The sequence below is a fragment of the Budorcas taxicolor genome, chromosome 16 (assembly GCF_023091745.1).
Source record: "Budorcas taxicolor isolate Tak-1 chromosome 16, Takin1.1, whole genome shotgun sequence".
NCBI classification, from domain to species: domain Eukaryota; kingdom Metazoa; phylum Chordata; class Mammalia; order Artiodactyla; family Bovidae; genus Budorcas; species Budorcas taxicolor.
The window spans coordinates 2,447,529-2,591,115 of NC_068925.1; the positions used below are offsets into that span (position 1 = coordinate 2,447,529).

Here is a 143,587-nt window from a genome sequence, read left to right on the forward strand (position 1 = left end):
TCCTAATTCCCTCCTAACACTCTTTCCCACCCATCCCTTCCTCCCAGGCAACCACCAAACTACTTTCGGTCTTTATAGATTTGCCTATTCTGGACATTTCATATAAATAAAATAATATAATATGTGGTCTTTTGCATCTGACTGCTTTGACTTAGCATAGTGTTTTCAAGGTCCATCTGTATTGTAGCATACATCAGTGTTTCATTCCTTTTTATTTGACTATTATGAATAATGTTACTAGTATCAGTCATAGACAAGTTTTTGTCTGAACATATATTTTCATTTCTGTTGGGTAGGAGTGAAATTGCTAGATGACATGGTGACTGTGTTTAACTTTTTGAGGAATTGCCAAGCTTTCTTTATGACGTTTCCATTTTATGTTCCACTAGCAATTCCACATCCTAGCCAACACTTGTTGTCTAACTTTTTAATCCAGTGAATGTGAAGTGGTATCTCATGGTTTTCATGTGCATACTAATGTTGAATATTTTATGTGCTTTTTGGCCTTTTGTATATCATCTGTAGGGAAATAGCCAAATCTTTCACTCATTTTTAAATTAGGTTATATTTTTATTACTGAATTGTAATAATTCTTATGTATTCAGGAGCCCAGTTAACTTATCAGATGTATGACTTGTGGTTTACAAACTCTTAGGTATAATTCATCATTTACTTCCTTGCTCCACTTTACCCTCATTAAGGTCCTTTATTCTCATCAAACCAGTCTTCCCCTCCCCCTCTTTTTTCTTTTAAAAAAGGAACATTTACAAAAGAAGAATGAATAGTATAATGAATCCCATGTGGCTATCACATAGCTTCAACAATTATCAACTCATGGCTGTTTTTGTTTTAGCCACTACTCCCTCACCCCTAGTCTCAACACACACACATGCACAATTAGTTTGAAAGTTTCCAGACATCCTGTTATTATATCTGTAAATATTTTGGTAATTATCTCCAAAAGATAAATGCTCTTTAAAAAATTATCACATGTAAAAAAGTTAACTGCAGTTTATTAATATCATCAAAATCTTGTTCAACTTATCTGTTTGTTGCCGTCACATATGTTTTGTTTTTCTGAATATTCAGGCTTCGTGTTAGCTGTTTATTTCACTTGGAATACTTCCTCTTAACCTATGCCTATCAAATTTTTTATGTCCTACATAACTTACCTACATGAAGCTTTCCTTTACTGATTCCATTTATATTTTGAAATTTCTTAATAATTATGTATAAAATATTTGCAAAAAAAGAATATTGGCAATTTTTATAATCACTGAATTTTGTCCCTAAAGACAGAAAAATTTTAACAGTACTCTGCTTTGTAAAAGTTATCATGATTCTCAATGGAGGAATTACTGAAAGTTGTTTGCCTTCTCTGAGAGAGAGATTTAATGTGGGAGAAGAGGGCTCCAAGGGCTGTAGGTTGAGCCTTAAATGGTTACTGGAGATTTCAAGAAGAATAGGAACCACAAGAAACAATGTTTTAGAAGCATTGGTCTCCATTATGAAGAACCTGATGCAAGAACCTAATTGACTTATAGAGCTGCAGGAAGTGACTAGAAAAGCAGATGCAGCTTCAGGGAGGTGGTTATATGGGCTTTGCCCAGGAAACAAAGAAACCTTGGTTTTGGATAACTATATAACTAAGTCTCAATTAAAGTTTAGAGTTGACCAGATTCTGGTGTCTCTATGGAGTGTGGATTTTTACTTGAATCTGACATGTATAGTGGACCTCAGGGTCAAGAGAATTAATACTAATAAGGTCTGAAGCAGGAAGAAGTGAGGATATGTCCTCACAGGGTATCTTTGATTACTGGATGCTTGTGGCCAGAACTGTAGACCAAGCTGATAGTGAAACCAGAAACTAGAAGGAAAAAAACATACGCTCAAGCAATTATTGAGTAATGAAAATACATTGTAATTTACTTAGTTTTTTATTTTGTACTTTGAGGATTCTTTATACTATATAAAAATCAGTTTTGTTTTGTAAATGACTGAACTAAAGAAAATGATGGATGGGGATTGCAAGGGAAACGAAGGGTAGAATTTATATAAAGTTGGAATTTGGAGAAAACTGGGTTTTGTTTACCTTGACTTCATGCACAAAGTAATATGGGCCACAATAATATAGTAAAATGGGCACAGTAATATTTTCCTTATTTCCATATTATTGGAGTTGAATGGTGTAATGTATGCTAAGGTACTTTGAAAACTTCAAAATAGTGTGTAAATACTGGTTAAATAAAGGCCTTAAGAACAACACAACCTATTCACTTGGGCAACAGGAAACAAAAATTTTCCACAGCTACAATAAGGAGGAAATGTGAGTTTGAGAGGCCTCCTTGGACCTATTTAAACTATTTTCTTAACTCTGCAAGCCCTGGGAGAATTGAAATGATTAGGGATCTTTATATGTGCATATAATAGAAGGTCAGAGGTTATAGTTCTTTTTTCTATTTCAGAAGACCTGAACGGGACTGGAGGAGAAGAGTATCCCATGGATATTTGGCTATTGCTGGCCTCCTATATCCGTCCTGAGGACATTGTGAATTTTTCCCTGATTTGTAAGAATGCCTGGACTGTCACTTGCACTGCTGCCTTTTGGACAAGGTTGTACCGAAGGTGCGACCACAGAGAGCTCGCTGTGTTATCTGTGTGGCTGATTTCATTGTTTTTGATTTGATGCTACTCCCTGGATGGTGACCTCTTCACTTTCTCTAATTCATGCCTGGGCATGAACCTAGCTTTGACTTCCTTGAGCTCCTCTTTAAAATTGATATTAATTCATTCAGGTAATTGTCTTCCCTATGATTACCTCCTTACCCCCAAGCAGAATCTTTAATAGGTTGGTACAAAAGCAGTTGCCGTTTCGGACAGTGAATTTTAAATCCTTGTAACTAGGCTCAAACACATCTTTGGTGATCAAAATAGAAACCATTACATTCAAAACATTTTTGCCAACAAGAAATAAGTTTGTTTATTCCTGTAGCATGAAAATCTACGCCTCCGGATTCAGTGAACTCTTGGAACGTATTTCTGCCTCCTGCTGCTTGTGGAAGTGTTTTGCCTGCAAAAAGTTGTTGAGATACTTGAAGAAGTGGTAGTCAGTTGGCAAGAGGTCAGGTTAATATGGCAGATAAGGCAAAACTTCATTGCCCAATTCATTCGACTTTTTTTTTTCTTCAACTTGTGTTGAAGTGTGCACGAGTGTCAGTTGTGCAATGTGCATTCAGGCATTGTTGTAGAGAATAATTCTTGGGCCCAATCTATTCACCAATGCTGGCTGCAGGCATTGCAGTTTTTGGTGCATTGCATCAATTTACTGAGCATACTTCTCAGGTGTAATGGTTTTGCTGGGATTCAGAAAGCTGTAGTGGATCAGATGGGCAGCAGACTACCAAAAACAGTGACCATGACCTTTTTTGATACAAGTTTGGCTTTCGGAAGTGCTCTGGAGCTTCTCAGTCCAGCCACTGAGCTGGTCATTGCTGGTTGTTGTATAAAATCCACTTTTCGTCGCATGTCACAATCCGTTTGAGAAATGGTTCATTGTTGTTGAGTAGAATAGTAAAGAAAAGTGAAGTCGCTCCACTCAGTTGTGTCCGACTCTTCGCGAACCCATGGACTGTAGCCTACCAGGCTTCTCCGTCCATGGGATTTTCCAGGCAAGAGTACTGGAGTGGGGTGCCATTTCCTTCTCCAGGGGATCTTCCCGACCCAGGGATCGGACCCAGGTTTCCCACACTGTAGGCAGACGCTTTACCCTCTGAGCCACCAGAGAAGCCCTAGAAGACGACAGTTCAGAATGACAGTTTTTTTTTATTTTTGGTCAGCTCATGAGGCACCTACTTACTGAGCTTTTTCACCTTTCCAATTTGCTTCAGATGCCAAATGACCATAGAATGGTCAGTGTTGAGTTCTTCAGCAACTTCTCCTATAGCTCTAAGAGGCTCACCTTTGATGATGGTTCTCAATTGGTTGTCAACTTCCACTGGTTGGCCCCTACACTCCTCATCTTCAAGCCTCTCATCTCCTTTGCAAAACATCTTGAACGACTACTGTGCTGTGTTTGGTAGCAGTTCTGGGCCAAATGCATTGTTGATGTTGTGAGTTGTCTCTGCTGCTTTATGACCCATTTTGAACTCAAATAAAAAACCACTCCAATTTGCTTCTTGTCTAACATCATTTCCATAGTCTAAAGTAAATACAAAATAAACAGCAAGTAATGTCATTAGCAAAAAAAAAAAAAAAGTGAGAAATGTACATTAAAATGATGTATAATATAACCACATTTATTTAAGAATGTATTCCAATATGAAGTGGCAAAGATCAACAATGTAACACCCCAGTTAACTTTTGCACCAACCTAATACTTTCAGCAAAAGTAAGGTCTCAAAAATAACTGTTTTTGACTTTGCTTCAGAGGTTTATCTTAGCTAGAATTCTCAGAAACTATAGCTGCCCATCTGTTTATCTTTCCAGCTGGGTTGGTTGTTTCTTAGATTTGCTAGTCATCTTGAATGCATAGTCTTTGCATTTATGTGGCTCTGTATAGTTGCAGTGGTGAGGAGAGAGTGAATGATGTGATTAACAAGAGGGCTAACTTTTGATGCTGGGTTAGAAGTGTCAGTAAGAATATGGTGGAAGGGGATGTTGAGGTTATCAGGGAGTAGAGAACTTTCTGAGACATGTGACAAGAGAACCTGGCAGATCTCCAGTGCAAGTTCTTTTTGAGTAACTGAAGTATATTGTACTAGTATTAAGTCAGAGACTTGCCCTTTTTTAAAGTGAAATAGGATTTAAAATTTTTAAGTGAATAGAGAAGTGCACGATTATAAGGTATATATGAATTGGGTTTTGCATAACGAAGAAAAGAAGCTGAGAAGTGAAGGAGATGGTAATTTGTACGTGTGTGTGTGTGTGTTTGTATAAGAGCACTAGGGACAAACTAACTACTGGCCAGTGGAATAGTAATGTAAAATGTGTACAGAACCCAGGAGTCTAGGAGACTGGCCTAGAACAGAAGAGACAGGTCGCTTACTGGTAGGAGTAATGTGTCATGTTTCAGACACTACACACTGGATGCCTCTCTGCCTTTGCGCCTGCGACCAGAGTCAATGGAGAAGCTGCACTGTCTTCGGGCATGTGTGATCCGATCTCTGTACCATATGTATGAGCCATTTGCTGCTCGAATCTCCAAGAATCCAGCCATTCCAGAAAGCACTCCTAGCACATTAAAGAATTCCAAAGTAAGTGGGTATTAGTGGTAGGGTTTAACAAATGGACTCTTGTATAATGGGCCTGTTATCATGGCTTGTTTCTAGCTTTCTTAATGGGGTGGTCTGGGGCTGTAGATACCAGGCTGCTCGAGGACTAATATAAACTTTCCGGGCTTGGGGGTATCGTTTCATCGTTTCTCCAGGACATTCCTGCTGTGCTGGGCCGGCTTATGTTATCTTTACCTTAAAGCTTTCTTGTGCTTTTAGCATATTCCTTATTCTCTTTAATTTATTTTCTTACCTTATACATTGAACCACTTTAAATGGTTTGATGGTCTGAGCGAGGAAGAACACAGTTCAAATGGTAAATGTAAACCATAATTCTCAAAAGGTGCTTTAAATCATGATATGCTAAGTCACTTCAGTCATGTCTGACTCTGTGCAACCCCATAGACTGCAGCCTCCCGGGCTCCTCTGTCCATGGGGTTTCTCCAGCCTAGAATACCGGAGTGGGTAGCCATTTCCTTCTCCATTAAATCATGATACAAAAATATTAAAAAAACGAATTTTCATACTAATTTTCTTTTTCTAATATGACCTTGACATCTGGAATGTCACTTTCTCATTGACTTCTTAAAAGATTCTGGTGTAGACTTCTTCAGCATTTGCAAAGTGCCTATTGTTGCCATGCTCTGGGATGGATTGTTTCACAGACTATAAAGTATTCCTACTCAGACTTTAGCACTCTAAAATTCTTCCTGTGTTCTAGGCCATTATTTATATCTCTGGATTTCTCCAGTAGTTTATATTCATTTATACATTGTATTCAAGTTTCATTGTATTTTTCTGATCTGTAAGTAGGTCTGTAAGCCTGTGGTCCATTTTGTCCTTTGTTCCACCATGAGGTATCTGGTGAACACACCTTTGCCAAGCTAGACTATTACAGCATATATGATTATTTAGGCAAGTTGATGTCTCCAGCTTTTTTCTCATTCAGCTAATACTATGGTCCAAATTTTGTATCTTTTGAGTTTGTGAATTTCTTTTTTTTTTTACTCTGTTCCTACCCAAAGTCTAATGTTCTTTAGCATTTCGTAATTCTATTTTGTTTTTTATGCTTTGGATGTTAATGATTTTTTTTCCCTAGTTCAGCTCTAGTGTGAGAACATTCTACCTGATACATATTGATTAAAAGAGTACTGTTGATTTCAAGATCATGGTTTTTCCCAGGATTGTAAACTGAGGTGGTCAGGGTCATTGGCTGAGCTCCATTTAATGTCACACTAGTTGATGGATTTAGGGCAGGATTAGAATGCCGAGTGGGTAGAATTTTATTCTTTCTCATAATATGAGTAGACAGAGTATCTTTTCACATTTATAGTTTTCCTCCCCCTAAAGACCTTTGATCATCACAGGTTAACTGTGGTGAGGTGGGATCACCCCAAAGCTGACTGTGGCCGGGTGTTAATCAGTTGCTGGGAGCAGAGCAGCACTGGGCAGACTTCATGCTGGACATCCTTGCGGCTCCAGTGCACAATGCAAGTGCTACTCCTAAATCTAAAATGCCCATGTCTTCATATTTTTATAATTTATTAATTTTTTAAGTGGACTACTAACAGTGGTGATAACAAAAATCTTAACCGAGACAGGAAGCCTAGGCCACCTGTCTGCTGTTTTTGTGTCCATTGTTTAGAGATCTGGAGGATGTGGGACCTGCAATGGCTGATGTCCCATGCATTGCCTTGCTAGTATAACCATAATCGCATGGCATTCAGGAAGTTGCCAGCATGCCTGAAGGAAGTTGTCACATGTTGCTGGACTCCACCTTTTCGTATTTGATTCTCCCTCTCTCTCTTTTCAGTAGCATAGCTTGTGTGGGACACTGGAGCTGTTGTGTTGGCAGCAGAAGTGTTTGCCCCTTAAAGCCAAGCCCATTATTTTTGATGGAACAGCAGGACGTACAGGGCATGTCTGAAGGGCAGGACAGCTGGCACGGCGGACGACCCACCCCTTATCCCCTGGGAGGTACTTAACTTCTTGTGTTAACCCTAGCTGTAGCCTGACTTTCCTTGAGGGGCTTACTCTAGATTGAATTCAGCTCAGCTCTGTAGTTTCCATCCCGGCTGTCTGCTCCCAGAAGGTCCTGAGTGGTTTGCTCCTATTACATTCAGGGTTGGCTATCTCTGCCTGCTTTATGGCTTTGTTATCATCTTATCTGATGGCTACTGACTGCCCTTATATTTTCATGTAGAGAAGTGGCCTGCTGAATGCCCCAGTCTCTAGAGACCATGTTTCTGTCTTTAAAGATGAGAACAATAGGGGTTGACCTTAATAGCATCTGAGGTTGACTTTTATCGGTACCTCTTCTCTTTACTGAATAGCCTTGGGGTTGTCTCTTCTCATGGTGTACCAATGTCAAATTGGGGGGTGAGGGGGCAGGATATGGGGGTTCCTATCTGTGCCGAAGTAAAATCTCAGCATTGGAGCCATGGCTGGCTTTAGAGCTAGCAACAGAAAAGTTATTTTTATTTTCTTACAGTGCTTACTTTTCTGGTGCAGAAAGATTGTTGGGAACAGACAGGAACCAATGTGGGAATTCAACTTCAAGTTCAAAAAACAGGTATGTGTTTTTATCATCTCTGTGCTTCTCAGGTAATACCTTGCTCTGATTTTATTAAACATAAAATTGCCTTTTTAAAATCAGATACTACACATTAAAACTTATAATGATGTCATGAAAAGAAAGAAGGAATTATTTTATATGAAAGAGGCACAAAGATTTAATAGCTTAATGCATAGAGTAAACCTTGAGCAGATCCTGGATTAATGAACAATGAGATACCTCTTTATGTATAAAAGACATTTTTGGTACAGTTAAAGAAATTTGAAGATTCTGTGGATAGTAGATATGAAATTATTGTTAATTTTTTTTAGGTGTCAGTGTTACCTTCAAATGACTTTGCCTCCCCCACCCCAGAGCTGTGATTTTTTTTAAACATATGAATATATATGTATATTTATAAAATGAGAGATGTGAGAGGAAAGAAAACAAATATGGCAGAATAGCCAATGGTAAAGGGTATACAGGAGTTTATTGCATGATTTTATTAATTTTTCTGTATACTTGAAGACTTAAAAGTAGGGGAAGGGAAAGAACTTTGTACTGAGGTTATTTGCCTAAGAATTTTTTTTTCAAAGCAAATGTATCTGTAAACAAAAATAATTCACATGGTTTTATATATCAGGCAATTTGAGGAAGCCGCGGGGAGAGGGACTGCCAAGAGTGTTCGCAGGAAGAGCAGATACTATTGTACCTTTCTTTCTGCTTTTTGCTTGGACTGTACCTGAGATCTTGGCTACTGAGAGGACCTGTTCTGCATGTCCTTGCATGTGTTTCTTCATCTTTCAAAGGGCTTTCCTTGATCGGTGTAAAAGCTGATTTATATATTAAAGAGAGAAGAGATAACAGAAAAATGGATCTCAGCAGCTTTAGTTAAGCATTTTCATTGGTGGAGTCTTAGAGCCATAACATTTCCTCTAACCCATGAGAGTAATTCTTAATTCTCCTCAGTCCCCAAGATTAAAGAGCAAGTGTATGGGAGGATTGCAGCCTCCCATTCAATACGAAGATGTTCATACCAACCCAGACCAGGACTGCTGCCTACTGCAGGTCACCACCCTCAATTTCATCTTTATTCCAATTGTCATGGGAATGATATTTACCCTGGTAAGTGGAGACAGGATGTCATCCTCAGTTCTTTTGTAGACTGTCACTGTACCTAGAGTTTGAAAGATTTGTATATTTAACCACTGAGGAAGAAATCTTTGAAAAAAATTATTGTTTAAAGTAATTTTAAACAAACTCTGAAAACTGACTTTTATATTAGGAATAGACTTATTTGTGGAGAAGTTAATTATGTCTGAGAATATTTTACTTCTGTTTCATTCTCCATAGTGAATAGAATGGTTTTGTATCTCCTGTGTTTGAGAAACATTATCCCATTAAGGTTAATGATAAAGCTTATGCATGGGCACTATATGTCAGGATCTGAAGCATGAATGTGGTATCATAAATGGAATATTAAAATGTAGGGTTACCAGCTCTGTCCTTTGTGTAATTCTCTTGACTATTCAAGGTTTAGCTAAGAATTAGATTAGTAAACAACAAATATGCCTCTGGTATATTTTCCATATTTTTAACATTTTTAACTGGATTGGCAACTGGAAAGTTCATGCAATTTATCTTTTCTGTATTTTTGGCTTATGTTCAGAGATATGTTCCACATTGAAAATAGCTTTATTCTTTTTTTAATGGTAAAATAATAATGCATACTTCATGTGAAGAATTAAATAATACATAAACATGTTGAGACAGTAAAGGTAACTTAGACTTGTATCCTCTAACTGCACTTAACTTCTGGGGAATTGTTCTTTAATGTTTCTGTTAATGTATACATGTAGATACCCACTCTCTTAAATAATTTTGTATAATTCAAAGTATGTCATATACCTGTTTTTATGGTAGCCATCTCATTAAGCCACATTAATGACTTATTTATATACTCATATTCCATATTCTTCCTATTCATATAATTCTCTACCCATCTATATATGTTGATATATAAACACATTTAGAGATTTTGTGGTTTATTTTCCAAAAAAAATCCCTTCAAACCATCTCTTATAAAGTTTTTAAAAATTGTCAGTGATGGTACTCTATGTGCACATATCCTAATATTTGCAGCCATTTGAGAGGCTTTCTTTAGCACAGTTTAAATATACGAAGCTAAGAAAAACTTATAAAAACCACTGTTAATTTTTAATATTTTTACAAAGGTGCTGGTAGTGTAACTTAGAGATTATTTTGTGGCCTAGTCCATGTCAGTTGTCTAGACTGTTAAATTTCAGAATGTGTCATAGGAAAAGAAGGTTGTTAAATTTGGGTATTGAATTTACTTTTCCCTCCCAGTTTACTATCAGTGTGAGCACGGACATGCGGCATCATCGAGTGAGACTGGTGTTCCAAGATTATCCTGTCCATGGTGGTCAGAAACTGCGCAGTGAACAGGGTGTGCAAGTCATCCTGGACCCAGTACACAGCGTTCGACTTTTTGACTGGTGGCATCCTCAGTATCCATTTTCCCTGAGAGCATAGATATTGCTTCCTGTCACTGAGGGCAGCCTTGAGCTAGGCCAGTCCATTTGTAATCAGATTCCAGTTTGGAAGGGGCAGCTGGATTGTATATCTAGTCAATAATGCACATGCTCTTTAGGTTTCTGGGGTTCCTGGTAGAAGAAGGAGAAGGATTGAATCAAAAGGAAAAACAACTATGATTTTTAAACATATTTTAATGTAAAACTTTGTATTTGAAAGGAGAAACCTGGGCCTGTTTTCTGTGTTAAACCCCATTTGGTGCTACTGAGTTTGTTCTTTATTCTTTTACCCCAGCCAAAGTGGATGATCTTGCTTTAGGGGAAAATTAAACTCGTAAGTCTCCAAACAAGGAAATTTTACCATTCCTTTATGTATCAGAGTAACCTTAGAGGCGTAAAATTGTTGCTACTCTTGCTTTCAGTTTAGCTGCCCCTCAAATTCAAGTGAATATTTCCTTGTTTCCCTTTACCCTTATCTAGAAATAAAGCAGGTGACAGGGTTTTCAGAATCTTAATGAGATTGACTTGTGTATCTTTCTTTAAAAATATTTGTTGCATAAATTTTTTTGGCCAGTTTTGAATTTTAGGTTTGGTTTTTTTTTTTGCATGAAGCTGATAGTGGTGATAATAATGATTTTGTGTTATATTAGGAACTTTTCATAATATCTCTAGTTCTCACAATCCTGCAAGGTGGATGATACTGTTCCCATTCTCTGGCTGAAAAAAACGGAATCAGTGACTTACCCAAAGCTGTCCTGTCCTGTGCTTAGTTGCTCAGTTGTGTCTGACTCTTTGCGACCCCCATGGACTGTAGCCTGCCAGGCTCCTCTGTCCATGGGGATTCTCCAGGCAAGAATACTGGAGAGGGTTGTCATGCCCTCCTCCAGGGGACCTTCCCAACCCAGGGATCAAACGCAGGTCTCCTGCATTGCAGGCAGATTCTTTACCACCTGAGCTACCAGGGAAGCCCACCCAAAGCTATAATACCCAATAAATGGCAGAGCCAGGATTCTGACCCTTTGCTATGCCACAATTAAAATGGTCAGTGTCATTATTCTTATGGTAGATGTCAGCAAAGGGAAGCAGGCAAATGAACATAGATGGAAAAAATAAAAGGATGAATAAAAAGTTGATTGTGCTAAACCTTATCCCTAATCAGCCTAAATAGTATGTAAGATCCATGAAAGAATCTTTTAAATATATGTTTCTAAGTAAAATGTAAAACCATGAAAGTTACTGCAGGAAGAATAGTGATTAAATTGTTGAAAAGGCATTTATTATGGTGAAGGTCCTTTAAAAACTGCATTCCCATATTGGAACCAGACTTCGGCACTGGAAGAATTTAGTGCGTCCTTTGTTGCGCTCTGCCCTGTGCTACCTATCAGAGCTGGTCTTTTCATCCCTGCAGGAAAACTAATGTCCTCTGCACTCTGAGAAGATCATGTTTTTGTTTTGGTTTTTTGCTAACAAGATAACTTTGCTGCTTGTCTCCTGCCCCACCCGCTACCCAAATTAGCTAGGGGGGATGGATGTTAGCTAGATACTGCCACAAGGTGGGCATTAAGACCATATTCCTTAAACTTGAAAATTCAATGGGGGCAGTACAATCCTGAGCTTAACTGCTAAATGAGTATTGTTTTTTCCTTACCATTCTCCCTACCCCCTGCTATTTACAGAGTATTCTTAGGAAGGATCTGCTTAATACTGGTGCTAATAGCTAACCTTACCCCACACTGAGGTGGGTACTAAAGCTGTTCATGCAGAAAGTGAGCTAGGTCAGTGAAAAACAGAATTGGGGCATTTAAATGATTTTTTTTAAAAAAAAGGACAATAAGCACCTTAGAGATCTCTACAATCAAAAATTGCCTCTGAGGCAGAAGGAGAGAAACACACAATTCCTAGTGTCCTTATAAGATGCCATGGAGCAGAAGAGAGATGTCTAGTGAATTCTGGGTCCCCTATTTAGGAGTTAACTTTTAAAAGGGGAGTGAAGTAAAATTGGCTTAATGATTGTGTCCTGACTGAACTTCCTGGTTTTTGTATCAAACTCCATGGTATGATAGATAAAACATTAAACATTGCCTCAGCTGTTCTCTTAGTAAAACATTGACACTTGGTAAAGTATTACCTCTGCATTGACTGAGTTGCATTTTAGTGAAAGGATATAAAGTGTCTCAGGGATTTCCTTTTGATGGGAACCGAAACCATCTGGAGAAGAGTCGGAACTTTCTGGACTGCTTTTATAAAAACTGCTATGTACTTTCCACTTCTTTAAATACGTTCCTTGAATTTGCTTTGAGGGTCAGACAAACAAAATATTCAGGTTCATTTCTTACCCCTCAAGTAAGTCAGAATTACTCAGATTTTCCTGCCTTCTACTAATGACACAGAATTAATTAAGCCAAATGGTGAATATATTGGAGGAAAGAAAAAAAAAATGGTTATACGTTTCAACTACAGCATTTGTTGCTGATATAGAGCTTGTGTGTTTATAAGTCTGTACACATTGCATGTGTATAAAATCCTTAACATTACTAGCAGTGCTTACTGGGCAATGTAAAGGACTGAATAGGCACTGTGATGAAACTTCACAAACCAGATGGGAAAGATGCATTAATTGTCACAGGGTACAGGGTACGGTGCAATTAAAAGAAAATGGTCAGATTTAACCAAAATTTGGCATGAATTTTGGCATTTAAAACTGTCTTCCTATTCTGTACATACTATAGACAAAACATTTCATTTTATATTAACAGTGTTAGCACAGCCAAGCGACACAATTCACTTAAGCTTGCACTGTGGAAATTTTTCTGGCTTTCAAGTTTCTCCACTTAAAACATGGGCGCAACCAAAGGACGAATAATAAATGGGCAACAGAGTGTGAAAGGCGACAAATCATTGGCAAATAATTACAAGGCCAGTACAGAGACCAATTTATGGAGGAGGTGGTTAGAGACAAACGTAGGTTCAAAGGGTACGTGCTGCTCTTCACTGGGATGGAGGCAGGGCTCCCTTGGGCCCTAAAACTTGACTGGCGTTGGGCAAAAATCGGGCGCCCTGCCACCTCTCCAGAGACTCTCCAGCCGAGCCAAGATGGCGCGCAGGCCCAAACGGCTCCACGTCACGAGGGAGGGAGCGCCGCGGAGGGGGCGTGGCCTCGAGGGGCCGGTCGCCCCGCCCTTGAGGTGGTGCGGGGGCCGTCCGCAGAAGGAGAGGGCGGGGCGCTTCGGCTCGGGGAGGCTGCGGCTGCCTCCGCGCCTGCTCCGCTCGCGAGGACAAGTCCGGCGCTTCCAGGCCGGGGCGGCTTCCTGCGCAGAGCCAAGCTGCCCGGCCTTCGGTGAGTGCAGGCAGGTGAGCCTCCAGAGCCCAGGGTGCGGGAGGGATTTCTGTTTTTCCCACCGCCAGCTCCCCTCACAGTTTGAGAAGGAGGTCTCAGTCTAGCGGTTCTTGGGAAACAGCACCTTTTACTCAAACGTGTCTCCGGTAGATACTTTTCCTGCTGCCCCTCACCAGTCTTTGCAGTGCCCTGTGCCCTTGAGGATGAGAATGAGAGGACGATGCCCGATTTGCGGGGAGTGCTTGGAGTCCGCCCTCAGCTCCATCAGCTCGGGACGGGGAGTCTGAGTTGGCAAGTCTTCCAGGGGGAGCTGGGTGGACCGCGCCCCCGTTTCCCATGCAGAAGAGTCAGAGAAGAAGCGCTGGGGCCAGCTCCGCTGCTTTGGCACAAGGGGTACTGTCTTCGTTCTTCAGGGGTTCTTATCGCCTCCCACATTGCTCATATCAGCCGTTCTTAATATTGCTCACTCTCCATTCCTCGAACTGCCAGTCTCAGGTTGTGCCAGAGATGCCCACATTTCTGCAGTGCCAGGGGCGGTGGAGTGGAAGGAGCAGCCAATTGGAGGTCTATTGAAGGTGGGGTTCAGGATGGGCGCAACCATAAAATAGGGCTGGGTAGAAATTCCTGAGCGGGGAGAGTAGGAGTGGGGAATTGACTTTCCACTACGCAGTTGAGATATTTTCCAGTACAGTTTGGTTGTGAGTGGGAAAAGAGAGGTCTGGTTGAAGGACTTGGAAACGTGATGTGGCTGGGTTTTTTGTTTTGTTTTGAGAAGGGGTTGCCAATGTCACCTTTAAGGAGAAGTATGCTGGTAGAGGGATAGGGGTATTGAGACTGCTGTCCTCTGGTGAGCCAAGTTGTTGAGGAGGAGGCTGTCCTTAGCATGGAGAGCCTCTCCTGGTGGGATCTTAGTAGCCCCTTTTGGGTTCTTCCCTCAATCTTGCCAGTTGGAACTGGTACCTAGTACTTTGTTCAACATCCAACAAATATTAATTGGGCATCTACTGTAATGCCAGACACCATGCTAGGTGCTAAGTCTTCTGAAGGCAATTTAGGGCCATGGAGCACCTGAAAGGTCCACACAGCAGATACCCTGTTAACAGATCCATTCCTCCTCCACCACCAGCACCAATTTTGTTACACTCCTATTGGATTATGAAAAGATCTGGGTCCACATCCTTTTAAATAACTGTCTTACTTGGATTCCAACCTATCCACCCTCTGCCACTAATAATTAGCCAGGCAGTCCCAAGGAAAGCTACCTTAAAAAGGAAGTGTTTGAATGATTTCCTTTGGCTGTTTTCTAGGACTTGGCCCTGAGATGTAAGGAGGCTGCCTGGATTAAGAGGCACCGGGAGATGAGACAGTGAATGCACAGTGGCTATTGAAGGCCAAGAATGCACTTGACACCCTCCACAATGAGAGACACCATCTCTAAAAGATAGAAGAATGGGTGTGGGATGGGGGTGGGGATGTGGGAAGGAAATCTCATCCAGTGGTATCAGGGCATGTGCTGCTGAGCTTGTCATCATGCCAGAACTGTGACATGCATAAGGAAGGTCTTGCAGCTGGATGGTAAGGAGGGATTGGATAGGCAGGGAAGGGCAGGCAGCCAGGATGCTGGGTCTCCTCTCTAGGTTGATTGCTGAAATCTTAGAGCTGGAAATAGTTGTCAGGGATTGTTTGTGGGTCCTTTCAGAGCCACTGAGGATAGCAGGGTGAGAGCTAGGGGAGAGGGAGAGTAGTCAGCTTTGGGGGCAGTGAAGCATGGTGAAAACTCAGCAGGGCCAGGGAGGTGGATACCAATGGGTCTTTAGAATATGGGGGAGAGTACTGAAGTCTTTCTGTGCCAGGGATACTGTACTCTGTGGCTATATGCCCTTGGATAAGTTGATATAGAAATAAGGTGTGGTTTCTAAGTGGTATGGAGTTATGTGTGGTGTGTGTGTGTGTGTGTGTGTGTGTGTGCTGGAGAGGAGGAGTTGGTAGGGAGCAGGCAGCTGCCTCAGAGTTTAGGTTCTGGGTAGGGAATTGGGAGAATTAGAGGAGAGGGAGTAGGGTCAGAGGGAGAGACAAATATATATTGCAGCCACTTGAAGTCACCATATGTCCCCCTCTGGCTGCTAGCTCACTAAGTATAATTAGCTCTGGGGGGCATGCGGTGCTGGCTCCCAAAAGCGTGGCACTTGAAATAGCCACCAGAGTAAAGAGTACTCAGAGGGGTGCTGATGCTGGGCAGACTCTGAGAGGGGGTCCTTCTAGAGGAATTTGCTGAACTGGGAGGGGCCTGTGGAAACTGAGAATATCATGGGGAAATAGCATTGAGGGAAGGAGCTCTAAGCCAGGTTCATATGAAACTCCAGGGCTGGCAGAACCTGAGGATCTGGGCTGCTGGCTCACCACTCACACAAGAAGCATGATGGCTGCCTAGCTCGTGGCTCTGCTTTCAGAGAGTGTTGGGAGCTGCAGCCCCACCTACCTCAAGCACCTTCTGTTCCCCCAGGTGAAGTCAGTTCTAGTCCAGAGAAGCATCTTGCATGTCAGTCAGGGGTCGAGAGGCCTTGGCTGGGGTTGCCTCCTTCCCAGAGTTGGGGGAGAAACCGTCACTGGTGAACTCAGTGGTCACTGCAGGTGGTGCTCAGCGCTGAAGCCCAGGATGTGCCGGAGACTGAATAGTTGATTACATGCTACTCCACATGTCTTCCTTTCTTCCAAGTAGGCTGTGAATTTCTTAAGGGTTTAGATTGTATCTTACTTGCCTTTTGTATCCATAACAAAAAGTCTACTGCAGAATAGGAAATCTACTCATAGTAATCATTGACTTGAATTAAAGAGGTCTGTCTGCAGATCCCCTAGGTTCAGTGAAGCCTTGCAACTAGTATTTTTAACCAGGAGCAGAAGATCCTCTGGGCACCCAGTACAGTGATGTTACATTAGTGGAGGAATTAGATTCTATAATCAGTGAAGGGAAAATTCCTAAATTTCCCATAAACCATGGTAGGTGGTTTAGGTTTATATCTCTGAATAATAATACTAATGTACAGATAATGGTACACATTATATAGTAATTATAAAAATGTATAATGTATACAGTGATTTAAAAGAGTACTTAGTTACAAGTATGATTTTGTTGCTAAGTCTCTGATGAAAATAGCTGGTTTGCAGAGAGACCTCTGTTGCTCACTTGGGCTTCCCTGGTGTCTCAGTATTCTTGTCTGTGAAATCCCATGGACAGAGGAGCCTGGAAGGCTACAGTCCATGGGGTTGCAAAAAGCATGACATGACTTAACAGCTATACAACAACAGTTGCTCACTTTGCCCAGCCAGTGTAGTTTTATTTATTCTGATAAATTTATTCTCATAAATGCATGTCTGATGTGACTTCATAGCCACTGTCCTTTGATAGATAACTGTCATTTTAAAGGAGAGATGGGTTTCCATTCAGTTTAAGAAAAAGCTTCCTTAGGACAATGAGGGCTTCCTCATTTAGTAGCGAGCTCTTTATTCCTGAAGGATAATCAAAGAAAGACTGACCTGTCAGGGATATTTTGGGAGGAACTCACTTCCAGCATGGGAGATTGGCCTACATTGCCTCAGAGAACCTTTCAAATAAGAACCTACAATTCCAGGTAGGGGCAGGAGTGGAGGTAGGCATAGACACTGGATGATAGAGAGTCTTCAGTTCAGTTCAGTCACTCAGTCATGTCCGACTCTTTGCAACCCCATGGACCGCAGCACACCAGGCTTCCCTGTCCATCACCAAATACTGGAGTTACCCAAACTCATATCCACTGAGTCGGGGATGCCATCCAACCATCTCATCCTCTGTCATCCCCTCCTCCTCCTGCCTTCAGTCAGCATCAGGGTCTTTTCCAATGAGTCAGCTCTTTGCATCAGGTGGCCAAGGTATCGGAGTTTCAGCTTCAACATCAGTCCTTCCAGTGAACACTCAGGACTGATCTCCTTTAGGATGGACTGGTTGGATCTCCTTGCAGTCCAAGGAACTCTCAAGAGTCTTGTCCAACACCACAGTTCAAAAGCATCAATTCTTCGGTGCTCAGCTTTCTTCTCACATGCATACGTGACTACTGGAAAAACCATAGCCTTGAGTAGATGGACCTTTGTTGACAAAGTAGTGTCTCTGCTATTTAATATGCTGTCTAAGTTGGTCATAACTTTCCTTCCAAGGAGTAAGCATCTTTTAGCTTCATGGCTGAAGTCACTATCTGCAGTGATTTTGGAGCCCAAGAACATAAAGTCTCTCACTGTTTCCACATTTATTTGATATGAGTGATGGGACCAGATGCCATGATCTTAGTTCTGAATGTTGAGCTTTAAGCCAACTTTTACACTCTTTTCTTTCACCTTCATCAAGAGCTCTTTAGTTCTTCTTCACTTTTCTGCCATAAGGGTGGTGTCATCTGCATATCTGAGGTTATTGATATCTCTCCCAGCGATCTTGATTCCAGCTTGTGCTTCTACCAGCCCAGCATTTCTCATGATGTACTCTGCACATAAGTTAAATAAGCAGGGTGACAATATACAGCCTTGACATACTCCATTTCCTATTTGGAACCAATCTGTTGTTCCATGTCTAGTTCTGACTGTTGCTGCATACAGATTTCTCAAGAGGCAGGTCAGGTGGCCTGGTATTCCCATCTCTTTAAGAATTTTCCACAGTTTATTGTGATCCACACAGTCAAAGGTTTTGGCATAGTCAATAAAGCAGAAATAGATGTTTTTTCTGGAACTCTCTTGCTTTCTTGATGATCCGGTGAATGTTGGCAATTTGATCTCTGGTTCCTCTGCATTTTCTAAAACCAGCTTGAACATCAGGAAGTTCACGGTTCACATATCGCTGAAGCCTGCCTTGGAGAATTTTGAGCATTACTTTACTAGCGTGTGAGATGAGTGCAATTGTGCGGTAGTTTGAGCATTCTTTGGCATTGCCTTTCTTTGGGATCGGAATGAAAACTGACCTTTTCCAGTCCTGTGGCCACTGCTGAGTTTTCCAAATTTGCTGACATAGTGAGTGCAGCACTTTCACAGCATCATCTTTCAGGATTTGAAATAGCTCAACTGGAATTCCATCACCTCCACTAGCTTTGTTCATAGTGATGCTTCCTAAGGCCCACTTGATAGCATATTCCAGGATGTCTGGCTCTAGCTGAGTGATCACACCATCGTGATTATCTGGGTCATGAAGTTCTTTTTTGTGCAGTTCTTCTGTGTATTCTTGCCACCTCGTCTTAATATCTTCTGCTTCTGTTAGGTCCATACCATTTCTGTCCTTTAATGAGCCCATCTTTGCATGAAATGTTCCCTTGGTATCTCTAATTTTCTTGAAGAGATCTCTAGTCTTTCCCATTCTATTGTTTTCCTCTTGTTTCTTTCCACTGATCACTGAGGAAGGCTTTCTTGTCTCTCCTTGCTGTTCTTTGGAACTCTGCATTCAAATGGGTATCTTTCCTTTTCTCCTTTGCTTTTCACTTGTCTTCTTTTCACAGCTATTTGTAAGGTCTCCTCAGACAGCCATTTTGCTTTTTTGCATTTCTTCTTCTTGGGAACGGTCTTGATCCCTGTCTCCTGTACAGTGTCATGAACCTCCGTCCATAGTTCATCAGGCACTCTATCAGATCTAGTCCCGTAAATCTGTTTCTCACTTCCACTGTATAATTGTAAGGGATTTGATTTAGATCATATTTGGGTCATACCTGAATGGTCTAGTGGTTTTCCCTACTTTCTTCAATTTAAGTCTGAATTTGGCAATAAGGAATTCATGATCTAAGCCACAGTCAGCTCCCAGTCTTGTTTTTGCTGACTTCATCTTTGGCCTCAAAGAATATAATCAATCTGATTTCAACGTTGGCCATCTGGTGATGTCCATGTGTAGTCTTCTCTTGTGTTGTTAGAAGAGGGTGTTTGCTATGACCAGTGCGTTCTCTTGGCAAAACTCTATTAGCCTTTGCCCTGCTTCATTCTATACTCCAAGTCCAAATATGCCTATTACTCCAGGTGTTTCTTGACTTCCTACTTTTTCATTCAAGTCCCCTATAATGAAAAGGACATCTTTTCGGTGTGTTAGTTCTAAAAGGTCTTGTAGGTCTTCATAGAACCGTTCAACTTCAGCTCTTTCAGCATTACTCGTCAGGGCATAGACTTGGATTACCATGATATTGAATGGTTTGCCTTGGAAATGAACAGAGATCATTCTGACGTTTTTGAGATTGCATCCAGGTACTGCATTTCGGACTCTTTTGTTGACTATGAGGGCTACTCCATTTCTTCTAAGGGAGTCTTGCCCACAGTAGTAGATATAATGGTCATCTGAATTAATTTAACCCATTCCAGTCCATTTTAGTTCTCTGATTCCTAAAATGTTGACATCCACTCTTGCCATCTCCTGTTTGACCACTTCCAATTTGCCTTGATTCATGGACCTAACATTCCAGGTTCCTATGCAATGTTGCTCTTCACAATATCAGAGCTTGCTTCTATCACCAGTCACATCCACAACTGTGTGTTGTTTTTCCTTTGGCTTCGTCTCTGCATTCTTTCTGGAGTTATTTCTCCACTGATCTCCAGTAGCACATTGGGCACTTACCAACCTGGGGAGTTCCTCTTTCAGTGTTGTATCTTTTTGCCTTTTCATACTGTTCATGGAGTTCTTAAAGCAAGAATCCTGAAGTGGTTTGCCATTCCCTTCTCCAGCAGACCACATTTTTCAGAACTCTCCATGACTTGTCCGTCTTGGGTGGCCCTACACGGCATGGCTTAGTTTCAGTGAGTTAGACAAGGCTGTGGTCCATGTGATTAGATTAGCTAGTTATCTGTGGTTGTGGTTTCAGTCTGTCTGCCCTCTGATGCCCTCTCTCAGTGCCTACTGTCTTACCGGGATTTCTCTTACCTCAGACATGGGATATCTCCTCTCAGCCCTTCGCTACTCCAGTGCCACGCAGCCTCGCTCACCACTGTGTGGAAGATTTTTCTATATCTGGCTTCGAGGATAGCTGCTAAGAGGAAGGTCAGGCAAGGAGTTTGGCCTGTGCTCTTCCTTCAGGAGTGAGCATTCTGGAAGACTTAGTGGGTGACTGCTGCCATCTGATGCCGTGGGCTTGGGAGGCCTGGCAGTGAAGCTCTGATGGTTGGTGGTAAGTAGAAAGATGGGCTGAGCCTAGTTCCTTGACTTGAACTCACACTAGGCCAGTTGTGGAGTACCCTAAAATTTTGGTCCTTGTTTGGGGCAGAGCACATGAACAAGTACGATTTTTATTCCTTCATTATTATTCTCATCCTTCCCTCCTTTCCCTCTCATATATTCTCAGAGAAGTTCAAGACCACATATATGCTTATACTCTCTCATGATCAGCAACATGCTTTCACGATCATGCACACATGCAAAGCTCTCACGGCAGCCACGTGCTCTCATGAACATGCATGCTCTCATGACTCCCAGGTGTACTCTCAGGATTGCACACACATGTATTTTCATGACCAGTCATGAGCCCTGACATATACTCGTGATCACACACATCCACACAGTCTCACCATTTTACATGCCCACTAATGTTCTCTCCTGCACATGGACTCAGGACCCTGTTCTCATGACCATACTCTTATACACACACATACACACAAGCACATATCTCTTTCAAGGTTACACATTGACACCACAGATTCTCATGACTGTACCCTTACTCTGTTGTGTGAATACACATGCCCCGCCCATATTCTATTTTGTGTACGCACATACCCCCACCCCCCACACACTTGTGTGACCACTTGCAGTGCACACTTTTTATTGTGCCTACATTTCTCTGGGCAGTCCTGTGTGCTCTGGATCTTTCACACCCCAGCACCTGACAGTACTCCCTTCTGATGCTCCTTATTACCCCTGGACAGTTGTTTTCTGCTCTGTGGCAGCGCCCTACTTCTTTGCTGACTGAGGACATATATGTGTTCATCAGTGGCTCTGATTAGCAGAAGATGGTTAGGGTTACTGTACTTATGATGTAAATTCAGCCAAAGCCAGGCGCTATGTTCAGTGGTGCAGCCTATCTTAACTTTTGTAAATAAGTGATCTCTATTAGACATTTGGGGCTTCCCTGGTGACTCAGTCGGTAAAGAATCCAACTGCAGTGCAGGAGATCCAGTTCAGTCCCTGGGTCAGGAAGATCTGCTGGAGAAGAAAATGGCAACCCACTCTAGTATTCTTGCACGGGAAATCCCATGGATGGAGGAGTGTGGCGGGCTATTGTCCATGGGGTCGCAGAGTCAGACATGATTGAGCAACTAAAGCGCCACCATTAGACCTTTAGCATGTGGCCCCCCAGTGTGTCCTGTGTAGCCTTCCCAGGCCCTTGTTCTGTTGCACTGATGTGCTGCCTCTGAGAGAATGTGTGTTTATTTTAGCAGAGGTCTCTGTAGACAATACCTACCAGAGATCTTCTAACCTCTTGTTAGACTTGGAACCCTTTAATACAAATGAAACCTTAATCGGAAATCCAGTAAAATTCACAGATTTGGAGTTGATGAGATTAAAGAAAGAAAAGAGTTCAGAGCCCTTTGCATTTGTCTTACCTCTATCCTCTTTTTTTTTTTCATGCCAGGCTGCCCCGAAGGTACTCTATGAAAAAGCCCAGTTGGCAAACCCCTGGCTTAATTTAAACGGATAGCTGTGACGGCTGTAACTGTGGTTACCTTAGAAGTGGGCTGTTTTGGAGGTGTACAGAGACCTGCAGGCCTCCTTTCTGCCCCAGCCTCTGCCATTAGTCCCCCCTGGGTGGTGACAGTGAGAGTGACCATGTGGTTCGGCACACCTGGGGCAGTGGCATTTTATATCTGTGTCCTGGTGCGGTTGTTAACAGTGCCTGCATTCACTGTCCTGATTTGGACAGAAAGTTCTTTGCTTACCCAAACGATAGGCCATGTCTTAGTAAGAGGTGGCTTATAACTCACTCCCGTGGAGCAGCTGGAGAGATGGGCTTCACAGGTATGGGCCCAGGGGAACCTGTCAGATGGAGCAGCCTCTTCCTGTGTCAGCTGACTATGCCAGCATTCAGAAGTTGAGTGTCTTAAGCTGACAGTCGGTGCTAACCTGTGCTTGAGCAGCATTTTATACTTCTAAGAACAGTTTCATGTCTCTTAACTCCTTAGACCCTCATGACAACTTGTGAGATCACTAGATCGTGTTACATGTTATGACTTTTATTTCCCAGATTTGGGAACCTGAAGCTCAGAGAGAGGAAGTCTCATTGCTGGCCCTTTAGAGACCCAGAGAACTGGATGCTTTTGAAAGGATTTGTGACCAGCAGTGAGAAAGTATCAATAAAGCTTTTCCAAAAGATTTTTCCTCTGGGAACGCTTCCTCTAGCTAATGCAGATTTTTAGTTTTCTTATTGTATTTGGAGTGGGCTCAGCCTCAAGATGCTTCAGGAGCCTGAAATGCTAAGAATTAATACTTACTGAGTGTTTGATGGACACTGATGTCAGCACTTTGTGTATGTGATTGAACTCTAGTAATTCTCACATCTGCTATCTGAAGTGAATATTACTATCATCTCCATTTCACAGGTGGAGAACCAAGGCTCAGAGAGATTAGGTATCTTTCCAGAGTCGCATGAGTGGTCAGTGAAGGAGCCAGTTCATCAACCTCCTCCAGAGTCTGCCTTTTAAGGCAGGAGTGGCCCCCATCTTGCTGTAAAGAAGTTTTAATTTTTTAGAGGGCAAGATAAGTTTTTTCTATTTTGAACTTCCCTTCTTTAAAGTGGGTCAGGAATGGACTTCCTAGAATGACTCTGTCACATGTATCCACTCAACTCTGTGTATATCAGGCCCACGGTAAGTGTTGGAGAGTCCAAAGATAATTAGGTTATGGTTCTCACTCTAGAGTCTTCAGTTGAGTTGATGTGCCACAAACAGAGGACAAAACTGTTCTGGGTCAGTAGAAGGGCCAATCTTATGTGTGGAGGGAATCAGAAAGGTTCCATGGGGGAAGTGGTGCTTAAGATGAGCTTAAGGGTGATCAGAAGTTCCTTAGACTAATATGGAAAGGAGACTAAGGCAGGCTGGATGAAGTGCTAGAAGCTCGTGAGCAATCGGTGGACTCTGGGAGCTTGACAGTGAGCAGAGACAAGGAGTAGCAGAGAAAGGCAGCTCGGTGGGGCTTTGGAGAGGGGGCTGAGTGGGGGCAAGTCTTCTTGGGGTTTTGAGCTGGATCGGAAGAGGAACAAGGGGAGAGGATGGACTTCTGCATGAGAGGAAAAGAGAGGTGGGGAGCTGGACTGCGTTCCACTGAGAGGATGGTGTCTGAAAGCCCCAGAGGGAGGTGGCTGAGGGCTCGGAAGAATGTCTGTTTTCGTAGTTCCTGTGGGAATAGGGAAGATGGAGTGGTGCGGGAAATTCAGGCAGTCTCCTTAAACAGCTCAGTATAGAGCCAGCCAGGGGGAGGGGGAGAGGTCTGCTTAGGGGGTGGATGAGGCTCTGTAGACAGGTCGCTTCCAGTGGGGACGTGGCTGCCTCATGACCATGGTGCCCGCTGTGCAGAGGCCTTCGCTCGGGCTAGAGGAGAGTTGGTAGAGGAGGGCTGAGGCAAGCGAACCCTTAGGCTGCCGTCTCCTGGATAAGGGCGAAAGGGGCTGGGGCCCAAGTACCTTGGCTTCTTGGAAGAAACAGGATGCCTGAAGGAGTCGTGTTCACTCCCCTCTCCTCCATCCTCTACTCCTCTTTGGAGTCAGACAGACTGGAATTGAATCCTAGCTCTTCTTATTACTAGCCGCATAGACTTGACTTGTTGCATGGCTTGTCTCAATTCTCAAATCTGTGAAATGAGAATTGTGTCTTCCTTGCAGGGAACTGGAGAATTAACGTTACTATGTGTCAACTGATGCCACAATGTCTGGCACATGGTAAATTCTGAATAAATCATAGCTGCTTTCATAATTGTTACTGTTTTCCTAGGTGATTCTCCCCCATTTCCTCAGGTCTTCACCCTTCCTCCAATTGAGTGGTATCTGACCTTCCTTTTTCACCTCTTTACCCTGAAGGAGCTCTCACCCTGAAGCTCCCTCTTTGCCTGGCTCTTGGCCCACTTACACTTGGGCACAGCTCCTGGAAGCTTTGCCCTGGCCCTTGGGCCTCTATGGAAGCCAGTAGCTTTGCCCTTGCTGAGCTGTCTTACCATGGTGGGGCCTGCCATCTGGCAGGGCAGTGGGAAGCCAGCCTGTATATGTGTGTGTGGTCAACCAGAGCATCACATCCAAGCGCCTATCCCTCCTGTTTGTTAGGAAAAGATGGGGGTGATTTTTAGGGAGCCAAAGAGGTTTCAGAGTCTCTGCCTCTCCTGTATTCTTAAGCTCAGAGGCCTGGTTTTCATCTGACCCTCCCTCTTAACACACACACATCAGCTCGGTTAGGGGCACTCCTCTGTTGTGTCACAGCCTGCCCACACTCCTCACCGCCACAGCTCCTCACACATGTCTCCTTTAGGGGCTGGTAGCTTTTGACCTGTGAGTATTACTTAGAAATTGTGCAGGAGTTGAGGCTTCTGCTAGGTTGAGATGATAACTGCACTATTTAAAGATGGCCATGGAACCAGAAAGAGCCAGGTGTCCTGATAGGGCTGTTCTTGAGCCCCCGTCTGTTCACCACACTAGTGCAGTTTGTGGGGGCAGCCATAGGAAGTCCTGGACAGTCATCTCAGAGGCATCCACCTGCCATGCACCTCTGGGCGCAGCCTGCTCTGTGGTTTGCCATTTCTCTAGGGAGAGTGGAGTGGCTACCTGGCTCCTGGTTTGGAAGGAGCCTGGGGAAGCGATGATGGTACCAAAGTCAGCTTCTCAATTGCCAGGATGACTGGGAGGATTTTGGTAGGCCAACTCAGACCAAATGTCCAGCACGTCACTGTGGGCAGCCTGAGATCCTGTTCCCTTCCTGAGAACTTCTCAACCCCTTTCCTAGAAGGAAACTCCACCCACAGGCCCACCTTTGCCCACTACTCAATTCAGTTCAGTCACTCAGTCATGTCCGACTCTTTGCGACCCCATGAATCGCAGCACACCAGGCCTCCCTGTCCATCACCAACTCCCAGAGTTCACTCAGAGTCGCGTCCATCGAGTGCCCACTACTAACATAATTCAAATGCCCCTACAATCATGGAATGCTTTCTGCTTTTCCAGTCTCCTTATCTATGATCTCATCCCCCTGAGGTGGACTGAATAAGGGTCGTGGGTTCTGTCTTACAGCAGAGGTCTCAGTAAGTCAAGACAAGCCCAGGATCACTCAGCTAATCTATAGCAGAACTGAAGCTCAGGGCTCGAGTCCTAGCTCTGGGCTCCTTCCTGTGCGTTATACTGCGGGCTGCCTGAGCTCTGCTGGACTCAGTCCCTGTGCTCCTGAGCATACTGTGCTCTTTTCCAAAGCACAGCCTTTGCCACAGGGGCCCCTTCCCCAGACTGGCCTTCTCTTTGGCTTCACACTTCTTCAGGTAGGGGCAGGAGAGTGGGAAGGGATTGGGCTTGGCCGTTGATGAGCTTAGAGAGGTATGGTGGGGCCACTAACCGCTAACCACTAGACGCTCAGTCGTTTCCGACTCTTAGCGACGCCATGGACTATAGCCTACCAGGCTCCTCCGTCCATGGGATTTTCCAGGCAAGAGTAGGATTTTCCCACTGGAGTGGGTTGCCATTTCCTTCTCCAGGGGATCTTCCCGACCCAGGGATAGAACCCAGGTCTCCCGCATTGTAGGCAGATGCTTTACCCTCTGAGCCACCAGGGAATCCAGTGGCCTTTAAATCTCACAGAGTGGAGCGTTTCAGGTGAGGAGAGTGAGTGAGTCCGAGGAATTGCTGTTATTAGCATTAGTGAGAGCACTACCCTGGAAGGACTGGGGCAGCAGCTCGTCCTGTCTGCTCCCAGCTGCTCTGTGGAGCAGGGATACTGGGGTAACGTAGGGTGCAGACCAGGGTGCTACTTTTCACCTCGTGGGATCCCGCCTTTTACAGTGGCTATCCAGTTTGGAGAAGGGCTCCCTGGGTCAGATTTTGTATCCATTTTCTGTGTCTGGAAACGTGTATGTCCTAAGGCTCCAAATCCTGTGTCTGCCAGTGTACATACATATGTGGGCATGTGTGTGCATATATGGGCACACCCACATGCTGCCTGAACTCTTGGGTCCTCTGGGAATGGCTGTGGCTGTGGACTTGGGAGTTCTCTAGTTAGTGCTCTGACTTTTCTCTCAGCTGGGCCCATGTTTCTCCCCTGCATCACTTTTTCTGTCCCCCATTCTGGGGGCGGGGGGCGGGGGTGGTCGGTAAGGGTGAATTCAGTTAGAAGAGGCTTGGCCCTTTTTTGGTTCCCCTGCTAGGTTCTGCCCTGCCACAGGCTGTCTGACTTCCTGTGTCTGACTTTTCGCTTCACACTGGGTCCAGATGCTGCCTGCCCTCTCCCTGACTCTCCCAGTCTGCCACCAGAGGGGTAGACATGAAGCTGTCTCTGAATTTCCCAGATGTAGAAGGGGTAGGGAAGGAAGGAAAGCACCATTTATGGGGTTTCTCTGAGTCCTTATCACTGTGCTGGCTGTCTACATCCCATCTATCCTAGAACAGGAGCCTTGAAGACAGCTTCCTCTGAAAACTGATTAGGTGGTAGCCTTCCAGCAGTGAGCAGGGAGCCCGGAAGCTGATGGGAGGCGGAAATCCCCAGCTGTTGGCCACCTTCCTCAGTCCCCTTTCCTTTGCTCTGACCACTGGACATCCCTGTGCCAAACTCAAGGTGTTACTGCCGGGCTGTGCACGTGTTAACCACCCTAGCTGGTGGCTTCTGACAGTGCTAGCATTGGGCAATGACATGGAGGGAGAAGATTCCCAGACATGAGCAGAGGCCCCCCTTGGAAGCCCTGCCCTAGCAGAGTAACCCTCCCCACTCCCCGTCACCGATCCTTCACTTCATTCAGTCTCTGCTTCAGCCCATAGGTTCGTGAGTTCAGAGTGGAAGCCTGCTGTCTGCCAGGGTTCAGGAGTAGGGGATGACTTGATCCAGAGACTCTTCCCTGAATGACAGGCATGGAGCAGATCAGGGTTCTCTGCCTGCCCCAGTGTCCAGCCTGGGCCTTGCCAGGTAGCCATGTTGTACCAGGGGTCAGGGTAAGAGCTACTCTGCCCCTATTTCCTGTGACCCCAGTAGTCTATTCTGTGTGGGACTCGTATCCACTAAGAACTCTTTAACCCCTTCTGTGCTCACCCTGGCCTAAATGTGGAGGAGAAACCTCTGGTGGGGTAGGGACCCTGTTTCTCCTCCTCCCACTTGTGCAGCCCCACTTGGGAGGACTCTGGCCGCTTTCTGCTGCTCCCTTGCCACTTACTGAATCATTGCTATATTTGGCCAGCAAGCCATGTGGGTGGGGGAGCCACTCCACTGCGGCTGCCCTTCTGACAGCTGCGGGTGGAGAAAGCTGCAGCAGCGGGCATGTGCATTTCCTGGGAGAACTAAGGAAGGCACCATCGAAGTGAGAAAACCCGGGGGAGGGGCCTGCCCAGCTCCTCCCCCACTCCCCCACATTCTGGTCCCGGTTCCTGCGTTCTCTGCCCTCACCCACGCTTCCTCCTCTGCCCTTCTCTGCTCAGCTTCTCACAGCAGTCTCTTCTCCAACAGACCACGGCCCTCCAGAAACGATGGTTGTCAGTGGACCCCGCTGGGACTCTGCCAGGCTGCAGTGCTCAGTCTAAGAGAAGGGTCCTCTCTGAGCCCTGCTTGCTCCACCTGTCATGGCCACACTCGGCTGCTTCCTCCTTGTCTGGGGACACAGGGTGCCCAGCCCCAGCCCAGAGAGCGTAAACCAGGCCCTCTCACTCCGTTTCACAGGGGCACTCTGGGCATCAGGCCCCTTCCAGACTGAGAGCAGCTGATGCCGTGGAGAAGCCCCTGCCCACCTCTCCACTCACCTGGTACTGCCCACTGTGAGACCTTTTCACTGAGACCCCCAGAGCTTCCAACCCTGTGAGCCACTCCCCTGTCCCCTGCCCACCCCCACCATGTGTGAAGTGATGCCCACAATCAACGAGGGAGACCCCCTGGGGCCTCCCCATGGAGCCGATGCTGACGCCAACTTTGAGCAGCTGATGGTGAACATGCTGGATGAGCGGGAGAAGTTGCTAGAGTCCCTTCGGGAGAGTCAGGAGACTTTGCTGGCGACACAGAGCCGGCTCCAGGATGCCCTGCATGAGCGAGACCAGCTTCAGCGCCACCTTAACTCTGCCCTCCCCCAGGTAAGGCCTGCCGGTCAGCATCTCGCTCCTCCCCTTCCCTTCAACCAGCCCAGCAGAGCCACACCTTCTGAGCCCTCAGCTCTCTGCATCTGTGAGCATCTCGACAGATGGAACTCACAGAGCATTTCCTCTCCTTCGCCTTGTTTCATAAAATCTTTCCCTGTTTCTCCCAAGCGCCTCAGGCTGAAACTGGCTTCACAGGAAAGCCCCGCCTTAGTGGCCAGCTGCAGTGAGCCGAGGCAGCCAGCAGGTGGCAGCCGGTACTGGGCAGGACACTTCCCCTTGGCTGCTCTTCACCAGGGTCTGTTCTTGGAAGTGGTGGGTGGGAATCACAGAGAGCGAAGATGGCAGAAACTTTAGAGACAGTCTAGTTCACCTCTCATTGCATGGATGAGAGAAACAAGATGCATCCCGTGGACAATTATAGACAGGATTGTGACACCTCTCTTGCTGTCCTCCGTCAACAGAACTAGTAGCGATTATAGTCACCCTTTATGGCTTCTTCTGTATGCTGAGCACTTTGCCTGGGGTTTCCCTCACAGAATTCTAACAACTGTGAAGTTGGTGCTATTATCACCATCACTTCTATTATACAAATGATGAAACTCAACCTTGAGGAGACTGGTGAATTACTTCTGACCGCCCGACCAGTAGGGGAGCTGCCGGGGTGGAGGAGGCAGCCCTGAGGAGCTGGAGCGCTCCTCTGCCCCTCGCATGTGGGGAGAAGGGTCAGAGCAGGCGAGGTTCCTGCCCAGGCTTCCGAAGTGTCTCAAGGGCACTTTATGATGCTTTCTGCATGGGAATATGGAGCCCTGGTGAGGAACTGGGCTGAGAGATGGGCCCATCCTACGCCCACTGTGTTTGGAGCCCTGAACAAGCCCTGGGATGAAGGAACCACCTGCCTCTAGGGAGCTCATACACTAAAAAGGAAATAGACAAGAACCCAAACGACAGGAAGAGTGTGGAGGAACAGAAGAGGGGCTCCAGAGGACTGTTAAAATCATAGCAGTGGTTAAGATAGGGGCCAGATCATCGATCCTCACAGCAGCCCTTGAGGGACGACTGTATCTTTCAGATTAGACATTCAAAGAGGTTCGGCATTTTGCCCAAGATCACAAATGGGCAGAGCTGAGAATTGATCCTGGGAGCTTCACAAAGGCAGGGATTATGTCTTTCTTGTTACTGTGTCTCCAGTGACCAACACAGGAGCTGGTACATGGTGGTCAGCACTCCCAGTAGTTTGTTCCAGTTTTCAGTGGAAGGAAAAAGCCTTCCGTTAGGAAGATCCCAAGGAAGTGTGTCCTTTGCAATGGACTTTGAAAAATCAGATGTTGACAAAGGGTTGGGAGGGAGCAAGAGGGAGCCCCCTGAGCGAAGGTATGGACTTTACTAGTGATTGAAAACAGCAGGTTACTCAGGTTAACTAGTTCTTAGGGTGTTTGGAAAGGAACTGTGAGAGAGAAGCTGGAACCAGGATAAGAAGTTTGTATTTAATGGTGAAGACAACACTGCTTTGGGAGATTACCCTGGCATCAGTGTGTCAGATGGTACGAGCTGGGCAGGGAAGTAAGAGGCACACTGCAGTGGGAAGACTAGGCAGTGACGGAGCCTGGACAGGGTGGGAGAGCTGGTAGTGCCAAGTTAGGGGCTGGGGGCATGCCGTCAAGTGTTCAGGTGTGTGTGTGGGAGTATGTGTGCATGCACACGTGTGTGAGCTGGGTAGTGAAGCTACATGAGGCCAGGCCTGGCCTCCGGGATGGGAGCTATTTCCTGCTGTTGCCCGTGGCTTTGAGAGAAAGGCAGGAATCATGAGCACGATCCGCATCCGAGGCTTCTTAGGCTCTGGCATCTCTCTGTGTCCCTTGTCTCTTCCCTGTGTCTCTTGTCCCCTTGGCCTGATATGGAATGATAAGAGGTGATTACTTTGAAATTCTTCCTTCAGTAGTGATTCTGTGCTGTGTGAGAGAGACTGCAGGTTGGGATGGGACTGTAGCCGCTATTCAGTCACTCCCAGACCCTGAGCATCCACAGAGTTTGGACCCCTTAACTAAACACCTTTCTGGAATTAGTTGATGTCTAATTACTAGTTGATGTCTAATTATAAATAGATATGATAGGCCTGGGTCTGTGGGGCCAGCCTCTCACCCTCTGTGCTTGGCCTCATGGAGGAGAGTGGGCTGAAAATGTCTCTCAGAGTGTCTGGGCCTATCATTGTGGGAAAAGACCCCTCAAAGGGATGCTTTATACATGGGCATTCAGCAAAGCCAGGACAAATGCCCTGGCATCAGGCCCCAGGATGGAGTGAGCTGGGATCCTGGAAGCCAAAGCTGAAGCCACATAGCTGATTCAGCAGATCTGTACACTCTTGTTTCTACATAGGGTGGGCCCTTCAGTCGTCTCATTTCTTACGCTACCTGTAACTTGCAGAACTCTGGGAAGGGAGTAGAAGAGAGCTCTCCAGAACACCACTTCAAAGCCCTCTTCTCTTCCTTCTTTAATATCCATCAATCTCTGTTTGGACCTTACTAACAGCAAACCAGAAGCGAAACCCCTCCACCCGCTTCTACAGGGAAATGTCACTGGATTGTTGGAGAAACAGAAATTCAAAATGGGAGAGGGGGCATAATCAGGTAATATTGGTGGCTGGAGGAGGAAGGAATCACAGGGCACAGTTGGTGACTTTCTCACTGTCATATCCAACTGTATTCCCTTGCGTGTACTTGGAATGCTTCTCCCCTCTGGAGAAACATATGCTAATAGTATGGATGGATAGGGCTTCCCTGTGGCTCAGCTGGTAAAGAATTCACCAGCAATGCAGGAGACCCCAGTTTGATTCCTGGATCAGGAAGATCCCCTGGAGAAGGGATAGGCTACCCACTCCAGTATTCTTGGGCTTCCCTGGTGGCTCAGGCAGGAAAGAATCCACCTGCAATGTGGGAGACCTGGTTTTGATCCCTGGGTTGGGAAGATCCCCTGGAGGAGGGCATGGCAATCCTCTCCAGTGTTCTTGCCTGGAGAATCCCTGTGGACAGAGGAGCCTGGCAGGCTACAGTCCATGGGATCGCAAAGAGTCAAACACGACTGAGCGACTAAGCACATGTGGATGGGTAGGGATTTTTCTGGGGACAGTTGGTGGAAGTAAGGGCCAAGTGACAGGATCCCACCACTCACTGACTTGGGCGTGCAGGATACTGTGTAAGTGGTGGATCCTCAAGCACTGAGGGGCCTTGGGAATTTACAGGAATTTACCACCTTAACCCGGGAGCTGAGTATGTGTCGGGAGCAGCTTCTAGAGAGAGAGGAAGAGATATCAGAGCTGAAAGCAGAGCGGAATAACACGAGGGTGAGTGGGGTGACCCGGTGTGTGTTTGTGCTTTGGGGGGTGGGCCGTATGACCAAGGGAGCATGGCCAGCACGCCCAGCCCCATCCTCACCTCCTCTTGCCTTGTCTTCTGGGCTGATAGTCAGTGTGTTCAGCCATGAGTCCTAGGCTCGTCACCTCTACTTAGGGGATCATGGGAAAGTCAGGGTCTTGAGAGAGAGGCTTGGGCAGCGCCCATTTACTCACATGGGAGTAATGCAGCATTCCAACAGTGGTACACACGGCAGGACTTGGGTTTGCTGGGTGTTTGTATGGACCATGCTTATAGCCTCTGGGGCGTAGGCTCACAGTCCTTCCTTGCACCCTTGCCTTCTCTCTGCCAGTTGCTCCTGGAACATCTGGAGTGCCTGGTGTCCCGCCATGAGCGGTCACTGAGGATGACTGTGGTGAAGCGTCAGGCTCAGTCACCATCAGGGGTTTCCAGTGAGGTGGAGGTGCTGAAGGCTCTCAAGTCACTGTTTGAGCACCACAAGGCCCTGGATGAGAAGGTACCTAGGCTAGCCAACAGCCTGTATCCCTCCCCCCTCCAACCGTGGATACAATACAATACAGTCTGGTCCACCCCCAGTCTCTTCCCTGGAGCCTCCATGCATCCTTTCTCTGAGATTTCTGTACCCTCTGTTTAGGGAAAACTGCCGTCTAGCTTCCTAACTGGCTTACTCCTACCGTTAGTCCAATTTCCAGGTCCTTCTATTAGGTGCCCTCTCCGAAATTTGCCTTTTGGTAGGTCTTTCTCTTTGCCTCATGCTCAGCGATGATAGACCAAGCCCAGGCTTCTCCAGCTCAAGTCCAGAGGGTCTCTGTTTCTTTCTCCATCTCCCCTTACCTTGGGCAGGTGCGAGAGCGGCTCCGGGCGGCCCTCGAGAGAGTGACCACTTTGGAGGAACAGCTGGTGTGTGCCCACCAGCAGGTAAGCTATCTTCCCTCTTTCCATCTGGAAGCCATGGCTGGGTTACACCTGCTCCCGACCCCGGTCCTCATCAGACTTTTCGCTCCTGTCTTAGCTGGAGATTGTTAGCTAACAGGAGGCGTCTCTCTCTTGGAGGTGGGGGATTTGGAAGGTCTAGAAGGTTCTCTTCTCTTTGACTCCCTGCAGGTGTCTTCCCTACAGCAGGGGTCAGGGGTTCGGGATGGAGTGGCTGAAGATGAGGGGACTGTGGAGCTGGGACCAAAAGGCCTGTGGAAGGTGGGTCACGGGGAGCTGCACAGAGAGGGCACGTCTTACCCCAGACAGGGGGTGTGGGCCCTGCCCTGCCTTCATGCAGTAGAGCCACTGCTTGAATTAAATTTGGAGCTTTCTCCAAGATTATCATCTCTCTCTCCTTCTTCCCCTTACCCCATCTCCAAAGAAATCTGCAGGTTTTTCTTTTAGTGCCCAGTATGTACACTGATACGCATGTAACTGAATTGTTAGGAGCCATCTAAGAGATCACTTCTCTTTCTGAACCTCTATTCCCCTAGTCATGGCCCTCTCTAGGTTACAAGAGACTGAAACAGCAGGTAAAATTAGAAATGATTGCTTTTCAAGAGAGACACAGGCGAGTGAGGGTGTTTGATTGTTGTTTGGCGTGAGGTCCTGGAGCTCAGAGGATGAAGGGTGTTCCCGGACATGTGCTTAGAGCTGGGGCAGAGCTGTGGCCTGCTCTGGATGTGCTGTCCCTCCGTCCCCCTCCCCGGGGCAGGGCAGGGAGGGGGTGCCTGACGGCTGACTGAGAGCTCCCTGTCTCTGGAGGAGGACTTGGGCCAGGTTGAGGAGCTGCAGGAGCTTCTGGAGAAGCAGAACTTTGAGTTGAGCCAAGCCCGGGACCGACTGGTCACCCTGACAGCAACTGTGGCTGAACTGGAGGAGGACCTGGGAACAGCCCGCCGGGACCTCATCAAGTCGGAGGAACTGAGCAGCAAACACCAGCGGGACCTCCAGGAAGTGAGCAGGGGCCTGGGCCTGATGCTGTCTTTCTGGGTGTGGGCCTTTGGCACTTAGGAAGGCAGCTGTTGGATGTCCTGGATATTGAGGGAGGGCCAAGCGAGGGCTGAGGAGTGTGAGACTGATTGCTTGGGGGGAGGAGTGGTGGCAGGGATGGGTCAGGGTCAGAAACTGGTAGGGGAGTGTGGAGGAGACACAGCCATTCTGCTGTGGAGGCACAGGCAGGGTGGGGGCGGGAAGAAGCTCATGGCCTTCCCGGCACCCTCTCCTCTCCTGCTCAGGCTCTAGCCCAGAAGGAGGACATGGAGGAGCGGATCACCACCCTGGAGAAGCGCTACCTGGCTGTTCAGCGTGAGGCTACATCAATCCATGACCTCAACGACAAACTGGAGAACGAGCTGGCCAATAAGGAATCCTTGCATCGCCAGGTAACTCCTGCATTTGGTGTTTGGGGGCATCGTACTCGACCCTGGAGGTCCTGAAGATCATGCTTGACCCTTCCCTTGGTGGCCCAAGAGCCTCTGAAGTACAGCAGGCCACTTTGGGAGAGAGAAGTCAGGTGTCTTTGGGTAACCAGGAATGAAGATGACCCCTGGCCTGTCACCTGCTCTGTCCTGAAGCAGGGGGTGGGGGACACTTCAGTGCTCCCTGTTGACTCTCCTTCCCACCCCTCACTCTGCTAGTGTGAAGAGAAAGCCCGATATCTGCAGGAGCTCCTGGAGGTAGCCGAGCAGAAACTTCAGCAGACGATGCGTAAGGCCGAGACGCTGCCAGAAGTGGAGGCTGAGCTGGCCCAAAGAGTTGCGGCCCTCACCAAGGCAAGTGGACTGCAGGCCTGGGAATCTGCCTCTGACCGCTGCTGCTTGAGCTCTCCTGGAGCGGGGCAGTGGGTGGAGAGAGTGGGAGGTGTGATGGGCTGGGGCTAGGAAGCTGCTGCTCATTGCATGGCTCCAGAAAGCACACTCTCTTGTCTCTGTCAGATGGAAGAGTAACCCCTGCCCTTATCACTCCACAGGGATGTGAGCCCCATGAGGGAATATAAGAGTACTTTAAGAAGTAGAAGAAACTGTGTCAATGCAGACTATTTTTATTATTATTTATACCATTATGATTAATAGTAATACTTCTTTTGGGGGGAATCTGAAGTAGAAAAAATAGGACTTTGATTTCTGGAAAAGTGAAATTTGAGATATGATCAGAGTTTATACATCCCTGAAGGGGCTGGGAGTTTAGACTAAGCATTTCATTTTTTGTCAGATTGAAGCATTCTAGATCTTGGGACCACCTCTGGCTGTTTGAAGGCTGCAACTTTTGGACAAATGAAAGGGAATATAATTTTACCCAAAGGATAGTTAACTTTATGGAGGTGTATGGCTAAAAACATCCTAGGTCTGGAAGAGCTGTGTAAATGCATGGACATGTGGTGGCTTAATCAGAAGAATTTAGGAGTGTTTACAGTGGGAGAGACTTTCAGGGGTGCCCCATGTGGGATCACCATAGCTACTCCCTCAAGCAGTGAAGAGAAGGAAACCAATATTTAGTAAGCATCAGACCCTAGAGCTCTGGAGGTGAGAGGCTGGCCATTGTGCCAGTGTGGCAGCTTGGGAGCTCTGCAGATGGAGCCTCCAGCCTGGCTGTGCCTCATACACGCAGGCCCAGGTTTACTTCTGCCACTGACTGGCTCTGTGACCTGGGAAAAGTCACTTCCTCCCTAGTTGGGTGTCTCTGTCTTTATCTCTGTGATGAAGTCATCATCTCTGTAATGATGGGATTGAACTTGGTGATCTCTAAGCCTTTCAGGAATCATCCCCTAGGAATGAAGGACAGAGTTTAAAGTCCAGCAGAAGACATTGTGTGTGCGATGCTGAGCAGTCAGGTTTCATCACTCCCAAAACTGACCAGAAGGGCTGGACTGGAGTGATTAATGTGTTCAGGAATTCATTGTAGAAGGACTTTTAGAAGGGATTTCCTGACTAAAAGATGTGTAATAATATTTAATACCTTGTCAAAAGAAACAGTGAGGTCCCCATCTTTGACGATGTGTGAACAGAAGGGAAGACCACTCTACCAGGGCTGGTTTAACAGCAAAAGTCATCACCGTGGCTAGCATTTGTTGGCTACTTATTGAGTCCTAAGTGTTTACCGTGGATTATGACCTTTGGTCCTTGCAAAAGGCATAGATACTATTATCACAATGGAGAAGACAAAGGCTCATAGAGGTTCAGTAACTTGCCCAATGTCACACAGCTGGGACGGGAGGGAGCCAGGATTTGAACTCTGGCTGGAGTCCGTGCTCCTATCTAGAGGCACAGAGATTTATGGTAGCTCATACTTTCAAGTGGCATTCTTTCTGGAAGCATGAGAATTTACAGTCTCTTGAGCTGCCAACTCTGAGATAGTGCAAGGTTAGCCCTGAGCAGGAAGGAGGAGGTGTGGGTTGGGGGATCCGGCAGGGGTTGGGGTACATGGGAAGAATGGCAGTGGTGGGGACAAAATGCTCTGCTATGGTAAGTGGAGAGCTTGGCTTTACTTTTCCCTGAGGCCCTAACTCCCAAAGACTCCTGTGGCACCTGGTAGCATGGGATGCAAGGTGTGAGCAGGAGGAAGGATGATCTACAAGCCACACTGACCCGTCCCTACCTCCAGGCTGAAGAGCGACATGGCAGCACTGAGGAGCACCTCCGACAGCTGGAGGGACAGCTGGAGGAGAAGAACCAAGAGCTGGCGCGGGTGAGAGCGCCAGAAAGGACTTTTTGGTGTCCCTCTCTGCCCCACGGTGGCACCACAGGGTGGTCTGTGAACAGGGAAAGGAGGAGACTGGGACCTGGACAAGGACCTAACTAGGACAGAGACAGACACATGGAGGAGCTGAGGGCATGGGCAGGAGCACTGGAGAGAGGGTCCCCAGAGGCTGGAAGTGGCCAGGTGGGCACTTAACCACAGTAGGAACAGGTGCTTTCCTGGAGTTGTGGAGGGAGGGCCCAGGGGGCCAGTGAGGCTGGGATTGTGGACGGAGGGCCGCGGGGGCCTCCTGTGAGGCTGGGATTGTCGATGGAGGGCCGCGGGGGCCTCCTGTGAGGCTGGGACTGTGGAGGGAGGGCCTCGGGGGCCTTGTCTGAGGCTGGGACTGTGAAGGGAGGGCCGCAGGGGCCTGTGAGGCTGGGACTGTGGAGGGAGGGCCGCAGGGGCCTCCTCTGAGGCTGGGACTGTGGAGGGAGGGCCGCAGGGGCCTCCTCTGAGGCTGGGACTGTGGAGGGAGGGCCGCAGGGGCCTCCTCTGAGGCTGGGGATATGGCCGGAGGGCCGCAGATGCCTGTGAGGCTGGGACTGTGGAGGGAGGCCCGCAGGGGCCTCCTCTGAGGCTGGGACTGTGGAGGGAGGGCCGCGGGGCCTCCTGTGAGGCTGGGGTTGTGGCGCGAGGGTCACGGGGGCCTGTGAGGCTGGGGCTGTGGAGAGAGGGCCGCAGGGGCCTTCTGTGAGGCTGGGACTGTGGAGGGAGGGCCGAGGGGGCCTGTGAGGCTGGGACTGTGGCGGGAGGGCCGCAGGGCCTTGTGAGGCTGGGACTGTGGAGGGAGGGCCGCAGGGGCCTGTGAGGCTGGGAATGTTGAGGGAAGGCCGCAGGGGCCTCCTGTGAGGCTGGGACTGTGGAGGGAGGGCCACGGGGCCTCCTGTGAGGCTGGGGATATGGCCGGAGGGCCGCAGATGCCTGTGAGGCTGGAACTGTGGAGGGAGGGCTGCAGGGGCCTCCTGTGAAGCTGGGGTTGTGGTGGGAGGGCCACGGGAGCCTGTGAGGCCGGGCTTGTGGCCGGAGGGCCGTGGGGGCCTCCTGTGAGGCTGGGACTGTGGAGGGAGGGCTGCGGGGACCTCTTGTGAGGCTAGGACTGTGGAGCGAGGGCCGCGGGGGTCTGTGAGTCTGGGAATGTGGCGGGAGGGCCGCAGGGGCCTGTGAGGCTGGGATTGTGGAGGTAGGGCCCCGGGTCCTGTGAGTCTGGGACTGTGGAGGGAGGGCCGCGGGGTCCTGTGAGGCTGGGACTGTGGAGGGAGAGCCTCAGGGTCCATCTGTGAGGCCTGGGTTGTGGCGGGAGGGCTGCGGGGCCCTCCTGTGAGGCTGGGACTGTGGAGGGGGTGCTGTGAGGCCTGGGTTGTGGCGGGAGGGCCGCGGGGCCCTCCTGTGAGGCTGGGACTGTAGAGGGAGGGCCGCGGGGCCTCCTGTGAGGCTTGGACTGTGAATGGAGGGCTGCGGTGCCTCCTGTGAGGCTGAAGTTGTGGCGGGAGGGCCGCGGGGGCCTGTGAGGCTGGGACTGTGGCGGGAGGGCCGCAGTGGCCTGTGAGGCTGGGACTGTGTAGGGAGGTCCGCAGGGGCCTGTGAGGCTGGGAATGTGGAGGGAGGGCCACGTCGTCCTCCTGTAAGGCTGGGACTGTGGAGAGGGCCTCGGGGGCCTCCTGTGAGGCTGGGACTGTGGAGGCAGGGCCACGGAGGCCTCCTGTGAGGCTGGGACTGTGGAGGGAGTGCCGCGCGGACCTGCTGTGAGGTGGGCTGCATTTGCAGGTGCTCCAGCAGGAGAGGATGAATGAAGCCCACAACAAGCGCCTGTCAGACACGGTGGACCGGCTGCTTATTGAGGCGAAGGAGCGCCTGCAGCTCCACCTCAGGGAGCGCATGGTGGCCCTGGAGGAGAAGGTACTGTGGACAGCTGTTCGTGGTCAGGTTACTGGGAGGAACAGAGCTGGTGGAAATGGGTAGGGGGGCAAAGGCCTGGGGGGAGCCCCACGAGCAGGTGGGATGGGGCTGTGTCAGTGGGCTGTGGACAGAGAAGGCAAAGAGCAGCTAGGGGATGGGGGTGGTGGTTTGGAGATCAGGAGGGCAAGGGGCGGCTGAACTAGAGAGCAGGCTGAGCGCAGCTGGTCCTTGGAGGGGACAGCGTGGCCAGAGCTGGATTTGGAGTCAGACGGGGAGAGGGAGGCTCCTTGGCTCACAGCTGTTCTCCCCCAGAACACGTTGATCCAAGAGCTGGAGACCTCCCAGCGACAGCTTGAAGAGCAGCACCATCACAAGGTACCCAGTTGTTGGCCAGCCGTGCCAGCCTGGGAGGGCTGAGCTTGCTGTGCAGAAAGAACACACCTGTGTTTCATGTAGCTGCTCTCAAAGCCAGCACTGTGCTAGCCAGTTTGTTAGTCCGTGTTCACATGTTACCCCACTAATCCTCACTAAAGGCTGTCACAGTGGATGTATCACCACCCACCTGTAAAGAAGAAACTGAGCCATAAGCCTAGGGCAGAGAGTGGGCAGCAGAGACACAGGGCCCAGTGACGGACTTGACACGATTGGGTGGGGCTTCCCAGGTGGCGCTTGTGGTAAAGAACCCACCTGCCAATGCAGGGGACATGAGACGGGTTCAGTCCCTGGGTGACGATCCCCTGGAGAAGGGCACCCCACTCCAGGATTCTTATCTGGAGAATCCTATGGACAGAGGAGCCTGCCAGGCTATAGCCCATATGGTTGCAAAGAGTTGGACAGGACTGAAGTAACTGAGCATGCATGCACACAAACCTGGGGAAGCTCTCGCTTTCTGGTGATCTGAGGAGGATTACCACTGTGTGTGCCCCAGCAATGTCTGTGAGGTCTAGGAGTACACTGCAGACCCCTCTGCTACCTGGCCTTATGTGCCATGCCTTTGTCGGCAGGGAGGGCTCAGCAGACCTGTTCTGCTCGAGTCCTTCCAAACAGAGCTCTCTTCTGGCCCTGCCCTACCAACCCTTCTACTCATTTTCCAGCTGGACCTCTTCTCTTCTGGTGTCATCTGTGGTCTTGGCCTCGGGCCCATGGGTTTGGACTTTGCAGTGCATTCTTCTGCTTCTCCCCAACTCGGCTGTTCTCTGTGTCCTTTTATCCCCTTTCTTCCCTTCCCTTGCCCCTATCCCTACTGTGTGTCTTCCTGGCACAGGGCCGCCTGTCTGAAGAGATTGAGAAACTGCGCCAAGAGGTGGACCAACTGAAGGGTCAAGGAGGACCATTTGTGGATGGCATCCGCTCCAGGTATGCTCAGGAGGCCAGGCACGCTGGGATGGGGTCCTGGATGGCCCTGGATGGACCCTGGGGGAGGAGACTTCCTCCCAACAAAAGACTGCTCAGGACCTCAGGGTCCTCCTCCTATTCAGGGTGGAACACTGAGGTTTAGAAAACTTGGTAAAGTCATTCAGCTTTCTTGGGCAGTTTAGAAGGGAGCACCTGTCCTCTGAGGGATGCTGAGAGCTAATAAACCACAGTATGATTCTTCCCCACTGTTGTGGAACATAGGGCATGGTTTCTGCTTCCTTGATAGAGGGCATGCTGTTGAGAGGGGTCTACTGAATTACATGCCCACCTGTGTCCAATAGGGCCTGCTCATGGGGAGTATCTGGTTCACTCTAGTTCTTTTGAGATAACTTACGTAGGGCTCTGAACATAATGCTGGGATTAGGCCCATGTTTTAGGGGACTTCTGGGTTTTTATTCATATTTTCTGAAGCATTTGGTATTGAACTCAGACGTCAAGCCTGCACTCAGTTCTCTGCCCAGAGAGGCAGGGTGATGATTGAGGAGACTGAAATGGATGATGCTACTCAAGGTTCATGGCTTCTGGATATATTCTGTATAAACCAAAATGTCTTAGATCAGAACTCATAAGGTTCCCTATGGTCATGCTCCTGTTGTATCAGGGAAATAGGAATCAGTTTTTTTTGAAGAGAGGTAAAAGTAAATGTGTGTATATATATGTGCAGAGGGGTAGCATAGGACATATTAGGAAAAGAGATGTTGAAGAGAAGTCTGTAGGTTTCTAGGGTGGTAGACACTTGGGTATCAATTTCAAGTTTATTAGGAATTATTGTCTAGAAGTATGGAGAGAAGCATCTTCCCAGGTGGCACAGTGGGTAAAGAATCAGCCTGCCAATGCAGGAGATGCAAGTTCGATTCCTGGGTCTAGAAGATACCCTGGAGAAAGAAATGGCAACCCAATCCAGTGTTCTTGCCTGGAAAATTCTATGGACAGTGGAGCCTGGTAGGCTACAGTCCATGGGGTCACAAAGAGTGGGGCACGACTGTGCTACAGAGCACATATGGAGAGAAGCAGAGAATAGAGACAGGAAATGGTAGTTGGAATTCCTCCTACTCCTCCGTTCCTGTAGGATGCTCAGAAGGGACCAACCCCCTACCCCAATCAAAAAGACATAGCCCGGAGCACACCAAGCTATTTGGCATTGCTTTCCTTAGTGACTGAGGATTCTTGGCTTTGACTATAGAAGTACTGACCCCATCGTAGAGCTGGAACTGAGTTGCGGAGAAAAGTGGTGGTGGGGATAAGCAGGAACTCCCCTCTCCCTCCAGATACCTTGTGTACTGTTTGAAGGTTCTTCTTATATTAAATGAAAAGCTACCTGCCTAGAACTTACCTGGATCATTCTCATTCCTGAAGCACCAGAGAATAAACATAATCTCTTGTTTACATGGAAGCCTTTAAATCATTTACAAAAGTCAGGTCTTTTTCTCCAAGCTGAAGATCCCTTAACTCTTTGGGGCCAGTGAGTATGAGCTGGGGCTGTCAGACCTCAGGGCTCACCTTTCCTCCCCCTTCCACCACTCAAGGGCATACACGGGCAGTGCAACGGATGTGCGGTTCTCCATGAGCACAACTGCCCACGCATCTCAAGGTCTGCATCGTTGTTACTCAGCACGGCGGGAACAATCTGCCAAGGTGAGGGGGTGGAGAGTTGAGTGTGGATGGGTCTCCCCAGGGGAATTTGGGGTCAGTTCAGCCACGTGTCTGGCTCTGGTTTCACAGACAGCTGGTGTGTGGTGCACAACCTCCCCCTACCCTCCCCCATGTCAGTGACAGCTGCAGCCTCGGGGTTAAGGCCGTCATCAGCTACAACAGCTGTGTTTCGCCTTGACCTCCTGATAGGCAAGAGGTAGGGACTGGTGGGTGGCCAGCCTCCCTGAGGCCCTGCTGAAGCCTGTGCACGTGTGCCTGGGTGTTTCAGTGGTGGGGGTGGGGGAAGTAGGGCCAAGATGGAATTGGCAAGTTCTCTGAAACAAAAGCTGTGGTTTATGGGGGAGGTGAGGGCGGGATAACAGATTAACTGACCCTTGGGATGGCTCCTGCAGTTTCCTGAGAAGCGTGTAGTTTCTGTGGGGTCTGCCTAGGAAGCTGAGAGGAAACAGGAAAGATTAGGGGCAGAAAAGGACTGACTTCAGTCTTTTGGGGAAGTCTGATTCCTTCCTAGCCCCGTAATTGTTAACCATGCTCTGTCTTGAACGCAGGTTCCCCACATGCTCTAGGGCGCTAGAAGATAGAGGTAAAGAAGGAGGGAACTCTTATCTGATGGGGAAGGATTCATCTCCACCCTTAGGAAAACCCCTCTTTTTCTCTCTCCCCTCTCTTCTTGTCCTCCTTCTGTTTATAACAACACAGCAGCTGCCCAGGAGCTCAGTCTAAAGACGGCAGGAGTGAGAAAAGACCCCTGGGGGGTTTGGGACACAGAAGATAGGGTTAGAGATGGGCTCTTCCCTTTTCTTCCCCTGATCTCACTCTCCCAGCCCAGTTCTGTGCTCTTTGCACTTCTAGGCCTTTGTCTACCAAAGAGGTTCGTAGGACGATTTCTGAGAAGCTACCTCCTCTGAGGGTTCACCAGAGGGTTCTGTAATGTGCTGAAAGTCCGTGAGACACAAGACAGTTAGGCCTGCTTGGTTTTCTCTTGTTCCCTTTACCTTTTGTGTGCATAGAAATGGACAGACTTTACATAATACTTACTTGGTGCCAGACACTGTGCTAAGTGCCTTACATGCATTTCCTAATTTAATCCTCAGAGCTAACTATGAAGTAGATACTGTTACTGTTCCCACTTTACAGATGAAGAAACTGAGGCACAGAGAGGTTAAACAGCTCTTTCATAGCTGGGACTTGGTGGAGCCAGCATTCAAAGCAAGGCAATTTCTGGAATCTGTTCCTAACTATTCTGCTGTCTGCCTCCTTGAGTTTGGGTAGTGTTTCTTAGACTTTAACATACAAGTAAGTTATCCAGGAGTTTTGTTAAAAGGCAGATTCTGAATTAGTAGGTCTGGGATGGTACCTGAGATTTAGCATTTCTAACAGCCTCCCGGGAGATGTCAGTTCTTCTGCTGTAGGTGGGGAGGGTCCTGCTCCTCAGCCATCAGTGCATCTTACCCACCTCTCTATCCTTCTCTGCTAAGGACTGGGAGCCATCTCCACTGCCTGAGGTGCTGGTCCCGACAGCCACCCCTGCCTTTGACAGTGACCGTGAGAGCTCTGATGTGGATGAGGATGAACCAGGGGGTCTGCTGGGCTCCATGGACGTTGTCTCCCCTGGCAGCCACTCAGACGCCCAGACCCTGGCCATGATGCTGCAGGAGCAGCTGGATGCTATCAACGAGGAGATCAGGTTAGGGCAGGGGTGGAGGGCCTGGGAGGTTCCTTGGAGGGCCGCGGCCCTTCACGTTTGAGCACTGCGCGAGGGGTTCTGTATGTGTTTGCTTCTCTCTTACAGCTGCACCCTGAGGGCCATCTAGGGACCCTGTGTGGGGATCAGGCAAGGCTCTGGCACAGCGCTGATGCAGAGGGGCAGGACCTCAGCTTGACTTCTCAGGCTTCATTTTTCCTCCCAGGTCTTTGGAGGCTGTGTTCCTGACCTCCTACAGCTAAACACAATCACTTTTGTATAGTGCCCACATACTGAGGCCAGCTCAGGGTGAGATCTTTTGTCAGTCTTATCACAGTCACTGGAGGAGACAGCATTATTTCCATTTTACAGACAAGGAAACAAGTCAGATAGATTAAATGATTTGCCCAAAGCAGTGCACTAAGTGGCAGAGCCAGGATTCAAAATTTTCTAAACTCCATGCACTGGGTCGTGCCGTCCATCCCTAATGAAGCATCAGACAGAAACCACTGGCAGGGAATGTTATCAAGATCTGCACTTTACTCCATTTTTATAGAGAGTTTATTAATGTTTGTGACAAATGGCAAAGGAAATTCCAAAGCAGAGAACATCCGCGCTTTACAGGGCTGTAGGGGTCATCTGGTTCAGTGGTTCCCACACTTCTGGATTTCACAGACAAGCTAAAAAGAAAATACTACACAGACACACAGACACACACACACACACACACATACACACACATACACACAGAAGGGTACTAACATAGTACTGCCAACTTTCATTCTACAAAATGAAATAGTAAAGATAATTACCATTTCCTATCATAACCATTCTATCAAAGAAAGGATGTTTTAACATCCCTAAAGTTGGAAAGATATGCTCTGAGAATTAAGATAGGTCCTGCTTCTAAAGGATAGTTGACATCATTATATTTGTGTGTGTGTGTATGAGTGTGCATACACACATTTCTCTCTGAGTGCCTCCCCCATGCACATAACATTATCACTATTATTCTAATTTTTCTGTGGAACAGGGAACATTCCATCAGGGATCAGCATCAATTAAAGGTTCTGTGTTTGAGAACTACTGACTTAGACCTTCCTGACATTGGGTATATTTTTATAGTTTTATATAGTTTATAAAACTATAGTTTTATAGTTTCATATTCCACTGACGGACTTGCCTCCTTTCCTTGCAAACTGCTTTTGTTAAACTAGGGAGTTTTGTTACATTAGGCCAGTTAACCAGACAGAAAATTGCTAAGCTGTAGTGGGATAGAACCAGCTATGCTCACAAGGCCTTGTATGTCCCTGCAATGCCCCCAAACACTGGGATACACCTGAGCATCGCCTTGTACCCTGGGTCACTGGGTGGTGACTCGGGCAGTGCCCACACGTGCCTCCTGCTAGTCCTCTCTGGGCTAACAGTGAGGCCCGATTTTGCCTGCCTCCCAGGATGATCCAGGAAGAGAAGGAGTCCACAGAGCTCCGTGCTGAGGAGCTGGAAACGCGAGTGACTAGTGGCAGCATGGAGGCCCTAGACCTGACCCAGCTGCACAAACGAGGTTCCATCCCCACCTCTCTGACCGCCCTGTCCCTGGCCAGCGCATCCCCTCCACTCAGCGGCCGTGCCACACCTAAGCTTACCTCCCGCAGTGCTGCCCAGGACCTGGACCGGATGGGGGTCATGACCTTGGTGAGAGACTCAGAGCAGTTGATGAACAACCTTGTCATCACTAGGCTCTGCTTCAGGCTTGACCAGGGGAGTTGACTGCAGGGCTCACTCTCAGTTGGGGCACAGCATTTTCTTCTTATGATGTGTGTAGACCTTGGCATGCCAGGTTACCAGCACATCCTTCTGGGTTTGGAAAGAGCTACGTGGTTACTTTCTTGCCCTCTCCCCTTGGGTAATGCTTAAGAAATTCACCCAGCGCCTACACGTCTTTCTCTCTTTCAGAGGAAGCCCTGATTTATTTTTTTTCAAGCCAGTGTTTTGTTGGTTTGTTTTGCTGTGATATTCCCTTCAGGCCTGTATAAGGCACTGAGTTCTATCTTCTCATCCTAAGACCACTGGGTTCCCCTTAGGGTAGATGTTCAAGCATCCAAAAGATGAGTCCAAGCTCACCTGTCACTCTCTCTTCCAGCCCAGTGACTTAAGAAAGCATAGGAGGAAGCTGCTGGTGAGTGCTGCCTGATGACCCAGGTACTAACAGGTTAATTTCCCCCCGCCTTTCCCTTTCAACTTCTCCCCCACGGGCCCTTGAGTCTGAGTCTGAACTCTGAGAGGCCCCGGCAGGGCCTCCCCTCTGCCGCTCTCTACCCCCCTCCGCCTGTCTGGGCTGGGTCAGCAAGCCCCCGATCTCTCCCTCTACCCCCTGACGGCTCCACTGTCTGTTCAGTCACCAGTGTCTTGGGAAGAGAACCGAGAGGATAAAGCCACCATAAAATGTGAGACTTCTCCTCCTTCCTCACCCAGGACACTGCAGCTAGAAAAGCTTGGCCACCCAGCCCTGAGCCAGGAAGAAGGCAAGAGGTAAATGGAGCAGACCCCATCTCAAGCCTCTCCATCCCCAAGTTTACCTCATCCCTCTCTGCCTCTGAACAGGCTGAATCTCACCTGTCCCAGGTGTCTGAACATCTCACTTCTCTTTGAAACACCATGAGAGAAGGACATTTCCATGTCTCTTTTGGTCCCATGCTCTGATCAGACCCCCTTACCCTTTCAATTCTGACACTTACTGTAAGTTTCTTCCTGAAATCTAGCTCCTGTCTCTCATGCTGTAATTCAAGTCTATTTCTTTTCATCCCACCCCGTCCTGGCTGTCATCCTGTAGTGCTTTGGAGGATCCAGGCAGCAACCCCAGCAGCAGCAACAGCAGCCAGGACTCCTTGCACAAGGGTGCCAAGCGCAAGGGCATCAAATCATCCATCGGCCGCCTGTTTGGGAAGAAGGAGAAAGGCAGGCTGATCCAGCCAAGCCGGGATGGACCCACAGGCCATGGTCTCTGTCTAACCCTAGTAAATGGGTGTGAGTAGGGGAGAAGCAGGAGGGTGTCCTTGGATCCAGCCTTCTCTGCCAGGGACCAGCGGGCAGAAGCCACAGACACCGAGATTCCGCTCCAGAGAAGCAGTTTTCTGTCAGAGCTGTTTCACAGCTGGAAGGGCTGCTTCATGAGGTGGTAGTTCCTGCCACGAGAAGTGTCGGGCATCAGATGAATGGCTGTTTATTTGGTATACTGTAGAAGGGCTTCCTGTATCAAGTGTGAGGTTGGACCTCTGAGGTTTCTTCCAGTTTGGAGGTTTTCTAGTGTACTGTGCTCAGGACCTTCAGGAGAAATTTCTTGGGCTTTTTTTTCTCCTAGGAGAGTCACTTGTTAATTCCTAGTATATCTTGCCTCCAAGACTCAAAATATCCTAATGCCTAATCATAACTTGGTAGACACTGTAGTCAAGTAAGTACTTGGGCAAGGGTAGCATTATTAACACCTCTATGAAAATATAAAGTTCCAGTGTGTGCTTGGCATGTGCTAGGTGCACCGTAAATGTTAGCTGTCTTCCTGTCCCTTCCCCTGTTTCTTCTTTCCTTTCTTCCTTTCCCTCTCTTCCTCCTTTTGTTGCCCTCATCTATCCAGTTATTTGCTCAACAGACATTTATTAACTGCTGTAGTAAGCAAGGCTTCATAGAGCAGTAGTCATTCCTTCAAGGAGTTCAGTTTCTAATGAAAAAGAAAAAGATGATTCCAAAACAATATTAAGATAGCAATATGCTTCTGGAATTCAGAGGTCAGTTATGAAGCAGTGGGAGTGATGAGAGTGACTTTCTCTGCTGGGCAACACCTGGGCAGAAGCTTGAAGGCTAAGTGGGAATTAGCCAAGAAGAAGCATTTGTGTGTGAGAGGGGGAGGGTGGGTATGAGAGTTTTGTACATAGTTGAATCTTTTCACAGTGGGGAGGGAAGGGTGTGGGAGAAACGGAAGAGGTGGGTTTAGATCCTGGGCTGGGGCTAGCTCATAAAGGCCTTGTAAAGTACATTATGGAGCCAGCCACAGATGGGAGGGGCCAGGGCTGAGAAGCTCTGGCAGTGCAAGAGGCATCTTGTGTTGAAGCCTTATGCTTTCCTACGTTCCCCACACCATGTTGGCACCTAAACCTAAAACAGCATTGCAGATTGAGTTCTGGATTACCCTCTGCCCCCTGTATACTTGTGAGGAATGACTGGGGCTGCAATGAATTCTACAGTGCTGCCCCTGCCATGAACTCTGGCATCAGTTCAGGAGATCCTTAAGATGACAGAGCCGTGCATGTTCCGTTTTGTGATTTGTGCAAGTGAGTGGCCCTGAGAAAGGGGCCCAGACACACCTGTCTGAGCATGCCTGTTTCCCCACCCCAGCCCAGGCCACGCTAATCCTGGCTGAGCCCAAAGCCCACTCTGGCTCTCCGAGTTTCCTTCGCAGCTTGGTCTGGAGGAGGGACAAGTTCTGCTAGGATTCTGCTGCTGTTAGGGTGGAACAACTTCTAGCCCTCTGGCTGGAAAACGTAGAGAGCTGAGGCCCCCAGGGGAAGGCTCTTTGGGCTCGGGGTGACCCACTTGATGCCACTGTGGGACCGCTGGGTTGTAGGGATGTTGTGTGGAGGCTCCAGGAAGAATGGGTGGTCCCCTCAGGCCCACAGGCTCTCCTATGCTGAGGCACGTCCTGCTGGTCTGCTCTCCAGTCCTGACCCAGGCCTTGGGAGGAGAAGCAGAGGACCTAGCTGATATGCCGTCTCTTCCGTTCTAGTTGTACTGCTAACAGATTCTGAGCTCGGTCTGCAGGAGCCCATGGTGCCTGCCAAGCTGGGAACCCAGGCAGAAAAGGACCGGAGGCTGAAGAAGAAGTAAGAAGCACAGGCTAGGCTCTGCCAAGGTGGGATCCAGCCCTTCACTCACTTTCGTCCCCCAGGACTGCCATGGGGCTGAGCTCAGGCAGTCAGAGCCCAGCAAGGCCCTTTCTGAACTGAGTTGGCCTGCTCTAAGTGGGGGCTGGGAGATTGTTCTTAGGATGACCTGAGCAAGAAGGAGACGGGTGCTTTGGGAGAAGGAGACAAGTGTGCTATGACCCAGCACCTGGGATCTCTGACAGAGCAAACTAAAATGTCTGTGTTTCAGGCCATGTGCAAACAACCTGAAAGCCCTCACCTCTGGGAATGGAGAGGTGTTGCTCCTCATGGCTTCGTGTTACACTGTTTCAGGCATAGCGCAAAGGTGGCAGTCCTGTGGTGAGGAGCTGGGGTAGTGGGAGTCCACGTCTTGGCAGAGCCCATGGTCCCTGAGAGTAAGCATGGTTTACAAAGAAAAAAGGACTAGTGAATCTGTTGTTGTTCTTCCCGAAAGACACCAGCTGCTTGAAGATGCCCGGAGAAAAGGAATGTCCTTTGCCCAGTGGGACGGCCCTACTGTGGTCTCCTGGCTAGAGGTAAACCTGAGCAAAGGGCGTCCAAGTCTACTCAGGTCTGGTGGGAAGGGTGCGTGAGAAAGGACAGGACTCCTTATGGAAAAGGGGTGGTATTTCTAAAATTTTCCCAGCATGTTTTTCCCCTGCGAAGTGCACAGTGCCATATCTAGCACTTAGCCAACACCCCGTTTCCCCAAACATGCACACCTGTTACTTTGGAGGACATAGTGGATGTTATATTCTGATGTCTCTCGTGTGGCTAAGTCTGGGAATTAATCATCACTGAGCCTTAAGACTTTCACAGGTGGTTTCACTTTTCCTATAGCTATCCCCAGGAGCTGATCACCCATGCAGTGTTGGTAAAATCCCTTCACCTTCCCAGGCCTCAGAGTTTCCTGTTAAATGAGAAAAAGCATTTGGTGATGGTCATTTCCACATGTCTAAATTCCTCTGCTCTGGGACCATGGATGAGGCCTGACCATTGCCTCTCAGTATTGAGTGAAGCCCAGATCTTGAGGAAGGGGCTGAAATTACCCTCTGTGCCTCGTATCTGCAGCTCTGGGTGGGGATGCCTGCTTGGTATGTGGCAGCCTGCCGGGCCAACGTCAAGAGTGGCGCCATCATGTCAGCCCTATCGGACACAGAGATCCAGCGAGAAATTGGCATCAGCAATGCCCTGCACCGGCTCAAGCTCCGGCTGGCCATCCAGGAGATGGTGTCGCTGACCAGCCCCTCTGCCCCGCCCACCTCCAGGACTGTGAGTGGCCTCTCCCTCACCTAGAATATTTTCAAAAGCCCCAGAATAGTGTCTGCAAAGTTTCCCATGGGTCATTGGGAAGATGGTAGCATTGAGTCCTGCCCCTTACTTCCTGTCCCCACAAAGGGTCCCACCTGGCCTCCAAGAGGTGGTAACACTGATTCAGCAGGGTCTCAGCAGGTGTAATTCCCTGCCTCCCACATACCACCCATGAGCTCCATCTCCCCAATTCTTCCTCTGCCAGGAATTCCAAATCTTTGGGCAGAGTTTGCAAACAGGGCCTTTGTGGGAAGCAGAGGGAATAGGGCATTTGTAAATTCTGGCCCTCCAACCTCTCCAGAAGAATGTAAACCTCTCCATAGAGGCCCAGAGGAAATCTTTCACTGTAGTCCATCTCTGTGATTGGGTTAGTCCTTATACCAGATTCACACCATTTATTCATATTCATTCAGAAAACATTTGCTGAGTCCTTCTGTGTGCCAGACACTGTGCTAAGCAGTGCGGACATGGTAATAAAAGAGAGCTGCTCAGAGCTAGAGTGCAGAATTCCGGGCTGGGCCTGTGATAGGACTTGGGGAAGGCAGCTCTGTCCTTGTCCTTGAGGCTCTCAGCCTGATAGGGAGCCTAGGCACCCCCACACAGGACCAGCTAGGTTTCTTCTCTGCCTGCAGTCTTCTGGGAATGTCTGGGTCACCCACGAAGAGATGGAAACTCTGGCAGCATCCACTAAAACAGTGAGTCAGGCCCTGGGTCCTGGGTCTGGGGTTAGGACTGATGACTTGCATGAGGATGAGGGGAAGGTTACAGGAAGTCAAAGAGGGTTGCAGCTGATACAGTATAAGATTGGGATCCCTGCTGTTTGATGGAGTTCTGCTCTCAGAGTGGTAGGTTGGTGGGAAAGAAGTGAGAATGGAAACAGTTGGTGGGGGTGGGGGTGCACCCCAGGGGGCTCACAGGCTCACGCTAGGCTCCTGATGTACTGCAGAGAAGAGGAGGACTTGGGAAAATCTTGCCCGGCTACAGACATGAAGCCAGTCTTTGCCCTTGCGCTGGATCCTTGGGGAAAGAACAGGGAAGGTGATGAGGACCTGGGAACTTGGCTGGCTATGATTCTGCCACACACACATTTGATCCCCTTTCACTGCAAACGCAGGCATGTGCACCAGCCTTCTGTGCTGAAACCATCCTAGCAAGTTTTCCCTAGTCACCCATCCCGCTGCTGGGGTGTCTGCTCTTTCTTCCTGATGGGGCCTTGGGTGGAGGCTGCCAGGTTTCTTGACTTTGCCTCTTTCCCCCGACATGCTGCACTTGTTCCCAGGACAGTGAGGAGGGCAGCTGGGCTCAGGTAAGACCCTGTCCCCTTGTTCAGAACCAACTCGCAGCAGTTTGGGGTGGTGTTCTCCCAGCAGGTTTGCTCCTGGAGGACTCTGAGCCCTGGTCTTTTAGGTCCCTCTTCACACGAATAGCCCTGGGCACAGGTTTTCTCCTCTGCTGAAGCCCTGCCTCCTTCCTTCCTCAGTCCCCTTTCGTTACCTCTGGTTTTTACCATGGCAGGTGAGGAGCCTTGGATGGCTGTGCCCCCAGCATGCCTGCCTCTTCCCCTCAGTTTGACAGCCTTCCCAGGGGTATTGAGATCATTTGTATGAATCCTCTTCCTCTTCCTGACCCTCTTGGGGGTACCCCTGGTGAGCTTAGCAAAGGGCTTTCATTCATTCACTTAGCAAGGATTTGTTGAGTAGCTACTAGGTATTAGGCCTTGCTCTACAGAAGTAAGCAAACTTAGCCTTCCTGGGGTTTATATTCTAGTGGAGAGATAGACAGTAAATAAATAAATGGACAGTATGTCAGATAGATATGAGTGCCATGAGTTAAAATGAAGCACAGAGCAGCACTGTTTATACTTACTGGGCAGCAGCAGCAATAGTAGACTGGACTGAGCAGTTACAGTATATTGTCACAGTAAAATACTATTCAGCAGAGGAAATAAATGACACACATATCATGTAACATGAAAACTATAAGTCCCAAAAGATTTTCTATTAAAACTCTCAACCAAGCAAATGTAATTATATTATTTAAAGAAGTATGCATCAGTGACCATAAGAACCAATAAAACATTTTCTCAAACAGGGGAATGATAGAAAACTCAGGAGAGGTGTTTCCTCTCGAGGGAGCAGGGCACAAGCTGGGGAAGACACAGGGATGGAGGCCATAGTGGATGACATCCAGAGATGTTAACTTCATCTTTATGCTTCACAATGAACATATGCTGCATATATTTTATATGTATGAACTATTTTTTAAATGATAATGAAGATAAAATTTTCAGTTCTAAAAAAAATCAGATTAGGTAAAAAGAGTGATAGAGGGTTGCCGTTAAAATTCTTTCTAAGGGTAGATGGTCAGAGAGGTCCCTGCCTGCAAGACAGGAGGCAGTGACTAACTGGAGCAGGCCTCTCAGAACCAGACTGGGTCGGGGGTGGTGCACATGCTGTGTTGGGGGTGGGGAGGCAGCATACAAAGGACCTAGAGGATTTCTGGAGAGACCACCAAGCCTTAGAGAAGAGCGCTGGCTATTCAGGCACAGGTCACCTTACTTCATTTTTTTTTACATCTTTAGTCAAACACAATCCCTTATGGACCATATGAAGACAGTTTCCCAAGAAAGACTGGCTTTCTTAGCCACACTGCAGGTCCTCTATAAAGCAGCCTGACCCGTGGACTCAGCAGGCTTGTGGCTGACTGGAAATCAGGAGGGCAAGTCGGCCTTACAGCACCACAAATGCCTTTCAAGTGAATGGGAAGGAGTTCCTATTATCTGCTGCCTAGATAGATGCTTCTTTTCATTACTGTTGATAATTGATAAGTGAGTAGAAATACATCATTTCAGGGTTTAAAAAATTCCATTAAAAATCCCCACCTCCCACTTGACAAATCAGTATGTTATACTCAGACATTGTTCCCCAGCCTCTCAGTGAAAGTAAGCTACGATTTTATTGAATTGCCATGGACGCCGGAGTAAGACTTCTCTCGACAATACGCTAGCGGCAACCTGCTGACGCTGCCTTTGCCCCCATCCTCCTCCATCTTGTTCCTCAGACCCTGGTCTATGGGGATATGAACCACGAGTGGATTGGGAACCAGTGGCTCCCCAGCCTGGGGCTCCCCCAGTACCGCAGCTACTTCATGGAGTGCCTCGTGGATGCTCGCATGCTGGATCACCTCACCAAGAAGGACCTGCGGGTCCACCTGAAGATGGTGGACAGCTCCCACCGGTGAGCCAGGCTGGAGCCCACGGCCACCTCCCAGCACAGGTCTCCCCCAGTTCTGGGGGTCTGTCTCCAGGAATAGAGGTGCTTTTTCTTTACCAGTTTGGGATAGTGACAGATCTCCATTTAGGGAAAGTAAAATCTTTGTCTCCACTGCAGTTTGAGGGTTTAGTCCTGAAAGGTTGTTTGTTGCTGAATGAAAAGACACCAGGATTCTTGGCCTCCAGAGGAGAAGAATTCAATCCGGGGCCAGAGACGAGGCTTGATCGCTCAGAGCTTTTGTGTAATGAAGTTTTATTAAAGTATAACGGAGATAGAGAAAGCTTCTGACATAGGCATCAGAAGGGGGCAGAAAGAGTACCCCCCTGCTAGTCTTCAGCTGGATGTTATATAGTCACCAGCAGTCTGTCAATGAAAGACAGGAATGTCTTAAAACTCAGAATGGCACCAGGCCCCTCATCCATAAGATGCATTTTGGGATAATCTTGGCACCAGATTATTCATCCCGGGCCATAAAACGATTGACTTGAATCTTGTAGAAGGGCAGATTGCCATACAAATAGTTTCGTTTACATAGATTAGGGGAACAATGTCTGAGTATAACATAGTGGTTTGTCAAGTCCATTCTGAGCCATTAGGCGAAACCGACTTGAAGACAGTCTGGGATAAATGTATAGTACATTAACATAGATTAAGACAAATATTTCCATAAGAAAAATGCATTGGTTAACTCAAGGTTTGAGAATAGTTAACTTCAGGTGAAACCAGGTGTCATTATGGCAACACAGAATTTTAAGAGAAACCTCCTTTTAAATTTGTATAGAGAAGGGAAAAAAAATTGCTGGTTTGTTTCCTCCTGCCACTTAAGAGAGATAAAAATGTCTTACACTTGCAACCTATTTCCTCCATTTGGAGACCCTTGGCCTTCCTGCCTGTTACCCTCTCAATCCTCTCACCTCCAACTCTTAGGACATAGTCATTTCTTTTTAGCTTCACTGGGAAAAATTTCCTCATAGATATGAATTTTATTTCTTGTCACTGGGCTTGCTGAATCCCTACACGTATCCAGAGAAGACTCATACTGAACCCAGCATCTATTTTAGGTGCCTAGTTCCTTACAAGATCAGAAGAAAGTTCTATCTGGATTCTTGCTCTGCTAACATCCTAGATCTGAGCCTCTCAGCTTTAAACATACATCCTTTTCGTACAGGAAGTTATCCAGTGTCCTTCTCTTTGTTGGCAGATCTTCTGTGCAAAAATGTCTGCAATGGAGGTCACCAATTGGTAGCCTGAGAGCAGAATTTGCCTCACTAATGCATTTTGTTTGGCCTACATTGTATTTTTAAAATTATGACTTTAGTTGGCAACATTTAAACATTAGGAAATATTACACAGAATTCTGGATGTCTGGCTTCTCTTGAAAAACAGGATCATGGAAACAACCAGCTAGAGCTAGGGAGGCAGCCCTCCTAAAACGTAGGTATTCCCCAGGTCCTCCCAGCCCCTCCAGCCTGCTTCACTCATTTGAAATAAATGCTTGACCCCAGCTGGCATTTGGGTGGGAGAGTAAAGTGGGTGGTAATAGTTCCAGGAGTTTGTAGTTTTTAGGAAGTCCTTTTTAACATTCAGCTTCACATCATACCAACTATCTGAGCCAGGTCTTTTGCCTTGAGTGGTTAATGTGTCAAAGGTGACAGCTGAGAGCATGTGGCTTTTCAAAGTTCTATTTGGAGTCTGCAGGTGTCCCTTGGTCTCTCCAACTCATAAAGAACAAATTATATTTGGAAGAGATTAGTTAGCCTCCATATTTTTATGGGTGAGGAAACTGAGGGATAGGAAGGAGTAGCAGCCCAAGGTCACTCAGGGATACCATCAGAATGCAAGTTTCCCGACGCAAACCGTGCCACCATGCCGGAGAGCCTCCTGTGCTGGAACCCTTAGCTGTGTCTGCCCTCCCCCCCACCGCCAGGGCTGAAAGGCACTCTTTTGTCTCTGTCAGTCTGGGAGGCTGCCAGACCTAGCTGCACCTGTCCTCGCTGAGTGATTGATGGGGCTGGGGAGAGAAGGGCCATTGCCCACCAAGCTGAGATGTGCCTCGGCTGCTTCAGGATCTGGTAGGCCAGCCCTGCCCAGCATTATGGAAGCCTTCCTCTGACCCTTTGCCCAGGTCCCAGGAGAGAGACTCAGCCTGTACTCATGGTTCCAGATGCAGCCCCAAATCGTCAGTACTTCAGAGTTAATGAAGCATTTCTGCATTCCTTATTACCTCAATTCTGTCTGTAACTGCTTTCATTCCACTTAGTAGTTCATAAGCATATTCTCATCTTTAAAAACTGTTTTTTAAGTTATAATTTTTTAACAATGAGGAAGGGATATTTAAAAACTTCTTTCACAGATGGAGAAAGTCCAATAGAGACAGAGTGTCACCAGGCCTCAAGTCAAGTGGCTGCAGAAGGGGGCCAACATTCTTTCTCGACACCTCACTGCGAGTGCTTTTCCTTAGACCATAGTATTCTATTGAGCAGGTTTCCGTGAGAGTCTCCGATTTTGATATGAGAATAAACACACACAATAATCAGCAATGTCCTCCTAAGAGTGGTACCATTACTGAGTGCCTCTTATATTTCAGGGGCTGGGCTAAACCGTATCATACATGATCACTTTTAATGCTCACGGTGATTCTGCAGGAAAGGCACTACCCCCGTTTCACATATGCCAAGTGCCACTCAGCTGGAGAGTGGCACAGCTGGCATTCAGACCCAGACTGATCTGGTGTTAAGGGCTTTATATTTCTGCTGTACCATACAACAGCTTTTTGAAAGTCGTAGGAACTGTATTGAAATTTTAGGAAGATTGCAGTTAGACAGAGGCATTTCCAGTTAGGTCTGTGTCCATCTGCCCTCCTTCTAGGGGACCAAAAGGCTTAAAGGTCGTGAGCCAGAAAACAGTTCCTAGAAATGGTGTCTCTGAGCTATAAGGGATTTTTTTCTAGGCATATGGGCTACCTGGATAGAACTGAGGTAAGAAAAGTAGGGAGCAATCCAGCATAATTTAATCTCACAAAGCAATGACCTCTATAGTCAAAAGTAGTTGAAGTTGGGAGAGACCCTCTATTCTATTCCTCCACTTTATAGATGATAAAATCCAGAGAGGCTGAATGACAGAGTAGTGTTCTAGTTTAAAGAACACTACAAGGAAAGCTGCTCAAGGTGGAATGAGCTGCATTGAGAGGTAGTGAGTTCCCTGTCACCAGAAGTGTTCAGGCACAGGTGTTCATAATACTCACAAGGTTGTTAAAGAGATGACTCTTGCATTAGGTCGGAACTCGGACTGATAGCCTGCGGGGTCCCTTCTACAGTCTTTGGGTTTTGGCCTGGCTTAGTCATTTTTTACTGAATACATACTATGCACCTGGTACAGTTTAAAGTACTTTAATAGTTTATGCAAATTATTTCACGTAATCCATTTAGCATTTATGATTTTTACATTTATGGACTGTGTCAAGGAATTTAAGATACATCAGTGAACAAAACAAAGCTTCCAGTTACATTGTAAGTGGGAGACATAGCAAGGAATTATAAATATGCAGAATGTTAATAGATAAAAGGTGGGTAGGAAAAAAATTAGATCAGAGTAAGGTGGATTGGGAATATGGACTGGGGGTGATGCTGGTGATGTTGCAGTTTTAAATCAGGTGGACAAGGTAACAACTACTCAACTTGAAATACATTTGAGCAAAACCTTAAAGGAGACAGGAGGGTGAGCCATGTAGCAGTCTAAGGGGGAGGGATGTCACAGTCAGAAGGAGCAGCCACTGCAAATGCCCCAAGGCACAGAGGCCAAGCATGTCTGCCGTGTCTGAGGAACAGCGGGGCTGTCAATATAGGGGCAGGTCATACCATAGGCCGTTTTAGGGGCTCAATGAAATGGGCACACAAAAGAGTATCTGTAGGGGTCTTTGTCATTTCAGACCCTGGAGAGGGAAGGACATGTTGCTATCATTCAAAGAAGTTTCCATCATCAGTCAAGCCCACACCCTGGCTTAGAGGGAAGATGGGTAGGATAGGCAGAGAGAGGGAAGTAACCCTTGAATGGATCATGTCTAAGCCCTGGGGAAGGCGGAGAAGGAGCAGGCTGGGATGCTCTTTGTGCTGGAGGATGTAGGTCTCGATGTGCTGTGACTGGTGCTGGATATGGGGCAGATGAGGTTGAAATGCAACCCCACTGAGGCTCTGGCTCAGGGGGGCTGTGTGCCTGCAGAACCAGTCTTCAGTATGGCATCATGTGCCTGAAGAGGCTGAATTATGACCGGAAGGAGCTGGAGAAGCGGCGGGAGGAAAGCCAGCATGAGATCAAGGGTAAGCCTATCAGACTCGATGGAGCCGCCTCAGAGGGTTGTGGAAGCAGCCTGGGGGGACGAGGGCCTGCACGGACCTGGCCTTTGGCTGAGGGAAGACAGGAGAGGCATCCTGTGCCACAGCGGAGATCCAAATCTGAGGGAGAAGGCAGAGCCTGTAGGGAGGCACAGGCTCTGCCCAGAGGATGCTGCCATCTGTTGGAGAAGAAACAGCCCCCGCCCCACACACAAGACAGGACCACCAACCAGACAAATGCAAGGATGTGAGAAGGTGCTCAGAAAACTTGGTGCTGTGGGTGGGGTTTGACCGGAAAGAAAGGCAAGTCTTAGGAGAGACCTTGAAGGTAGAAAGGCTAAGAAAAGGGCCATGCCTGCTTAGAGACAGGGGATGCCTGATACAGGGCCTCTGGGGAGAAAGCCTATTGGCCTGAACCTGCAGGCTGACAAGAATGGAGTAGTATGGGCTGGTTCTCCAAGAGCTCAGGTGCCAGGGAAGACAGAAAGAAGATGTGGAAAGTTAAGGGGGGTGGGAGTGGGTAGGAGCCGATACAGACAGGGGAGACTGGGGATCTGGGTCCAGGGACCTCCATTTCTGTCCCTGGAGAGGCCTTGGCCACACCTGTCTCTGCTGCTTTTCTGCCCCCACCCTCCAGATGTGCTAGTCTGGACCAATGACCAGGTAGTTCATTGGGTCCAGTCTATTGGGCTCCGGGACTACGCAGGAAACCTCCATGAGAGTGGTGTGCATGGTGCTTTGCTGGCCCTGGATGAGAACTTCGACCACAACACACTGGCCCTGGTTCTCCAGATACCCACACAAAATACCCAGGTGGGCATCCTTGTCATCAGTCTCAATCTCGGTCTCCCTTTCTCTTGCTTTCTCTCCCTCTGATATGCATAGGTTTATGGATCAGCGGGAGGCCTGTCCTAGAGGGGATCACAAATGTCCTCAAACCTCCAAGTGGTCCTTGTGCATAACCAAGTTCCCTAGGAGACAAGTGTTCCTCACAAACAGAACACGCTCAACACAGGCCTGGTGCCACCGCAGTGGGCACCTCCATCTCCTCCCAGCCACACCATTGCAGTTGAGACTTTCCTCAAGTTGCTTTTCTGACCTGACTATTCATAGAGGAAAATGAATAACCCTAGCCCTAGGGCCCAAAAGGACCAGAGAACCTGTATCTCCTTTGTTTCCCATCCTAGGGATCTGCTCCTGGGTCCCTAGGTTTAAGAAAGCTAAATATACCAAATAACACAGCCCAGAGCTGCTCCATGCCAAAGCTTTGTCTCCCTGTCAACAGCTCAAAAGATTAGACCTCTCCTTCCATTACATTTCATATTTATTATGGAGCTATCATCTAAGAATATATCTAAATTCTCTTGAACTTATTTGTTTGACCTTTCTAACTTCCTGTGGATAATGGACTCTAGAATTACTACCTGTTGTGTAAATTACTTCCTGATCTTATTTCTCCTAAGTGTAATTCACATTGGGCTCCCCCTGGGGAGGACAACTGTCTCATCCTAATTGTCTGTGATTTGGTACAGATGTTTGTTTTTGACTAGTTCTACTTTGTGTCATTTCATAAACCCTGATTGTGCTACCTCTGGGTCTGAGGCTTTGTCTTTCCAGACAGAGTGGTCTTAATTCTTTTAGCCTTTCTCATATAGAGTTGTTTCCATGCCCTGATCATTTTAGCTACCCTTGTCTGGACTGTTTGCAGCTGTCATATATCTTCTGAAATTCAACCACCAGAGCTGCACAAGCTATTCTGGGAACAGACAAGTTTTTGCTTGTGCAGGGTAGTGTTGAATTGTCTCGTAAATTTGGTGGCGTGTTGGCCTTTTAGGGGTGATGGCAGCACACAAGCCCAGGGTGTCCTGTGGTCTCTTTACAGTGACCCATCCCCACCAGTCCGAATGGATCACACAGATTCCCCTTGTTCTCTAGGAAGAGCTGAGATTTCCCCACAAAACGCAATATCTCTATGATTGTCCACCTCCAGCCTCATTGGTCGCCTTCTTGCCCACTTACACAGCTTCATAGTCATTTTTCACTACCCAGGGGAACAGTGTCATCTGGATACTTGAAAATTAACTGTGCATCTCCTTTTTGATCGTTTATAAAAATGTTCCCATTACCAACAAAGACCATCCTCACAGAATTCTATGGTTAGTATTTTCTACTCAGAAATGGGCTTGTTTTATCTTGTTTCCTGTCTCTACATACATCCAGTTTTTGTGGATAACAGTACATCTGTAAACAGTGGCAGGGCTATCTCTCTGTTGCTCTCTAACCATTCTTGTTTTTCTGACCCATTCATTTAGCTTAGCTATTAAGAGAAGTAGGATCTGATCCAATATGGAATCCTTCATTAAAAATGGTTAAAAACATCTGGTGACAATTTTGAAAACTTCCTTCTTTCTGGCATTTCTCAAATCTCCTAGTGAGTTAAAGTACTAAGAGCCCTACAGAAGGCCTTTATGCCCCACACAGCCTAAGGGCTACCAATATCCATGACTGAGCAGTCTCCTAAGTTAAAATATTTATTTGGAACCTCATAAAATACATTTATATAATCTAAATAAATCTTTATTATCCATGTTCTCCTTGCATATTTACCCCTTCAGAGAAGTAATATGCCATGATATTCCCTTATAGACAAACTGTTGGTTTTTTCCCCCAGTAGGTGAAGCCTGTCCATCCATGTGTTCTATAGTTGGTTTTCTATTTTTTTTTTTAAGTATAGTTTTCTAATTAGCTCCATATGAAAAAATCCTAAGGTTTACAGTTTGACTTGTAGGAGGACACCAAGGTCAGGCCTAAAGGAACAGTATCAAAGGCCAATGGGTTAAATGAACTGAAAACCCCATCTCTACCCTTGTACTCCCTACGAAACAGGTGAAAGATGGTATTGGAAGTCATTAACCATAGCCCCTCCCTACTCCCCCTGTCTCACCTTGTGGACTCTAGGCACGCCAAGTGTTGGAGAGAGAGTTCAACAACCTGTTGGCTTTGGGCACAGACCGGAAGCTGGATGATGTGAGTACCTGACTGTGAACTGGGGACCTTGAAGATTTGGTGGTCACTGCTGCTTCATTGAAGTTCATGAGTTCTTTCCTTGGGTTGATGATTGGTGGAGTAACCTAAAAGAGGCGAGCCATACAGGATGGGGATGATGTCAGGGGGTTGAGGAGGCAGAAACAGGCCTAGCAAAAGGCCTAGAGAAGTCTCTATGAAACTCCTTCCTTGAACCTCTAGCATTTTCAAACTCTGTGCCCCAAACCTCCTAACTACAGAAGCTCAGAGGTTTCCCCCAAAGGCAGTCTCTTTGGGATCATACCTTTTACTGTATCTCTTGCTTCTGCTGCTGCTGCTAAGTCACTTCAGTCTTGTCCAACTCTGCAACCCCATAGACGGCAGCCCACCAGGCTCCTCCGTCCCTGGGAATCTCCAGGCAAGAACACTGGAGTGGGTTGCCACTTCCTTCTCCAATGCATGAAAGTGAAAAGTGAAAGTGAAGTCGCTCAGTCGTGTCCGACTCTTAGAGACCCCATGGACTGCAGCCCACCAGGCTCCTCCGTCCATGGGATTTTCCAGGCAAGAGTGCTGGAGTGGGGTGCCATTGCCTTCTCTGTCTGTATCTCTTAGACCTCCTCTTTTCAGTGTTGTCAGCAAAGCACATCTCCAGCCTGTTCATAAAGTTTCTAACCCGCCCAGCAGTGTGATTGTTTGGAGGTGGAAGTTACGCTGAGGTCATTCAATGACAGGTTTGCTCACATGCTCCTCAGTTCAGTGTGACGTAGTTAAACACATGGCTCAGGCTGCAATCATCCCAGCTTCCCCTCTAGTTTTACTCATGTACCCTGGTCACTGAAGAAACAGTCTCTTCCAAGTAGATTTTGTCAGGCCTTCCTCTCAAGTTTAGGCTGGACTGTCTCTGGGAAGACTCCTGAGTTCTGGCCGTAATCCTTCTGTAAGAGATGCCTGCTAACACATAGGTTTCCTGAGGACACAGTCTCCTCAGTGCCTGCCTTCTCTCCCCTTCCGCCTCCCTACTCACTTTCCTATCATCAGCCTTGCCTGCCCTCCCTGTCAGGTCCGCCTTACCTGCCTTGGTTTCAAACAAGTTAAAAAAGAGCCCAGACTATTTATTTTTAGTTTCTCCATCTTCAATCAGATCTGCTGATCCCCACTTTCTGTGCAGCTTCCCTTTGTTTGCACCCCCACCCCATCAGTGCCTCTCTTTAGACTTCTGGGCCTCCTTATGGGACACCATTAGTGTTACCTACTTATCAGTTAATCTTTTCTTGGTTGGGTTTAACATATTCCTGCTCTGCCTTGGTAGATAGGACACACTTAGAAACACACAGAATTTGTAAAGGGGTGTTTATTCACAGAGGTACCTTGAAATTTGGAGTATGTTATTTACCATACACACGTGTGTGTGTGTGTGTGTGTGTGTGTGTGTGTGTGTGTGTGTGTGCATTTCAGTCAAAGAGATAAACTGCCAAACCCCACTAGGTGTCCCCGTTCTAAGATCTGAATCTTCCTAATGCTCCTACAAGGAGGACCTTCCTACTTATTTCCCATACGCTAGGATCTAAGCTTTCTTTGATATAGCTTTCTCATAAATCTTTGAATGGTGCTTTCTAATTTAGAAAGCTCTTTACTCCTTCAGTCCTGATAAAAATAGTCTTTGAATGCCTATTCAAAGCCAGGCATGGGGCAAGGCATGGTAGTGAAGTGATGGCAGACATCTTATTTTATGCTAGTAATAATCACATGAGACAGGTTATTATCTTACAGATGAAATTGAAGATCAAAGAGGTAACTTGCTGTCACAGGTAACTTATCTACAGTCATAGGCTGGTATGTGGCAGAGCAAGTCTCGAGCAAAAGTGTATCTGATTCCTGTATTCTTTTTCCTACATTCCATTGCCTCCTAAAAGTGGAGATACCAGGCTTCAGACATTAAGGTGGAGTTATTGAGTAGGTGATATTATCTTGGCAATGTAGTGGTCTTTCTGGGATGCAGGTGGATGTAGGGCTGGAGAGAACTGATTTTTTAAAAGGAAGCTTAAAGAAGAATGCCAGGTCCCATGAATAATATGAGATTTGGGGCTATGGGACAGTAGCAGGGGGGAGGTTGGAGATCCAAGAGCCTGCCTCCTGTCCAGCCATCTAGTACATCATAAGCAATCTTGGGTTGTCTCTTGGAACGGTGTTCTCTGACAGTTCTGATTCTTGGTTTCCCTTCTCAAGCTTTAAGGCCCTGGAGGGCTAGGTCCAGTTCTCCTATACAGGGATAGCAGGACTCAAGGGAAATGAGGAGATGCTGAGTAGAAAGAACACCTATTACAGGACAGGGGAGAAAAACAGAAAGACCTTAGTGTTGGCTGAAGGTGGAAATAGAGAGAAAGCATGCAGAAGAGAAGGGTCTCGGGACTAGGATAAGGATAGGGTCATGGGGAAGACAGAACTGATGAGGAAAGTTCCGCATAAACTCAGGGGTGGGATGTGTGCGTAGGGAGCCGGCTGCCATTTAATAATTATTTATTGAGTACCTACAGTGTTCCCAGGCACTACTCAGAGGCTGGGGAATATATTGGTTGAAACAAAAAGAACAAAATCTCTGCCCCATGATTAGAATTTGAAAGTGGAGGTGGGGGAGAGAAGGAAGACGAGAAGAGAAATAAATTGATGACATAATCTCATCAGTACATTTTAAAATGCTATGACAGAGATACATGGTGCTAAGAACTGATGGGAACATTTGGCCTACTCGGGGCAGGAGCAGCAAACCCTAATGGGGCTGGGAGAGGTTGTTGAGGTGAGAATTGGTGGGTTGGTGTCTCTCAGTCCCGCTGGTAGCACTCTACCTGCAACAGTTCTGCCAGCACAAGGGTTGAGGGGTTTTAGGCATGGCCGCCAAGGAGGGTGGATGTAGGCTCTGAAGGGTGGGTTGGGAGGCTTGTGCAGAGGGACATCCTGTAGGGTTATGGCTGTGGGTGCCCTTTGGCAGAGAGAGTTATTTTGGAGGCTTGGCTGGCAATACAGTGGGCAGATAGCAGGGGACTGCTGTCCACTGCCTCCTTTGGAAGAGCCTATTCAGATTGGCCATCTGCCTGACCCAGCCTTGTCACTGCTCTCCCCAGATGCAGCATATAGGCAGCCTGTACATTTATAGATAATGAAACTGAAGCTCAGAGAGGTCACCTATGAGGGTCACACAGCTAGTAAAATGGAAGCCAGGTCTCCTGGCTCCTGACCCAGCACTCCTCCAGGACACTGGGGCTGCAGCCATATTGAGTCTCCAGAAGGACAGGAAGGAGTGCATGGAGCCTGGCTGTTGACCACTAACCATGGATGAGGCTGACAGGAGGGATACTTTAAAGGTCAGTGGTTATCCCAAGCCCACTTTGAGATGATGAGGAGACAGGGAAACTGAGTTAAACTGCAGGATGTCAGATCTGAACAGGGGACCGCACCTCGCCTAGACACAGGGGCCTTCAGAGTCGCAAGGGCTCTCCGGAGCCATCCGCTTCGTCCAGTCATTTTCCACAGGGAAAGGCTGAGGGCCGGAAACGCGACGTGACCTTGCTCCGTTGTTTCTGAAGGGAAAGGTCCCCCTAGAACAGGCACTGCCTGCCCTCCCAGGCAGGGACGAAGGGCGGCCATAGCGCCCTAGCCCCGGGCCTCTGCGCGCCCCCCGGTGCAGGGGGAAGACCAGGCGCTCCGCCGCGCGCCCTCCTGGAGGAAACGCTTCCGCCCGCGGGACCCCCACGGCCGCGCCCCGCTCAGCGCCGCGGCCGACACGCTCCCGACAGCATTCCGCGCGTCCACCATGGGGCCCGTGCCGCCTCCGCCGTCCCCGCGGAAGATCACGCCTGAAGGTGAGCGCAGGCGGGCGGGGCGGGGCGCGCTGCGCCGCTCCGGGCTGGCGCTGTTAACGCGGCCGCGGGCGGGAGGGCTCCACCGGCGAGCTGCGAGCTCGCTAACCCGTCGCTCTGTGTTCCGCGGCGGCTGTCGACTCCTAGTCCGGACAGCGGGGGCGCGGAGACTGGAGACCCCAGCAGTGCGGACCTACTGCTGAGCCCGCCTCCCGCCCCGGCTCCTTCGCGGCTGTGCCCGCGGCTCGGGGTGAGGGGGCCGGGGCGCAGGCGCTCCGCGGCCCGCCGTCCGCCGGCTCGAGGCTTCCCCGCGCCCGTGGCTGGCGGGCCGGCCCTGTTGCTCCACGCTGCTCGCGCCCACTGCCGCTTGCTCTTACTGCTTTCTCAGGTTTGGGGCGCTTCAAGCTTGCAAGCACGCCGCAGATACCTTGCAACCCGTCTCCCAGGGGGTCGCTCCCAACTCACTGCGCAAATGCCTTTCTCTCTCTCTCTCAGCTCGCTCCCACTATCTCTACGGACACATGCTCTCCGCCTTCCGGGACTAGCCACAGCCCCGGAAGGCCAGCTTCCTCCTGCTTGGTTTCACAGGCTCGGATAGCCCTTACCATCCTGCTGGTTCCCCCTTACTCCCAGGGCTCCTAGTCTCCTCTCTCAGAATGTACTCGTCTACCCCTCAGCATCCCGCTACCCCAAGTCCACCGTGTGTCCCTTGTAAGGCTCTCTGGGATGTGTCTGGGTTTCCTGGTGGTGTGAGGCAGCCAGGTCGTCCATGCTGGTGGGTCTGCGGCAGGGAGAGGAAGGCAGCCGGAGATAGACGGACTCCGCTTCCCGTCTTCTGCATCTAACAGGTCTGGACCACACACTCCACCGGAGACCAGGATGCAGCACCAAGGGCTGGGGTGGCCCTTCCAAGGAAAGGGCGCTTCAGACTTCCTTGCTTGGGTTATTTGGCCTTCTGGTTTCTGTCTGTCTCTTGGTTGCACTAGATGGCCTACGTCTGCTTTTGGCAACCCCCCCCCTTCCCCACCGTTTTCCCTCCCCCAACTCATCCGCACCTTGTAGCTGCTGCCACACCTTCAGGACCTCTTTGGGGCCTGGGAGACGTAGACGGCCCCAGTCTTTCTCACGATGATGAACCTGGGAAGAAGGAAGGCTCAGGTGGAGATTCTAGAACCTGGTTTAAGTTGAATCCCAAACGTCAAGCATAAGCATGGGGAAATTCAGCCCTCCTGCCCAGTGAGAGGTTGCAGGCAGGTCAGCTAGAGGGAGAGCCGATGTCCTGTGGTAGCTCTAAGCCCAGGTGGCAGTGGGAATTGCCTCCTGCCCCAGCTGTAGCGTCGAGCTGCTGCTGGGCTGGAGGGAGAAGGATCTTTCCTCTGGGGCAGAACAGAGCTAACCATGAACTGCCAGCTGTGCTCCCAGTATTTCTTCCCTTGCTGTCCCCCTCTGGCCCACTTCTTTGATAACCCCAGCCCTACAAAAATGTACCTAATGAGTGGATTGAGTATATACTAATACACTGACCTTAAAATCTGGTTTGGGAAAAAGGTAATCTGAGGCTTCCTTCCCCTGATCTCCTAGCAAGAAAATAAAGCTTCCCCTTTAGTGAATCATGTCCTAGGTCCAGGAAATCCAGTGTTCTTGAAGATTGTCATTCTCCTGCTTGTCCCCAAACTGTCACCGTAGTTCAAGGTGCTTTTGGTGTTCAGGAGCTGCCTCCAGAAATTCCTGAGACCTGCCCAGTTTCAGTTGCTTTCCCCAGCAGCGTGGTTGCCTCTAGGGCTGAGGGATATAGGTCCTGGTTTGGTAGGAATGTCATTTCCAATAAGTTCTTCTTCACCCACATACTTCTCCTGCCAAGGTGCTTGGAAGTATTTGGAACCCAAGTGTAGGGTGAGTTGATGGAATCCAGAGCTTCTCCTAGTGAGAGGAGAGGAAAAGTACCTGGGGCGTGTTACCTGGAGAGTGGCCAGTACAGTGCCAACCTTCAGGTGGCTGAGCAGCTAGTTTGCAAGCTGATGATTTGGGTCTGAGTAGGGGCTAGGCTATCAGGTCGGATAAAGGGTCAGAGAACCCCATCTAGAAGGAGTGATGGAGTCTGGGGCAGTGCCACACTTACAGCCTTCTGCTGCAGAGTGGTGGGGCTGGGTGGGCTTCCATGCATCTGGACAAGATATTCACCTGCCCTTGCTCTCATTGTTGCCTGCCCTTCCTGTCTGTCAGGCCACTGGCAATGGAGCTGGAGGAGTTCTTGACCAGAGAACGAGTCAGATGGAGATAAAAAGCCCCTGTCTCTGGGTAATGGATGTTAAGATTATGGAGGAGCCCCAGATTCCTGTGATTGATGAACTCACAATCAGAGACCATAAGGCCATCTGATTCCTTCAGGGAACTCTGATGGGCTAGCTAAGTGGGAAATTTAGTCCCAGCTTCTCTGTGGCTTAACCCTATCTTAATTGGTTATATCATAAGCCAGCAGCTAGCAGGACCCAGGTCTGTTCAGGGTATCTTGGGATATATTTCAGCGAGGTTATGCATACAGTGATGGAAGGTTCTTGTCTTGGTGTATTTTCTGCCTCACCATCAGTATACTTTTTATCTGGAGACTCACCAGTGACCCATACCCTCCCCACCCCCATCAGCTTCCTGTGTCTTATCAGGTCCCTTCTCAGCACTGTACTGGCTCAGTGCATCAAGAATGGGTGGATGGGTGTGTATGAGTGTTGAGTGTGGGTGTGTATATACCAATAAATAAACTGGTCTTGAGGCAACATACACATGGCTCTGGTCTTTTTTTTTTTAAACTTCAAACTTACCTGATACATCTAGCTTATTCCACAGTCCTAAGGGCTGTTGTATGCTGGAATGTAAATATCAGAGTTTTTCAAACTTGTAGTTAGTAACCTTCTGTTTACTTATATAACCGTGGAATTGATAGGTTAATGTTTGGGTTACTTGTGCCAAGGGAGTATAGGAAAAGGAGTGAGGAGTCCTAACTGCTGGGATTGCTTTATCTCCTTCTCTTCCTCTGTACACACCTGCTTCACTATTCTCATAGCCTTTCACACTGATGCCAGAGGATAAGTAACTCTATCCTAAACACCCTTCAGTCATGTCACTCTGCTGTGCACTTTTGTAGCAACTCCCCAGCACCTCTAGATCTGAGATCCAAGTCTTTGGGGCAGGACAAGAGGCTATCGTGATGTTTTCCCATGCCCTGTCTCCCTCTCAGGCTTCCCTGGTGGCTCAGAGGTTAAAGCGTCTGCCTGGAATGTGGGAGACCTGGGTTCAATCCCTGGGTCGGGGGAATATCTGTCTTGAGTCAGCCTAACTCAGAAATGTGTCTATCCAGCCCCGTCACCAGAAGAAGGCAGCACAAATACGTTTCTTGCCTTTGCAGCTGTGAACTTTCCAGACCCACTTCAAGCGTCACCTGGGAGGCACTGCCTGCCTCTCCTCAGCAGAATTAGGTAACCAGCAACCCTTTTTGACCCGGGCACTCTGTGCCCACCACAATATTGCCTAGTCATCGTCCTCTCTAGTCTTTCCCACAGGGCTGTGAAGAAGCTCCTTTAAGTGAATCCCATTGATCTCATGTGTCCCTAGATGAATATACTTGAATGAATAAATGAGCTAACATTATCTCAGAGGGTTTTTATGAGGATTATTATTAAATCTAAAAATTGAGAACTTTTCTGTGCCAGACACTGTTCTAAGCATGGTAAATGTATTAGTTCATTAAACCTTAACAACCCTGTGATGTATCATCATCACCATTTTATAGAACAGAAAATTGTAAAGCTGAGACCATGTAACTGGTATGATATAGCTATGTAGAAGTTTGTTAAAAGTTCTGACCCACTACCAGTATATGCTCTTCTTTTGAGTGAGCTTGAGCCCCTACCTTGAGGCTAAGCCCCCCACCTGCCTTTCTCAGACTTTCATCTTTGCCACTCCTACGGCACTCGGTTCCTCTGCTCTTTGTGGAGACTTCTTTCTTTGTTCACTGGAATGGTGCAGTCCCTGATGGCAGCATAATACAGCCTTGCATTTTCAAGGGGAACCATTCCACCGATGATATGGGATGGCAGAGTCCATGGGCACAGACGGCAGGATGAGAGCAAGACAAAGAAACCTTTGATTCCAGGTGGCCAAACAGGCAAGGGAAGTTGCTGGCCTAGTGCCTGCAAGCCTCTAGCGGTCCCCTACTACCCTCTCAATGATGAAAGGTAGACTTGACCAACTTTGGTGACCAGTTGGCTAAAGGAGTGAGATCTGAAGGATTTCAGGAAAACTGCTGTTTCTCAACATTGCCATCCACTGGGTGGGAAATGTAGATGAAACAGGCTTATGTGGAAATGTGAACTTGACATTGGACAGGCTGCGTTTGAGATGAGACCCCGACATCGTGTTTCTATCAGCATTTGTGAAAAAGAAGACTCTAGGTTTCTTCCCTTGAACATTTTTCTTTGCTCCTCTTAGGAATGTACCCAGCATAGTGAGAGGCAGAGAATCTGAATTTGGTGTTTGCCTGTGGCTGAGGGGTGAGGCACAGCCATAATCACTGTGGCGTTTGGAATTCCCATCTGGGTCTAGGTGGTACGCCCCTAGCCATGACCCTAGTCCAACCCCTTCAGTTCTTCCTGAGCTTAGCTCACCTCCAGGTGTCTCAGCCCTAGCCTGGAGCCCAGAGGCCAGGAATTCAGACAAGTCCAGGGGACGTGACATGTTAGCTCTTACCCATGAAATAGTAAAACTGAACTGAGGGGGCTTCTCGGCTCTCACCCTCCATTGTACCTTCTTTACCTCCCTCTCCAGCTGGTCAACCACCTGCAGCACTTTAAAAGGTTTTTCACTGCCAACTCGGTTACCCAAGGATGTTTATTAAACTGCAGCAAATAGTACTCTAAGTGTTCCACAGTTCATACCAATCATCTAAACACTCCAAGAAGTTCCTCTCTACACACTGTCAATTGGTATATCGACTTCAAATAATTCTTATCTTTGTATTCTAGCAGATTCCCTAAAGTTCATTATTAGGCAGCATTTGATTAAGCCTGTTTGATTTATTGCAGGTGCTTCCACTGGAGACCAAATTTAAGCTGATTTCCCTAAAGAACTATCACTCATTACTCATTAATTGGAGTTTTATCTGTAATTCAATGTGAAACTTAAGTGTCTGTTAATTTAAGAAAGTCTCTGTGCTTTGATGACAAATAAGACTCGGACATGACTGAGCGACTGAACTGAACTGTGCTTTAATGACAAATGTTTATCCCCTGAAAATAATAAATGAGTCTAGGCTCCAGTTTGCAAAACTTTGCCATTCACACATGTGTCCAGTTCAATTCAGTCACTCAGTTGTGTCCAACTCTTTGCAACCCCATGAATTGCAGCATGCCAGGCCTCCCTGTTCATCAGCAACTCCCAGAGTTCACCCAAACTCATGTCCATCGAGTCTGTGATGCCATCCAGCCATCTCATCCTCTGCCATCCCCTTCTCCTCCTGCCCCCAATCCCTCCCAGCATCAGAGTCTTTTCCAATGAGTCAACTCTTCACATGAGGTGGCCAAAGTATTGGAGTTTCAGCTTTAGCATCATTCCTTCCAAAGAACACCCAGGACTAATCTCCTTTAGAATGGACTGGTTGGATCTCCTTGCACTCCAAGGGACTCTCAAGAGTTTTCCCCAACACCACAGTTCAAAAGCATCAATTCTTCGGCCCTCAGCTTTCTTCACAGTCCAACTTTCACATCCATACATGACCACTGGAAACACCATAGCCTTGACTAGACGGACCTTTGTTGGCAAAGTAATGTCTTTGCTTTTGAATATGCATCTAGGTTGGTCATAACTTTTCTTCCAAGGATTAAGCATCTTTTAATTTCATGGCTACAATCACCACCTGCAGTGATTTTACAGTGGAAGTGAGAAATAGATTTAAGGGACTAGATCTGATAGATAGAGGTCTTGATGATCTATGGACGGAGTTCGTGACATTGTACAGGAGACAGGGATCAAGACCATCCCCATGGAAAAGAAATGCAAAAAAGTAAAATGGCTGTCTGGGGAGGCCTTACAAATAGCTGTGGAAAGAAGAGAAGTGAAAAGCAAAGGAGAAAAGGAAAGATATAAGCATCTGAATGCAGAGTTCCAAAGAATACCAAGGAGAGAGAAAGCCTTCCCCAGCGATCAATGCAAAGAAATAGAGCAAAACAACAGTATGGGAAAGACTAGAGATCTCTTCAAGAAAATTAGAAAATTAGAGATACCAAGGGAACATTTCATGCAAAGATGGGCTCGATAAAGGACAGAAATGGTATGGACCTAAAAGAAGCAGAAGATATTAAGAAGAAATGGCAAGAATACACAGAAGAACTGTACAAAAAAGATCTTCATGACCAAGATAGTCACGCTGGTGTGATCACTCACCTAGTGCCAGACATCCTGGAATGTGAAGTCAAGTGGAATGTGAAGCTAGTGGAGGTGATGGAATTCCAGTTGAGCTATTTCAAATCCTGGAAGATGATGCTGTGAAAGTGCTGCACTCAATATGCCAGCAAATTTGGAAAACTCAGCAGTGGCCACAGGACTGTGAAAGGTCAATTTTCATTCCAATGCCAAAGAATGCTCAAAGTAAAGTAATGCTCACACATGGGAAATTTCAGCAAATTGTTTCTTCCAGGTGGGAGGCTCAAGGACTTAAAGACTGAGAAATAAGTATACAATGACAGTACTTGACAATCAACCCTAATAGCCATTGCTGAGAACTGTTCATTTGTAAGATTATGAATATCAACCTCAAATTCCAATTGAAATGATAATTGAGAAGAAATAAACTTATCCAGCAACCCAAGAACCTATGAGTTCCTTAGTCGAGATAAGTGTCTTTCTCTTGGTCAGACCATGACCACTTACTGGGCAACTGAATGCGGTGGGATTGTATCCCCCTAGGAGCTTGGAAGGTGCCAGGGCCAGAAGAAATGAATCTGATGGGAAAAGATACCCCTTGAATGGGTAGTTCGATGTTTGCGTTGGATAATAAGAATGAATAATTTGATACCCACACGTGTTACCCTCCTCATCTCCAAGGGCAATGAGCCACGGAGAGCTAAGAGTTGTGGCAGTGACCTAAGTATTCCTCTCCAGTCTTTCCAAGGAGGTAAGACTGTCCAACTGAAGAAAAATGCACAACCTAACAACTGAAAGGTATGTTTTACTTGGGGGAACTTACTGAGGACAATAGCCCAGGGGAGAGCCTCTCAAATAGCTCTGAGGAACTGTTCTGCCAGGACATATAGGAGTTTTTGCTAAAAATAAAAATATAGTCAAATGTCAAAGATTACTGATAATCACAAAAAACAGGCATATCACATTAATGATTTTAGTGCCTTTCTATATATGGGAATATGCAACAGTCGGGGCTTATTGGCATTACCCTTTACATAAGCATCTTAACAGTCTAGGGCCAGTATCTGAACCACATAATGCTTTCTGTTATTTTCTCCATCCAGGAAATGGGTGCACCTTGCCACTACAGTGTCTGATGACTTGATGGCAGGCAAGATTTATTTACTGAAATGGAAAACATTCCAGTAAATGGAACAGCGAATGGAATACACCCCTTGTCCACAGCGTAAACACAGTGACATAAACCCAAAAAGAAAATCTCACAAATGGGGAAAGATTAGGCCAGTTTATGCTTCCCGGTAGACCCATACCTAGCCATGGAGAAACCCACCCCCCGCCACCCCCCTCCCCCCCCCCCCCCCCCGCCCCCCACTCTTCTGTGCTCTCGCCTGCATTCTGTGAGCCTGCTCTGAGGCTTGCTTCTCCTGTTGCTTACGCAGGGTTTCTAGAGAAGCCTCCAGGAGCAGTGTGTTGTCTTCCCTCTCCAGGATCAAGTCAGGAAGATAGGTGTGGTAGAGATGGTGCAGCTGGGGCCGGAGCTAGTGCAGGAAGGGCATCAGGGCCTGGCCCTGGCTGATAAAACTGGGTCGAGTCTGTTGTGAAGGGCCCGAAAGAGTTGAGGCTGGAATGTACTGCACTCTGAATCCCCTGACTTCTGTAATGATTCTGAAACTTATAATTTGCAATGAGCCAGACACAGCCTGAAGCAGTCGGAATTAATAGTTTCTAGTCTGAATTGACTAAATTATAGCTGAATTCTAGCTCCTGATGCTTTAACAATTAACGTATGTGATCTCTATCCAAATCCTTCATCTCAATTCTCCACCCACCTTCTTCCCCTCAGGAAGCTAGTCTTTGGAAAATGGCATCCCATATGGAGAGATTCCTAGCTTCATTTCCTTTGATTGTTCTTTATAAACCCCTTGCTCCCAACCCTCAACGAAATTGGCTTCATCCTCTGAGCTGTAGACAGGGACCAGAATCTCTGCAGCCTGGAGTATTGGAAGAGTGTGGCGAGAGGGCATGCTATTTGGCTTGGAATAAAGGGATAGTGTCTGACTCCAGTCACCCTGATTTGATCACATCCCACTTCCTCACAGGACTCCTAATGGTGCACCAGAGGAGAGGCAGGAATTAGAGAGGGGAAACCCACAGATTCCAGCTCTATACCCCTGTCTGCTGGCTGTGTTCTGAGTGCTAGGAAAATGAACATGCTCAGTTAATTGAAAGGGAATGAACCTAGTGGGATGGAGTGCAGGAGACTGTGAATAGCACCTATGAACTAGAGTGCAACAGAATGCTGAATGAAATTTCCTACGTGTCCCCCAAGGATTTCCGTAAAATCTTGTCTTTGCCCAGCCAATGAACCAGACATGGCTTCCTTTGTAATGGTGAAAAAAGGGTTCAGGCACCTCGTGACCACCAGCAGTGTGGTGCCTCGGATGCTTTGGGAGCACCATCTGCTTCACAAGCCCTGGCCCTGCAACGTGTCTGGACCACCGAGGTGGAAGAGGCTATAGCATCAGTCATCTCCTCCTTCTATATCACAGACACTCTTCTAGCACCCAGTCTTTATTTATTTTTTAAAAAAAGAAATCCAAATAAGTTAGCAAAAAAAAAAAAAAATATACAAAACAATGGCAAAACCACACAATGCTTAGTTAACAAAATTAATCACCCCAGGAGCCCCTGCCCCCCGCCCCGCACCTATCCCTGGCAACTTCAGCACAGAGACCTTGGTCAGATGGCAGCTTTACAAACAACACACAAAACAAAACAAAACATAAAACCACTGGAAGGTTCCCAGGATTCACTGTAAAAGCTTGGCCCCCCCAGTGACTTGGGAACTGGATTATTCCTCTCCCTTATCTCAATTCAGGGCAGGCCCAGCCCAGCCACTGGCATAGGAAGAGACGAACAGGAGATGTGCATAGTCTGTCCAGGTCAAGACGCTGTCTTCATATCTCAAGCTATCTTTTCAGGGAGTGGATTTGGAGGCTGCATAACAATCAAAGGGCAGCTCCTGAGTTGCCCCCTGACCAGAGGGCTTACACAAGGGGGCACTCTGGTCCCTTGATTTATCTCCCTGGAAACAGAACTGCCCTCTTGCTCTAAGGAGTCAGCTAAGTGAGAGCATTCTTTCCCTCTCTGGGTGGCAGGTTAACCTTAAGTGGATGAGGAGGGGGTAGTCTGGCATTTGTCAGCCCCAGAGCTGGTTTCCTGGCATCAGAAAAGCCTGGCTTAGAAGAGCCCTGCTGCAGAAGTGGTGGCATCTGTGGCCAGCTGGGGGGGGCTCTCATGGATGCCCATCCTGGCAGACAATCTCAGTTTGGTATGGTTTCATCTGGGAAGGCTGCAGTGACATCCTCCACTGTGATGCTGTCCACGATGGAAGTGAGGGAGTGCAGATTGTGGGCATCTGTAGGGTCCGCTGGGAGCAGATGATCTATAAGGAGAAGGTAGGAAGATGTTACCTGGTTGATGAAAGGATCGTATGACCAGAGTCAGCTTTGGAGTAGCACAGGTTTTCCAGGACAGATGGGTGAGAAAAGCTTGGGGTTCTACTCCACAGCCCATGCCTTTCCTAATGCTAGGTGCACACGTGTGTGTGTGTGTGTGTTTGAACACCAGTGTGCCCTCTGAAATCCCCAATGTAGTTAGAATTTGGAAGCAGCTATTCTGAGGTAGAGCCAGAATACTGTATCCTGGGAGACTGGAACTGCCCTTTGCTGGCCAGTTTTGCAGCATTGACTCAGCAATTCCCAGAGCAGGGACACTGTCCTCTCTGTGGGGAAGGTCAGCCACCAGGCAGCAGCCGGGCTGTTGCAGGAGGCCTAGACAACTCCTTAGCGAGTCAAAGCTTCAGAGAGGCACAGGGCCTTCTAGCCCACCATGTGGGGCCCTAGTTTCAAACACCTCCTAGAGAGGCTGAGGGAAAAGTACTGGAGCAGGGAATAAGGGAAGAGGGAAGAACTGGGCCTAGAGACAGACTGCGTGATTTGAGTCAAAGCAAGCAGGGTCCTGGTCTCACTTACCCCCTGGGTTGGGGCCAAACTCCAGTGCGCTGCCCCACTGTGGACTGCAGGAGGCGCTATGGGAGCTGCATTCACTGGGCACCTGCAAGACAGAATGGAGGCCCGGGGTTAGGGCACCACCATTCTTGGCAGTGTCTCTTTTGTCCAGTCCCAGTGGCCAGAAGTGCCTGTGGTGGGGTTGGAGGGAGGCTCACAAGCTGTAGCCCTCCAGCCTAGCACACCCCCTATTTCAGAATCTTCAAAATTACCTCTTTTAATTTGGCCACAGAACCCCTGCTTCAAGGCCTTTCCCAGCACCCATCCTGGGGTGATTCTGCCCCTAAAGAGTGCTCTGTGGCTTCCTGACTCTGGGATAGGGGTGAAGGAGGCAGAGTGTCTGGCCCAACCGGGCCCACTTCTGTGCAGGCCTGTTGGGGTTGCATGAGGGAGGCTGAGTGGGTTTCCTCTCTGCTCGCCATACCCAGGATGGGGTTGACTAAGGGGCGAATCAGTCTTCTTAGGTACGCTTGACCTTGCCTTTGAGGCCCTAAGGCCAGACGCTGGGGTTAACCTTCCTCCTCGTCCAGATGACTCTGGACTTGCTTCTGGACCCCTCCTTCAGGCCTGTGCCACCCCCCTCCACATGCCTCTCCTCCCGGTTGCCTTTGTCTTGTCTGGAAAGGACACGGGGACACAGGAGGTCAGCTGGGCGGTCCAACTGTAACAAAGGAAAGGCATCCTGCAGCCTCCGAAGACCCTGCCTGGCTCCTGCTCCAGCCATCTGACTGAGACCACGATGGGTCCCCTGAGGCTGTCCAGATGCCTCCTGTGCCCCCGTCCCCGGGCAGGCGGGTGGGGTGGCCACTTACCCCTGGCTGGGGTCCGCCCCCACCTCGGTAGCGGAGATCGCGCTCCTCCTGGTTGAGGGAGCTGAGCAGGGCCTGCAGGCGCTCTATGTACTGGATGGCGCTGCGCAGGATCTCCACTTTGGGCAGCCGCTGGTTGGGGTTGAGCAGGGTGCTCCTCTTGAGGGCCTCGAAGGCTTCATTCACTTTCTTGAGTCTGCGCTTCTCCCTCAGAGTGGCGGCGCGCCGCCGGTCCACAGACACCGACTTCCTCTTGCACACCTTACACGCCCACGGCAGGCACTGGCCCGGGCAGTGCTCCGCGGGCCCCAGCCCCTTGTCTTCAAGGGGCACGCGAGCCTCAGGGCTCAGGCCGAGCTCAGCCCGCTCGTAGCCTGGCGGCTCGAAGCCCTGGAGGTGGACAGGCAGGTAGTTCTCCCCGTCATAGAAGTGAGGTTCCTGATAGAAGTAGGGAGAGGTCTCATACAGCTCCATGGGGTCAGCAGAGACTTGTTCCTGCCACCAGCCCCCAAGCTCCTGCGGCCCCTCACGCCAACTGCTGGGTGCCATTTAAACCCTCCCCGCTGGCATGGAACCAGAGATAAATATAGCTAACGCCACAGAAACATGAGCCCCACTCTAAGCTGTTGCTGCACATCAAGACGTTTACAGTGGATTAGACGTGATTCCCCTTCCCTCTCCCCCTGCACACACCACCCCGGCCCCTGCCCCAGCCAGCCTACCCCTAGCTGGCTCCTGCGCACTGGGAGGGAGGCCACAGGGTGTAATCTGACTAGTTTTCATTTCTCGACAGCCCCCGTGGGGGCCGGGGAGCTGGGGGAGGACACACATTCTCCCCTCATCTGCTCCTTTCAATTACTCCTAGCTGGGCGGCCTGCCTGCTGCTAGCCTCAAAGAAGAGGGGTGGGGTGGGGGAAGGACAAGGAAGGAGCAGGCTTAGGCTGGAAGGGGCCATAGGAAGTCAGTCTACTCATCTCCCTGCTTCCTCATAGCGCCTTACCCAGACTGTATTGGTGAGATGAAACTCTTCAAAAGATTCCCTTTCCAGAGGGTGACAGCACTTCAGTTTGCAGACATGTATGGATACTCAATGTCCAGGGTAAAAAGGATTGGCAGATGGATTCAACTTTTAAGTATTCAAAGCAGTTTTGACATCATATATTTCTTAGATCTCATGTGATTGTGGATAAACTGAGGCAAAAGGAATTTTTCAGTCTTGTTTTCTCTTTTTTGGTAAGAGTCAGTGGAAGTTTTCTCTTTAATACAGCTGACCAGGGTTAAAGCAGAGATTGGAATTTACAGTCTACACATCACCATCTTCCCCACAGTGGCAAAGGCAAGGTCTATTAAGCCCTCTGTCTCCTCTCTGACTGAATCATTTATCTGTCTTCCCATGTCACCTTTTCAACTTGTTTCCTACCCAATTTAGACACCAGGATTCTCCTGGCTCCTTAATGTGGGTGAGGAGGGAAGGAGAGAAAGCAGAGACCTTCAAATGCAGTTTAAATATACCCTCTCCTTGACCGTTTGGCTGGGTTGCTCTGGTCTTCCCATCTGAGCCATCAGCTTTATATATACCACGCAGATCTCAAATGTCAGGTGGAGGAGGGACTGCTTAATCTTTGGGCTTCTCAGTCTGTGATCATCTCTCAGCTGATGCTTTGGGGTCTGAGGGAACAATGATCCCAATACAGTAGGCAGGCCTCAGAGATCAGCAGCGAACAAGGCTCAGTCTTAGGACTGAAGAATCATAGGGATGCCCAAAGCAGTGTCTCTACCCTTGAGGACCTTCCCATCTAGTAGACCCTGCTGGCCACCTAATTCCCTTCCCAGGTAGCCATTGTCCAACATCTGCTGACTTCCTAAGGCAGCCCATTCCACGGATGAGCAGGAAGCCCTTCTGGGTTTTAAACTGCAGCCTGCACCCTGAATCTTCTATCCTTTGATCCCAGTTTTTTTGTCCCCTACGACACTCTGGACTTAGCCTCATTTCTTGTCAAATGACAGATGAGACTGATGTTACAAGTTCCAGCTGGTGGCAAGGATAATAAGAGGAAGAAGAACTGTGCTGGAGTCTTGGGGAAGACTTCACAGGGGAGGTGAGATCTGAATAGAGCTTGAAAAATGCAGCATTCCACCCTCTCTTTGTCTATGGTAAGGAGCAGAAAAATGTTGCTATCCCAAAAATGTGTCCTTTGGGATAAGGAACAGAGGTGAGGAGGGTACATCGCTAGACTTTTTTTTTTTTTTTAAACCCAAGCATGTTGAGGGGAAGCAACAAGGCCTTAATTTGGTTTTTGGTTTTACTAGTGTAATAAAAAGTGGCAGTATAGGAGCTATGGGTTGTAAACTTTGCTTTGATCCTGACCAGATAGGCTGATAGCTGTGGCGTTCCTGATAGCTCAGTTGGTAAAGAATCCACCTGCAATGCAGGAGGCCCTGGTTTGATTGCTAGGTCTAGAAGATCCGCTGGAGAAGAGAAAATCTACCCTCTTCAGTATTCTTGGGCTTCCTTCATGGCTCAGTTGGTAAAGAATCTGCCTCCAGTGTGGGAGACCTGAGTTCGATCCCTGGATTAGGAAGATCCCCTGAAAAAGGGAATGGCTATCCACTCCAGTATGCTGGCCTGAAGAATTCCATGGACTCTATAGTCCATGGGGTCACATAGAGTCAGACACAACTAAGCAACTTTCACTTTCAGATAGGGTGAAGAAGAATCTATTAATATTTCTAACACCCCACCAAGAAAAGAAAAAAGAAAACCCTTGCCTCAGTTTACACTCCAATTTCGAGTGCTGAGAAAAAAAGTGATGTTGAAGTTACTATAGAAACCCAGAAATTGCACTGTTTTGTCCTTTTGGGATCCAGTCTGCCACACTCTTAAACAATGTGACCTCATCCTCTAAAAATGGAAGCAGGAGAATTGAGCTTGTTCTGTGATTACTTCTAGGATCTTAATAGACTGGTTCCAACTGGGAAAAGGAGTACATCAAGGCTGTATATCATCACTCTGCTTATTTAACTTATATGCAGAATACATCGTGGAAATGCAGGGCTGGATGAAGCATAAGCTGGAATCAAGATTGCCAGGAGAAATATCAATAACTTCAGATATGCTGTTGACACCACCCTTATGGCAGAAAGTAAAGGACTAAAGAGCCTCTTAACGAAAGTTAAAGCGGAGAGTGAAAAAGTTGGCTTAAAGCTCAACATTCAGAAAACGAAGATCATAGCACCTGGTCCCATCACTTCATGGCAAATAAATGGGGAAACAGTGGAAACAGTGGCAGACTTTATTTTGGAGGGCTGCAAAATCACTGCAGATGGTGATGCAGCCATGAAATTAAAAGATGCTTGCTCCTTGGAAGAAAAGCTATGACCAACCGAGACAGCATATTAAAAATCAGAGACATTATTTTGCCAACAAAGGTCCATCTAGTCAAGGCTGTGGTTTTTCCAGTGGTCATGTACGGATGTGAGAGTTGGACTATAAAGAAAGCTGAGCACTGAAGAATTGATGTCTTTGAACTGTGGTGCTGGAGAAGACTCTTGAGAGTCCCTTGGACTGCAAGGAGATCCAACCAGTCCATCCTAAAGGAGATCAGTCTTGAGTTTTCATTGGAAGGACTGATGTTGAAGCTGAAACTCCAATACTTTGGCCATCTGATTCGCAGTGCTGACTCGGAAAAGATGATGCTGGGAAAGATTGAGGGCAGGAGGAGAAGGGGACGACAGAGGATGAGATGGTTGGATGGTATCACCGACTCAATGGACATGAGTTTGGGTAAACTCTGGGAGTTGGTGATGGACAGGGAGGTCTGGCATGCTGCAGTCCATGGGGTTGCCAAGGGTTGGACATGACTGAGCAATTGAACTGAACTATCTAGTTTGTGAGTGTGGATACTGTGCAAATGTTAAATTACAGTGCAAGAGAGATGTTTTAATTCAGCAGTAAACATGGGGTCATGACCTATTGCACATGAGTGGGTTCATCAAATGAATGTTTCAGTTTATAGAAAATCAAAACCACCAAAGGCTGGAGTCTTTGTGGAAGGGGAAGAGATCCCTGGATTGGATCTTGGAGAAATGGTAGGATTTGGATGAGGAGAAGAGGGCAGAGGGATCATTGGGTAGATGAGCTTGTATGGAGCTCAGGGTTCAAGTAAGTAAATGACTGGACAAGCCTGCACAGATGAGAGGAGGCCCACCTGGCAGCAAGGAAGGACTTGAGGCCAGGAGACCACAACAGGAGACCATGACAATGACACAGTGCAAAGTGCCGGAGACCTGCAGAAGCCACGCAGACGAGAGGGTGGGGTCAGCTGGGAGAGGATGCAAGTTTCAGCAGGTAAAGGGATGGTACATGTGCACGATAGGGGAATCATTGTTGTATTAATGAAAGGGCACCTGGCACATGGAAACACCCCTAAAATGTTCATTCCCTTCCTTGTTTTATCCCCTCCTCCACTCCTGGCCTCTCCCTCAGGCTATTTCTCTGGCTGTCTTCATTGTCTCCAGGGGACCAGAACAACAGGAATGAGAGAGGGGAAACATGACCCCATGCCATGTGTGTACATAGTTATTCATTCACTTTTTCATTCAAGGATTACGTAATCTGTACCTTGTGCTGGAGTCAGAGTCACTAGTGTGAATAAGACATGGTCTTTCTGCCATCTCCACTTCACCCATGGGAACATGATTGTACAAAGTCGGTGATAATAGAGTAGGCTAGAAACAGTGCTTAATATAATCCAGAGAAGGAATTTATTCATTTATTCCTTTCTCTGCTCAACTCAGTTTCCTGAGAGCCTACTCTCTCTCATTCCCTGGGCAAGACTGGACATTGGCAAGAGTGGCAAATAACGTCAGTTCCTGCCCTCAGTCTGGGTGTGAGTTTAGCCTCATGTCTGTGTATCACTTGCTTCTGACCAAATGTGAAGACAGGACTGGGAGATGAGGGTGACCTTGTGTCTGGGTTTCAATGAATCCCTGTCTGTGGATGTATTTGTGTATGTCTGTCCAAGTAAGTGGCTTGTGGACTACGTTAAATCCCAGCTGTGAGGCAAAGACCCTTCCAGGACTGAGAAATTAGGGTGGCCCAAGTGTCTCTGACCTCAGAACCCTAATGGAGAGACTGGCCCTTTTCTCACCTTGTTCCTCTCTCAGAGCTGAACTGTGGAAACCTTGCCCCTAGAGGCCCCCCCCTGCATATTCGTCTGCTCCATGCTAACCACCCTCTGATGGATGGGAACACATTGGTGCCAAGCACAGAACAGCCTTTGTGCTCTGCCACCAGTGGTGATCCATCAGCTCTAACCTGACAGCAGGGCGTCAGGTCTTAATCGCTACCCCTGCTGGCGTGGGCACTCAGGGACCCCTGCTCTGACTGTAGCCTCCTCCTCTAGCAGTCCTGCTTCCTCCAGAGGAAGTCCTTGTCCCTGTCCAAGGCTCCAGAGCCAGGCTGTTTGTGCCCCTACCCTGACTGTCTCAACTTGATTCTGTCTATTTGCATGCTGGGCTGATCTCATTTGCATGGTACTGGTTGAATTTCAAAATGCTCAGAGATCCCTTTCACCTGCTCCTGACTCTTTGTTTCTGCATCTGCTGCATACCCAGTCCCAGCTGTCTGATTCCCAGGATCTTCCAGTCCCTACTGACCTCACAGCGGGGCTGACCTGGGCTGCTAATTTGCTTGACTTACATCAAAGCAAGTTTCCTATCCCAGAGTCTCACATGCGTAGGTATAAAGGATCAAGGAGGAGGTTCTGGAAGGGTGGGAGCCTCTGGTTTCTCCAGACAGGCCCCACATTTTGTTTGCCTAGGCTAGTTCTCTGGTATTATGAATGAGTACCAGGTGGGAGCTGGGTGGCAGAATGCACGTGCATTTCAATAGGACTTAGATGCAAGAACATGGCATGCAAATCAGCATTATTTTTAGGACTTTGTAGCAGGGTGAGAAGAGATCACAGAATCATAGAACGTCCAAACTGTGAGGTAGTCTAAAAATCAGTGCACCTTCTTTTTATATATTGGGTGCACAGAGCACTAGTGTCAGAAGTGTGAATGATGTTGGCTCTTAGCCGGAGTTTAGGCCTCAGAGCTGAAAGAAGATGCCTCCTCTCCCTCTCTGAGGCTGACAGGTGAAGAAGTGTGCTTTGAATACACGTGTTCCAGGTAAGCCTGAGGCCATAGGTGGGAGGCAGCAAGGGAATTGGAAGTGCTCTAGGTTTCAAATAGAGTGTTTAGAGAGCTATTGGGAGAGGTGGTGATGGAAAAATGAATAGAAGACAGAAGAGAAGGGTGAGACAATTGGCTGGAGAGACCAGGGGGAGTCCTGAAGTCTTGAGAAAGAAGGAGAGGTTTGGACGCAGATGGGAGTCATGGTGGAGAAATGAGGGGGAGGGGAGGGCTCCAGGCCTCTGGAGACAACACATTGTTTCCACTGAGAACTGAGCATCAAATTACCACTGGGAAATCCGTCCCTGCCTGGAATCTGGAGATCAGGGCCAGGCTCATTCATCAAGAATCTCTGGTGTTGGGGTGGGGAAGTGCAGGTCTGGAGGTGGTAGGGTCCTCCGGAAATGAGGGTCATGGAGAGGTGGTTGGTAGACACAAATTGCAAAGCGACTTTTTAAAATAAATAGAACAGGGCTTAGCAGAGCATGTGGCAGTGTAAACCTAAGGAACTTGGGGAAAATATAGGTGAGGATTTCATATGAGTAGCTCATGCTTCTGTGAGGGCTTGACCTTCAGCTCCCAGTTGAGACAGTTCAGGGAAAGAGGAAGAGGGAACCCTAGATACGGAGTCAGGGCACGTTACTGTCCCCAGTTCTGAACTCTCCTGTTTGTAAATCAAGATGCTGGATTGAATGATTCCAGTGGCCCTTTGAGAGGTGACATTCTTTCTCTGACACAGCATGTGGGGCTGTAGGAAGTACTCCTGGGGTCGGGGTAGAAGGACTGTTTTGAGTGTTTAAATCAGATGTAGCTCTAAAGATCGATTCATAGGGTCAGAGCAGGCAGGTTTCCTTGGCTAGTCTGTCCTTTTCCCGTCTCTGCTATGCTCCCATACTCAAGCTCACTGAAGGGCAACTGGGATGCTCTGTGGACCCACTTCAGCCTACCTAGAACTACCTAGCATGTGTGTGTCATACTCATCTCTAACAGCACACCCCACCTGTCCCCCTTCTCTTCCAGCCGCTCAATTCTCTCCTCCCTGTGGGCTAAGAGTCCTAGCATGCCACCCCACCCCCTCCTGCTCCCTGGACAGCTTCTATTTCTGCCTCTTTGACGAGTTGTGACATATTTGGGAGCAGCTGCTGCCTGGGTGGAAGTGCTTTTGCTTTTCTCCCAGCTCTATCTTCTCCTCCCCAATATCTCTTTCAATAGCCACCACTTCCCAGAATTTGCTCTCAGACCCTCCCTGAATTCCTCTCCCTGGAACTCAGGCCCCCAGCTTTTCCTAGGTTCCTGCAGGCATGGCCAGGGCTGTAGGCTGATATGGAGGAAGCTCTGTAGGATAGGAAGTCAGGTGGCCAGGTGTAGGGAACAGATCTTTTCTGCCAAGCCCCAGGTTGTTGTGGTTTGAGGCAAATTTTTTCCTCCTTTGGGATTCACTTTTCTATCTTTAAAATGGGGAAGATGAGTAATGTCTTCCCTACCAGCTGTAAGTATTTGTGCCACCTATTAACTGTAGGTGACTGATGCCACCATTCAGTAGTTCCTCTCTACCTCTTATCCTTCCTAACCCAATTCATCAAAAACCCCTCAATCTCTGCTCCCTTCTGTATCTTAACAATTCCTAGCTTCACACAAAGCCAGAAATTATTTAAATTTCCACTAGTTATAGCAAGAGCCTCACAAAAGAGTCACACTTTAGCAGTAAAATAAAGAGTACTCTAAATCTGCTTTTTAAACGTTTAAAAACAAGCCTCAAGCAAAGAGTCAAACTAACTTCCTACTAGAACAAAGTCTAACACTCATCAAAGGAATATGATAAAACTCAACACTCAATTATATAAAATTAATATCAGTTATTCAATCAAAAGTTAGTAGGCAGCAAAGAAGCAGGAAAAAAAATGTGACCTAAAATTAGGAGAAAATTTTCTCCTATAATCACGAGAAAAATCAGTAATTGGAATAGACCCAGAAATGATAGAGATGATATATTAACAGACAAGACCATTAAAAGGGCTTTTAGATATGCTCAATATGCTTAAGGATTTAAAGAAAAACGTGAGCATAATGAAGAAAAAAATAGAAGATATAAAAAGAAATAAAAATTTCACTGGTGGAATTATGTATTAGTCTGCTTTGGCTGCCATAACAAGATAGCACAGGCTGGATGGCGTAAACAACAGCATTTTATTTTCTCGCCGTTCTGGAGGCTAGAAGTCTGAAATCAGAGTACCGGCATGGTTGGATTCTAGTGAGAGCCCTCTTGCTGGCTTGCAGGTTGCTGCCCTCATGCTGGGTGCTCACATGGCTTTTCCTTGAAAGAGAGATCAATCTCTCTCATATTTCTTCTTATAAGGGTAATAATCCCATCAGACCAGGCCCCCACCCATAATACCTAACCAACTCCACAGCCCCATCTTCAAATACAGTTACATTGATTACACTGAGGGATTAGGGTTTCAACATATGAAGATGGCGATACATTCAGTTCATAACAGATTAGACATTGCAGAGAAAGATTTAATTTGAATCTGAATACAAAGTAATAGTAAAAATTAAAAATGAAACAAGAAAATATTTTTAAAAAGAGCTTCAGTGTCATGTGGGACAGTATCAAGTGGATTAATATGCATGTAATTAAAGTTCCAGAAAGGGGCAGAAAAATATTAGAAGAAATAATGGCTAAATTTTTACAAGTTTGGTAGAAACTATGAACTCACAAATCTAAGTCACTTAATGAAGGATAAACACAAAGAGAACCACATCAAAGAGCATCATAATCAAAGTTTTGAAAATCAGTGATAAGAGAAACATTTTAAAGCAGTCAGAGTAAAAGAGGCCTATTGTGTATAGAGGAATGAAGATTGTTAAAAGCTGCTAAGTATTACGAGGGATACTATGAAGGACAGAAGACAGTAGAACCTCTTGAAAGTGGTGAAAGAAAAGACAATCTATCAAACAAGATTCTGTACTCAACAAAACATATCTTTTAAGAATTAAGTAAAATAAAGACTTTTTTCAAACAAAAATAAGCTGGCAGAATTTATCACCAGGACATATTTACTATAATAAATGGTAAAGGAAGTTCTTCAGGCGGAAGGAAAATGATACAAAATTGAAACTTGAATTTGCATAGAGGAATGAAGAGCATCAGAAGTGGTAAATGTGGGTAAATATAAAAAGACTCCTCACTGTAAAATTTCTTTAAAAGATAATTATCTATTTAAAACAAAAATAATAGGAATGTATTTTAGAGTTTATAACACAAAAATGAAATGTAAAATGACAATAGCAAAGAGAATGGGAGGTGAGAAGAGAAGTATACTGTTGCAGGATTCTTACTTATACATAAAAGTGGTATAGTATTAACTGAAAGTATACTGTGATAAGTTAAAAATGAATACTGTCAAATCTAGAGCAACTACTAAAAAATAAAACATAGAACTATAGCTAATACATCATTACTGGAGATAAATTAGAATATTTAAAAAAACTCAGTTAATCTAGAAGATAGGAAAAGAAACAAAAAAGAATAAATAGGATAAATTGAAAACAGTTACCAAGGTGGGAGACTTATATCCAACCATATCTATAACTGCATTAAATATAAGTAGACTTTGGCACAAATACACAGATAAGTTGAGAGTCAAATGATGGGAAAATATATACAATGATAACACTAATCATAAGAAACCTGGAGTGGCTATATTCATATCAGAAAAGTAGATTTCAGAACAAAAACTGTTACTTGGGATAAAGAGATACATTATACAATGATAAAGGGCTCAATTTATCAAAAAGCAATCATCTTAAATATATATAACAACCCCTTTAAAATAAAGTAAAAAAAATGCATAAAGCAACATACAAAAAAATAAAACTGAAGGGAGGAATAGACAAATCCAAAATTTTAGCTAGAGATTTTAAAAATCCTCTTTCAGTAATTCATAGAACAAGTACATAAAATCAACTTGGAAATAGAAGACTTAAATTTATCAATCAATTTTGCCTATCAACATTTGTAGTATATTCCACCCAACAGTAGCTGCACATGGTTAAGATATGCTGTACCACAAAACAAGTCTGAATAAATTTAAAAATACTGATAATAAAGAGCATGTGCTCTGAAAACAATGAGACTAAATTAGAAATCAATAACAAATTTCTAGAAAATCCCCGAAATTAAACTTTTAAATGACTCAGTTCAGTTCAGTCATTCAGTCATGTCCACTTCTTTGCAACCGCATGGACACCAGGCTTTCCTGTCCATCACCAATTCCTGGAGCTTGCTTAAACTCATGTCCATTGAGCCAGTGATGCCATCCAACCATCTCATTCTCTGTCATCCCCTTCTCCTCCTGCTTTCAATCTTTCCCAGCATCAAGGTCTTTTCTAATGAGTCAGTTCTCATCAGGTGGCCAAAGTATTGGAGCCTCAGCTTCAGCATCAGTCCTTCCAATGAATATTCAGGACTGATTTCCTTTATGATTGGCTGGTTTGATCTCCTTGCTGTCCAAGGGTCATTATTTATTGAGCCCTTTCTTCTAGGCCCTATGCTAAGTGCTAGATAACCTGTAATTCATTTAATCCTTACAGTCATTCCATAAGGTAACTACTATTATCACCATTTTACAGATGAGGACCCGGAATTCAGAGAGGGTAGGCAGCTGGTGAATTATAAAGCTAGGACCAGAAACTCTTATCTATCTAAAGCCAAAGCCCAGGTCATGATCAGTATGTTATTTAATAATTAACTAGTTAGAGCATTTGAGACAGGTGTTCCAAAGAGAGCCCTGTTGGGTGTATGGGTAGGGGACTGTGTGACTCAGTTGTTGAGTTGCCACTTGCCTCCTTACCAACTCTCCACCCTCAGTATTACCCTCATGCTTGGTGCTCAAGCTCCTTCCCCATGGAAAGTCTCCCATTGGATGTTTCCTTGTGTTCTTCCCCACCCCGATTCCTCTCTGTTTTAGGGCTCCTCTGTCCCTAAGCAGCTTTCTCCATGGCAGGCTCACAGGCCTTTCTCATGACGTCTATCTAGACTGGACTTTCCTGGTGATCCAGTGGTTAAGACTCTGCACTTCCAATGCAGGAGGTATGGGTGTGACCTCTTGTCGTGGAACTAAGATACCACATTCCATATAGTGTGATGGTAAACAAATAGATGAATAAACTCTTCACAAGTCTTCCCGGCCTTCCTTCTCTAGGATTCCACCTCCTCTGCTTGCACTTCAGTTCAGTTCAGTTCAGTCACTTAGTCGTGTCTGACTCTTTGCAACCCCATGAATTGCAGCACACCAGACCTCCATCACCAACTCCCGGAGTTCACTCAGACTCACGTCCATCGAGTCAGTGATGCCATCCAGCCATCTCATCCTCTGTCGTCTCCTTCTCCTCCTGCCCCCAATCCCTCCCAGCATCAGAGTCTTTTCCAATGAGTCAACTCTTCGCATGAGGTAGCCAAAGTACTGCAGTTTCAGCTTTAACATCATTCCCTCCAAAGAAATCCCAGGGCTGATCTCCTTCAGAATGGACTGGTTGGATCTCCTGGCAGTCCAAGGGACTCTCAAGAGTCTTCTCCAACACCACAGCTCAAAAGCATCAATTCTTCGGTGCTCAGCCTTCTTCACAGTCCAACTCTCACATCCATACATGACCACAGGAAAAACCATAGCCTTGACTAGACGGACCTTAGTCAGCAAAGTAATGTCTCTGCTTTTCAATATACTATCTAGGTTGGTCATAACTTTTTTTCCAAGGAGTAAGGGTCTTTTAATTTCATGGCTGCAGTCACCATCTGCAGTGATTCTGGAGCCCCAAAAAATAAAGTCTGACACTGTTTCCACTGTTTCCGCATCTGTTTCCCATGAAGTGATGGGACCGGATGCCATGATCTTCATTTTCTGAATTTGAGCTTTAGGCCAACTTTTTCACTCTCCACTTTCACTTTCATCAAGAGGCTTTTTAGTTCCTCTTCACTTTCTGCCATAAGGGTGGTGTCATCTGCATATCTGAGGTTATTCATATTTCTCCCGGCAATCTTGATTCCAGCTTGTGTTTCTTCCAGTCTAGTGTTTCTCATGATGTACTCTGCTCGCACTTATGACTTCCTAATCTTAGCAGGCCTGCTTTCTGCCCCAGGGCTTTCTGGATCTTTTCTCTGGGCCCTGAGCTCCAAACAAGCCTTGAGACTACCCATGTTCCTGAGACAGCCTTCTCAGACCAGACCCACTATTGCTGGTCACCTAGACCCTTGAGGAGTTAGAGTATCCCCAAACTATCCAGACTAGTCAGACTGCCTGGATTTTAATGTTAGCATTGTCAGTTTCTAGCTGTGTAAGTTGCTTGACCTCACTGTGCCTCCACTTCTTCATGTTTAACAAGGATAAAAATAAGACCTGTGTCATAAAGTTATTTTTTGGGTTAAATGAGTTCATATTTATATGAATGCTTCTCATGTAGTATGTACTCAATAAGCTTTATCTACATGATTATTATTGAGCCTAGCCATGACATGTAGGGCCACCCAAGACGGATGGGACAATAGTGGAGAGTTTTGACAAAACGTGGTCCACTGGAGAAGGGAATGGTAAACCACTTCAACATTCTTGCCTTGAGAACTCCGTGAACAATATGAAAAGGCAAAAATATATGGCACTGAAAGATAAACTCCTTGGGTCAGTAGGTGCCCAATATGCTGCTGGAGAAGAGCAGAGAAATAGCTTAAGAAGGAATGAAGAGGCTGAGTCAAAGCAGAAACAATGCCAAGTTGTGGATGTGTCTGGTGGTGAAAGTAAAGTCCAATGCTATTAAGAACAATGTTGCATAGGATGGAATGTTAGGTCCATGAATCAAGGTAAATTGGAAGTGGTCAACAGGAGATGGCAAGAGTAAATATCAACATTTTAGGAATCAGTGAACTAAAATGGAAGGGAATGGTGAATTTAATTCAGTTGACCATTGTATCTACTACTGTGGGCCGGAATCTCTTAGATGAAATGGAGTAGCCCTCATACTACTCATACAAGAGTCCAAAATGCAGTACTTGGGTGCAATCTCAAAAATGACAGAAAGATCTTGGTTTGTTTTCAAGGCAAATCATTCAATGTCACAGTAATCCATGTCTATGCCCCAACCACTAATGCCAAAGAACCTGAAGTTGAATGGTTCTATGAAGACCTAAAGACCTCCTAGAACTAACACCAAGAAAAGACGTCCTTTTCATCATAGGGGTCTGGAATGCAAAAGTAGGAAGTCAAGAGATACCTGAAGTAAAAGGCAAGTTTGGCTTTGGAGTACAAAATGAAGCAGGACAAAGCCTAACAGAATTTTTCCAAGCGCACACATTGGTCATAGCAAACGCCCTCTACCAACAACAAAGAGATGACTCTACACATGGACATCAACAGATGGTCAATACCGAAATCTGATTGATTATATTATTTGCAGCTGAAGATGGAGAAACTTTATACAGTCAGCAGAAAAAAGACTTGGTGCTGACTGTGGCTCAGATTATGGACTCCTTATTGCCAAATTCATAGTTAAATTAAAGAAAGTAGGGGAAACCACTAGGCCATTCAGGTATGACCTAAATCAAATCCCTTATGATTATACAGTGGAAGTGAGAAATAAATCCAAAGGATTAGATCTGATAGGTGAGTGCCTGAAGAACTATGGAAGGAGGTTGGTAACGTTGTTTAGGGGGCAGTGATCAAAAGCATTCCCAACAAAAAGAAATGCAAAAAGGTAAAATGGTTGTCTGAGGGCCCTTACAAATAGCTGAGAGGGACTTCCAGTTCAAGATGGTAGAGTAGAAGGACCTGTGCTCATCTCCTCCTGCGAAAGCACCAAAATCATAACTATCTAATAAACAACCATTGACAGGAGGATGCTGCTGCTGCTAAGTCACTTCAGTCGTGTCTGACTCTGTGCGACCCCACGGAACCTACCAAAAAAGATACCCCATGGCCAAAGACAAAGAAGAAGCCACAGTGAGACGGTAGCAGGGGCACAATCACGATAAAGGCAAATCCCATACCCGCCAGGTGGGTGACCCACAAACTGGAGAACAATAATACCAAAAAAGTTCTCCCACTGTTGTGAAGGTTTGGAACCCTACTTTGGCTTCCCAGGCTGAGGACCCGACAAAAGGACTAGGAATCCCAGGAAATCTGACCTAAAAGCCCAGTGGGATTTGATTACAAGACTTCCACAGGACTAGGGGAAAGGAAGACTTCAGGCTAGAAAGGCACAAACAAAACCTTGCATGCAGCAAGCCTCAGAGGAAAGGATCAGTGACTCCATAGGAAACTGAAGCAAAACTACCTGCTAGTGTTGGCAGGTTCCTGTGGAGGCGTGGGTCAGCAGGGGCTCACTGCAGGGATGGGCAGATGGGCAGCAGTTGTCTGGGAAGGTCCCCTTTGGCATAAACACTCTTGAAGGTAGCCATTAATCTGACCATAGAGCCTGTAGCCTGAGGGCTACAGGCCAGGAAAAAAAAAAAAAAACTACCAGGGAGGGAGTGCAACCCCACCCATCAGCAGATAATTGGATTAAAGCTTTACTGAGCAAGACCCTGCCCACCAGAGCAAGACTCACTATTCCCCACCACCAGTCCCTCCCTTCATACTGTTCATGGGGTTCTCAAGGCAAGAATACTGAAGTGGCTTGCATTCCCTTCTCCAGTGGACCATGCTTTGTCAGGACTCTCCACTATGACCCATCCATCTTGGGTGGCAGTACACGGGACCTGGTTGATAGTTTCACTGAGTTAGATAAGGCTGTGGTCCATGTGATCAGTTTGATTAGTTTTCTGTGATTGTGGTTTTAGTTCTGTCTGCCTTCTGATGGAAAAGGATAAGAAGCTTATGGAAGCTTCCTGATGGGAAAAACTGACTGGAGGAAACTGGGCCTTGTTCTGAAGGGCAGGGCCATGCTCAGTTCAGTTCAGTCACTCAGTTGTGTCGGACTCTTTGCAACCCCATGAATCGCAGCATACCAGGCCTCCCTGTTCATCACCAACTCCCATAGTTCACTCAGACTCACATCCATCGAGTCAGTGATGCCATCCAGCCATCACATCCTCTGTCGTCCCCTTCTCCTGCCCCCAATCCCTCCCAGCAACAAAGTCTTTTCCAATGAGTCAACTCTTCACATGAGGTGGCCAAAGTACTGGAGTTTCAGCTTTAGCATCATTCCTTCCAAAGAAATCCCAGGGCTGATCTCCTTCAGAATGGACTGGTTGGATCTCCTTGCAGTCCAACGGACTCTCAAGAGTCTTCTCCAACACCACAGTTCAAAAGCATCAATTCTTTGGTGCTCAGCCTTCTTCACAGTCCAACTCTCACATCCATACATGACCACAGGAAAAACCATACCCTTGACTAGACGGACCTTAGCCAGCAAAGTAATGTCTCTGCTTTTGAATATACTATCTAGGTTGGTCGTTACTTTTCTTCCAAGGAGTAAGCGTCTTTTAATGTCAAGGCTGCAGTCACCATCTGCAGTGATTTTGGAGCCCCGAAAAATAAAGTCTGACACTGTTTCCACTGTTTCCCATCTATTTGCCATGAAGTGATGGGACCAGATGCCATGATCTTCATTTTCTGAATGTTGAGCTTTAGGCCAACTATTTCACTCTCCACTTTCACTTTCATCAAGAGGCCTTTTAATTCCTCTTCACTTTCTGCCATAAGGGTGGTGTCATCTGCATATCTGAGGTTATTGATATTTCTCCCACCAATCTTGATGCCAGGTTGTGTTTCTTCCAGTCCAGCGTTTCTCATGATGTACTCTGCATGTAAGTTAAATAAGCAGGGTGTCAATATACAGCCTTGACGTACTCCTTTTCCTATTTGGAACCAGTCTGTTGTTCCATGTCCAGTTCTAACTGTTGTTTCCTGACCTGCATACAGATTTCTCAAGAGGCAGATGAGGTGGTCTGGCATTCCCATCTCTTTCAGAATATTCCACAGTTTATTGTGATCCACACAGTCAAAGGCTTTGGCATAGTCAATAAAGCAGAAATAGATGTTTTTCTGGAACTCTCTTGCTTTTTCGATGATCCAGCAGATGTTGGCAATTTGATCTCTGGTTCCTCTGCCTTTTCTAAAACCAGCTTGAACATCAGGAAGTTCACGGTTCATGTATTGCTTGGAGAATTTTGAGCATTACTTTACTAGCATGTGAGATGAGTGCAATTGTGCCGTAGTTTGAGCATTCTTTGGCATTGCCTTTCTTTGGAATTGGAATGAAAACGGACCTTTTCCAGTCCTGTGGCCACTGCTGAGTTTTCCCAATTTCCTGGCATATTGAGTGCAGCACTTTGACAGCATCATCTTTCAGGATTTGAAATAGCTCAACTGGAATTCCATCACCTCCACTAGCTTTGTTCGTAGCAATGCTTTCCAAGGCCCACTTGACTTCACATTCCAGGATGTCTGGCTCTAGATGAGTGATCACACCATCGTGATTATCCGGGTCGTGAAGATGTTTTTTGTACAGTTCTTCTGAGTATTCTTGCCACCTCTTCTTAATATCTTCTGCTTCTGTTAGGTCTATACTATTTCTGTCCTTTATCGAGCCCATCTTTGCATGAAATGTTCCCTTGGTATCTCTAATTTTCTTGAAGAAATCTCTAGTCTTTCCCATTATATTATTTTCCTCTATTTCTTTGCGTTGATCTCTGAAGAAGGCTCTTATCTCTTCTTGCTATTCTCTGGAACTCTGCATTCAGATGCTTATATCTTTCCTTTTCTCCTTTGCTTTTCACCTCTCTTCTTTTCACAGCTATGTGTAAGGCCTCCCCAGACAGCCATTTTGCTTTTTTGCATTTCTTTTCCATGGGGATGGTCTTGATCCCTTTCTCCTGTACAATGTCACGAACCTCATTCCATAGTTCATCAGGCACTCTATCTATCAGATCTAGTCCCTTAAATCTATTTCTCACTTCCACTGTATAATCATAAGGGATTTGATTTAGGTCATACCTGAATGGTCTAGCGGTTTTCCCTACTTTCTTCAATTTAAGTCTGAATTTGGTAATAAGGAGCACCTTATTGGGCACCTACTGAATTGGGGAATTCTCTTTCAGTATCCTATCATTTTGGCTTTTCATACTGTTCATGGGGTTCTCAAGGCAAGAATACTGAAGTGGTTTGCCATTCCCTTCTCCAGTGGACCACATTCTGTCAGACCTCTCCACCATGACCCGCCCATCTTGGGTTGCCCTGCGGGCATGGCTTGGTTTCATTGAGTTAGACAAGGCTGTGGTCCTAGTGTGATTGGATTGACTATTATTCTGTGAGTATGGTTGCAGTGTGTCTGCCCTCTGATGCCCGCTTGCAACACCTACCATCTTACTTGGGTTTCTCTTACCTTGGGCGTGGGGTATCTCTTCACAGCTGCTCCAGCAAAGTGCTGCCACTGCTCCTTACCTGGGAGGAGGGGTATCTCCTTACCGCCCTTCCTGACCTTATCTTTAATCCAATTTTCTGTTGATGGGTGGGGCTGTGTTCCCTCCCTTTTGTTTGACCTGAGACCAAATCATGGTGGAAGTAATGAAGATAATGGCAACCTCCTTCCAAAGGTCCCCTGGGGTCACTCATTGCCCCCAACCCTGCAGCAGCCCACCACTAGCCCATGCCTCTGCCGGAGACTCCTGGACACTCACAAGGAAGTCTGGGTCTCTCTCTTGTGGGGTCACTTCTCCTTTTTCCTGGGTCCTGGTGCACACAAGGTTTTGTTTGTGCCCTCCAAAAGTCTGTTTCCCCAGTTCTGTGTAAGTTCTGTAATCAAATCCCACTGGCCTCCAAAGTCAAATTCCTTGGGGGGTTCTCCCTTTGCCAGATCTTCAGGCTGGGAAATCTGTTGCGAGTCCTAGAAAAGGCAAAAAGATAGGACACTGAAAGATGAATTCCCCAGGTCAGTAGGTGCCCAATATACTGGAGAAATAACTCCATAAGGAATGAAGAGATGAGGCCAAAGCGAAAACAGTGCCCAGTTGTGGATATGACAGGTGATGGAAGTAAAGTCTGATGGTGTATAGAACAATATTGCATAGGAACCTGGAATGTTAGGTCCATGAATCTCAAGGTAAATTAGAAGTGGTCAAACAGGAGATGGCAAGAGTGAACATCGAAATTTTAGGAATTAGTGAACTAAAATGGACTGGAATGGGTGAATTTAATTCAGATGACCATTATATCTACTACTGTGGTCAAGAATCCCTTAGAAGAAATGGAGTAGCCCTCATAGTAAACAACAGAGTCTGAAATGCAGTACTTGGGTGCAATCTCAAAAATGACAGAATGATCTTGGTTCGTTTTCAAGGCAAACCATTCAATATCACGGTAATCCATGTCTATGCCCCACCTACTAATGCCAAAGAAGCTGAAGTTGAATGGCTCTATGGTGACCTACAAGACCTTTTAGAACTAACCCCCAAAAAGATATCCTTTTCATTATAGGGGTCTGGAATGCAAAAGTAGGAAGTCAAGAAATACCTAGAGTAAAAGGCAAGTTTGGCCCTGGAGTACAAAATGAAGCAGGACAAAGCAGAACAGTTTTGCCAAGAGAACGCATTGGTCATAACAAACACCCTCATCCAACAACCCAAGAGACAATTCTGCACATAGGCGTCACCAGATGGTCAATACCAAAGTCAGATTGATTGTATTCTTTGCAGCCAAAGATGGAGAAACTCTATATGATCAGCAAAAACAAGACCGGGAGCTGACTGTAGCTCAGATCATGAACTCCTTATTGCCAAATTCAGACTTAAATTGAAGAAAGCAGGGAAAACCACTAGACCATACAGTTATGACCTAAATCAAATCACTTACAATTATGCATTGCAAGTGACAAATAGATTCAAGGGATTAGCTCTGATAGAGTGCCTGAAGAACTATGGATGGAGGTTCATGATATTATATAGGAGGGAGTAATCAACATCATCCCCAAGAAAAAGAAATGCAAAAAGGCAAAATGGTTGTCTGAGGAGGCCTTACAAATAGCTGAGAAAAGAATAGAAGATAAAGCAAAGGAGAAAAGGAAAGATACACCATTTTGAATGCAGGGTTTCAAAGAATAGCAGGGAGAGATAAGAAAGCCTTCCTCAGTGATCAATACTAAGAAATAGAGGAAAACAATAGAATAGGAAAGACTAGAAATCTTTTTAAGAAAATTAGAGATACTAAGGGAATATTTCATGCAAAGATGAACACAATAAAGTGCAGAAATGGTATGGACCTAACAAAAGTAGAAGATATTAAGAAGATGAGGCAAGAATACATAGAAGAACTATACAATAAAAGATCTTCATGACCAAAATAACCATGATGGTGTGATCACTCACCTAGAGCCAGACATCCTGCAATGTAAAGTCAAGTGGGCCTTAGGAAGCATCGCCATGAACAAAGCTAGTAGAGGTGATGGAATTCTAGTTGAGCTATTTCAAATCCTAAAAGATGATTCTGTGAAAGTACTGCACTCAGTTACCCAGCAAATATGGAATACTCAGCAGTGGCCACAGGACTGGAAATGTGTTTTCATTCCAGTCCCAAAGAAGGGCAATGCCAAAGAATATTCAAACTACCATACAAGTGTGCTCATTTCACATAGTTGGTAAAGAATCAGCCTTCAGTGCAGGAGACCCGGCTTTGATCCCTGGGTCAGGAAGATACCCTGGAGAAGTAAATGGCAAACCACTCCAGTATCCTTGCCTGGAAAATCACATGGACAGAGGAGCCTGGTGGGCTGCAATCCATCAGTCGTAAAGTGCCGGGCAAGACTGAGGGACAAACACTGGTCACATTTTAGCAAAATTATGCTCAAAATCATTCAAGTTAGGCTTCAACAGTACACGGACCAAGAACTTCCAGATGTACAAGCTGGATTTAGAAAAGGCAGAGGAATATGAGATCAAATTGTCAACATCCGACTGATCATCAAAAAAGCAAGAGAATTCCAGAAAAGTAACCGCTTCTGCTCCATTGACTATACTAAAGCCTTTGACTGTATGGATCACAACAAACTGTGGAAAATTCTTAAAGAGATGGGAATACCAGACCACCTGACCTGCCTCCTGAGAAATCTGTATGCAGATCAAGAATCAAGTTAGAACCAGACATGGAACAACGGACTGGTTCAAAATTGGGAAAGGAGTAGGTCAAGGCTGTAACCAAAAAATCTCTTGAAGAAAGTGAAAGAGGAGAGTGAAAAAGTTGGCTTAAAGCTCAACATTGAGAAAACGAAGATCATGGCATCTGGTCCCATCACTTCATGGGAAATGGATGGGAAAACAGTGGAAACAGTGTCAAACTTTATTTTGGGGGGGCTCCAAAGTCACTGCAGATGGTGACTGCAGCCAGGAAATTAAAAGACACTTAATCCTTGGAAGGAAAGTTATGACCAACCTAGATAGCATATTAAAAAGCAGAGACATTGCTTTGCCAACAAAGGTCCGTCTAGTCAAGGCTATGGTTTTTCCTGTGGTCATGTACGGATGTGAGAGTTGGACTGTGAAGAAAGCTGAGCACTGAAGGATTGATGCTTTTGAACTGTGGTGTTGGAGAAGACTCTTGAGAGTCCCTTGGACTGCAAGGAGATCCAACCAGTCCATCCTAAAGGAGATCAGCCCTGGGTGTTCTTTGGAAGAACTGATGCTAAAGCTGAAACTCCGGTACTTTGGCCAGCTCATGTGAAGAGTTGACTTACTGGAAAAGACTCTGATGCTGGGAGGGATTGGGGGCAGGAGGAGAAGGGGATGACAGAGGATGAGATGGCTGGATGGTATCACCGACTCGATGGACATGAGTTTGGGTGAACTCCAGGAGTTGGTGATGAACAGGGAGGCCTGGTGTGCTGCAATTCATGGGGTCACAAAGAGTCAGACATGACTGAGCGACTGAACTGAACTGAACTGAACTGAAGGCTATATATTGTCACCCTGCTCATTTAACTTATGTGCAGAGTACATCATGTGAAATGCCAGGCTGGATGAAGCATAAGCTGAAATCAAGATGGCTGGGAGAAATATCAATAACCTCAGATATGCAGATGATAATACCCTTATGGCAGAAAGTGAAGAGGAAGTAAAGAGCCTCTTGATGAAAGTGTAAGAGGAGAGTGAGCTTAAAACTCAGCTTTCCAAAAACTGAGGTCATGGCATCTGGTCCCATCACTTCATGGCAAATAGATGGGGAAACAGTGGAAACAGTGACAGACTTTATATTGTGGGGCTGCAAAATCGCTACAGATGGTGACTGTAACCATGAAATTAAAAGACACTTACTCCTTGGAAGAAAAGCTATGACAAACCGAGGCAGCATATTAAAAAGCAGAGACATCACTTTGCTGACAAAGGTCTGTATAGTCAAAGCAATGGTTTTTCCAGTAGACATGTTAAGTGAAAGGTCAGGGCAAGGCCAGGATGAAAGGTCAGGGCGAGGTCAGGATGAAGGGTCAGGGCGAGGTCAGGACGAAAGGTCAGGGAAAGGTCAGGCGTGCTGAGGCATGCCCGGGCATGTCGGGACATGCCCCGGCAGAGGGCGCTGCAGACACCCCCTGGAGACGGGCCAGCAACCAAGCCGACCAATCAGGAGCCGACACGAAGCCCTCGCCGTCCAATCAGGAACCGACACGGAGCCCTTGAACACCAATCACCGCTGAGCCCGTGTTTTCTTCCTTATATGGGAGCCCCGGCCTGGGCTATAAAACCCCTTCCCCACCCCTCACACCTCGCAGACTCCACAGACTCCCTTTACCCCACAGACTCCCTTTGCTTCGCAGACCCCCCCTCGCTCCCCTGCTTACCCGCCCCTGGGAGTTCTGCCCGAGAGTGACCGCCCAATAAAAGGCCCTGTTCGATGGTCCATAGGGGTCGTTCCTTCTTCCCGCGGCGTTTCTTACAGTAAGGATGAGTGTGTTTGAGCATAAAGAAGGCTGAGAGCCATAGAATTGATGCTTTGGAACTGTGGTATGGAGAAGTTGAGAGTCCCTTGGACTTCTAGGAGACCAAACCAGTCCATCCTAAAGGAAATGAGTCCCAAATATTCATTGGAAGGAGTGATGCTGAAGCTGAAGCTCCAATACTTGGGCCACCTGATAGAAAGAGTCAACTCATTGGACAAGATCCTGATGCTGGGAAAGATTGAAGGCAGGAGCAGGAGGGGATGACGCAGGATGAGATGGTTGGATGACATCATTGACTCAATGGACATGAGTTTGAGCAAGGTCTGGGAAATGGTGAAGGACAGGGAAGTGTGGCATGCTGCAATCCATGGGGTCGCAAAGGGTCGGACACCACTGAGTGACTGAACAACAACAGCAGTCTTTGTCTACATGTTCCCCATCAGGCTGGAAGCTCTTTAAGAGCAAAAGTGGTATCTGTTCTATCACTTTATCATCCTGGGAACTCTCTGGGGAAAGCGGTTTTATCTCCCCTAAAGAGTCAGGGCTCCCTCATGTCTCCCCCATCACACAGGAAATGTGTCTGTGCCTGAATATTTCTGCCCCTAATTACTCAGGATGTGAATATGACAGTTCCTGTGAAGCTCCTGGGCAGTGAGACTATCTTGGGGAGTAATCCTGGGAGATTGTCTGGTCCTGGTGAGACAGCCATGGGATCCTAGAGAGAGATTCCTACCAGGGGCAGAGTGCCCCCCAGAACAAGTGGGAAACTCCACGGGCAATATAAAAGGCAGCCTCCAAAGACTACTTCTACTCTTAGTAAGGGGCAAGCCAGATATCCTCCTTAGACCTTATTTCCATGCACACCATTCTGAGAGTATCAGCCCTAGAGACAATCTTACTCCTTTCTCTCTATCAGAAAACAAGAAATGCAGTGTGGTGCAGGACAAAGATAAATCAAGATGGCATCAAATCCTAGCTGTGACACTTGCTAATTGTATGACATTTTTTTCATTTAATATCGTGGAACTTTCATTTCCTCATAGGCAAAATGGTAATTAGGAACCCTATTTCTTTGGGCATATCATGTACTTAATAAATGTTTGTTGAATAAATGATTGCATGTTTATTTTCTTTCTTTTGGGAGGTTTAAAGAATGGTATAACCAACCCTGCCTCTGGTAAGTTGAATTCCTGCATTGGTGAGCATAACAGTTCATCGAGATGACATTTAGTTCACTCCCAGCCTTTAATCCATTCCAAGCACACAATTAAATAAGTTCCCAAAATGGAACCTTTGGTAATACATTCCCGTTCTTTGGTCATGAGAAAATCCCTTCTAACATTGCTTCAACCCCTCCCTACCCCACCTCTAATGGCACATCATAGGCATGTTTTGTCTTTGACACTTTTCTGTAGCTGGGTGGTAGAATGTCCGACTCATTGGCTTAAAAGTCAGGGCACCTGGTCTTTAGTCCTAGATCTACTGTTAAGCCCTGTGTGACCTTGAAAAATTGAAACTAATATTTACTGAGTCTTTTCTGTCTACTGGCCACTATTCTAAGTGGTCTACATAAATTACCTCACTCACTTCTTACAGGTGATATAATCCCTTTACAAAGAAGTCTAAGGCTCAGAGAACTTAAGAAACTTGCACTAAGTCACACAGCTATTAAGTGGTGAGTTCATGTCTCCCTGACTCCACAGCCTCTTTCTATTGTGCTATGCAAACTTCTCCAAGAGCCTTAGGTTCCTGAGCTATAAAATGAAATAACTGGATTCTGTGTCCTGGAAGGTCTCATTCAATTTGACATTTTGTTACCACCTGTTCAAGGCCTCTGGAAGGATCTTAGGAAACTTGTGGACAGCTTCCTGGCTTTCCCTTTCCTGACCTTTTCTTTTGTTTCTCTGTCTCCAGGCCCTCCTCACAATCCTCTCCAGTGAGTCGATGTGAGACAGAAACCAAATGTTCCCCTGAATCAGGGCAGTTCCATCTGCTGCGTTCCCTGCGTAGCGAGCTGTGGGAACACTGCATTCCACTCTCCACATCCTGTTGCCTGGAGTATTTTCTCTGAGCCATATTGCCTCTCTGCATTCCTTTCTTTGTGTGAGCTTGAACCAGCCCAAAGGAGGACCCATTTGCTTTTCTGCCTCTGAAAGCAGGTAGTCTCCTGGTGGTAAATGTGTAACTGAGTGAAATTGCTTCCTGGGTCCAGAGACTTCTCCTCAGTAAGTAGGCTGTTTCCATCCCTGGAGTTCCAGTCTTCACACTCCCAGACCACCCATGGAGTTCACACACCCAAACATTCATCAGCTCATATGTTCCATGTCCTTACCTCATTTGAGCTCTTTAACAGTGGAGACATAGCCCTGACTTCAAATTTTTAGCCATAGTTCACTTCAGCCTATAGTGTGCTTTTCTGCATTTATGTCTGGGGAGGTTGAGGCCTTGGGAGATGGGTTAGGGGGCCAGAGCAGGATAGGATCTCAGGCACCTGCCCTTCACCTAACCCGTTCCTTCCTCCCTGGTCTCTTCATAAGGCTACTTTCACAACCCTGTGTCTGGCTTCCCAAGTCTCCAGTTGCCTGTTATTCATCTTTCTTGACTGATCCAGATTTCTGAAAGTAACAGTTTCCTTTGTTTGCTAATGAGGCTCTCATGCTTCCTGGTCCAGGAGTGAAGGGCAATGTTTTCCTGGATTCCTGAACCCATAGCCAGCTGCATTCTCTATCTAATATCAGCCAGTGGGTGTTAGATAGGGAAGTACTCTAGGCCTAAAGTGAGATTGACTCAGGGCAGGGTAATTATCACCATGTCATCATCAACAGCTACATCAGCTGTTGCTGTACAGCTACAGCTACATGAGACTTTCCTGTCTTCCAGACAGTATTTTGTCTCTACAGTGTCTCATTAACTATTTTGTCTCTACAATGAGGCCTTAGGATGGTTACCTGCCCTCAATAATTGGAGGTATGCATCGTTACTATAATTTTCAGACTGGGAGTTCTGGTTAAGAAATTTTCTAATGGTACTAACTGAAGACAGATGCAAGAGTAGAACCCAGCCTGACCAACTTCAGTGTCAGTGGACCATCATCTTCATTAAAGTCTGCTATCTCAGACTCAGTTTTGGGATGACTTTGGTAACCAGCTCAGATTAGGCGTATTGTAGGTACCCAGCAAGTGCACATAATGGCTGTATACTAAATGCTTACTGATTAGCTGAACTAAACAATGGAGCCCATATCATCAACGCAAGTCCCTTCTATGGCAGAGTGTGAGAGTTCAGAGTCGTTTCTTCCCTAGGTTGACCTGAACATCTTAGCCTATGTACTTTGTGACCTGGGGTCAATGCTTGACCTTTGGATGATAATGATGTCCACTGGGAAAAAATGAAGTTTTGGTTCAGAGGGACATAGAATTGTAGACTAATAGAGGTATGAAGTTGGATATTTGACCTTCAAAAGGATTGTTGCAGCCTGAAAAGTAGATGAACTGCATCAAGTTGCCTGAAAGTGAAAGTCACTCAGTCGTGTCTGCCTGTTTGTGACCTCATACAGTCCATGGAATTCTCCAGGCCAGAATACTGGAGTAGGTAGCCTTTCCCTTCTCCAGGGGTTCTTCCCAACCCAGAAATTGAACCCAGGTCTCCCACATTGCAGGGGGATTCTTTACCAGCTGAGCCACAAGGGGAGTCCTCTAGTTCCCAGAAGGGAATTCCTCAAGAAGGCATCAAGTTGCCTAGGGCTTTACTTATTCTGAGACAGACAACCTTGCTCCTGGAGTCATGACGTTGGAAGCATTCTATCCCCATTGGCAGGCATGGCTGGCACCAGCACATAGCCCTGGGAGTGGGTGTTGGCATGATCAGTGGTGCTTATAGCATGTCACTCCCTGCCACATGGCACAGATGGCACCTCCTAACTTTTCTTCCTTTCGCTTTGCCTTGCTGACTGTTCGTGCCAAGGTTTGGCTCTTGGCCTTTGAGGTGATAGCCAAGAGTTTGACTTTTGACATCTCCAACCATCCTCTTCTCCACATTTGCTAACTACAGTGGAATCACAGATGCATAGATGATCAGAGCTGGGAAGAATCTTAGGCCAACTGTCTTGTTTTAAAGAGGAGAGACTGAGAACTAGAGAAGAAATGGTTTGCCTTCCTTCCTAAGAGGTGCGTAGAATAAGCTCTTTGGCAGAGTAGAATAAGCCAGATTGGACTTCATTGCCTGCCTGCCTTGTCCTCTAGAGCCAGATTTATTAAATAAGCATTTAATAAATAACTTAATCTCTTCTACATATAATCATACTGCCTTTATCTGGGTGATCACCTGCATATTCACACACACATGTGCTGTTCAGAGCTGCCCTTCAGCACTTCTCCTTAATGTGCCAGTTCCCTGTCCCCTTCCCCACCCCTATCAAAGTTCCTGGTCCATATTTCAAGCTCTGTGATCTTGCCTCTTTTAAGTTACTTAGGGCTGAAGTGATAGGAAAAGTTGTCTAGACACTTGGCACTCTTCCCACTCCCACACAGGCCAGGGTGCCATGCAGAGAGCTTCACATAGCTATGAGGTCTTAGGATGGTTACCTGTCCTCACCAAGACTCAGCTTTCTCATTTTACAAATATATAATTAGCTTACTGCCTGACACCTAGTCAGCTAATAACATGTTAGTTATTATTATTAGTGAAACTATTATTATTCCTAAGAGCAGAGATTCTCTGAAGGGTTTCTCACCTAGCCTGGAGGATGGAGATCGGCTTCATAACCTTTCTATGGTGGAACCGTCCCTCCCCGCAAATACCCACATTCTAGGAGTCCATGTGGAGGTTTCGGTCCTTACCCTGGCCTTATTCATTTTCAGCCAAGCCACCTGGCATTTCACAGATCTCAGTTCTGCCTGTTATAAGTTATAAATAACCCCCAGCCATCTGTTCTCTGAAACTCCCATACTGAGACCAAAAGCAAAACTTCCCTATCCTTCCCCATGTTATTCTGCTTCTGGCAGGATTTTAATTTTCTCTGTTTTAGAATTTAAATCTTTTCCCCTTAGTGCCTTCTTCCCCAACCCCAAGCCTTGTGTATAATCTCTGTCATTGCACATGTTGAGGAAATCGCTGGGGAAAAGTTCTCTTAAGAAGGAAGTGCTCATTTAAGGACATTGCATAGAAATAGTGTGCTCCCTCCTTAACCCTTAGGCAAGCAGCTGCAAGGCAAAGGGGTTCTGAAGTAGCGGCTAAGTCCCCAGAGCTAAGCAAGCCCTCACCTTGATGGAGGGAATAAAGTGAAAGTCCTTGGGCTCTCTTTGCATACTCATTCTCAACCCCTAAAAATGTATATTCTGTATAAGACTTCTGTGCCTCAGTCCCCCTCAACCTGCCAAAGTAATAATTAGCTAATCTGGGTGACTATATGTTATAGACTGAATGTTTGTCTTGCATCCTGCAAGTTCATATGTGAATATGATAATGTGATGATATTTGGAGAGGAAATAAGCATTAGATGAGGTCATGAGGGTGGGGCCCTCATGACTGGATTAGTGCCCCTCTAGGAAGAGGCATCAGAGGGCTTACTCTTTATCTACATCCATCAAAGAAAGGCCATATAAACAGAGCAAGAAGGCAGCTGTCTGCAAGCCAGGAAGAGTCTTCACCAGAATCTGACCATGCTGGCACCTAATCTTGGATTTCCAGCTTCCACAACTGCAAGAAAGTAAATTTCTGCTATTTGAGCCACCCAGTCCAATGTATTTTCTAATGGCAGCCTAGGTCATTGTTATACTCTATATAAAGAGAATGGTTAGAACATTCCCTCTGCTCAGGAAGAGCATTTCAACAGGGTAATTCCTGGAGACAATGTCAATGACTGTGGTCTACTCTTTAGTGAAACCTAGTACACAGGCAGCCATGTTTTTTCCATTATAAGCAACATGACCAGAAATCTTTATTTAAGATTTATATTTTACATATATTTACATGTAAATATATTTTACATATATTTATGTAAAAGATACAAAATTTTAATTGTACCAAATTTTATTGATTATAAAGTAATATTTATTTATAAGTCATGCAGTATAAAAATAACAATTTAACAAACACTTGTATTCCCACCATCCAATTTAAAAAAGAGAATATGGCAGCATTACCTTTGTATGCCTTTCTGATCTCATCCATTCCCTCCTCAGCCTAAGGTAATCCTCATCATTAATTTTGTGCTTACAATTCCTTTGCTCTTCTTTACAGTTTTATCACATTTTAAATCTCTAAATGGTATAATGTTTGATTTTATGTGTTTTTGAATACTTTATCAATGGAGTCAAAGTAAATATCTTCTTTTGTGACTTTTTTCATCTGTCTTATGTGTATTGCAAATCATTTTCTTTCTTTGTAGTACAGAATTCCATTGTGTGAGTATATCACAACTTCTCAATTCTATTGCTGATGAAAAGTATTTCTTTCCCTGTTTGAGAGTACTGAATACCATGCTACAATGAGTATTCTTCTTCATGTCTCTTGATGCATGTGCTGAAGAGTTGCTCTAGGCTATATATATAGAAATGGAATTGGTGGGTTACAGAGTATATGCATCTTAAACCTTGCTAGATAACATAAAAACTGTTTTCCAAGTTAATTATACCAATTTATACCTCCATTAATGAGGATTTGTCAGACTTAATTTTTCTTTGTTTATCTGGAGGGAACAAACTGATATCTTTTGTGTTTCAAATTTACATATCCCTTCATGGCTATTTTTTAAGATATTTTTTGGTCATTCAGATTTATTTGTGAAGTTCCTCTTCAAGTATTTTGCCCATGTTTCTATTGGATTGTTTGTCATTTTCTTATCGATTGTAGAGGTTCCTCATATATTATCAATAGGAGAGCTTTATCAGATATAAATATTATGAATCTCTTCTCATTCCAGTTTGCCTTTTCACTCTCTTAAGATGTCTTTCCACCTCTTTTGCTTTAGAGCTAATGCTTTTAGTTCCTATTAAAGAAATATTGCCTACTTCAAGGTCATTAAGGTACTCTTTTATATTTTCTTCCAGAAGTTTTCTTGTTTTATCTTTACATTAGTTCTCTTTTTCTGGAACTGAGTTTTGTATGTAATGGGAAGCTGTTGGTTACCTCAGTGGTGAAAGCTGTCCAGGTCTTCTGTGGAACAGATCTCAGAAGACCTGTGGATGTCTGTGCCGAGGAACACTACAGGGTCCTCTGCTGTGAAAGTTGTGGGGACCCCATAGTTGTCGTGGGAGCTACTGAGGTCCTTAGTGGCAACGTCTTCCAGAGATCTCCATGGAGAGGGCCACAGGGAACTGTGATGAAATTGATACTGACAGCTCCTTCCCTCCTTCTCCATCCCTATCCATCTCTAGACATCTCAGCTAAGCCAATCTCGCTAATAGTCTTCCTGTGGTTGTTCTTTGTTTTCTGTTCCACTATGTTGCTGAAGTTCTAAACTCTCGGGCGTACCAGGGCTATTTTTTGCTTGTAGATAGCCATCTGTCCTTTGTTGGCAGATAGGTGCTCCTACCTCTCACTCTACCGTCTTGCTAATGTCACCCCAAGGCTATTTTTGCTGTTTATAAAATGCTACATGTGGTTGTTTTCCACACTTTAAAACATTATTCCATTGTCTTCTGGCTTCATTGTTTCTGTTGAAAAGTTCACTAATTGCAACAAAGTTTGTTTTTACCATGACTCCTTTTGTAACAGGAGGGAAAGGGGCAGGGCACAACTTCTTAAAGAATGACATAGCCCTCCGACACAACATAAACCAATTAGAATCAAATGAGACCAAGGTGGCAGACAAGACAAGACCTTGATCTTCAATCAGCAGGTGAAATGACACACCCAGAGGTGCCATGACAGTTTCAAGGCACTGTCAAAAGACCAAGGAGTGGATGATGGCCCAAATCCTGGAAATCTCCACCCATTCCCCAAAATAGTTGGAATAATCCCCCCACTCATTAGCATGTGAAATTATCCAGTCTATAGCAGCTAACTGTGCCACATTTTGTGGCATGCTGACATCTCTGATGGCCCACACTCTGTCTGTGGAGTGTGCTTCTCTCTGAATCTGAATAAGTCCACTTCTCACCTATTGCTTTGTCTCTCACTGAATTCTTTCTGTGATGAGACATCAAGAACCTGAGCTTCATTAGGTTCTTAAACCAGGTACCATGGGTTTTGGCTCGGTTTGAGTCCCAGCCATGTGGGTTCAAGTCCCAAACAAGATTTTGGCTGGGTTTGAGTCCCAGCCACATGGGTTCAAGTACCAAACAGGGTTTTGGCTGCATTCGAGTCCCAGCCACATGGGTTTGAGTCCCAAACAGGGTTTTGGCTGAGTTCCAGTCCCAGCACATGGATTCAAGCCCCAATATGAGGTAAATGATTTCACTTGTAAGGTATTCTGTTTGTCTTTGTTTTCTCTAGATTATTGTGATGTATTTAGATTTGGGGAAGAGGGTTGTTTTATGGATATTCCTCAGTCTGTGGCTTCATTTTGAAATACTCTATGATTTGGAATACTTCTATATGAAGTATTTCTTCAAATACTGAATCTGTCTTATTCTTCTCCCTCTCCTCTGGCACTACAATTATGTGTACGTTGGGATTTTAACTATGTACTAAATGTCTCACACATTTTCCACCCTTTTAAGGGGGCATATGGGGGCTAAGGTGGTGCTAGTGGTAAGGAATCTGCCTGCCAGTGCAGGAGACGCTGGTTCAATCCCTGTGTTGGGAAGATCCCCTGGAGTAGGAAATGGCAACCTGCTCCAGTATTCTTGCCTGCAAAATTCCATACTCTGCACTGAGTTCACACTCATTGAAGAAGGAATGGCAACCCACTCCAGTATTCTTGCTTGGAAAATTCCATGGACAGAGGAGCCTAGCAGGCTATAGTCCATGGGGTTGCAGAGTTGGACATGACTGAGCACACAGGACAGGAGGGGTACATATTTTAACCTGAATATTTTTATTGTTTCCTTTTTCCAATTTACCAATACTCTGCTTTGTCTAATCTACTGTTAAACTCATCAAATGAATTCTTAATTTATGCTATTGTATTTTTCAGTCCTAGGAATTCCATTCAATTCCAATTACTTTAAAATACATTAATCATTGTTATTTTAAAGTGTGTATCTGGTAAATTAAAAAAATCTGAATCACTTATGGTTCTGGGGTTTTCTTTTGCAGGGAGGAGCCTTTTTTCTTGGCTTTTAATCTTTCTTTTGTTGTTAATTTTCAATTACTTGCTGGATTTTTTTTTTTCTCAAAAATTTTAGGAGCTCTTGATGATAACTTCTCCAAATAAGGCTTTAATTGTCTTGTGGTAGGCAGATAGGTTATGAGCAGAATAACTTGGTCCAGTTGAGACTTACCTATTTCTATGTTATCCTTATTTCTAGAATATCTGGTGGCTAAACTGGGGCCCTGAACTCTAATTTTGTCTCTCCTAATCCATAAACATTGCCAAAATTTCTACTTGTTTTCTTTTATTTTCACTTTTTAAACTTTTCATTTTGTATTGGGATATAGCTGATTAACAATGTTGTAATAGTTTCAGGTGAATAGCAAAGGGACTCAGCCATACATATATATGTGTATCCATTCTTCCCCAAATTCCCCTCCCATCCAGGTTGCCACGTAACGTTGATCAGAGTTCCATGTCATCTACTTTCTTTCTTGAAGCATTGCCTCACACGTGCAAAATTTAAACAAAGGTCTTCATTGGAAATTGGCTTTAGAATGTTGCACTTATCAGAGCATGTTTCCCTTTTCTTTGGATCTTGGCCCATTGAGTCCTTGTTACCAGCTTTGTCCCTTCAGATATTTTTACCCAGGATTTAAAATTCTCAGTGTGAGGAGTAATCTGATGCCAATTATTTTTTTCAGAAGTAGAAATAAAGTACCTGTTAGATTAGAAACTCGATGAGAGCAAGAACCTTGTCTATCTTGTTCATCACTGTACCCTAGTTTCTAGAGCAGTGACTGGAATGTGTGTGTGTGTGTGTGTGTGTGTGTGTGTGTGTGTGTATGTGTTAGTCACTCACTTGTGTCTGACTTTTTGAAACCCTCATATAGCCCACCAGGCTCCTCTGTCCATGGGATTCTCCAGGCAAGAGTACTGGACTGGGTTGCCATGCTCTCCTCCAGGGGTCATCTCAACCCAGGTCTCTGGCAATGCAGGTATATTCTTTACCATCTGAGCTACCAGAGAAGCCCAACTGGAACATACAAGGTGCTTAATAAAATGGATGGCCCAGTCCTTGGCTTCTACATGGCTCACAGCAGTTATCTGATTTGTCCCCTACATTTCTAGTACACTTTAAAACCCAGCTGGATGCTGCGCCATCCATGCTGAACCATGATGGCATCTCTTGTAATTTTGATGGGAATTGCATTGCAATTATAGGTTAATTTGGGGGATAAATTGATATCTTTATAATTTTAAGAACTGACATTTTTATAATTTTGTGTATTCTAAATGGTAAATAGAATGTCTCTCTCCGTTTATTTTATTCATCAAGAAAGGCAACATAATACAAGATTCCATAGCCAAGTTGCTTTGGTTCAAATCTCTGCTCTGTCGCTCAGTAGATTTCCAACTTTGTGTGTGATAGTTTCTAGTTTCCTTAACTGTAACTGTGATTATTTTAATAATAAAAGTACCTTTCTCAGAAATGGTTATTAGGATTTATCAGGTTAACAACTATAAAACTTTAGAATTACATAAAATATAGTGGCCTCTGCAAAAGAATTTGTTAAATAAAATAATAATATTCTTTTAATGTTTTTTAATAAGGCTTTAAATATTTCTTCATAAAAATCTTGCAATCTTTTGTTAGATTTATTCCTAGTTACTTTATATTATTATGTTATTTCAAATGACTGTAGCTTTAGTTTTAAAAGGAACTAAAGAGCCTCTTGATGAGAGTGAAAGAGGAGAGTGAAAAAGCTGGCTTAAAACTCAACAGTCAAAAAACTAAGATCGTGGCATCCAGTCCCATCAGTTCAGTTCAGATCAGTCACTCAGTTGTGTCCGATTCTTTGTGACCCCATGGACTGCAGTACACCAGGTCTCCCTGTCCATCACCAACTCCCAGAGTTTACTCAAACTCATGTCCACTGAGTCGGTGACGCCATCCAACCATCTCATCCTCTGTCGTCCCCTTCTCCTCCCACCTTCAGTCTTTCCCAGCATCAGGGTCTTTTCCAGTGAGTCACTTCTTTGCATCAGGTGGCCAAAGTATTGGAGTTTAAGCTTCAGCATCAGTCCTTCCAATGAATATTTAAGATTGATCTCCTTTAGGATGAACTGGTTGGATCTCCTTGCAGTCCAAGGGATTCTCAAGAGTCTTCTCCATCATCACAGTTCAAAAGCATCAGTTCTTCGGCACCCTGCTTTCTTTGGCTTCCCTGGTGGCTCAGAGGTTAAAGCATCTGCTTCCAATGCGGAAGACCAAGGTTTGATCCCTGGGTCGGGAAGATCCCCTGGAGAAGGAAATGGTAACTCACTCCAGTACTCTTGCCTGGAGAATCGCATGGACGGAGAAGCCTGGTAGGGTACAGTCCATGGGGTCGCAAAAAGTCGGACATGACTGAGCAACTGCTTTCTTTATAGTCCAACTCTCACATCCATACATGACTACTGGAAAAACCATAGCTTTGACTAGATGGACCTTTGTTGGCAAAGTAATGCCTATGCTTTTTAATATGCTGCCTAGGTTGGTCATAACTTTCCTTGCAAGGAGTAAGCATCTTTTAATTTCATGGCTGCAGTCACCATCCACAGTGATTTTGCAGCCTAAAAATATAAAGTCTGCTACTGTTTCCACTGTTTCCCCATCTATTTGCCATGAAGTGATGGAACCAGATGCCATGATCTTAATTTTCTGAATGTTGAGTTTTAAGCCAGCTTTTTCACTCTCTTCTTTCATTTTCATGAAGAAGCTCTTTAGTTCTTCTTCACTTTCTGCCATAAGGGTGGTGTCATCTGCATATCTGATGTTATTGATAGTTCTCCTGGCAATCTTGATTCCACTTTGTGTTTCATCCAGCCCAGTGTTTCTTATGATGTACACTGCATAGAATTTAAATAAGCAGGGTGGCAATATACAGCATTAATATATTCCTTTCCCTGTTTGGAACCAGTCTGTTCTATGCCCAGTTCTAACTGTTGCTTCCTGACCTGCATACAGGTTTCTCAAGAGGCAGGTCAGGTGGTCTGGTATTCCCATCTCTTTAATAATTTTCCATAGTTTGCTGTGATCCACACAGTCAAAGGCTTTGGCATAGTCAATAAAGCAGAAGTAGATGTTTTTCTGGAATTTTTGCTTACTTCATGGGAAATAGATGGGGAAAGAATGGCAACAGTGGCAGATTTTATTTTCTTGGGCTCCAAAATCACTATGGACAGTGAATGCAGCCATAAAATTAAAAGAAATTTGCTCCTTCGAAGAAAAGCTATGACAAGCCTAGACAGAGTGTTAAAAAGCAGAGACATCACTTTGCTGACAACAGTCCGTAAAGTCAAAGCTTGGTTTTTCCAGTATTCATTAAGTTGGACCGTAAAGAAGGCTGAGTGCTGAAGAATTGATGCTTTTGAATTGCAGTACTGGAGAAGACTCTTGAGAGTCCCTTGGACAGCAAGGAGCTCAAACCAGTGAATCCTAAAGGAAATCAACCCTGAATATTCATTGGAATGACTGATGCTAAAGCTGAAGCTCCAGTACTTTGGTGGCCACCTGATGCAAAGAGCTGATTCATTGGAAAAGATCCTGATGCTGGGAAAGATGAGGGCAAGAGGTTACAGAAGATGAGATGGCTGAATGGCATCACTGACTCAATGGATATAAGTTTAAGCAAGCTCCAGGAGATAGTGAAGGACAGGGAAGCCTGGCATTCTGCAATTCATGGGATCACAAAGAGTTGAAAATGACTTATTGACTGAAGAACAAGTTTTAAAGCTTAGATTCTTCAGCCGTTTTTGTTGGTTCATGAAAATAAAGTTGATTAAGAGAAAGTGGAGAATGAAAAAGTTGGCTTAAAAGCTCAACATTCAGAAAATGAAGATCATGGCATCTGGTCCCATCACTTCATGGCAAATAGATGGAGAAACAGTGGAAACACTGTCCAACTTTATTTTGGGGGGCTCCAGAATCACTGCAGATGGTGACTGCAGCCATGAAATTAAAAGACGCTTACTCCTTGGAAGAAAAGTTATCACCAACCTAGATAGCATATTGAAAAGCAGAGACATTACTTTGCCAACAAAGTTCCGTCTAGTCAAGGCTATGGTTTTTCCTGCGGTCATGTATGGATGTGAGAGTTGGGCTGTGAAGAAAGCTGAGCACCAAAGAATTGATACTTTTGAACTGTGGTGTTGGAGAAGACTCGAGAGTCCCTTGGACTGCAAGGAGATCCAACCAGTCCATTCTGAAGGAGATCAGCCCTGGGATTTCTTTGGAATGACTGATGCTAAAGCTGAAACTCCAGTACTTTGGCTACCTCATGCGAAGAGTTGACTCACTGGAAAAGACTCTGATGCTGGGAGGCATTAGGGGCAGGAGGAGAAGGGGATGACAGAGGATGAGATGGCTGGATGGCATCACTGACTCGATGGACGTGGGTCTGAGTGAACTCTGGGAGTTGGTCATGGACAGGGAGGCCTGGTGTGCTGCAGTTCATGGGGTCGCAAAGAGTTGGACATGACTGAGTGACTGAACTGACTGAAGTGAAATTTATTTTTGTATATTGAATTTTTTTGTCCAGTAGCCTTCCAGAATTTGTCTGTGGATTTCTTAGGATTTGCTGATGATTTTAGGATTTGCTAGAATTAGATGATCTTATCACCTGTGAAAAAAAGCAATTTTGGTTCCTGTTTACCGATTCTTATAACTTTCATCTCTCTTCCGTTTTGCTTAAACTTTCAGGTCAATATGGTGATCATGTACATTCTCTCCTTGGTCTTAGTCTTGTAGAGAAGATTTCAAGTATTCACCAAAAAGTAAAATTTTCACTTTGAATTATAAAAAGTTATCTTTTATCAGTTACTTTCTGCTTTTTGCTTCTAGTTTGCTGAGAGATTTTGTCATGAATGGAGAGTCAATAAAATTTTTTTCTCAGTGACAAGGTTTTTCTCCTTTAATTTGTTAATGTGGTGAATTACGTTAACTAAAAAATTATAAGGCAACTTTTATTCCTAGAATAAACCTATCTCATTCGAGATGTAGTACATTTTTATATGTTGCTGTATCTTGTTGCTAATATTTTGTTCAGATATTGCATGTATATGCATAAATAGAATGGCTTAAAACTGTTCTCATTTTTTAAATCTAGTTTTGATATCAAGATTATTCTAGGTTCATAGAGTGAGTTCACAATTTTTCATTGTTTTTATTTCTGGAAGAGTTTTTTTTAAGATTGGTATTACTCATTTCTTGAGTTTCCCTTAGAAGTATTAGCTCAATATCTTTACTGGTTAAAGGAAAATTCAGATTTTTTTTTTTTTTTGTATTAGTTTTAGGAAGTTTTTTTAAGGAATTTTTCCATTTCACCTGAATTTTCAAACATGTGATACTAAACTTTTCTCAATATCATCTTACTTCTTTTTTTGCCAGTTTATTTATTTTAATTTATTTATTTTTGATGGAAAGATAATTGCTTTACAGAATTTTGTTCTTTTCTGTCAAACATCAACAAGAATCAGCCTTAGGTACACCCATGTCCCCTCCCTTGCAAACCTCAGCCCCATCTCCCTTCCCATTTCACCCTTCTAGATTGTCACAGATTCCGTTTGAATTCCCTGAGTCATACAGCAAGTTCCCATTGGCTATCTATTTTACACATGTTATTGTAGATTTCAATATTACTCTCTCCATACATCTCACTCTCTCTCTCCTCCTCTCTCCCTGTTTCCATAGGTCTGTTCTCTATGTCTGTTTCTCCATTGCTGCCCTGCAAATAAATTCATCAGTACCATCTTTCTAGATTATATATATATATGTGTGTGTTAATTTATGATATTTCTATTTCTCTTTGTGACTTACTTCACTCTGTATAATAAGCTCTAGGTTCGTCCTCAGAACTGACTCAAATGGGTTCTCTTTTATGGCTGATTAATATTCCGTTTTATATATGTACCACAACTTCTTAATCCTTTCATATGTTGGTGGATATCTAGGTTGCTTCCATGTTCTAGCTGTTGTAAATAGCACCTCAATGACCACTGGGGTGCATGTGTTTTTTTTCAATTTTGGTTTCCTCTGGGTATATGCCTAGGAGTGGGATTGCTCGGCCATATAGTGGTTTTATTCCTAGTTATTTAAGTAATTTCCATACCATCTTCCATTGTGGCTGTATCAATTTACATTCCCACCAGCTATGCAAAGAGGGTTCCCTTTTCTCCACACCCTCTCCAGCATTTATTGTTTGTAGATTTTTAGATGATGGCCATTCTGACTGTTATGATGTGGTATTTCATTGAGTTTGATTTGCATTTGTCTAACAATGAGAAATGTTGATCATCTTTTCATGTGTTTGTTAGCCATCTGTATGTCTTCTTTGGAGAAATGTCTGTTTAGGTCTTTTCTCCACTTTTTTGTTGGGTTGTTCATTTTTCTGGTATTGACTTGTATGAGCTGCTTGTATATTTTGGAAATTAATTATTTTTCAGTTGTTTAATTTGTTATTATTTTCTTCCACTCTGAGGGTTGTCTTTCCACCTTGTTTATATTTTACTTTTGTGTGCAAAAGCTTTTAAGTTTAATTAGGTCCCACTTGTTTATTTTTGTTTTTATTTCCATTACTCTAGGAGGTGGATCATAGAACATCTTGCTTTGATTTATGTCATTGAGTATTCTGCCTATGTTTTCCTCAAAGGGTTTTATAGTTTCTGGTCTTACATTTAGATCTTTAATCGATTCTGAGTTTATCTTTGTGTATGGTATTAGGAAGTATTCTAATTTCATTCTTTTACATGTAGCTATCCAGTTTTCCCAGCACCACTTGTTGGAGAAGCTGTCTTTGCCCCATTGTATATTTTTGCCTCCTTTGTCAAAAATAAGTGCTTGGGTTTGTCTCTGGGCTCTCTCTTGTTCCATTGGTCTATGTTTCTGTTTTTGTGCCAGCAACATACTGTCTTGATGACTGTAGCTTTGTAGTATAGTCTGAAGTCATGAAAGTTGATTCCTCCAGCTGCATTCTTCTTTCTCAAAACTACTTTGGCTATTCGGGGTCTTCTGTGTTTCCATATGAACTGTGAAATTTTTTGTTCTAGTTTTGTGAAAAGTTCAATTGGTAATTTGATAGGGATCACATTGAATCTGTAGACTGCATTTGATAGTATAGTCGTTTTCACAGTATTGGTTCTTCCTACCCAGGAACATGGTATATCTCTCCATCCATTTATGTCATCTTTGATTTCTTTCATCAGCATCCTATAATTTTCTGTATACAGTTTTTTGTCACCTTGGGTAAGTTTATTCCTAGATATTTTATTCTTTTTGTTACAATGGTGAAAGGGATTGATTCCTTAATTTCTCTTTCTGACTTTTTCATTGTTAGTATATACAAATGCAAGTGATTTCTGTCTGTTGACCTTGTATCCCATGACTTTCCTCAGTTCACAGATTAGTTCTGGAAATTATCAAGTAGTTTCTTTTGGTTTTTCTATGTATAGTAGCATGTCATCTGCAAACAGTGAGAGTTTTAGTTCTTCTTTTTTCATCTGTATTCGTTTTATGTCTTTTTCTTCTCTGATAGCCATAGCTAGGACTTTCAAAACTATGTTCAATAATAGCGGTAAGAGTGGACACCCTTGTCTTGTTCCTGATCTTAGAGGGAATACTTACAGTTTTTCACCATTGAGAATAACGTTTGTTGTGGGCTTATCATATATGGACTTTACGATGTTGAGTTAGACTCCTTCTATGCCCATTTTTAAAGTGTTTTTTATCATAAATTGGTGCTGAATTTTGTCAGAGGCTTTTTCTGCATCTACTGAGATGATCCTATATTTTTATCTTTCAATTGTTAATATGGTGTATCACATTGATTGATTTTTATATATTGAAGAATCCTTGCATCCCTGGAATAAGCCCTACTTGATCAAAGTGTATGAACTTTTTAATGTGTTATTGAATTCTGTTTTACAGTTGAGCTATTTCAAATCCTGAAAGATGATGCTGTGAAAGTGCTTCACTCAATATGCCAGCAAATTTGGAAAACTCAGCAGTGGTCAAACGACTGGAAAATATCAGTTTTCATTCCAATCCCAAAGAAAGGCAATGCAAAAGAGTGCTCAAACTACTGCACAATTGCTCTCATCTCACATGCTAGTAAAGTAATGCTCAAAATTCTCTAAGCCTGGCTTCAGCAATATGTGAACCATGAACTTCCAGATGTTCAAGCTGGTTTTAGAAAAGGCAGAGGAACCAGAGATCAAATAGCCAGCATCCACTGGATCATCAAAAAAGCAAGAGAGTTCCAGAAAAACATCTATTTCAGCTTTATTAACTATGCCAAAGCCTTTGACAGTGTGGGTCACAATAAACTGTGGAAAATTCTGAAAGAGATGGGAATACCAGACCACCTGACCTGCCTCTTGAGAAACCTGTATACAGGTCAGGAAGCAACAGTTAAAACTGGACATGGAACAACAGACTGGTTCCAAATAGGAAAAAGAGTACATCAAGGCTGTATATTGTCACCCTGCTTATTTAACTTATATGCAGAGTACATCATGAGAAACACTGGGCTGGAAGAAGCACAAGCTGGAATCAAGATTGCCAGCAGAACTATAAATAACCTCAGATATGCAGATGACACCAGCCTTATGGCAGAAAGTGAAGAGGAACTAAAAAGCCTCCTGATGAAAGTGAAAGACGAGAGTGAAAAAGTTGGCTTAAACCTCAACATTCAGAAAACTAAGATCATGGCATCCAGTCCCATCACTTCATGGGAAATAGATGGGGAAACAGTGGAAACAGTGTCAGACTTTATTTTTGGGGACTCCAAAATCACTGTGGATTGTGACTGCAGCCATGAAATTAAAAGATGCTTACTCCTTGGAAGGAAAGTTATGACCAACTTAGACAGCATATTAAAAAGAAGAGACATTACTCTGCCAACAAAGGTCTGTCTAGTCAAGGCTATGGTTTTACCAGTGGTCATGTATGGATGTGAGATTTGGACCGTGAAGAAAGCTGAGTGCCAAAGAATTGATACTTTTGAAATGAGGTGTTGGAGAAGACTCTTGAGAGTCCCTTGTACTGCAAGGAGATCCAACCAGTCCATTCTGAAGGAGATCAACCCTGGGATTTCTTTGGAAGGAATGATACTAAAGCTGAAACTCCAGTACTTTGGCCACCTCATGCAAAGAGTTGACTCATTGGAAAAGACTCTGATGCTGGGAGGCATTGGGGGCAGGAGGAGAAGGGGACGACAGAGGATGAGATGGTTGGATGACATCACCAACTCGATGGACATGAGTTTGGGTGAACTCCAGGAATTGGTGATGAACAGGGAGGCCTGGCATGCTGCGATTCATGGGGTTGCAAAGTGTCGGACTTAGCAGCAGCAGCAGCAGCAAAGAGTCGGATACGACTGAGCGACTGGACTGAAACTGAATTCTGTTTACTAGAATTTTCTTGAGGATTTTTGAATCTATGTTCATCAGTGATATTGACCCATATTTTCTTTTTTTGTGTTGTCTTTGCCTGATTTTCATGTCAGGGTGATTGTGGCCTTGTAGAATGAGTTTGGAAATGTTCCTTCCTCTGCAACTTTTTGGAAGAGTTTCAGAAAGATAGGCATTAGCTATTCTCTAAATGTTTGGTAGAATTCCCCTGTGAAGTCATCTGGCCCTGGGCTTTTGTTTTATGGGGGAGATTTTTGATCACAGTTTTAGTTTCAGTATTTGTAATTGGCTTGTTTATGATTTTTTTCTTCATGGTTCAGTCTTGGGAGGTTGATCTTTTCTCATAACCTGTCCACTTCCTCTAGGTTGTCCATTTTGTTAGAACATAGTTGCTAATAATAGTTTCTTATGATCCTTTGTGTTTCTTGTCTGCTGTAACATCTTCTTTTTCATTTCTAATTTTGTTGATTTGATTTTTCTTCCTTTTTTTCTTGATGAGTCTGGCTAGTGGTTAGTTAATTTTATCTTCTCAAAGAATCATCTTTTAACTTTATTAATAATGCTATTGTTTTCCTCATTTCTTTTTCATTCATTTCTGCTCTGATCTTTATGATTTCTTTCCTTCTGCTGACTTTTGATTTTTTTATTGTTGTTCTTCTTTTTACAGCTGCTTTAGATACAGAGTTAGGTTGTCAGTTTGATGCTTTTCTTGTTTCTTGATGTAGGATTGTATTGTTATAAACTTCCCTCCTAGAACTGCTTTTGCTGAATCCCATAGGTTTTGAGTCATCATGTTTTCACTGTCAGTTGTTTCTAGAAATCTTTTGATTTCCTTTCTTATTTCTTCAGTAACCTCTTCATTATTTAGTAATGTATTGTTTAATCGCCATGAGGTTGTGTTTTTTGCAGTCTCTTTCCTTTAGCTGATATCTAGTCTCATAGTGTTGTGGTCAGAGAAGATACTTAATACAATTTCAATTTCTTAAATTTACTGAGGCTTGATGTGGCCCAAGATGTGGTCTATCCTAGAGAATCTACCATGTGCACTTGAGAAGAAGTTTATTCTAAATTTGGATGGAAAGTCCTGAAGATATCAATTAGGTCCATTTGGTCTCATGTTTCATTTAAGGTTTCTGTTTCCTTATTGAGTCTCTGTTTTGATGATTTGTCCATTGGTGTAAGTGGGGTGTTAAAGTCCACTACTATTATTATGATACTGTAGATTTCCCCTCTTATGCCTCTTAGTGTTTGCCTTGTGCACTGAGGTGCTCCAATTTTGGGTGCAAAAATATTTAAAATTTTTATGTCTTCTTGGATTGATACTTTGATCAGTATGTAGTGCCCTTCTTTGTCTCTTATAATATTCTTTATTTTAAAGTCTATTTTGTCTGAAATAGGATTGCCATTCCAGCTTTCTTTTGGTTTCCATTTGCACAAAATATCTTTTTCCATCTTTTTACTTTCAATCTCTATGTGTGTGTAGGTCTGAATTGGGTCTCTTTTAGGCAGCATATATATGGGTCTTGTTTTTGTATCCATTCAATCAGTCTTTTAGTTGGTACATTTTATCCATTTAAATTTAGGGTAATTATTGATAATGTTCTTATTGGCATTTTCTTAATTGTTTTGGGTTTGTGTTTTAGGTCTTTCGTTTCTCTTGTGTTTACTGGCTATCTAATTCCTTTTAGTATTTGTTGTAAGACTGGTTTGATGGCACTAAATTCTCTTAACTTCTGCTTGTCTGTGAAGTTTTTTATTTTTCCATCAATTTTGAATGAGATCTTTGCTGGGTATACTAATCTTGGCTGTAGATTTTTTGTTTGTTTGTTTCAGTATTTTAAATATATCCTGCCATTCCTTTCTGACCTGCGGAGTTTCTGCTGAAAGATCCTCTGTTAATTGTATGGATTTTCCCTTGTATGTTGCTTGTTGCTTTTCCCTTGGTTTGTTTTTCTTTGTTAGCTTGATTAACATCTGTCTCGTGTTTCTCCTTGGGTTTATCCTGTAAGGGACTCTCTGCATTTCTTGAAATTGATTGACTTTCCTTTCCTACGTTGGAAAATTTTCAACTATAATTTCTTCAAAAATTTTCTCAGTGCCTTTTTTTTTTTTTTTCTTCTTCCTCTGGGATCCCTATAACTCAAATGTTGGTGCATTTAATATTGTCCCCAAAGTCTCTGAGGCTGTCCTCAATTCTTTTCATTCTTTTTCCTTTATTCTGCTCTTCAGCAGTTATTTCTACCATTTTATCTTCCTGCTCACTTATCTGTTGTTCTGCCTCAGTTATGCTGCTATTTGTCCCTTCTAGACTACTTTTAATTTCAGTAATTGTCATATTCATCTGTTTGCTTTTTCTATATATCTTCTATGTCCTTGGTGATTGTATTAACTGTGTTAATTGTTTCTTGCATTATCTCCATTCTATTTTCAAGTCTTCAGAACATCTTTACTACCATTATCTGAATTCTGTTTCAGATAGATGGCTTACTTCCTCTCCATATTTATTTGGTCTTGTGAGTTTATACCTTGTTCTTTCATTTGTGCTGTATTCTCTGTATTTTAATTTTTTTTCCTACTTTGCTCTGCTGGAGGTCCTCTTTACCCAAACTTTAGTGTTGTAGTCCTTATTCCTTTTGTTTTTGCCCTCGGAGGGAAAGGTTGCTTGAGTAGTTTGTGTTTATTTCTTGTTAGGGATGACTTGTGCCTGTGTACTAGTGGGAGGAGATCAAGCAAGTAATCACAAAAATAAGTAGACATATACCCACACTTCCACACACACAGTTATAACCAAAGTATAGAGTACAGGAAATTGACTTGGTGAACAAGGGAAACCAAAGGTAATATTGACCAATTAAAAACAGAGCTAACTAATGCTCAGTCCGGAAAACTGAGCCTCAGCAGATTGCCAACTGGGGAGTATAAGAAAGAGAGCACAACAATTTAACTTACATGGTGAAAAAAGAAAGTGTGAAGGTAAAAGAAGGAAGGAAAAAAGAGGAAGAGAAAAAGTAGGAGAAGGGAGACAAAATAGAAAAGGAAGGGGTGAAGAAACAAAAAACTAGAAAAGCAAGGATAAATGGACATATGTGAAAAAGATTTATATATACTCAGGAATAACTATAATATAAGAATGGAGTCAAATATATCAAAAGCAAAATTAGAAAAATCACAAAAAAGGTGAAAAAAATCTTCAAAAGAGGGTATTTTTTAAACAAGAAAAACAAAAATGAAAACTCCACAATACCACAAAAGGATAATGTGAAGGTAGAAATATGTATGATTTTTTTTTAAATTTTTACTTTATTTTACTTTACAATACTGTATTGGTTTTGCCATACATTGACATGAATCCACCACGGGTGTATACAAGCTCCCAAAAAATCTCCACACTGTTCTCCATAGTGGCTGTACTAGTTTGCATTCCCACCAACAGTGTAAGAGGAGTGTTAAAGCTGAAACTCCAGTACTTTGGCCACCTCATGCGAAGAGTTGACTCATTGGAAAAGAGTCTGATGCTGGGAGGGATTGGGGGCAGAAGGAGAAGGGGACAACAGAGGATGAGATGGCTGGATGGCATCACTGACTCGATGGACATGAGTCTGTGTGAACTCTGGGAGTTGGTGATGGACACTCTAAGTGTGAAAATAAATGATTCCTTCAGGACATAATGAAGATTGCACATGGTGTAACTAAGACCCAAGGTTGCTGAATAATTAAATTTAAAAAGGCATATATAATGATAAAAGATCAATACAAAAGAAGGATTTTACACTTGCCAGCAAGAATGAAAACTGACATTTTCCTGCCCTTGTGGCCACTACTGAGTTGTCAACATATATGCAACTAATATAGGAGCACCCAAATACATGAAACAAATACTAACAGACAGAAAGGGAGAATTGACAAGAATAACAATTATAGTAGGAGAAAATAGAATTGCCATATAACCCAGCAAACCCCCTGCTGGGCATACACACTGAGGAAAGCAGAATTGAAAGAGACACGTGTACCCCAATATTCATCACAGCACTGTTTATAATAGCCAGGACATGGAAGCAACCTAGATGTCCAGTACTCTTGCCTGGAAAATCCCATGGATGGAGGAGCCTGGTGGGCTGCCATCTATGGAGTCGCACAGGGTCAGACACAACTGAAGGATATCAAATCAGCCAATCCTAAAGGAAATTAATCCTAAACATTCATTAGAAGTACTGACACTGAAGCTGAAGCTCCAATACTTTGGCCACCTGATGTGAAGACCTGACTCATTGGAAAAGACCCTATGCTGGGAAAGATTGAAGACAGAAGGAGAAGGGGGTGACAGAGGATGAGATGGATGGATGGCATCACTGACTCAATGGACATGGACATGTGCAAACTCCAAGAGATGGTGAGAGACAGAGAAGCCTGGCGTGCGGCAGTCCATGGGGTCGCAAACAGTCAGACACAACCTGGCGACTGAACAGAGTAGAACAACAGATTGAACAACCATCAGCGTGAATCACTGTAACTTTGCCTTCTCATTTACTACCTTGAACAAAGCGCAGACCAACAGGCAAATGTCTTCCAGCTCTATCTTTGGGCTAAGTGGGATCACTCTTTATTCTCATGGTCCCTGCAGGATAAAGAAAAATTGAATATCGCAGCACTGTTTACAATAACCAGACATGGAAGCAACCTGGATGTCCATCAGCAGACAAATGGATAAGAAAGCTGTGGTAAATATACACAATGGAATATTACTCAGCCATTAAAAAGAATGCATTTGAGTCAGTTCTAATGAGGTGGATGACTTTAACATACAACTCGCATCAATGGACAGATTTTTGAGGCAAGTGTATGTGGAATGTTTACTAGTATTAACCACATACTAGAGCACAAAACAAATCTCAAAAATTTTGTTGTTCAGTTGCTAAATCCTGTCCAACTCCTTGGAACCCCATGGACTGCAAAGTGCTAGGCTTCCTTGTCCATCACTATCTCCCTGAGATTGCTCAAACAGATGTCCATTGATTTGGTGATGACATCCAACCATCAATATAGTGAAAATTAGTATACTACACAAAGCAATCTATAGATTCAATGCAATCCCCATCAAGCTTCTAACGGCATTTTTCACAGAACTAGAACAAATAATTTCACAATTTGTATGGAAATACAAAAAAACCTCGAATAGCCAGAGCAATCTTGAGAAAGAATTATGAAACTGGAGGAATCAACCTGCCTGACTTAAGGCTATACTACAAAGCTACAGTCATCGACAGTATGGTACTGGCACAAAGACAGAAATATAGATCAATGGAACAAAAAAAGCACTTACTCCTTGGAAGGAAAGTTATGACCAACCTAGACAGTATATTAAAAAGCAGAGACATTACTTTGTCAAGGCTATGGTTTTTCCAGTGGTCATGTATGGATGTGAGAGTTGGACTATAAAGAAAGCTGAGCTCAGAAGAATTGATGCTTTTGAACTGTGGTGTTGGAGAAGACTCTTGAGAGTCCCTTGGACTGCAAGGAGATCCAACCAGTCCATCCTTAAGGAGATCAGTCCTGAGTGTTCATTGGAAGGACTGATATTGGTCATAACAGGGAGGCCTGGAGTGCTGCGATTCATGGGATCTCAGAGAGTCAGACACGACTGAGTGACTGAATTGAACTGAACTGAACTGATTCCTAAGTATTTTATTCTTTTCGTTGCAATGGTGAATGGAATTATTTCCTTAATTTCTCTTTCTGTTTTCACATTGTTAGTGTATAGGAATGCAAGGGATTTCTCCATGCTAATTTTATATCTTGCAACTTTAGTATATTCTGTTGACCCCTTCTCCTCCGGCCCGCAATCTTTCTCAGTATCAGGTTCTTTTCCAGTGAGTTGGCTTGTCTCATCATGTGCCCAAAGTATTGGGGCTTCAGTTTTAGCATCCATTCTTCCAATGAATATTCAGGGTTGGTTTCCTTTAGGATTGACTGATTTGGTCTCCTTGCTGTCCAAGGGACTATCAAGAGTCTTCTCCAGCATCACAGTTTGAAAGCATCAGTTCTTCAGCACTCAGCCTTTTTTATGTTTTCACTTTTTCCTCTTCTATTTGCTATGAAGTGATGGGACCAGATGCCATGATCTTTGTTCTTTGATTGTTGAGTTTTGAGCCAGCTTTTCCACTCTCCTCTTTCACCTTCATCAAGAAGCTGAAGAAGTTCTGCTAGAAGTTCCTCTTCACTTGCTGCCGTTAGGGTGGTATCATCTGCATTTCTGAGGCTGCTGATGTTTCTCCAAGCAATCTTGATTCCAGCTTGTGATCCATCCAGCCCAGCATTTCACATGATGTGTTCTGCATAGAATTTAACAGGGTGACAATATGCAACCTTGATGTATTCCTTTCCCAATTTTGAACCAGTCCACTTTTCCATGTCTGATTCTAACTTCTGCTTCTTGACCTGCATACAGGTTTTTCAGGAGGCAGGTAAGGTGGTCTGGTATTCTCATCTCTTTAAGAATTTTGCAGTTTCCAAAGTATGGAAAGCCTTTGGTGTAGCCTTTACTGCAGTCAATGAAGTAGATGTAGTCAGTGTAGTAGATGTTTTTTCTGGAATTCCCTTGCTTTCTCTATGATCCAGTGAATGTTGGCAATTTGATCTCTGGTTCCTCTGCCTTTTCTAAATGTTCACATACTGTTGAAGCTAAGTTTGAAGGATTTTGAAAATGACCTTGCTGGCATGTGAAATGAGAGCAATTGTATAGTAGTTTGAACATTCTTTTTGCCCTTCTTTGGGATTGGAATGAAAACTGACATTTTCCTGCCCTTGTGGCCACTGCTGAGTTTTCCAAATTTGCTGGCATTGTGAGTGCAGTACTTTAACAGCAGCATCTTTTAGGCTTTGAAATAGCTCAGGTGGAATTCCAGCAACTCCACTAGCTTTGTTCATAGTAATGCTTCTTAAGGCCCATTTGACTTCACACTCCAGGAGGTCTGGCTCTAGGTAAGAGACCACACCACTGTGGTTAACTGCATCATTAAGATCTTTTTTATACAGTTCTTCTGTGTATTCTTGCCACCTATTATTAATCTCTTCTGTTTCTGTTAGGTTTTTGCCATTTCTGTCTTTTATTGTGCCCATTTTGCATGAAATGTTCCCTTGGTATTTCCAAATTTCTTGAAAAGATACCTAGTCTTTTCCATTCTATTGTTTACCTCTATTTCTTTGCATTGTTCACTTAGGAAGTCTCTCCTTGCTTTTCTCTGGAACTCTGCATTCAGTTGGGTATATCTTTCCATTTCTCCTTTGCTTTTCACTTCTCTTCTCAGCTATTTATAAGGCCTCCTCAATCATTTTGCCTTCTTACATTTCTTTTTCTTTGTGATGTTTTTGTCACTACCTCCTGTACAATGTTACAAACCTCTGTCCATAGGTCTTCAGGCACTCTGTCTATCAGATCTAAACCCTTGAATCTATTTTTCACTTCCACTGTATCATCATAAGGGATTTGATTTAGGTCATACCTTAATGTCCTAGTGGTTTTCCTTACTTTCTTCAATTTTAGTCTGAATTTTGCAATATGGAGGTAGTGCAATAAATGCAATCTTATCTTGCAATAATATATGAGCCACAGTCAATTCCAGGCCTTGTTTTTGCTGACTGTATGGAGCTTCTCTCTCTTTGGCTTCAAAGAATATAATCAATATAATTTCAGCATTCAAAAAATTCAAGAGTATAGAAATTATTTTAAGCATTTTCTCTGAGCACAATGGCATGAAACTTAAAATCAACCACAAAAAAAAAGAAATAGGGGTTGGGAAGCAATTACATGAAGGCTGTTATTTCATTTTAATAATGCAACTAAAAAACTAATAGGACAGCAAAGAAAATCAATAAGGAGATTAAAAAATTCCCTAAGATAAATGACAATGAAAACACAACCATACAAAACCTATGGGATACAACAAAGCAGTTATTAGGGAGAAGTTCATAGCAATACAAGCTTTCTTCCAAAACAAGAACAATTTCAAATAAACAACCAAAACAAACACCTGAAAATACTAGAAAAAGACTTAAAACCTAAAATTAGCAAAAGGATGTCAATAATAAAGATCAGAGTGGAGATATGTAAAATAGATTTTTAAAAATAGAAAAAATCAATAAAATCAAGAACTAGTTCTTTGAATGAGTAGACAAAATTGATAATCCCATCACTGGACTCATCAATGAGAAAAGAGAATCCAAATAAATAAAATAAGAAGTGAAAAATATCAACCAATACTGCATAAAAACAAACAAAAAAAACATTAGAATATTATGAACAGTTATATGCTAACAAATTTGACTACCTAGAAGAAATGGACAATGGAAATGTACAGCCTATCCAAGTTGAGTCAAGAAGTAGATAATTTGAACAGACTGATCACTAGAAATGAAATAAGACCTGTAATTTTAAAAACTCTGTATAAACAAAAGTCCAGGACCAGATGACTTTACAGATGAATTCTTGGAGACATACAGAAAAGAACTTATACTAATTATTCTCTAACTCTTCCAAAAGATTGAAGAGAAGGCAGCACTTTCAAAGACATTCTATGAAACCATCATCATTCTGACACCAAAACCAAAGATCCTATCGAAAAAAGAAAATCACAGGCCAATATCTTTGATTAAATGCAAAAATTCTCACTAAAATATTAGCAAAATGAATCCAGCAACACATTAAAAAATCATAGAGCATGATTAAGTGGGATTCATCCCAAGTTCACAAGGATGGTTCAACATGCATAAATCAATCTATGTGATAAACCACATCAACAAAAGAAGACAAAAACCACATGATCATTTCAATAAATGCAGAAAAAGCTCTTGACGAAGTTAAACATCCATTCATGGTAAAATCTCTTAAAGTGTGTATAGGGAGAATATGTCTCGACACAATAAAAGCTATTTATAACACAAACACTTGGAGGATAAACAATATGTTAATAATTAATCAATGGATCAGTGAAGAAATCAAAGAGAAAATAAAAAATACCTAGAGACACATGACAACAAAAATACGGCAATCCAAAACCTATTGGATAAGGAGAAGCAGCTCTAAGAGGAAATTTTATAGCGATACAACACTACTTCAAGAAACAATAAAAATCTCAAACAACCTATCCTTACACCTAAAGCAACTAAAGACAAAAGAACAAATAAAACACAAAGTAGTAGCAGGAAAGAAATCATAAAGATCAGAGCAGAAATAAATGGGATGAGAATACCAGACCACCTTATCTGCCTCCTGAGAAACCTGTGTGCAGGTCAAGGGACAACAGTTAGAACCAGACATGGAACAACAGATGGGTTCAAAATTGGGAAAGTAGTACGTTAAGGCTGTATATTGTCACCCTGATTATTTAACTTATATTCAGAGTACATCATGTGAAATCACAGGCTGGATGAAGCACAAGCTGGAATCAAGATTGCCACGAGACATATCAATAACCTCAGATATGCAGATGGCACCACCCTTATGGCAGAAAGTGAAGAGTAACTAAAGAGCCTCTTGATCAAAGCGAAAGAGGAGAGTGAAAAAGCTGACTTAAAACTCAGTATTCTAAAAGCTAAGATCATGGCATCTGATCTCATCACTTCATAGCAAATAGGTGGAATACAATGGAAACAGTGACAGACTTTATTTTCTTGGGCTCTGAAATCATTGCAGATGGTGACTGCAGCCATGAAATTAAAAGATGTTTGCTCCTTCAGAAAAAGCTATGGCAAACCTAGACAACATATTAAAAGCAGAGACATAACTTTGCTGGCAAAGGTCTGTACAGTCAAAGCTATGGTTTTTCCAGTAGTCATGCATGGATGTGAGAATTGGACCATAAAGAAGGCTGAGCACTGAAGAATTGATGCTTTTGAACTGTGGTGTTGGAGAAGACTCTTGAGAATCCCTTGGACTGCAAGAAGATCAAACCAGTTAATCCTAAAGGAAATCAAACCTGAATATTCATTAGGACTGATGCTGAAGCTGAAACTCCAATACTCTGGCCACCTGATATGAAGAGCCAGTTCACTGGAAAAGATGCTGATGCAGGATAGAAGGTAGGAGGAGAAGGAGATGACAGAGAATGAGATGGTTGGATGGCATCACCAGCTCAATGGACATGAGTCTGAGCAAGCTCTAGGAGATGGTGAAGGACAGAGAAGCTTGACATGCTGCAGTCCATGGGGTCCCAAAGAGTTGGACATGACTGAGCAATTGAACAGCAAGAAGAAGAAATGGACGAAGTCTTAGAAAGATACATCCTTCCAAGGCTGAACCAGGAAGAAATAGAAAACATGAAAAAGCTAACACAAGTACTGAAATTGAAACTGTGATTAAAATTCTTCCAACAAAAAGGTCCAGGGACAGGTGGCTTCATAGCTAAATTCTATCAAACATTTAGAGAAGAGTTAACATCTAGCCTACTGAAACTCTTCCAAAAATTTGCAGAGGAAAGAATACTCTCAAGCTCATTCTACAAGGCCACCATCATGAGATACCAAAATTAGACAAAGATATCACACAAAACAAGAGAACATTACAGACCAGTATCACTGGTGGGCATAGATATAAAAATCCTCACAAAAATACTAGCAAACGGATTCCAATAACACATTAAAAAAAATCATATACCCTGATCAAGTGAAATTTATCCCAGGGATACAATAATTCTTCAATATATGCAAATCAGTCAGTGCGATACACTACGTTAACAAATTAAAGAATAAAAATCATATGATCATCTCAATAGATTCAGAAAAACCTTTTGACAAAGCTCAACAGTCATTTATGATAAATTAAATTTTTAAAAAAGTTCAGAAAGTGGGCTTAGAGGAAACTTGAAAGTGTTAGTCACTCAGTCATGCCTGACTCTTTGTGACCCCAAGGACTGTAGCCCACTAGGCTCCTCTGTCCATGGAATTCTTCAGGCAAGAATGACCTAGGGATAGAACCTGGGTCTCCTGCCTTGCAGGCAGATTCTTTACCATTTGAGCCATGAGGACACCTACCTCAACATAATAAAGGCCATATACAACAAACCTACAGCTAACATCATACTCAATGGTGGAAAGCTGAAAGCATTTCCTCTAAGACCACAAATGAGACAAAAATGTCCACTCTTGCCAAATTTATGCAACATAATTTTGGAATTCCTAGCCACATCTATCAAAGAAAGAAAAGAAGTAAAAAAAAAAATTTCAAGTTGGAAACAAACAAGTAAAACACTCACTGTTTGCAGATGACATGGTACTATACATAGAAAATCCTAAAGATACTATCAGAAAACTTCTACAGCTCATCAATGGTTTTGGTAAAGTTGCAGGATATAAAATTAATATACAGAAATCTCTTGTATTCATATACACTAACAATGAAAGACCAGAAAGAGAGATTAAGGAAACAATCTCATTTACCATTGTAACAACAAAAACAGCAAAAATACCTAGGAATAAACCTACCTAAGCAGGCAAAAAGCCTATACTCAGAAAACTATAAGACTCTGATGAAAGAAATCAAAGATGACACAAACAGAAGAAGCAATATATATCATATACCTGGATGAGAAGAATCAATATTGTGAAAATGACGGTCCTATCCAAAGCAATCTAAAGATTCAATGCAATCCCTATCAAAATACCAATGACATTTTTCAAAGAATCAGAATAAAAATGTTTGCAATTTATATGGAAGCAAAAGGCTTCGAATAGCCAAAGCAGTCTTGAGAAAGAACAGAGCTGGAAGAAGCAGGTTTCCTGACGTCAAATTCTTCTACAAAGCCACAGTAATCAAACCAACATGCCACTGGCACAAATACAGAAATAAATATCAATGGAACAGGATGGAAAACCCAGAGAAAAACCCATGTACGTATGGTGACCTAATCTTTGACAGAGGCAAGACTATACAATGGAGAAATGGCAGTCTTTTCAATAAGTGGTGCTGGGAAAACTGGACATGTGAAAGAATAAAATTAGGACACTGCCTAACACTGTACACAAAATAATCTCAAAGTGGATTAACGACCTAAATGTAAGGCCAGATACTATAAAGCTCTTAGACCAAAATATAGGTAGAATACTCTGTGAGGAAAATCATAGCAAGATCTTTTTCAATCCACCACTTAGAGTAATGAAAATAAAAATAAATAGGACCTGAGTGAAACTAAAGTCACTCAGTCATGTCTGACTCTTTGCGACCCCATGGACTGTAGCCTACCAGGTTCCACCATCCATGGGATTTTCCAGGCAAGAGTGGGTTGCCATTTCCTTCTCCAGGAGATCTTCCCAACCCAGGGATTGAACCCAGGTCTCCCTCATTGTAGGCAGATGCTTTACCATCTGAGCCACCAGGGAAGTCCCTAAATAGGACCTAATTAAATGTAAAAGCTTGTACACAGCAAAGAAACCATAAACAAAAGGAAAAAGACAACCCTAAGAATGGGAAAAAACATTTGCAAATGAAGCAATTGACAAGGGATTAATCTCCAAAATATATTTTTAAAAAAATAACAAACAAACAAAATTAAAAAACAAACAAACAAAGCAGTTCGTGGAAATCCTAAACAGACATTTCAACAAAGAAGACATATGGGTGACCAACAAACACATGAAAAGTGCTCAACATCACTGATTATAAAAGAAATGCAAAGCAAAACTACAATGAGGTATCACTTCACACTGGTTAGAATGGGTATCATCAAAAAATCCACAAATGATAAATGCTGGAGAGAGTGTGGAGAAAAGGGAACACTTCTACATTGTTGGTGGGACTGTAACTTGGTACAGCCACTATGGAGAACGGTATGGAACTGCCTTAAAAAGAAATTATAACTAGAGCTACCATATGACCCAGCGAATCCACTCATAGGCATATATTCAGAAAAAACAATCATTCGAAAGGATGCATGCACCTGATGTTCCTGTGGCACCATTTACAATAGCCAAGAAAAGAAGGCAGCCTAAATGTCCATCAGTGGAGAAATGGATAAAGAATATGCGGTACATATATACAACAAAATATTATTCAGCTATAAAAGGAAAGAAATTGAGCCATTTGTAGTGATGTGGATGGACCTAGAGACTGTCATACAGAGTGAAGTAAGTCAGAAAGAGAAAAACAATATTGTTTAATATCGCTTATATGTGAAATCTAGAAAAATGGTACATTTCAGTTCAGTCACTCAATTGTATCCAACTCTGCGACCCCAGTACACCAGGCCACCCTGTCCATCAGCAACTCCCAGGGTTTACTCAAACTTATGTCCATCGAGTCGGTGATGACATCCTGCCATCTCATCCTCTGTCATCTCCTTCTCCTACCACCTTCAATCTTTCCCAGCATCAAGGTCTTTTCCAATGAGTCAGTTCCTCCCATCAGGTGAACAAAGTACTGGAGTTTTAGCTTCAGCATCAGTCCCTCCAATGAATATTCACGACTGATATCTTTTAGGATGGACTGGCTGGATCTCCTCACAGTCCAAAGACTCTCAAGAGTCTTCTCCATCACCACAGTTTAAAAGCATCAATTCTTCAGCACTCAGCTTTCTTTACAGCCCAACTCTCACATCCACATGTGACTACTTGGAAAACTATAGTTTTGACTAGACTGACCTTTGTTGGCAAAGTAATGTCTCTGCTTTTTAATATACTATCTAGGTTGGTTATAGCTTTTCTTCCAAGGAGCAAGTGTCTTTTAATTTCATGGCTGCAGTCACCATCTGCAGTGATTTTGGGGGCCCCCAAAATAAAGTCTGCCACTGTTTCCGCTGTTTCCCCATCTATTTTCCATGAACTGATGGGACCACATACCATGATCATAGTTTTCGGAATGTTGAGCTTTAAGCCAGCTTTTTCACTCTCCTCTTTCACTTTCATCAAGAGGCTCTTTAGTTCACTTTCTGCCATAAGGGTGGTGTCATCTGCATATCTGAGGTTATTGGAATTTCTCCCCACAATCTTGATTCTAGCTTGTGCTTCATCCACCCCAGAATTTCTCATGATGTACTCTGCATCTAAGTTAAATAATCAGGGTGACAATATACAGCCTTAAGGTACTCCTTTCCCTATTTGGAACCAGTCTGTTGTTCCATGTCCAATTCTAACTATTGCTTCCTGACCTGCATACAGATTTCTCAAGAGGCAGGTTAGGTGGTCTGGTATTCCCATCTCTTTCAGAATTTTCTACAGTTTGTTGTGATCCACATAGTCAAAGGCTTTGTCGTAGTCAATAAAGCAGAAGTAGATGTTTTTCTGGAACTCTCTTGCTTTTTCAGTGATCCAATGGTGTTTTCAATTTGATCTCTGTTTCCTCTGCCTTTTCTAAATCCAGCTTGAACATCTGCAAGTTCTTAATTCACATATTGTTGAAGTCTGGCCAGGAGAATTTTGAGCATTACTTTACTAGTGTGTGGGATGTGTGCAATTGTGTAGAAGTTTGAGCATTCTTTGGGTTTTTGATGAAAACTGACCTTTTCAAGGCCTGTGACCACTTCTGAGTTTTCCAAATTTGCTGGCATATTGAATGCAACACTTTCACAGCATCATCTTTTAGGATTTGAAATAGCTCAAACCTCTGCTAGCTTTGATTCTTCCTACTGCTAAGTCGCTTCAGTCATGTCGGACTCTGTGCGACCCCAGAGACGGCAGCCCACCAGGCTCCCCCGTCCCTTGGATTCTCCAGGCAAGAACACTGGAGTGGGTTGCCATTTCCTTCTCCAATGCATGAAACTGAAAAGTGAAAGTGAAGTCGCTCAGTCGTGTCCAACTCTTAGCAACCCTCTGGACTGCAACCTACCAGGCTCCTCCTTCCATGGGATTTTCCAGGCAAGAGTACTGGAGTGGGGTGAAGGCCCACTTGATTTCACATTGCAGGATATCTGACTAGGTGAGTGATCACACCATCGTGATTATCCTGGTGGTGAAGATCTTTTTTGTGTAGCCACCTCTTCTTAATATCGTCTGCTTCTGTTAGGTCTATACCATTTCTGTCCTTTATTGTGCCCATCTTGGCATGAAATATTCCCTTGGTATCTCTAATTTTCTTGAAGAGATATCTAGTCTTTCCCATTCTATTGTTTTCCTCTATTTTTTTGCATTGATCAGTGAAGAAGGCTTTCTTATCTCTCCTTGCTATTCTGTGGAATTCTGCATTGAAATGGGAATATCTTTCCTTTTCTACTTTGCCTTTTGCTTCTATTCTTTTCAAAGCCATTTGTAAGGCCTCCTCAGATAACCATTTTGCCTTTTTGCATTTTTCTTGGAGATGGCCTTGATCCCTGCCTCCTGTACAATGTCATAAGCCTCCATCCATAGTTCTTCAGGCACTCTAACAGATCTGATCCCTTGAATCTATTTGTCACTTCCAATGTATAATCATAAGGGATTTCATTTAGGTCATACCTGAATGGTCTACATGTTTTCCCTACTTTCTTCAATTTTTAATCTGAATTTGCAATAAAGCGTTCATGATCTGACTCACAGTCAACTCCTGGTCTTGTTTTTGCTGACTGTATAGAGCTTCTCCATCTTTGGCTGCAAGAATATAATTAATCTAATTTCAGTATTGACCACCTGATGATGTCCATGTGTAGTCTTCTCTTGTGTTGTTGGATGAGGGTGTTTGCTATGACCAATGCGTTCTCTTGGAAAAATTCTATTAGACTTTGCCCTGCTTTATTCTGTACTCCAAGGTCAAATTTGCCTGTTATTCCAGGTGTTTCTTGACTTCTTACTGTTGCATTCCAGTCCACTAGAATGAAAAGGACATCTTTTTTGGGTATTAGTTCTAGAAGCTCTTGTAGGTCGTCTTAGAACCAACCGTTCACCATCAGCTTCTTCAGCATTACTGGTCAAGGCATAGACTTGAATTACTGTGATATTGAATAGTTTGCCTTGGAAATGAACAGGGATCATTCTGTCGTTTTTGAGATTGCATCCAAGTACTGCACTTTGGACTCTTTTGCTGACTACTCCATTTCTTCTGAGGAATTCTTGCTCATCATAGTAGATATAATGGTCATCTGAGTTAAATTCACACATTCTAGTCCATTTTAGTTCACTGATTCCTAAAATGTCGATGTTCCCTCTTGCCATCTCCTGTTTGACCACTTCCAATTTGCCTTGATTCGTGGACCTAACATTCCAGGTTGCTATGTGATATTACTCTTTTTGGCATTGGACTTTACTTCCATCACCAGTCATATCCACAACTGGGCGTTGCTTTTGCTTTGGCTCTGTCTCTTCATTCTTTCTGGAGTTATTTCGCCACTGATCTCCAGCTGCATATTGGGCACTTACCGACCTGGGGAGTTCATCTTTCAGTGCCCTATCTTTTTGTTTTTCATACTGTTCATGGGGTTCTCAAGCCAGGAATCCTGAAGTGGTTTGCCATTCCCTTCGACAGTGGACCACGTTTTGCAGAACTCTCCACCATGACCCTTCCGTAGTCCAAATGATTAGATTGGTTAGTTTTCTGTGATTGTGGTTTTCAGTCTATCTGACCTCTGATGGAGAAGAATAAGAGGCTTATGGAAATCACCGATGAACATAGATGCAAAAATCCTTAACAAAATTCTAGTAAACATAATCCAACAACATATTAAAAAGATCATACATAATGACCAAGTGGGCTTTTCCCAGGGATGCAAGGACTCTTTAATATCCACAAATCAAACAATGTGATACATCACATTAACAAATTGAGAGATAAAAACCATATAATTATCTCAATAGATGCAGAGAAAGCCTTTGACAAAATTCAACATCCATTTATGATAAAAACCCTCCGGAAAGCCAGCATAGAAGGAACATACCTCAACATAATAAATGCCGTATATGATAAACCCACAGCAAACATTATCTTCAATGGTGAAAAATTGAAAGCATTTGCCCTAAAGTCAGAAACAAAATAAGGGTGCCCACTCTCACCACTACTATTCAACACACTTTTGGAAGTTTTAGCCACAGCAATCTAGAAGAAACAGAAAAAAAGGAATCCAGATTGGAAAAGAAGTAAAACTCTCTTGCAGATGACATGATCCTCTACAAAGAAAACCCTAAAGACTCAACTAGAAACTTACTAGAGATAATCAACACTGAAATCGGTTTGATTATATTCTTTGCAGTCAAAGATGGAGAAGCTCTATACAGTCAGTAAAAACAAGACCAGCAGCTGACTGTGGCTCAGATCATGAACTCCTTATTGCCAAATTCAGACTTAAATTGAAGAAAGTGGGGAAAACCACTAGACAATTCAGGTATGACCTAAATCAAATCCCTTATGATTATACAGTGGAAGTGAGAAACAGATTTAAGGGACTAGATCTGATAGACAGAAAGCTTGATGAACTATGGACTGTTATTCGTGACATTGTACAGGAGTCAGAGATCAGGACCATCCCCATGGAAAATAAATGCAAAAAAGCATTTCAAAATGGCTGTCTGAGGAGGCCTTACAAATAGCTGTGAAAAGAAGAGAAGTGAAAAGCAAAGGAAAAAAGGAAAGATATAAGCATCTGAATGCAGAGTTCCAAAGAATAGTAAGGAGAGATAAGAAAGCCATCCTCAGCAATCAATGCAAAGAAATAGAGGAAAACAACAGAATCGGAAAGACTAGAGATCTCTTCAACTAAATTGGAGATACCAAGGGAACATTTCATGGAAAGATGAACTCGATAAAGGACAGAAACGGTATGGACCTAACAGAAGCAAAAGCTATTAAGAAGAGGTGGCAACAGTACACAGAAGAACTGTACAAAAAAGATCTTCATGAGCCACATAATCATGATGGTGTGATCACTCACCTAAAGCCAGACATCCTGGAATATGAAGTCAAGTGGGCCTTAGAAAGCATCACTACGAACAAAGCTAGTGGAGGTGATGGAATTCCAGTTGAGCTGTTTCAAATCCTGAAAGATGATGCTGTGAAAGTGCTGCACTCAATATGCCAGCAAATTTGGAAAACTCAGCAGTGGCCACAGGACTGGAAAAGGTCAGTTTTCATTCCAATCCAAAGAATGCCAAAGAATGCTCAAACTACTGCACAATTGCACTCATCTCACACACTAGTAAAAGTAATGCTCGAAATTCTCTAAGCCAGGCTTCAGCAATACGTGAACCATGAACTTCCTGATGTTCAAACTGGTTTTTTAAAAGGCAGAGGAACCAGAGATCAAATTGCCAACATGTGCTGGATCATGGAAAAAGCAAGAGAGTTCCAGAAAAAACATCTATTTCTGCTTTATTGACTATACCAAAGCCTTTGACTGTGTGGATCACAATAAACTGTGGAACATTCTGAAAGAGATGGGAATACCAGAACACCTAACCTGCCTCTTGAGAAATCTGTATGCAGGTCAGGAAGCAACAGTTAGAACTGGACATGGAACAGCAGACTAGTTCCAAATAGGGAAAGGAGTAAGTCAAGGCTGTATATTGTCACCCTGATTACTTAACTTCTATGTAGAGTTCATCATGAGAAACGGTGGGCTGGAAGAAGCACAAGCTGGAATCAAATTGCCGGGAGAAATATCAATAACCTCAGATATGCAGATGACACCACCCTTAAGGCAGAAAGTGAGGAGGAACTAAAAAGCCTCTTGATGAAAGTGAAAGAGGAGAGCGAAAAAGTTGGCTTAAAGCTCAACATTCAGAAAACTAAAATCATGACATTTGGTCCCATCACTTCATGGGAAATAGATGGGGAAACAGTGGAAACACTGTCAGACATTTTATTTTTCGGGGCTCCAAAATCACTGCAAATGGTGATTGCAGCCATGAAATTAAAAGACGCTTACTCCTTGGAAGGAAAGTTATCGCCAACCTAGATAGTATATTGAGAAGCAGAGAATATTACTTTGCCAATAAGGGTCTGGCTAGTCAAGGCTACAGTTTTTCCAGTGGTCATGTATGGATGTGAGAGTTGGACTGTGAAGAAAGCTGAGCACTGAAGAATTGATGCTTTTAAACTGTGGTGTTGGAGAAGACTCTTGAGAGTCCCTTGGACTGCAAGGAGATCCAACCAGTCCATTCTAAAGGAGATCAGTCCTGGGTGTTTATTGGAAGGATTGATGCTGAAGCTGAAACTTCAATACTTTGCCCACCTCATGCAAAGAGTTGACTCATTGGAAAAGACCCTGATGCTAGGAGGGATTGGGGGCAGGAGGAGAAGGGGATGACAGAGGATGAAGTGGCTGGATGGCATCACTGACTTGATGGACATGAGTTTGAGTCAACTCCGTGAGTTGATAATGGACAGGGAGGCCTGGCATGCTGTGATTCATGGCGTCGCAGAGAGTCGGACATGACTGAGCGACTTAACTGAACTGAACTGAATCAACGAATACACTACAGTTTCAAGATATAAAATTAGCACGGAGAAATCCCTTGCATTCCTATACACTAACAATGTGAAAATAGAAAGAGAAAATAAGGAAATAATTCCATTCACCATTGTAATGAAAAGAATAAAATACTTAGGAAATCAGTTCAGTTCAGTTCAACTCAGTCGTGTCCTACTCTCTGAGACTCCATGAATCGCAGCACACCAGGCCTCCCTGTCCATCACCATCTCCCGGAGTTCACTCAGACTCACATCCATCGAGTCAGTGATGCCATCCAGCCATCTCATCCTCGGTCGTCCCCTTCTCCTCCTGCCCCCAATCCCTCCCAGCATCAGAGTCTTTTCCAGTGAGTCAACTGTTCGCATGAGGTGGCCAGAGTACTGGAGTTTCAGCTTTAGCATCATTCCTTCCAAAGAAATCCCAGGGCTGATCTCCTTCAGAATGGACTAGTTGGATCTCCTTGCAGTCCAAGGGACTCAAGAGTCTTCTCCAACACCACAGTTCAAAAGCATCAATTCTTCAGCGCTCAGCCTTCTTCACAATCCAACTCTCACATCCATACATGACCACAGGAAAAGCCATAGCCTTGACTAGACGGACCTTAGTCAGCACAGTAATGTCTCTGCTTTTGAATATGCTATCTAGGTTGGCGATAACTTTTCTTCCAAGGAGTAAGCGTCTTTTAATTTCATGGCTGTAGTCACCATCTGCAGTGATTTTGGAGCCCCCAAAATAAAGTCTGACACTGTTTCTACTGTTTCCCCATCTATTTCCCATGAAGTGATGGGACTGGATGCCATGATCTTTGTTTTCTGAATGTTGAGCTTTAAGCCAACTTTTTCACTCTCCACTTTCACATTCATCAAGAGGCTTTTTAGTTCCTCTTCACTTTCTGCCATAAGTGTGGTGAATAAATCTACCTAAAGAAATAAAAGACTTATATATAGAAAGCTATAAAACACTGATGAAAGAAATCAAAGATGACACAAGTAGATGGAGAAATATACCATGTTCATGGATCATAAGAATCAATATAGTGAAAATGAGTACACTACCCAAAGCAATCTATAGATTCAATGCAATCCCCATCAAGCTTCCAATGGTATTTTTCACAGAACTAGAACAAATAATTTCACAATTTGTATGGAAATACAAAAAACCTCGAATAGCCAGAGCAATCTTGAGAAAGAATTATGAAACTGGAGGAATCAACCTGCCTGACTTAAGGCTATACTACAAAGCTACAGTCATTGACAGTATGGTACTGGCACAAAGACAGAAATATAGATCAATGGAACAAAATAGAAAGCCCAGAGACAAATCCACACACCTATGGACACCTTATCTTTGACAAAGGAGGCAAGAATATACAATGGAGAAAAGACCATCTCTTTAACAAGTGGTGCTGGGAAAACTGGTCAACCACTTGTAAAAGAATGAGACTAGAACACTTTGTATCACCATACACAAAAATAAACTTAAAATGGATTAAAGATCCAAATGTAAGACCAGAAACTGTAAAACTCCTAGAGGAAAACATAGGCAAAACACTCTGTGACATAAGTCACAGCAGGATCCTCTATCACCCACCTCCCAGAATATTGGAAATAAAAGCAAAAATAAACAAATGGGACCTAATTAAACTTAAAAGCTTTTACACAATGAAGGCAACTATAAGCAAGGTGGAAAGACAGCCTTGAGAATGGGAGGAAATAATAGTAAATGAAGCAACTGACCAAGAATTAATCTCAAAAATATACAAGCAGCTCCTGAAGCTCAATTCCAGAAAAATAAAAGATTCAATCAAAAAGTGGGCCAAAGAACTAAACAGACATTTCTCCCAAGAAGACATATGGATGGCTAACAAACACAAGAAAAGATGTTCATCATCAGTCATTATCAGAGAAATGCAAATCAAAGCCACAATGAGGTACCATCTCACACAAGTCAGATTGGCTGCTATCAAAAGGTCGACAAACAATAAATGCTGGAGAGGGTGTGGAGAAAAAGGAACCCTCTTACACTGTTGGTGGGAATGCAAACTAGTACAGCCACTATGGAGAACAGTGTGGATATTCCTTAAAAACTGAAAATAGAACTGCCATATAACCGAGCAAACCCCCTGCTGGGCATACACACTGAGGAAAGCAGAATTGAAAGAGACACGTGTACCCCAATGTTCATCGCAGCACTGTTTACAATAGCCAGGACATGGAAGCAACCTGGATGTCCATTGCCAGACAAATGATAAGAAAGCTGTGGTAAATATACACAATGGAATATTACTCAGCCATTAAAAAGAATGCATTTGAGTCAGTTCTAATGAGGTGGATGAAACTGGAGCCTATTATACAAAGTGAAGTAAGTCAGAAAGACAAACACCAATACAGTATACTAACGCATATATATGGAATTTAGAAAGATGGTAAAGATAACCCTATATGCGAGACAGCAAAAGAGACACAGATGTCAAGAACAGTCTTTTGGACTCTGGGAGAAGGCGAGGGTGAGATGATTTGTGAGGGTAGTGTTGAAACGTGTATATTATCATATATGAAGCAGATCGCTGGTCCAGGTTTGATGCATGAGACAGGGTTCTCAGGGCTGTTGTACTGGGATGACCCTGGGCGATCGGATGGGGAAGGAGGTGGGAGGGTGGTTCTGGATGGGGAACACATGTGCACCCATGGCTGATTCATGTCAATGTTTGGCAAAAACCACTACAATATTGTAAAGTAACTTGGCTCAAGTTAAAATAAAGTAATTAATTTTTTAAAATGCAAATTAAACTTAGAAAAAAAAAATGAGGCTTATGGATGCTTCCTTATAGGAGAAACTGACTGAGGGGGAAACTGGGTCTTGTTCTGATAGGCAAGGCCATGCTCAGTAAATCGTTAATCCAATTTTCTGTTGATGGGTGGGGCTATGTTCCCTCCCTGTTATGTACCCGGGGCAAAACTATGGTGGAGGCAATATCACAGTTATCCAAGTCTATGCCCCAACCAGCAACGCTGAAGAAACTGAAGTTGAACGGTTTTCTGAAGACCTACAAGATCTTTTAGAAGTAATACCCAAAAAAGATGTCCTTTTCATTATAGGGGACTGGAATGCAAAAGTAGGAAGTCAAGAAACACCTGGAGTAACAGGCAATTTGGCCTTGGAATGCGGAATGAAGCAGGGCAAAGACTAATAGAGTTTTGCCAAGAAAATGCACTGGTCATAGCAAACACCCTCTTCCAACAACACAAGAGAAGACTCTACACATGGACATCACCAGATGGTCAACAGCGAAATCAGATTGATTATATTCTTTGCAGCCAAAGATGGAGAAGCTCTATACAGTCAACAAAAACAAGACTGGGAGCTGACTGTGGCTCAGATCATGAACTCCTTATTGCCAAATTCAGACTTAAATTGAAGAAAGTAGGGAAAACCACTAGACCATTCAGGTATGACCTAAATCATATCCCTTATGATTATACAGTGGAAGTGAGAAATAGATTTAAGGGTCTAGATCTGATAGATAGAGTGCCTGATGAACTATGGAATGAGGTTCGTGACATTGTACAGGAGACAGGGATCAAGACCATCCCCATGGAAAATAAATGCAAAAAAAAGCAAAATGGCTGTCTGGGGAGGCCTTACAAATAGCTGTGAAAAGAAGAGAGGGGAAAAGCAAAGGAGAAAAGGAAAGATATAAGCATCTGAATGCAGAGTTCCAAAGAATAGCAAGAGATAAGAATGCCTTCTTCAGCGATCAATGCAAAGAAATAGAGGAAATGAACAGAATGGGAAAGACTAGAGATCTCTTCAAGAAAATTAGAGATACCAAGGGAACATTTCATGGAAAGATGGGCTCGATAAAGGACAGAAACGGTATGGACCTAACAGAAGCAGAAGCTATTAAGACGAGGTGGCAAGAATACATGGAAGAACTGTACAAAAAAGATCTTCACGACCAAGATAATCATGATGATGTGATCACTAATCTAGAGCCAGACATCTTGGAATGTGAAGTCAAGTGGGCCTTAGAAAGCATCACTACGAACAAAGCTAGTGGAGGTGATGAAATTCCAGTGGAGCTATTTCAAATCCTGAAAGATGATGCTGTGAAAGTGCTGCACTCAATATGCCAGCAAATTTGGAAAACTCAGCAGTGGCCACAGGACTGGAAAGGTCAGTTTTCATTCCAATCCCAAAGAAAGGCAATGCTAAAGAATGCTCAAACTACCACACAATTGCACTCATCTCACATGCTAGTAAAGTAATACTCAAAATTCTCCAAGCCAGGCTTCAGCAATACGTGAACCATGAACTTCCTGATGTTCAAACTGGTTTTAGAAAAGGCAGAGGAATTAGAGATCAAATTGCCAACATCTGCTGGATCATGGAAAAAACAAGAGAGTTCCAGAAAAACATCTATTTCTGCTTTATTGACTATGCCAAAGCCTTTGACTGTGTGGATCACAATAAACTGTGGAAAATTCTGAAAGAGATGGAAATACCAGACCACCTAACCTGCCTCTTGAGAAATCTGTATGCAGGTCAGGAAGCAACAGTTAGAACTGGACATGGAACAACAGACTGGTTCCAAGTAGGAAAAAGAGTACATCAAGGCTGTATATTGTCACCCTGCTTATTTAACTTATATGCAGAATACATCATGAGAAAAGCTGGGGTGGAAGAAACACAAGCTGGAATCAAGATTGCTGGGAGAAATATCAATAACCTCAGATATGCAGATGACACCACCCTTATGGCAGAAAGTGAAGAGGAGCTAAAAAGCCTGTTGATGGAAGTGAAAGAGGAGAGTGAAAATTTGGCTTAAAGCTCAACATTCAGAAAACAAAGATCATGGCATCTGGTCCCATCACTTCATGGTAAATAGATGGGGAAACAGTAGAAACAGTGTCAGACTTTATTTTTGGGGGCTCCAAAATCACTGCAGATGGTGGCTACAGCCATGAAATTAAAAGACGCTTACTCCTTGGAAGAAAAGTTATGACCAATCTAGATAGTATATTCAAAAGCAGAGAGATTACTTTCCCGACTAAGGTCCGTCTAGTCAAGGCTATGGTTTTTCCTGCGGTCATGTATGGATGTGAGAGTTGGACTGTGAAGAAGGCTGAGCACTGAAGAATTTATGCTTTTGAACTATGGTGTTGGAGAAGACTCTTGAGAGTCCCTTGGACTGCAAGGAGATCCGACTAGTCCATTCTGAAGGAGATCAACCCTGGGATTTCTTTGGAAGGAATGATGCTAAAGCTGATGCTCCAGCACTTAGGCCACTTCATGTGAAGAGCTGACTCATTGGAGAAGACTCTGATGCTGGGAGGTATTGGGGGCAGGAGGAGAAGGGGACGACCGAGGATGAGATGGCTGGATGGCATCACTGACTCGATGGATGTGAGTCTGAGTGAACTCCGTGAGATGGTGATGGACAGGGAGGCCTGGCGTGCTGCAATTCATGGGGTCGCAAAGAGTCAGACACGACTGAGCGACTGAGCTGAACTGAACTGAATGAAAACAATGGGTACCTCCTTCAAAAGGTCCCATGCACTCACTGCTACACTCAGTGCCCCCACCCTATAGCAGACCACCTCTGACCCACGCCTCTGCCAGAAACTTCTGGACACTCACAGGCAAGTCTGGGTCTGTCATTTGTGGGGTCACTGCTCCTTTCTCCTGGGTTCTGGTGCAGCCAGAGTTCTGTTTGTGCCCTGCAAAAGTCTGTTTTCCAGTCCTGTGTAAGTTCTGGCGGCTCTGTGGTGAGGTTAATGGCAACCTCCTCCAAGAGGGCTTATGTCATACTCAAATCTGCTGCACCCAGGGCCCCCACCCCTGTGGCACTCCACTGCTTACTGGTGCCCCCTCTGGAATGGCAGCTGCACAGCACTGGAAAGAGGATGTACCCTATGTCTACAGGCAGAGAAGCCCCAGCAAGATGGTAGACGCTGGAGCAGTGACTGCATAGCCCTGGAGTGGTGGCTATGTGGTGCTGGAGTGGCTGTGAGGAGATACCCTGTGTCCAGGGGCAAAGGAGAAGCGCCAGTAAGATGGCAGGAGTGGTGAAATCACATTTAGAATCAAACCCCATACCCACCAGAGATGCTCAGAGGGCTCAAACAAACCTTGTGCACACCAGGACCAGAGACCCCACAGAGACTGAGACAGAAAAATGGTACAGTTGAACTTATTTACAAAGTAGAAATAGAGTTACAGATGTAGAGAACAAATTTAAGGTTACCGGGGGCGGGGGCGGATGTGGTGTGGGACAAATTAGGAGATTGGGATTGACATATATGGTGGTGGTGGTTTAGTTGCTAAGTTGTGTCAGACTCTTCATGACCCCATGGACTGTAGCCCACCAGGTGCTTCTGTTCACTGGGTTTTCCAGGCAAGAATACTGGAGTGGGTTGCCATTTCCTTCTCCAGAGAATTTTCCCCACCCAGGAATTGAACCTGGATCTCCTGCATTGCAGGTAGATTCTTTACCAGGGAAAACTGATCTGTGTATAAAATGAATAACTAATGAGAATCTGTTGTATAGCACAGGGAACTCTACTCAATGATCTGTGGTGACCTAACTGAGAAGGAAATCTAAAAAGCAGTTGATGTGTGTGTGTGTGTGTGTGTGTGTGTGTGTGTGTGTGTGTATCTGACTCACTTTTCTCTCCAGCAGAAGCTAACACAACACTGTAGAGCAACTATACTATAATTAAAAACTTAGAATAAAATAGAAGCTATTTATGAGAAACTGACAGCCAATATAGTACTCAACAATGAAACCCTGAAAGCCCTCCTGCTAAAATCTGCAATGAGACAAGGATGGCCACTGTCACCACTTCTTTTCAATATAGTATTGGAAGTCCTAGCCACAGAAAACAGAGAAGAAAAGAAATAAAATATGTCCAAATTGGAAGGGAAGAGGTAAAGTTGTCATTATATGTAGGTGATAAGATGTTATATATAGAAAACCCAAAAGATGCCACATAGAACTACCAGAATTAATAAATGAGTTCAGAAGGTAGCAGAATACAATATTAATGTGGAGTTCCATTTATTTATACTAACTTTAAGTGAAATATCAGAGAATGTAAAAAAAAGAAAAAGTACCAATATCTTTTTAAACTGTACTAAAAAAAGCCTTTAAACCTGAGAAGATGAAAGACATATGCTAAGAACTATAAAATATTAATAAAGGAAATTAAAGATGATTTTAAAAAATGGAAAGATAGTCCATGCTCTCGGATTGGAAGAATTAATATTGTTAAAATGACCATACTACTCAAAACAATATACAGATTTAATACAATCCCCATTGAATTACCCATGATATTTTTCAGAGATTGGAACAAATAATCCTAAAGTTTGTATGGAATCATTAATAAAACTCAGAATTGCCAAAGCAATTCTCAGGAAAAAGAACAAAGCAGGAGGCATAACTCACCCAGATTTCAGACAATACCTCAAGGCTACAATAATCAAAACAGTGTGGTATTGGCACAAAATCAACCATAAAGATCAATGGAACATAATAGAAAGCCCAGGAAAAAACCCACACACATGGATAATTAATATTTTACAAAGGAGGCAAGAATATTCGATGGGGAAAAGACAGTCTTTTCAGCAGGTTGGGCTGGGAAAGTTGCACAGCTGCATGTAAATCAATGTAGTTAGAACACATCCTCCCACTACGCACAAAAATAAACTAACAATGGCTTAAAAAATAAAATAAAGAGAAAAAAATAGATTCATAAAAAAGCTAAAAAATAAAATAAAAT

General features: G+C 44.7%; 3 protein-coding genes across 8 annotated transcripts in view; 2 read left to right on the top strand and 1 right to left on the bottom strand.

Annotated features, from left to right (window-relative positions):
• The window catches only part of TMEM183A (transmembrane protein 183A), a 15,491-nt gene extending 4,608 nt beyond the window's left edge, over positions 1 to 10,883 (top strand). The window contains exons 4-8 of one of the 6 annotated variants that reach the window (XM_052653645.1): positions 2,466 to 2,625; positions 7,084 to 7,247; positions 7,762 to 7,842; positions 8,794 to 8,949; positions 10,192 to 10,883. In XM_052653645.1, coding sequence (XP_052509605.1) covers positions 2,466 to 2,625; positions 7,084 to 7,247; positions 7,762 to 7,842; positions 8,794 to 8,949; positions 10,192 to 10,286 — 656 coding nt within the window. In that variant the 3' untranslated portion in view covers positions 10,287 to 10,883. Of the gene's footprint in view, positions 1 to 2,465; positions 2,626 to 5,071; positions 5,253 to 7,083; positions 7,248 to 7,761; positions 7,843 to 8,793; positions 8,950 to 10,191 lie in introns of all 6 variants that reach the window. The other 5 variants (XM_052653646.1, XM_052653644.1, XM_052653642.1 and 2 more) reach the window with 5 other exon arrangements.
• A 17,859-nt stretch (positions 10,884 to 28,742) lies between these two features.
• Positions 28,743 to 64,968, top strand: PPFIA4 (PTPRF interacting protein alpha 4). The gene is made up of 29 exons (XM_052653407.1): positions 28,743 to 28,976; positions 32,218 to 32,319; positions 32,682 to 32,846; positions 33,194 to 33,268; positions 33,455 to 33,544; positions 34,091 to 34,282; positions 34,564 to 34,710; positions 34,966 to 35,100; positions 36,929 to 37,012; positions 38,831 to 38,962; positions 39,275 to 39,337; positions 40,227 to 40,318; positions 41,905 to 42,013; positions 43,510 to 43,718; positions 45,170 to 45,410; positions 45,859 to 45,894; positions 46,114 to 46,247; positions 46,549 to 46,715; positions 48,493 to 48,589; positions 49,086 to 49,167; positions 49,703 to 49,903; positions 50,575 to 50,637; positions 51,222 to 51,248; positions 53,003 to 53,178; positions 57,433 to 57,530; positions 58,183 to 58,358; positions 60,504 to 60,572; positions 64,252 to 64,426; positions 64,919 to 64,968. The coding sequence occupies exons 1-29, from the start codon at positions 28,743 to 28,745 to the stop codon at positions 64,966 to 64,968; spliced, it is 3,621 nt and encodes a 1,206-aa protein (XP_052509367.1).
• An 8,456-nt stretch (positions 64,969 to 73,424) lies between these two features.
• Positions 73,425 to 76,296, bottom strand: MYOG (myogenin). Its single transcript, XM_052653881.1, has 3 exons — positions 75,717 to 76,296; positions 74,869 to 74,950; positions 73,425 to 74,279 (listed from the first exon to the last, which is right to left on the bottom strand). The coding sequence occupies exons 1-3, from the start codon at positions 76,260 to 76,262 to the stop codon at positions 74,158 to 74,160; spliced, it is 750 nt and encodes a 249-aa protein (XP_052509841.1). The 5' UTR covers positions 76,263 to 76,296; the 3' UTR covers positions 73,425 to 74,157.
• Between the last annotated feature and the right edge of the window lie 67,291 nt (positions 76,297 to 143,587).

Excerpts from the sequence above, each read along its gene's own strand:
- PPFIA4 (XM_052653407.1), top strand. The coding sequence starts at position 28,743 with ATGTGTGAAGTGATGCCCACAATCAACGAGGGAGACCCCCTGGGGCCT. Across the intron at positions 35,101-36,928 it reads GAGTTGCGGCCCTCACCAAG|GCTGAAGAGCGACATGGCAG; the intron begins GCAAGTGGACTG and ends CCCTACCTCCAG. Across the intron at positions 45,895-46,113 it reads AGCATAGGAGGAAGCTGCTG|TCACCAGTGTCTTGGGAAGA; the intron begins GTGAGTGCTGCC and ends CTGTCTGTTCAG.
- MYOG (XM_052653881.1), bottom strand. The coding sequence starts at position 76,262 with ATGGCACCCAGCAGTTGGCGTGAGGGGCCGCAGGAGCTTGGGGGCTGG. Across the intron at positions 74,951-75,716 it reads GGGGCGGACCCCAGCCAGGG|GTGCCCAGTGAATGCAGCTC; the intron begins GTAAGTGGCCAC and ends TCTGTCTTGCAG. Across the intron at positions 74,280-74,868 it reads GTTTGGCCCCAACCCAGGGG|ATCATCTGCTCCCAGCGGAC; the intron begins GTAAGTGAGACC and ends TTCTCCTTATAG.